General features: G+C 42.3%; 3 protein-coding genes across 4 annotated transcripts; 2 read left to right on the forward strand and 1 right to left on the reverse strand.

Annotated features, from left to right (window-relative positions):
• Nucleotides 1–14,026: 14,026 nt before the first annotated feature.
• On the forward strand, nt 14,027–71,080 carry LOC117390827 (apolipoprotein B-100-like). The gene is given in 40 exon segments (XM_055231249.1): nt 14,027–14,081; nt 15,332–15,370; nt 17,995–18,107; nt 18,208–18,353; nt 20,321–20,465; nt 22,322–22,459; nt 24,694–24,818; nt 25,480–25,556; nt 26,373–26,829; nt 29,474–29,621; nt 33,046–33,192; nt 34,754–34,953; nt 39,436–39,643; nt 42,022–42,192; nt 44,051–44,254; nt 45,175–45,339; nt 46,907–46,966; nt 46,968–47,113; nt 48,611–48,793; nt 49,176–49,297; nt 50,781–50,988; nt 51,064–51,154; nt 51,156–51,236; nt 51,495–51,557; nt 51,559–51,621; nt 51,623–51,649; nt 51,651–51,668; nt 54,123–54,201; nt 54,204–54,243; nt 54,785–54,852; nt 54,855–55,072; nt 55,074–55,097; nt 55,099–55,159; nt 57,680–63,718; nt 63,721–64,683; nt 64,686–65,243; nt 67,788–67,899; nt 68,503–68,535; nt 68,702–68,888; nt 69,884–71,080. Coding segments are annotated over 40 exon segments (13,179 nt in total).
• Nucleotides 71,081–88,563: 17,483 nt separating this feature from the next.
• ldah (lipid droplet associated hydrolase) lies at nt 88,564–96,057 on the forward strand. Of its 2 annotated transcripts, none has more exons than XM_033988359.2 (7): nt 88,564–88,796; nt 89,641–89,775; nt 91,128–91,262; nt 92,257–92,426; nt 92,814–93,054; nt 95,229–95,311; nt 95,640–96,057. In XM_033988359.2, the coding sequence occupies exons 2-7, from the start codon at nt 89,643–89,645 to the stop codon at nt 95,826–95,828; spliced, it is 951 nt and encodes a 316-aa protein (XP_033844250.1). In that variant the 5' UTR covers nt 88,564–88,796; nt 89,641–89,642; the 3' UTR covers nt 95,829–96,057. The 2 variants fall into 2 exon arrangements, with proteins under 2 accessions (XP_033844250.1, XP_055087187.1); XM_055231212.1 differs by lacking the exon at nt 88,564–88,796 and adding an exon at nt 89,146–89,162 and having other exon boundaries at nt 95,640–95,867.
• A 3,177-nt stretch (nt 96,058–99,234) lies between these two features.
• Nucleotides 99,235–138,786, reverse strand: shprh (SNF2 histone linker PHD RING helicase). Its single transcript, XM_033988336.2, is given in 32 exon segments — nt 99,235–100,022; nt 100,144–100,224; nt 100,880–101,058; nt 101,425–101,511; nt 105,834–105,926; nt 106,742–106,930; nt 107,002–107,073; nt 110,485–110,586; nt 110,674–110,711; nt 110,714–110,813; nt 111,166–111,282; nt 111,284–111,392; nt 111,867–111,929; nt 112,301–112,474; nt 114,420–114,562; nt 114,930–115,037; nt 115,163–115,255; nt 115,632–115,720; nt 117,235–117,356; nt 118,654–118,910; nt 120,251–120,414; nt 120,880–120,958; nt 121,065–121,316; nt 128,214–128,855; nt 129,541–129,800; nt 130,486–130,588; nt 130,697–130,847; nt 131,527–131,605; nt 132,315–132,533; nt 134,286–134,415; nt 136,547–137,131; nt 138,627–138,786. Coding segments are annotated over 31 exon segments (4,971 nt in total). The 5' UTR covers nt 137,123–137,131; nt 138,627–138,786; the 3' UTR covers nt 99,235–99,922.
• Between the last annotated feature and the right edge of the window lie 5,393 nt (nt 138,787–144,179).

Genomic DNA, 144,179 nt, shown 5'->3' on the forward strand with positions numbered 1-144,179 from the left:
AATAATAATAATAATAATAATAATAATAATAATCCATCCATCCATCCATTTTCTTCCGCTTATCCGGGGCCGGGTCGCGGGGGCAGCAGTCTAAGCAGGGACTCCCAGACTTCCCTCACCCCGGACACGTCCTCCAGCTCCTCCGGTGGGACCCCAAGGCGTTCCCAGGCCAGCCGAGAGACATAGTCCCTCCAGCGTGTCCTGGGTCTTCCCCGGGACCTCCTCCCGGTGGGACATGCCCAGAACACCTCCCTAGGGAGGCGTCCAGGACGCATCCTGAGCAGATGCCCGAGCCACCTCAGCTGGTTCCTCTCAACGTGTAGGAGCAGCGGCTCTACTCCGAGCTCCTCCCGTGTGACCGAGCTCCTCACCCTATCCCTAAGGGTGCGCCCGGCCACTCTGCGGAGGAAGCCCATTTCAGCCGCTTGTATCCGCGATCTTGTCCTTTCGGTCATTACCCAAAGCTCATGACCATAGGTGAGGGTAGGAACGTAGATTGACCGGTAAATCGAGAGCTTCGCCTTCCGGCTCAGCTCCTTCTTTACCACAACGGACCGATACAGCGACCGCATCACTGCAGACGCTGCACCGATCCACCTGTCAATCTCACGCTCCATCCTTCCCTCACTCGTGAACAAGACCCCGAGATACTTGAACTCCTCCACTTGGGGCAGAGACTCACCACCCACCCGGAGGGAGCAAACCACCTTTTTCCGGTCGAGAACCATGGCCTCGGATTTGGAGGAGCTGATTCTCATCCCAGCCGCTTCACACTCGGCTGCAAACCGCCCCAGTGCCTGCTGCAGGTCCTGGCTCGAAGAAGCCATCAGGACAACATCATCTGCAAATAGCAGAGATGAAATCCTGTGGTTCCCAAACCAGGCCCCCTCCAGCCCCTGACTGCGCCTAGAAATTCTGTCAATAAATATAATGAACAGAACCGGTGACAAAGGGCAGCCCTGGCGGAGTCCAACATGCACTGGGAACAGGTCTGACTTACTGCCGGCAATGCGAACACAGCTCCTGCTCCGGTCATACAGGGACCGGACAGCCCTTAGCAAAGAGCCCCGGACCCCATACTCCCATAGCACCCCCCAAAGGACACCACGAGGGACACGGTCGAATGCCTTCTCCAGATCCACAAAACACATGTGGACTGGTTGGGCATACTCCCATGAGCCCTCGAGGACCCGATGGAGAGTATAGAGCTGGTCCAGTGTTCCACGACCAGGACGAAAACCACACTGCTCTTCCTGAATCCGAGGTTCGACTATCGGTCGGATTCTCCTCTCCAGCACCCTGGAATAGACCTTACCGGGAAGGCTGAGGAGTGTGATTCCCCTGTAATTGGAACACACCCTCCGGTCCCCCTTTTTATACAGAGGGACCACCACCCCGGTCTGCCATTCCACAGGTACTGTCCCCGACCGCCACGCGATGTTGCAGAGACGTGTCAGCCAAGACAGTCCCACAACATCCAGAGACCTGAGGCACTCAGGACGGATCTCATCCACCCCCGGAGCCCCGCCACCGAGGAGCCTGCCAACCACCTCAGTGACTTCAGCCAGGGTGATGGACGAGTCCGCCTCCGGGTCCCCAGTCTCCGCTTCCTCCTCGGAAGACGTGACAGTGGGATTGAGGAGATCCTCAAAGTATTCCTTCCACCGCCCGACAACATCCCCAGTCGAGGTCAGCAGCTCTCCACCCGCACTGTAAACAGTGTTGGTGAAGCACTGCTTTCCCCTCCTGAGGCGTCGGACGGTTTGCCAGAATCTCTTTGAGGCCGTCCGATAGTCCTCCTCCATGGCCTCCCCGAACTCCTCCCAACCCCGAGTTTTTGCCTCTGTGACTGCCCGAGCCGCGGCACGCTTGGCCTGCCGGTACTCATCAGCTGCCTCAGGAGTCCCACGAGCCAACAAGGCTCGATAGGACTCCTTCTTCAGCTTGACGGCATCCCTTACTTCCGGTGTCCACCACCGGGTTCGGGGATTGCCGCCGCGACAAGCACCACAGACCTTACGACCACAGCTACGAGCAGCCGCATCAACAATAGAGGTGGAGAACATGGCCCACTCGGAGTCCATGTCTCCAACCTCCCCCGGGATCAGGGAGAAGCTCTCCCGGAGGCGGGAGTTGAAGACCCCCCTGACAGAGGGCTCCGCCAGACGTTCCCAGCAGACCCTCACAATACGCTTGGGCATAATAATAATATGTTTAAATATCTGTTATTATGACGCCAAATTTTTTCTCGCTCGTGTCATCTGCTCTGCTTCTGTGCTGAATCTTGTGCTGGTTTAGTTTTAAAGTGTATAAAATGCATATAAATTGGAAAGAAAAAGATTTGGTTCTTTGGTTCCCCTCTTTTCCACATTCGGGACCTCTACCAGAAACCTGGGAGCTTGAGGCTTCTGTGCAGTATCTTTGCTGTTTCTAGTACTGCACTTTTCTGGACTGAGATGTCTGATGCTTTTCCTGGGATCTGCTGTAGCCACTCCTCCAGTTTGGGGGTCATTGCCCCAAGTGCTCCAATGACCATAGGCACCATTGATGCCTTCACCTTCCAGGCCTTCTCCAGCTCTTCTTTGAGCCCCTGGTATTTCTCTAGTTTCTCATGTTCCTTTTTCCTGATGTTCCCATCACTTGGTACTGTGATGTCCACCACAACGGCTTTGCTCTGTTGTTTACCCACCACCGCAATGTCCGGTTGGTTCACCACAACCATTCTGTCAGTCTGTATCTGGAAGTCCCACCGGATCTTGGCTCAATCGTTCTCCACTACCTTTGGAGGTGTTTCCCACCTTGATCTCGGGGTTTCCAGTCCGGACTCTGCACAGATGTTTCTGTACACTATGCCCGCCACTTGGTTATGCCGCTCCATGTTTGCTTTCCCTGCCAGCATCTTACACCCTGCAGTTATGTGCTCGATTGTCTCAGGGGCCTCTTTCCACAGCATACACTTTGGTGTGGTAGATCTGGGCCTCTATCGCTCAGGTGCTTAAGGCCTGCTCCTGTGCAGCCAGGATGAGTGCCTCGGTGCTGTCCTTCAGTCCAGCTTTCTCCAGCCATTGGTAGGATTTCTTGATATCAGCCACTTCAGTTATGTTCTGGTGGTACATCCCGTGCAGGGGCTTGTCCTTCCATGATGATTCCTTCAGCACCTCTTTCTCTGCACTCCACTGTCTGAGAGAGCCTCCTTTGGCCTCCTTCCTTAGGGCTTGTGTACAGTCTCAGGGTGCTGGATTTGGGATGGAACCCACCATGCATGGTCAGGAGCTTTCGGGTCTTCATATCTGTGGTCTGTATATCCTCCTTTGGCCAGCTTATGATTCCTGCTGGGTATCTGATTACTGGTGTTGTGGAATTTCTAATAGTAAAAACCTTAAAAATATAAAATCAACAGAGAAGTTGTCTTGAATCAAAAAGTCTGGTTTATTAAATCAACTGTGCACAATCGTCAAAGAACTCTTGTCCCTAGCAGTGTCGTCTCGCCCTCAGCTGACAAAGAAAATGCATACAGAGTATTTATACCATCAAAACAATCATGTCGGTTTAGTCTAATCAAAGTGGAGGCAGCTAGACGCACAAACAAGAGATACACCCATACATAACACCAGATGGTATTACGAAGGTTAGGTCAAACAGATCCATAACAATGCAAATAAAGATTTATGGTAAAGATAGCAATAACACTCGCAGATCGTAGCTGTTTATTGCCTGGGTCTTGTTTTTGCCATTGAGCTGACTCCTTAGGACTTGCCTTACTCGTCTAAGGTATTTGTCCGTAGCTGCTTTCTTTATTTCCTCTTCAAGGTTTCCATTTGCTTGAGGGATACCAAAGTACTTGTAACTGTCCTCAGTGTCTACTATTTTCCCTTCTGGGAGGGAGACCCCTTCTGCATGGACTACCTTCCCTCTGTTTGTCACCATCCGGCTACACTTCTCAAGCCCAAATGATATTCCAATGTCTGTGCTGTGGATCCTGGTGGTGTGCATCAGTTAGCTGATGCTTCACTCATTCTTAGTGTACAGCTTGATGTCATCCGTGTAGAGGAGGTGACTGATGGTGACCCCATTCCTGAGTCGGTATCCATAGCCAGTGTTGTTGATGATTTAGCTAAGAGGGTTCAGACCTATGCAGAACAGCAGTGGGGACAGTGCATCTCCTTGGTATATGCCACATTTGATGGTCACTTGTGCAAGTGGCTTGCCATTGGCCTCAAGGGTGGTTTTCCACAACCTCAACCAGAAGGTTCTTAGAGTCTTGTTGATGTTGCACAGCTCCAGGCATTCAGTGATCTGTGTGTGTGGCATTGAGTCGTAGCAGTAAGACGGTAAGACCAGGTTGGTCTTACGGGTTCTGCAGTCTCGGGCGACTGTTTGGTCTACCAGGAGCTGGTGTTTGGCTCCCCTGGTATCTTTGTCGATGCCCTTCTGCGCTGATCCATGCGCTGACTTATCTTAGAAGGCGATGATGCCTGACATGAGCTTCCATGTTGCCGAGAGACAGGTTATTGGCCAATAGTTGGATGATACTGTACCCTTTCAGGGCTCCTTCTGGTTCAGGATCGTATGCCCTTTGGTTAGCCATTCAGGGAGTGTCATTCATTAGCAGCTGGTTCATTTGTGCTGCCAGACACTCATGGAGAGCAGTGAGCTTCTTTAGCCAGTAGGCGTGGATCATGTCAGGGCCTGGTGCAGTCCAGTTTTTCATGCCTGAGACTCTTTCCTGGATGTCTGCCACTGTGATGCCACTGCCACTTAGCTGTAAGCTTGGACTGTGGGTTTCGAAGTAACCCCTCTGACTCAGGTCACTGGAGTAGTAGCATTCCAACAGAGCCTTGTTCTTGCATCTTGCCCATCTCCGTGTTGTTCCAGTAGCCTATTTCTCATCAAGGTGCTCTGGTTCCCCAACACCTGACGCAGACCTTGTTTGGCCGAGCAACGTCTGAGCCGGCATCTTGTAGTTTTTCAAAGCACAGCAAGCGGCACGAGTAAGAGCTTTGTGCACAAAAAAAATCATAATAGCAGTTAGTTTTTAAATTAGGCCTGTTATTATTGTTTTGCACTGTTTTATAACACTCTCTTTGTGTTTAGTTTGTAGATATAATGAGTTCTCACATCAGCTTCAGTCATATATACGTAAATAGTAAAAGAGCAAGTCTTTTGAACGGCTATTTGAAAGGAATGGATTGAAAAGATTCAGACTCCATAAAAGAGCCTAAAGTTCCATCATGAGCACTGACACCACACACCTTAGCACTGACACCACACACACATTAAAATGGTTTCCCGTCTCCCTGGAGAGATCTGTGGGTGTCATGATGTCTCTTTGTTGCTGCCCTCCTGTACTCTCTCTCCCCCTCCCTCACCTGTCTGTTTGGAGCTGGGCGGAGTCTCTGACTCCTTCTGCTCTCACCTGGAGCGCATTAGTGCAATCACCCTCACCTGTGGTGGTGCATAAGAAGACTCGGCAGACTACACTCGGAGCCAGACCGTCCGCGTGTAAAACGTGAATGTTCCAGCTCTGTTTTTTGCATTCCTGTTACCCGCCTGCTTGTTCTCATTTTGGATTTTTGCCACCTTTCCAGACTCCTGCCTTCGCCCGCTCCTGCCTCTACGCTCCGGTACAGTCATCTCACTCTGCACTGCCTGTCCTGGTCTCTGGCGTCCCGCCTGCCTCTTACCCTGGGTCCCGCTCCTTGGACTACGCTGGCCCTGTCTGTCCTGGTCTCTGTGCCATAGACCTCCTGCCGGGTGCTCCGTTGCCATCTAGCCGACTATACTCCCGTCTTCACTCCAGCCCCGGCTTCCCGTTCCCGACCCGCTCTCCGTCCGTGCTGCCTGCCTCCTGCTTCCTGGGTCCGTGTGTGTTATTTGAACTGTTTAAGACTTTGATTCACAAGACTTGTAAATAAACACTGTCAACCTGCTCTGAGTCCGCATACTTTGGTCCTGACCCACACCGTTATGACAGAACGGTCTGGCCAGCTATGGACCAAGCGGACTCGGGCTCGGACCAGGCGCGCCGGCAAGCGCGCGCTCTCCCGGAGGCGGTCTTGGGACAACACGAACAATCTATACGGACTCTGATGGAGCTAAACCAGTCGTTGTCCCACGTTTTTTGGGCCGTGTGACTCACATCACGGAACCGGTCACTGTGGTCCTGTCCGGCAACCACCGTGAGACCCAGCAGTTTCATGTCCTGTCCTCCTCCGCCTCTCCGCTGGTTTTGGGCTACCCCTGGTTACGAACTCATAACCCCGTCTTTGATTGGGCCAGGGGTAGCGTCTCGGGGTGGAGTCCCGAGTGCCACGCCAACTGCCTCCAGTCCGCCCTGCCTCCCGCCGGGGGGCCCGGTCCCGTCGTCGGCCCGTCCCCGGACACCCCCAACCTGTCTTCGGTTCCGGCGGAGTACCACGACCTCGGGGAGGTGTTCAGCAAAAGTAGGGCACTCTCCCTACCTCCCCACCGGCCGTATGACTGTGCCATAGACCTCCTGCCGGGTGCTCCGTTGCCATCTAGCCGACTATACAACCTGGATCGAGTACGCGCATAACTCCCTTGTGTGCTTGGCCACCGGGTTGTCTCCCTTCCAGGCGTCCCTAGGGTACCAACCGCTGCTCTTTCCCACGGAGGAGAAGGACCTCGCCGTCCCGTCCGTCCAGCATCACCTCCAGCGCTGCCGCCGGGTCTGGAACAAGACCAGGGCGGCCCTCCTTCGGACCAGGGCGCGTACCAAGACCGCGGCTGATCGCCACCGCGTCCCGGCGCCAGCATACCAACCAGGCCAAATGGTTTGGCTTTCCGCCAAAACGATCCCGCTAAAGACTGATTCTCGCAAATTGTCCCCCCGTTTCCTGGGGCCATTTGAAATCTTGAGAGTCATCAACCCGTCTGCTGTGTGTCTCCGGCTGCTCCCGTCTCTTTGGATCCACCCAACCTTCCACGTCTCCCAGATCAAGCCTGTCCGGACCAGCGAACTATGCCTCTTTCCCTGGGTCCCGCTCCTTGGACTACGCTGGCCCTGTCTGTCCTGGTCTCGTCCCCGCTCCCGTCTTCACTCCAGCCCCGGCTTCCCGTTCCCGACCCGCTCTCCGTCCGTCCTGCCTGCCTCCTGCTTCCTGGGTCCTCGTGTGTGTTATTTGAACTGTTTAAGACTTTGATTCACAAGACTTGTAAATAAACACTGTCAACCTGCTCTGAGTCCGCATACTTTGGTCCTGACCCGCACCGTTACGACAGTGGGAAAGAGAACACATCTGTTGCCATACATCACACTAAGGTAAGATAACAGCTCTGTTCTGGTTATTTTGGTTAAGGCCACATTTTGTATCTGCAGCCCCTTTCTTTCAGGAATGTGTGACCCCCACTGTGAGAGGGTTATAAAACACTCACCTTGTTCAACTTTGCTTTAAATTTCTTTTAATATTTAAGCCCCACTGTGGGAGGGGCATATAACACTAGTGCAATCTCACCCTATTAGACTCTGCACTAGACTCTGCTTCAGACATTGCTTAAGACACTACTCACTTGACTTTGCTTTGAATCTTGCTGGACGCTGCCTTTGGCCTGGCTGCATTTTTATAACCGACAGTAAATGCTCTACAGAACAATCCCTGTGCCTCTGCGCCGGTTCTTCATGCAACCGACAACCTGCTCATAGTAGGAAGAGTAATCAAAATGTTTACTCAAGAATAAATAGTACTGTTACTTTAATATTCATGTTACTCAAGTAGGATTAAAAGTATGGCAGAACACTTGCCTGGGATCCAGAACACACACTTCTTCAATACTTTACAAAGATGGGAGTCTGGTCAAAGGTGAAGCTCCCCATTTTCAGATGAACATGATTGACCGGTGGATTAGTCAGTCAGGGTCCGTCCATAAAAATTTTGAAAAAATAAAGGAAAAAATATGACAGAGGACTGAAAAACATTGTGGATTTCTGTAGAATCTATGAGTGAAGCACTAAAGTCTGTTAACCTGAGGTGAGATATATTTGATTTTATTTGTAAATTATGGGTGACCATTGAGCTCCTTTGTTTCTCATGTGTCACTGAAAAAAACAAATCTGATTGGACAATCATGTTTGACCGGGCTTGAGATGCAGTGGAGGACATGGGGACCAGACTGAGCTTAATGTGCATATAAAATATCATGCTGAATTTGCCCGGCAAGTACAACACTACTCTAAGAGGGACAATTTCTTTAAAAAGTACAGCTCCCCTCACCACTGCCCATGTTTAATCAATCTACCATGAGAGTTTTATAGACTTTTGCTATAGCAATTTTCCATCTGGAAAATATGTTTTATTTTTCTAGCAACAGTGAATTCTACAGGTACAATAATGTCAATGTTTTGCGCCGATTTAGTGCAGTGTGCTGTCTGTCACAGAACCGTGAAATGCTGCTCCTCAATAATTTCTTGCCACTGGGACGAGGTGGAGGATGTCACCAAGGGTCATCACAAACAGGCTGGACCTTTTCACACTGGTTTGGGTCTGCTTGTACACTCAAATCTTTTGGAATGACATGTTTTTGATTGTAGATAGAAGGCAAATCTACATCTTAATGCAAAACATGTACTTTTTTGTGCTGAACCAAAAAGTGCATGTTTTGCCCTGGTTTAGTCCTGGTTTAGCCCTCAGAGTGTGAGAGTATGAGTGGTTCATTTGGCTCTAAAATGTGAGAGATGTAATTTGGTGCTGGTCCATGGAGAGACTTGTTCACAAGCAGAGCTGCTTTAAAGTCTTTTCTCTGAGCCACAGTAGCCAGCACAGAGAGCTGAGCACAGGACACATGTGTCAAGTAGTCCTAGTTCTAGACAGGACCTGAGCAGCAGCATTCCAATGCTTAAATGCTTAAGCCTCTTGCAGTGTTCTTGTTTATACCATTGTATATTTGAAAAAAAAGAACATACATACACCATAATATACTAATATAAAGTAGTGTTGTCATGATACTAACACTTCAAAGTAAAGAAAATTTCAATACTAAGGCATAATACCAACATAATACCAACTCCAATACTACAATGTCAGAGAATAAGCCTCTGAAGAAAGGATCTACTTTGAGCATATTTGAGCAGCAGCACTGAGTACAAGAACAACTATTTGTTTGAGGTGTTTGATAGAGTGAGTGATCCGAAATAAACAAAATAAAGATATAATGAGCAATTGTACCAGGTGACTATTCTGATACACACAGGTTACACAGGTTACAAATGCAATACGCGTTGCCATGTAGCAATAATGGACAGGAAATAATAAAGTGTACACTACATGTAGGCTGAATATATGAAAGAACAAAGCAGTGAACAAAGCAGTATTTAAGTATACAGACACACAGATACAGTGCTTATTAAATGCAGTACAGTAACTAAAGGAATGAGATGAGATTACATACGCGACCATTACTTAGAAAATTACCTCTACATTTACAAACATGGTCACACTTATTTCGGGTTTTAGGCACAGTAAAACCTCAGCCTGTATAAAGAAGCGGACTGAGTGAGTGTGAAGTCACCCACAGCACTCGGCTCCAAATGAAGCTCAGGTTAGCAGTTACAGTGGCTAATCTGGAGCCAAGTTCCATATTTGGAATTCCGACCACGAGTATCATAACAACCAAAAAGCCAATCGGCGGCAAGGCTGTTGTAATGCCCCTTGCCTGCTAAACCTGCTGGTTTAGCAGTGAGTGGGCACTTAGCTGTCAGTCAAACCTGTTGCTAACTCTAACAGGAGCGACCTCTTGGAAAGAAGGCGTCTGATTTGTCTGTTATTAATGCTCATATCTTGATTTACAGACACAATAGTGAAATACAAATGCCAGGATCATGTAAAGCAGGTTAATACAAACATTTAAGACCAAAATGACGAGTCTGACAGCAGCAGTTACCGAGAGAGGGGCCACAGTTTTCTAATGTAAAATAAAATGGAGCCAGAGTTGATGGAGCCGGAAGTGCGCCCATGATCACTTCCTATTTGGAACGCAGCACCTAGCAGGTTAGCTATGTCCATTTATATATACAGCCTATGGGTAAAACAGAGGAACCTCGAGGCTGCCATATCTTTAACAGCACAAACAATTAAAACAGGCGAAACAAAGGTTAACACAAGAATGTGAAGACAAAATTTAATAAGAGGGCGCATTTGACTGCTTGGCTTTCCCACACCTGGAATTATATCTGTGTGATCCATCAGCTGTCCAGGTCTGATCGATAGCAAAAGAAAAATAAAATCTGTCAACTGGACAAATCATTTAGATTTTCTTTTTCTTTTGCCGCACCTGGAATGTACCACAGTATGGTATTAAACCGTCTTGCATTTAATTAATTATAAGTGTTTTTATTTGTCAAAATACTTTGAAAAACGTTCAACATCTTTTACTTCTTATTTCTTTTCTGCTCAGGTTTCTGCACTGGCTCCTGTGGCTCAGAGAATAGACTTTAAAGCAACTTTCTCCATGGACCAGCATCAAAGTACATCTGCCAAATGTTAGAGCCACATGAACCATCTCACACTCTGAGGACTAAACCAGGATTAAACCGGGACTAAACCGGAACTAAACCAGGACTAAGCCAGGACTAAATCAGGGCGAAACCAGGTCTAAATCAGGACTAAACCAGGACAAAACTAGGACTAAACCAGGGCTAAACCAGGACTAAACCAGGATGAAAGGGTCTTCTGTTTTAATGTTAATCTTATGATGATTACACTGGTCAACACTGAATTTATTGTCTAAGATTTTTTAGCTGATTTAGGATCATTTTGATGTGCTGAATCCAAAAATCACATTGGTTTTGCTCAATCGGGTCAATGTTCTGAACTAAGCTACATATTTGTTTTTGGATGATTTTGTTTACATGTGTGAGTATTTTCACGTCATATGATGCAAAATTCTGTTATATTTCTCACTATAAACAAATTCTGAAGATTTTGCATGTGCCAACTTATGACTAATTGTTTTTTTTTATATTACAAGTGAATGAAATGGCTTCGACTAGAAGATCTTGCAAAAATAAGCCTGACATTATGATCCAAGATGGCGCCACGTACGGTCGCCCTGGTGATTTGGTGCGCTGTGTGTTTTTTATGAACACTTTATAATATCTGCACTATACTGGACACTTTATAACACCGGTCACTTTAATAAGCCACTTTGCACTGTTGTTCTGATGCTGCTATTGTACATATTTTCTCCCTTTAAGTATTTCATTTGATTTTTTTAAGCATATCTTTTTAACTTTGTGCATGCCCTTATTTGTATTTGTATTTGTATTTATTCAGTGTGTTTATGTTGCACTTTTTCACCGAAGCAAGTTCCTAGTTTGTGAACTGTGTTCACAGACTATGGCAATAAAAGTCTTCTGATTCTGATTCTGACATATTCTGATACATCTGCGGTGAATACACCAATGTTCCTAACAGGAATCAAGTCACAAGTTTCATAAAGCATGCTTACCATGCTTATTTTGGTATTAAACTTGGTGACCAAGATGACGCTTGGGCGCCACACATGGCATGCAAGTCATGCACCGAGTATCTGCGTCAGTGGACTAAAGACAAGAAGAGTTGTCTGAAGTTTGGAATTCCCATGGTTTGGAGGGAGCCGACATCAATAGCTACTTCTGGGCTATTGATGTGACTGGGATCAACAGAAAGAACCGAAGCAGCCTCAAGTATCCTTACCGTGAATCAGCACGTCGTCCTGTAGCTCACTGTGATGAAATTCCAGTACCTGTCTTTGTAGAAGTTCCTGACATCAGTGACAAAGATTCCTCCAGTGTGGTTTTAATGATGATGCTCCACATCCTTTTTCCCAAAAGGAGCTAAATGTTCAGGTTTCCTGAGAATCTGGGATCACTGAGTGATGAGTAGGTGGAGAGATTCCATCAGGACATAAAAGAGATGGAGACCAGGTATCAGGGACGCTGGGATGCAGTCATGATGGATGATTACTGTTGGACTCTGAAGAGAGACATCCCTGCTGCTGAGCATTCAAGGGGTTCATAAAAACAAAAGTTCATGTCCTGAATTTTGCACAATGATAACGTAACGTTCCAATTTACATGTACTTACCTTTATCAATTAACATAACGTAACATTTAATTAATACATTCTGTTAGAAAACTATTTTTTATCTCCTAAAACATTTTTTGGATGAGAAATATTAAAGAAACTCAACTGATAATGTCACAAAATTGTGATCAATTTAGTCAGAAGATTGGATTTTTCAAAATCAAAATAGCATAAAAACCTGACCTGACTGAGAAAAATGGATAGCATTTTTGGATTCAGCAGTGCTAAATGGTCCTAATTCAGTTGAAAAAACACAGACAACTTTCAAAAATGTTTTTTTTTGTAACCCAGTGTTATTTGTGATTATTTATTATTTGATTTGTTGTATTGTGATTTTAATGTCTTTCTTATTCTTATACTTATCTTGTGTTATAGCTGTGCTATAGAAATAAACTTGCCCTTGCCCTTGCCTTGCCTTTTACTGCTTATTTATTTTACTGCTTATTTCTTTTAATACATATTTCCAAACTGCACTGTAAGTTTTTATTGTCTTAACTCATAACATAATCTTATATAATCTTGCATTAGATAACCGTGTACCCCTTGTCTATGTGTTATATTTCTATCTGCTTTTCTTATCGTCCATCAGCTGTACGTCCTTTCAAAGTTCACTTGTTGAGATTCCTCCGTCTCCTCTGGCTGTGACCCATTTTGTCTATCAGCTCTGAAGAACAAACTGAACTCTACGTTTTTCATGAACAAGCAAAAAGAAAGTGCAACAAACCTACATAACAGTAACAACATCATCTGTGTGAGCAACCTGGAAACTGTCAGGAAAATCCAGCCTAAAAGCATTTTTCCAGGCCTGTTTTCAGCTTTTGACAGCTTAATGCTGTGGAATATTCTAGGTAATGCAATAACCTGGAGGTAGATTAAAGCCATACTGTGTAACATTCCAGGCAAGATGTCCATGGAAAGTTATTGCATTGCCTAGAATATTCCACAGCATGGCCTTAATCTACCTCACAAGCAGGCGGTGTCATCAGTTACAGGTCATACAGGTCAGCTCTGTGGAGCGGCGAGATTGCTGGGTTAATGTTTTCAAACAGCAATATTTTTTGTGAATAAAAGAAAATGACAATAATTGAATAAATATAAGATTGATAACTTTAGTGTGATAGTGTGAAGCATTCCATGCAAACCAATAACATCTCCATGAGCACCTTTAAAGGAATGTTCCACAGTATGGGACATCTCCATGGCGACAAGCTATGACATTTTGATACTTTTGACAACCCTATAGTAAAAGACAATTTGAGATTGCACTTGCACTTTACGTTTCATTTTTGTACAGATCTAATCAGGAAGCAGGATTAGCAGTTTTTATGCAGAATAAGACCCCATGGAGACATAGGGAGGGCATGTGACACACAGGGAGGGCAACTGCCACACGGGGAGGGCATGTGACACACAGAGAGGCCATCTGACATACACTGGGAGGGCATCTGACACACAGAGGGCATCTGACGCACAAAGAGAGGGCATCTGACAGACACAGGGAGGGCATCTGACACACAGGGAGGCTATCTGACACACAGGAACATATCAGCAGATCTGAACTACAGGGTTTGGAGTTTTTTTGCAGAATACGACAGGAGATTGTTATTAATCATGCAGGCCTCTTTTTTTATATGACTTTTGAATTTTAGCTGAGAGTCCAAAACTACTCCTAAATATGTGCATGAATCCTCTATATGAACTGTAAAAATATATTCTTTTTGTGATTATCGCCCCCACCCCTAAATGTGTTCAAAGTGTAGCAGCAGAACTGACAGGGAGCAAGGGCCTGGACTTTGTAATGGTGTTGGTCTGGACTTTCTTTGGGGCTGGGCCAACTGAAAGAGTGCTTTATAAAGATCTGAGAGTAGTTTTAGTCTTTTAATTCAAAGTAGAGGAGTTAAGGGGGAGACAGGGATTGTATTATTATTATTATTATTCAGCCCATGATGGGGTTCAACAGGGTGGGCATCATACTGCTGTTGAGTGGGCTTGCATTGGCCCGTAAGTATCAGAGTTCTGTAGTATTAATTTACCTGAAATTGCATGCTAACTGTTGGTAATTTCTGGTATAATATTGCATCATTTTGGATACTGGGAATGTAAGTGGTGGCATCTTTTATCGTTGGAGGTCTATTTTGATTTGTTAGACATGTTTTTATTGTTTTTAGTTTTGGAAAATTGCTGTGGTGGTCATATTCGTTGCTATGTACATTTGGTTGACTATCAGCTCTGAGGAACAAAGTGAAAAAACCTTCAACTGAAGAAGCCTACAGAGCTGTAACAACATCGTATGGTGTGAGCAGCCTGGTAACTGCCTCGAAAAGTTGATGGCTTAAATATATTTTCCAGGCCTGTTTTCAACTTTTGAGAGCTTAATGCCATACTTAAATATTCTAGCCAATGCAATAACATCTCTTGGAATTGGAAATTATCTTAATTATTTACTAAACAGAATTTTGTAAAGTTTGAAAGCAACCTTTGGGTAGCTCACCGTTCCTTCAGATTTGAATCTTTTTTTTTTTTTCAAATTTTCGTGGCTTAGCCTTTGAAATTACCAAATTTTGTGCAATATTTTATGTTTTGTCTTTCCAATAATACTAACTTCAATCAGATCTTATGTCCAGACTTCTAGGTTTCTTTCTCTCTGCCGTTTGTCTCATGAACACTTTATCATATCTGCACAAAACTGGACACTTTATATACCGGTCACTTTAATAAGCCATGTTTGCACTGTTGTTCTTATGCTGCTGTTGTATATATTTTCTACTTATTATTTTATATACTATTTTATTTTTAAGCAAATCTTTTTTAACTTTGTGCTTTGTCCCTTATTTGTATTTTTATTTATTCAGTGTGTTTTTATGTTGCACTTTATTACGGCAGTAAGTCCCTAGTTTGTGAACTGTGTTCACAGACGATGGCAATAAAAGTCTTCTGATTCTGATAAAGTCCTACTTGAGTAATTTGGATCACTTTATATTTCTACTAATAAATAATGCTTTGATCTGATATACATAGGTGGGATTTAACACATTTTCTTCTTCTCTTTCCTTTTTGAACTTAAATGAGGAAAAAAAAAGTGCATTAAGTGAACTAGACTAAATGTGTTCATTAATCTGCTTGGAATAGATACATGAAAAATTAAATGAAAAAAATCGAAATAGATAAATATTGTATTGAAATTCAAATAGTTATAGTAATATGATTTTGAAGTAACAGTACTCTTTTATCTTTACTTTTAATTTTCACAGAACAAGGCAGTGACAGTGAACCCAGTGCAGCATGTCAATGTAAGTTACAAGCAAAGTTCTGCTTTGGTCCTGGTTTAGTTCTGGTTCAGTTCTGGTCAAGTCCAAGTTTAGTTCTGGGCTTTTGTCATAGTTTAGTCCCAATTTTGATGTAATGTTGAACACTGTAATGTGTGAATGTAATTACAACGATATACAATTAATTGAGGCAAGGCAAGTTTATTTGTAAAGCACAGTTCGTACACAAAGTAATACAAAGTGCTTTACAGAATAAGAAAAACATTAAAATCACAATACAACAAATCAAAACATAAATAATAAATATTAATTAAATAATCATCATAAAAGTAACATTAAAAGAGAAGAGACAGAATAAAACCCTTTCAGTCATAAAAACACAGAACTGTTTTGGAGCCTGGATTTAAACATTGTCAAAGTAGAGGCTTGCTTCACATCTTCAGAAAGTCATTATTATAAAGTCATTATGAGTTCAAAATTATTTGCTTTGAAAACAACACTGTCAACACTGACAAAAAAAAAAAATCGTCACCTGGATTTAACTAAGCAAATAGGTACGAGCCTATAGGTACGAGTCAGGTCTAGGTTCAGCAACAGTCTGTGGTCAAAGAATGAGGTCAGCTGACACCTGAATATACTGAATGACCACATTATTCCGTCAATGGATTTTTTTCTTCCCTGATGGTACGGACATATTCCAAGATGACAATGCCAGGATTCATCGGGCTCAAATTGTCAAAGAGACATCATTTCCACACATGGAATGGCCACCACAGAGTCAATTCAATTCAATTCAATTTATTTATTTTTGTAACGCCCAAAATCACAACAAAAGTTGTCTCGAAGGGCGTTCATGTTTTGGTTGATGGGGGAAACCGGAGTACCCGGAGGAAACCCATCCAGACACGGGGAGAAACATGCAAAACTCCACACAGAAAGGCCTGGGCGACCCGGGGATCGAACCAAACCCTCTTGCTGTGAGGCATGAGTGTTGCCACTCAGCCACCATGCTGCCTACACACAAGTCCAGACCTTAATCCCATTGAGCATCTTTGGGATGTGCTGGAGAAGGCTTTGTGCAGCGGTCAGACTCTAACATCATCAATGCAAGAGCTTGGTGAAAAATAGTATTTAGAAGTATTTCCATCCAGCAACACTGGATGGAAATAAATCTTGTGACTTTGCAGAAGAACAATGCCACAGTGAGTGCGTGCAGTGATCAAAGCTAAAGGAAGACCAACCAAATGTTAGAGTGTATGACCTCTTTTTTTTGGTGGCGACTTTTTTTTTGGCCAGGCAGTATATCAAATTATTAAATGGAAAAATGTGGCATGATATATATTTTATGTTGCGTACATTGCTACATTTCATATAGGCTCATATAATACAGTAAACATGTTGCTGCTATGCTAAAAAGATGAGCATGCTTATACTTAAAAAGTGCTGAATGTTTTGTTGCTGCTTTGACCTGAGAGGGATCAATATTAACTTTGCTAAACCAATAAAATGTGACCTGTTTTGTGTAGATACAGCCAGTCTCTGGACTCTGTGCTGACGGCCACAATGTGTTTAACGCAAGCTGCATGATTTAGCTCCGCTTTAGTTCAAGGTTCGAGGGTCGACTGTTAGCTGGTGATGTGGAAGTTGGACATTTTCAGAAACATGGACATAAATGAATACCTATGTTAAAGGTGCACTGTGTAACTTTTTCTGGCGGAGCATCTCCATGGAGATATTCTTGCTTTGCATGGAATATTCTACAGTACGGCCCTTTAGCTTGCACCAGAGACTTGCTAGACCCCACAATTGATAAAAATAATTTGGAAACAGTCATTAAGAAAGCATGAAGAAAAATTAGGACTGTTGCCATAGCAATTCACAATTTAAAACAAAAATTTGATTGGGAAAAAGTCCTGAAAATGTTGTCTATAGAATTTATTTTGCGCAAAGTTTTGCTTAACAGACAAATGAGGAACCCTCTATCTTATGAACCTAAACCACAGAAAGGTTTATCCATCTACATGGTTCAAGAATGATTAAAAGTTAAGACAGTTGCTATAGCAATTAATAATTCAAAAGAAAATATCTTGTAAATGGTCAATCTTTTGATCCTGAAGTAGTCCTGGTTTAGACCAGGTCCCTCGTTTATGACGGGGTTACGTTCCAAAAATAACCCATGAAGTAGAAAGCTTTATTTTTTACAATTATTATATATGTTTTACCGCTGTAAAACCCCTCACCACACACTTTATATACTTTTGTCAGACAGGCATTAACATTTTCTCATATTTCTCTCTTATTTAATCTCTAAATATGACTCGCGTGTATTTCACAGTTCCTCTGACCGTGCATCTTCGTCCTGGCGCCGCTCCGCTGTAGTGTCGATCTAACATTTATATAAATTTGGCTGAACGCATTCTGTACTATTCAGGAGATTGGCACAGAGAAGATCGATTGACGGTGGTCTACAGTCCCTTGGCCGGTCAGGATGCAGAAACCCAATGCGCGTTCATACAATGTAAAAAAGCGTTTAGAATTGCACTGGAAAAATCCGCGAAACAACAAGACTGCGAAAGGTGAACCGTGATATAGCGAGGGTCCACTGTAGACTTGGTCCCATGTTTAACCATTTAACATTTTTATTACAGTGGTCTCCAGATTCAAAACCTATAGGAAGTATTTATACCAGTACAGCACTGAGAGCAGAAATGGTGTCGTGGGCACTGCCAACTTAAGAAATGGACCCAAAGTTACATGTAAGGTACGTGACTGCTGCCCGGTCTGCTCCTGATAACACAATAATCTTATCTGAACTTTTACCCCCTTAACCCAGTTTTCATGTCTGAATCTGGTATCTTCAGGTAGAGATTGAAGTCCCCCAGGCGTGCAGTTTCGTCATGCACACCACAGACTGTACATTGAGTGAAGTTTCAGTCATGGACCCACAAGGGGTGCCGGTCTACTCCCCCGCACCCGGATCTGATGCTTTCAAGGCAGCTATGGAAAAGTCAGTAGATTTTGTTTTCAAACACACATGACTGATGAAAGAGGAGAAGAGTTGCTATGAAGCTCAACATTTAACAGTTAAATCCAGAGACTGCTTTAGTTGGTCGGGTTGAGCCATGATCCCCCAACCTGAAGGTCAGACCAAGTTGTGTTGTTGTGTCCTTTGGCAAGACACTTCGTCCACCTTGCCTAATTTCATTGTGGTGTGTGTGTGTGTGTGTGTGAGAGTGTTGGTCGTGGTCAATCTACCTATTCTTAATCAAATTTAGTGTTCCAAAAAGAGAGAGAGAAAGAAACAGACAGATGAGAGGTTAGGATAGAGGTGAAGGAAGGGAAAAAGAGAGGAGAGAGAGCTTCAATCTGCCATTTACTTCAGGCTGTCATAATTATCATAGAGAATGAATACTCAACAGAATAATGATCACCATAGTCTGTATAAAGAAGTGGACATCACCCATAGAGTTCACTCTAGTTAAATGAAGCTCATCAAGGCTAGCAGTTATAGGGGCCAATTTGGAGCCATATTTGGAATCCTGACCACGAGTATCATAGCTACCAAAGAGCCTATCTGGAGCGAGGCTGTTGGAGGATATGTATTAAGGAAAATAGTTTTTGGCTGAGTAGTGACCTTATGTTATGAATGACAGCTGACCATCTAAATGATCAGTCACACCGCCTTTAGCTTTGATTATGGAATGCATTCACTATGGCATTGTTCAAGCTTCTGCAATGTCACAAGATTTATTTCCATCCAGTGTTGCATTAAAAAGGCAAAGGCTTCTCCAGCACATCACAAAGATTCTCAATGGGGTTAAAGTCTGGACTCAGTGGTTGACAATCCATGTGTGAAAATGATGTCTCATGCTCCCTGAACCACTCTTTCACAATTTGAACCCAATGAATCCATTGTCATCTTGGAATATGCCCGTGCCCTTAGGGAAGAAAAAATCCTATGATGGAATAACCTGGTCATTCAGTATATTCAGGTAGTCAGGTAGCTGACCTCATTCTTTGAGCACAGACTGGTGCTGAACCTTGACCTGACCAACTGGAGGAGGCTCATACCTATTTGCCTAGTTCCAGGTGGCAATTTCTTTTTTTTTTTTTTTTTTAGGCAGTGTAGATTCTGTTTGTTAAAAGGGGCATATAATAATCATGATCTTCTTCATGCTCCTATTCATTCATGTGTTGTATTCATTGTAAATAAATGAAATGAAAAAAACAAAATGGGTAGCACTTTAAAATAGGGTCCGGGACTTATGAGTTCACTTCACTTACAGTGGTAGTTGGCAGATACTTGACTGGTAATTATGGTGGTAGTTACAATGGTAGTTATTGTGGTAGTTCCTTTGGTACTTGTGGTGGTACTTTTGCTAGTAATCATACTGATACTTACCGGTACGTTGGCTGGGACTTATAATGTATAACTAATAGTGGTACTTTGTGGTACTTAAAGCGGTACTTATAGAGGTCCAAGAAATAGTACTTACAGTAATATGTCATATTAAGTGAATGGTTAATTATAGTGTTAGTTACAATGTTATCTATTGAGGGGTATAGTGATATGGTGTAGTGGTGGTGTTAGAAAAAAGATTTAATACACAATATTAAAGAATATGCTATCATTAGACATATGACATACTGGCAAACAAAATTACCACCTCAAGTATCACAGTAACTACCACAGTAACTACCACTGTAATCACCAGTCAAGTATCTACTAAGTACCACTGTAAGTAGCTAATAAGACCCGGACCCTATTTTAAAGTGCTACCAAAAAAAGAAATGATTCATCATGCAAGGCTTTCACCAATGAACCAACTGGACCAACCATATGGCAGCATTGTGGTTTGGTGAGGGACACTGAAGGAAATTTGAGTAGAAATACAGTTAATATTTAATTTTTAAAAAGGTTTGACCCCTGTTTTTTATGTTAAAATGCTCATAAAGTTGTTGTGTTGTTTTCAGGAATCCTCTGAAATTCACAGTGGAGAACGCTCAGGACATGGAAGTGTTCTCTGCAGACAATGAACCGGTGAATATCCTCAACATCAAAAGAGGAATCGTGTCCGCACTCCTGTCCCCGAGCACAGAGGAAAGCACCAGTGTCATGGTCAGTACACGTCATTTCAATGTAATAAAAATATCAAAGCAATTAAAGCTACCATCTGTAAGTTTGTTAGATTTTTTTGTAACCAGTAGATGGCAGATGTGAAACCTGTTCCCTCGTCTAGGGTTTATGCATACACTCTTTATATAAGTGAATATAGCTAACCTGCTAGCCTCTGCGTTCCAAAATAAGACATGATCATGGGCACAGTTCTGGCTTCATCAACTTCACTTCACATTAGAAAATTGTGGCACCTCTCTCTGTAACTGCTGCTGTCAGACTCGTCATTTTGGTCTTAAAATGTTCGTATTAACCCGCTATTAACCCGTTATTTCACTATTGTGTCTGTAAATCAAGATATGAACATTAATAAGAGACAAGTCAGGCACCTTCTTTCCCTGAGGTCAATCCCGCTAGCGTTAGCAGCAGGTCTGATTGACAGGGTTGCTGCCAAAACTAGCGGTTCAAGCGCAGCTTTGCTCAAGATTGGCTCTTTGGTTGCTATGATACTCACACTTGGAATTCCAAATACGAAACTTGGCTCTAAATTGGCCCCAATAATTGCTAGCCTCGATGAGCTTCATTTAAAGCCGAACGCTGTGGGTGACATCACACTCACTTATTCCACTTCTTTACACAGTCTATGGGTTTATGAAACTTTATGGGGAATTTTTTATCAAAACACAAACTTCCACAAACTTCTCTGAAGCTCAGAGTTTTCAGAGTTTTTGGACCAGGCTGCTTCATGTTAAGTTGTCTTTTTATAGCTCACAAACGTAAGGTAGAAAGTCTCATACGCAAACACACAAACACTTTTGTACATAGGCTACACACACTTTATCAATGAGACTTGTGGCCTTTGTTCAGACTCAACTACACTCTCTGCTCCTGTCAGGACAAAGCTGGCACACTATCACACAGCAGTAATGTAGACAGCATCTAGTGGTGAGAAACAGGCTGGCTCATCTTTACAGTTACAGATGAGAGTTTAAGTGGGTAAATACATTCTCATTCTTTGTAAGATTAGACTCGACAAACATGTGCTGATTCATAGGACTCTTGCATTAGTTTATCATTTTATTCCGTCTTATCTCAAATGTGAAAGCTCCCCCTAGAGTTTGCTCACCGTGCACTGAATGGAATTTTACTGTTTAGACATGCGCACACCCCCCCCCCCCCCCCCCCCCCCCCCCCCCCACACACACACACACACCCCCACACACACACACACATATACACAAACACACACATTTATAGCAAAAACAGAAGTTAAAATCTGTCAACTGGACAAATTGTTGTAAGAGTGAAGACGTTTTGCTGCTCATCCAAGTTCTTCTTCTTCAGTTCTGGTCTGACTACTGGTGGCCACTGCCTTATATCTATCTGAAGGGAGGGGCTAACTACACTAAAACTGTAAACATCGATTGTCTACTACCCTATTCAGCCCTTAACGACCCTGCTATTGTTTTCATTGTTCTGGGTCTGAGGATGGTGTTATAGATGGGGGAGAGGTTATGTCTCAGGCCCCCTTTTCTGTTTAAGGAATGGGGGCCTGAGGAAGAATGTTTACAGTTTCAGTGTAGTTAGCCCCTCTCTTCAGACAGATATAAGGCAGTGGCCACCAGCAATCTGACCAGAACTGAAGAAGCAGCTTGGATGAGCAGTGAAACGTCTACACACTTACAACGATTTGTCCTGTTGACAGATTTTAACTTCATCTTTTGCTATGGATCAGACCTGGACGACTGAGGGTTTACACAGATACACACACACACACACACACACATATATATATAAACAACACTTTACACATGTCCTGACTTGAATTCTTTCTTTTCTCGTTGCTCGTTCTTTTCCAGAGCACAGTTCATGGTCAGTGCCGCACAGCTCATCAGGTGAATGGAGCAGACGTCAGCGTGACTCGAGACCTCTCCCAGTGTAACCAATTCTACGGAAGGAAACTCACAGACAGCCCTTTGGCCCTTCTAAAGAATCTGGTGAAATATTTCAGACTGTTCTACCACACTGACCCTCTCTTTTGCATCACCAACCCACAAACCTCTTCTCTGGGCTTCCTCTAGGCCTCCTGTGTCTTCAACATCCTTCTTCCCATATATAAACTGTTCCTCTCTGCACCATATAGTTACTGTCCCTCCTCTGTACCATATATTCACTGTTCCTCCTCTGCACCATATATTCACTGTGCCTTTTCTGCACCATATACTCACTGTCCAACCTCTGTACTGTATATTCCTTGTTCCTCCTCTACACCATATATTCACTGTCCCTCCTCTGTACCATATATTCACTGTCCCTTTTCTGCACCATATACTCACTGTCCAACCTCTGTACTATATATTCACTGTTCCTCCTCTACAGCATATATTCACTGTCCCTCCTCTGCACCATATATTCGCTGTCTCTCCTCTGCACCATGTATTCACTGTGCCTCCTCTGTACCATTTATTCACCGTACCGGTGTCTCCAGGTAGAAGTCTTCAGGAAACCCCCAGACACTCACCAATACCTGCGGTTTGATTCACACCATCCACTGCAGCACAAACTCAGAGTTATCCATACTCTACAATGCAGAGCTCTACACCCCACAAACACAGAGGGAAAAGTGAAGGAAGAGCAGCACGTGGAGAAAGTCCTCTTGGCTTGTGGATATCCAAAATGGGCCTTCAATAGATCTAAGAGAGCCAAAAAACAGGACAACAGGGAATCTGAACCTAGAAGGAAAAGTGTAACTTTTCCTTACACAGCGGGTGTGTCTGTAAAGCTTCAGAGAATTTTCAGACAGTTGGAGATTCCTGTCTTTTACAAACCTACAAACACTTTAAGACAGAAGCTGGTCCACCCAAAGGACAAAACCACAAGCCATAAACAAAGTAACGTGGTCTGCTCCACTCAGTGTAGTGAAGAGTGCAGTGAGTGTTACACTGGAGAAACTAAGCAGCCACTCCATAAGAGTATGTACCATGTCTGCTGTACATCTCCATCTCAAATACACTAATCACTCCTTTGAAGATAATGAGGTTCAGATCTTAGCCAGAGAAAAGAAATGGTTTGAGACGGGAGTTAAAGAGGCTATTTTTGTTTGGAAAGACAATCCTTCCTTAAACAGGAAAGGGAGCCTGAGACATAATTTCTCCCACATCTATAACTCCATCCTCAGACCCAAAACAAAGAGAACAATAGCAGGGTTGTTAAAGGTTGAATAGGCTTGTTAGGCTGAAATTGTAATTGTAATAGCTGTTTACAGTTTCAGTGTAGGTAGCCCCTCCCTTCAGCTAGATATAAGGCAGTGTCTGGCAGTAATCGGACCAGAATTGAAGAAGTGGCTTGGATGAGCAGCAAAACGTCTTCACTCCTACAAGATTTGTCCAGTTGACAGATTTAAACTTTGTCTTTTGTTATCGATCAGACCTGGATGACTGAGGGATTACACAGACACTCTACCATATATTCACTGTTCCTCCTCTGTACTATATATTCATTGTCCCTCCTCTGTACCATATAGTCACTGCCACTCCTCTGTACCATATAGTGACTGTCCTTCCTCTGTACCACATAGTCACTGTTCCTCCTCTCCACCGTAAATTTACTGTCCCTTCTCTGTACCATATACGCACTGTCCCTCCTCTGTACCATATACGCACTGTCCCTCCTCTGTACCATATAATCACTGTCCCTCTTTTGTACCATATAGTCACTGTCCCTCCTCTGTACCATATATTCACTGTTCATTCAATTCATTTTCAATTCATCTTTATTCTGGACTCATGGTCCATTTTTAAAACAGACAAGGACAGTGACAGTACAAACAGTACACATGTATGTTTTAAAAAGACAACCACACCAGTGTCTCCACATCTTGGACTGATAGTGGATTGCACTGAATCTTATGTTTGTGAGTGACATTATTATTTCATTTTCTGACTTATTCAGCATAACAACATTCACATAAAACTGTACATTAAAGTTCTTAGTACAGCAAAGTGTTCACTCGTTCAGTGATAAACATGTCAGTCGCACCAGTCCATCGCAGCTACCTCAAGAGCCCCTGTAAAGCGTCATTATAATCCACCTGCAGCCTTTGGAGACTGGCTTTTTTATAATGAGTGCAGAGGGGGGCAGTGTACAGTGGTGTACAATATGATTTAAACAACAACTTTACATCATCAGAACACTCATTATTGTTTAATACTTGTGTATCCTTTACTTTCAGCACTACCCCTTGTCTAAACTCATCACCAGCAGCCAAGAATGCAACTACCAATTTGACAACAAGGGGAAACACATCACGTCTGTCCAGTGCACTGAAAAACATGTGTATCTCCCATTCTCACACCAGTAAGCATTAATCTACCACCAAACGTTTACACAGTTCAACCCAGAGACACTTGGAACCTGGACAAAAATATGTATTGACCGTAGTCAACTACGACTTTAGTGCATAAACCCTGGCAAGGAGCGATGCCAGCAAGAGTTGTTGGGGAAAATATTCCATCTTAGGAAGTGGCGGTGGTTAAGAGGAGGTAGAGAGGCTGAAGAAGCTGATAGTTCTGCTGCTGCGGTGGTGATGGGGTTGTACCTGAGTGGCAGGATAAAGCAGGAGGGAGAGAGTGTGAATGGATAGTGAATTAGTTAAAGGTGCAGTATGTAACCTTTGTCTCCATGTAGGTGTTATTGCTTTACTTGAAGTGTTCCACTGTGTGTCTTTAAACTCATATATTTTGCATTTATTCAATTACATTTTGTGTTGTAGCTCAAAATAATACAATGAAAAGTATTCTTACTGAGTGTGGGCTTGCCTCTCCACAGATCTGACTTGTAACTTGGAGACTGACAGGACAGGTTTAATACTATACTGCAGAACATTCCATTGGCAAACCCACTACCAGAAAAGTTACACACTAGTTTTAAGAAAAAAAGTTGAAATAAAATCTTGCTGTTCAGTTTAAATCTTGTCCTGTTTGTTTGTCTATTGCTTCACTTTATATTTGTTTTGCAGGGACAATGGCATGTCATCTGTGATTACACAAGAGCTGACCTTTCAAAATTCAAAACGGATCAACAACCGAATCTTTGGTGAGTTCTACCATGTGGTTTACCTGTTGTGGCAAGTTTATGGAGCCAGTGTCAAACCCATGATTTGGTTTGGCACTGGCTACATGAACTTGTTTGGACATTTCTTTCAAAAACAGTGAATCTCCCAGAGAGAGTTACACGGGCCCCTTCCCTCCATCTGGAATTATGACATAATAATCTACTTCTACTTTGAATTGTTTTTTGGTTGTTATAGTGAATTCAAATTAAACTGTAAATTTCTTATTTTTGGAAATACAACCATTGTATATACATAAATCATACATAATTTATATAACATAAAAAACTTCTAAATTCTAATATAGATGCTTTGCAGCTGATGTCATCAACATGGGGGGTGAAGTTAACTGTAGGCACTGCTCTGTCTGAAGTTACTGAAGTTAGACTTTAATCTGAGCTTTGTTTTAAGAAGTAAGAACTGATTTATCTGAACTACAACAGGTGAGCTGATTTGTGCTGCTAAGTCCCTTTCAAATAACATTACACTCACACGCTAGCATTAGCATTAGCCAGCAGTTTTTCAGTTTGTCACACTTTTTTTGTTGAAAATCAAACTCCTAAACAGGACCATGAACGCTCGGATTGATCATAGGCTTGAGAAAATGTGTTCTTTAAAGAGTCCACCTTTTTGATTGTCAGTTTCCAGACAATCAAAAAGGCTGTGTTTGCTAATGTGTGGATTGGTACCATCACATCCCCCCAGGGGGTATCAATAACATGATAACCCATTAAAATATATATGGTGTGTGTGTGTGTGTGGGGGGGATGTTTAAATGTTTAATTTCTGATATTTTTCAGACTTGACCAGCACACAGGGCCAGCCGCTGTACTTTGCCGACCCTGATGACAAATCTGCCATCCAAACTAAGGAAACTGCAGTGAATATTTTGAATGAACTTTTGGCTCTGTCTGGTAATGAACAAAACCAAAAGAGACCCAGTCTTTTCTACAATCTCGTCTCCACCATGAGAGCCCTCCGAAATGAGACTTTGAGTGAAACTGTTACCGAAATGCTGGATATTTCTACTTGGGTCACATGGCAGGCCTTATTCCAATGTGGGACGGCTGAATGTACCAGCGCTATGCTCCAGTCCATATGGAAAATCCATGGGGTTTCTGCTGAAGTCGATGCTTTTGTTTACGCTCTGGGTTTGAAGACAGACCCTACTTCAACTCAACTACGAGACATGCTCAGTATGGCACAATACAGACAGAGCAAAGGGATCATGTATGCACTGGGATATAGTGTGAAGAAGTAAGTGCTATATTAATATTACTATGGTTCTCAATATGTGGAGAGCATTCTCTAGGACAGAGGTACCCAAACTTTTTTTTATCGAGGGCCACATCTCAAAACATATTCAAAGCGGAGGGCCACAGACCAATGATCAATGCAGTGCGGTGCTTTATACACAGCTTTGACAGACCCGCTGTATATTAATAAGGCTCGCAACACATTCATTTTAGGTCTGTATCACAATGCAATGTGATGTTTGAGGATATGGTGGTAGAAATAGTTTTATTTGCTGTTAAAAGTTCTGCTTATGATGAATTGGGCCTGTTTAGCAGAAGGCCAATAAAAACAAGTCTGAGGGCCGCATTTGGCCCCTGGGCTATAGATTGGACACCCCTTCTCTAGGACTTTTGCTCTGGTTGGATTTGAAGTATTGACCTATTGACTTAATATGGGAAGTTTTTCAAAAGGTCAAAATTACAGAGTTTATTTGTGTAATTAAATGAGCTTAAACTTAAATACTTGGAGCAATATGGCTGAATGAGTGAAATTATATATTTAAAAAATGATTATATTAACTTAACTCCAAACTAAGGCTGCTCTATATATCAAAATTGCCGTTGGCTCTGTGGACAACAGCATCCGGCAACCTCACTTTTACCATCATTACTTCCTATCCAGTTTTATCTCTATAAGGTTTTTGCCAAGTCACACTAAAATGAATAAATATTTAAAGATCAGACAGTGAACAGGGAGCTGCAGGTGTGTTAGGGGTCAGAGGTCAGAGGTTAGGGTCAACCTTGTTCACTTATTCTCTTATCAACCCTTCTGCAAAGAAAAGTGGATAGTGAGCGCCGAGTGTTTAATACGGAGTGGACAACAAAATATTTTTTCACTGAAGTCCGATGAAAGGCTACGATGGAGTATGAGGGTCACTTAAATAATAATAATTTTTAAATCTCGAATAAAGTCGTAGCATTTCGACATTAAAGTCGTAATTTTACGAGAATAAAGTCGAAGTCAGAAAAAGTCGTAATATTACGAGAAAAAAAGTTGTAATATTACGAGAGAAAAAAAAGTCGCAATATTACGAGAAAAAAGTCGTAATATACTCGTTTTTTTATGAGAATATAGGCTGCTGTGCGTGAATGAGTGACCAGTACGTTATGAAGAATTTGGAGTATTTTGTTCAGATATATCAATTTCTTCCAAATCTGTCTGGTTCCTCTGACTAAACAAACTCAAATGCTGGCAGTGTCCTTTCAAAGTACTTATACTGATGATAGTGTGGTGATGGAGGGCTAAAAGACAGAGTATTTCACCCCAGTTGAAAGTTTATCTGAACAAAATGCTCCAAATTCTCCATAACACACAATGCACTGGTCACTCACTCACGCACAGCAGCCTATTCTCATAAAAATACGACTTTTTTCTCGTAATATTACGACTTTTTTCTCGTAATATTACGACTTTTTTTCTCGTAGCGGCCGCATAATTTTTTTTATTTAAGTGACCCTTATACTCCATCGTAAAAGGAAGTATGCCTAATATGCAAAGAAACTGTTGCGGTTTTCAAAGAGTACAATATCAGCCGTCACTTTGCTACGATGCATACTGCGTTACCAAGAAGCCAACACAGGAACTACGGCTCAGAGGCTGGCAGCATATTTATAATTAATGCATTTTGAGAACAATTTGCACAGTGAGCCTTGCATGTTCATGCTTTGGTAGATGTTACAGGCCAATATATATATATATATATATATATATATATATATATATATATATATATATATATATATATATATATATATATATATATATATATATATATATATATATATATATATATATATATATATATATATATATATATATATATATATATATATATATATATAATGCCTCACAGCAAGAGGGTTTGGTTTGATCCCCGGGTCGCCCAGGCCTTTCTGTGTGGAGTTTTTCATGTTTCTCCCCGTGTCTGGATGGGTTTCCTCTGAGTACTCCGGTTTCCCCCATCAACCAAAACATGAGCGCCCTTCGAGACAACTGTTGTTGTGATTTTGGGCATTACGAAAATAAAAGAAATTGAAATGAAATTATATATATATATATATATATATATATATATATATATATAATTAGATAACAAAATTTAGAATAGAACTAGATAATAGAATTTTCCTCTAGAAAGAACAAAAGAGTCTTTTCTAGTGAAATCTTCTTGTAGCTGTAGTTGAAACCTCTACAAATATGTTCGGAAGCATATGAGATTCTTGTATTTATTTATCAGTTCATATTTCAGTCCAGGATTATAAAACTTTTTAATCTAATCGCAATATTAAATCCTCGTATAACCAAAAGGCTGACAGTTGGATTGCTCACTTTACACTAATCCATTCACAGTGTCTGTTGCTGTTTATAGGTGACATTTTCAAAACGTTTGACCATTCGAATTCACCATTCGATTAATTTTGAATTGTTAATTACTATAGAGCTAATTTTTCATCTCTCTCAAACCCATGGATACACCTGACTTCTGCTACTGCAAATTTTGTGTTTAGCTAAGGTTCCAAATAGTAAGCTAACCTTTTTTTTACTTCTGTATAAAACATTATGAAATGGAAGATGCAAAAACGCCATTTTCTTTCTGTTTGTGTAGTTTTTATCGAGGAGACGTTACTCCAGAGATCAGAGATGTGGCCGTTTTCATGGAGGAAATGTTGAACGAGTGCTCGGGCGAACTGGGACCAGACATGGATCCTGATATAATACGCAACCCACAAGAGCTCTCCTACCTCGTACTGAGGGTCAGTCTGTTCAAGCAATTACAATACATATATATATATATATATATATATATATATATATATATATATATATATATATATATATATATATATATATATATATATATATATATATATATATATATATATATATTGTAATTGCTTGAACAGATATATATATATATCTATATATATAATAGAGCAAATTCTTCATCTCTACACACACACTATATATATATTATACACTATATACATCCATCCATCCATTCCATCCATTTTCTTCCGCTTATCCGGAGCCGGGTCGCGGGGGCAGCAGTCTAAGCAAGGACTCCCAGACTTCCCTCACCCCGGACACGTCCTCCAGCTCCTCCGGTGGGACCCCAAGGCGTTCCCAGGCCAGCCGAGAGACATAGTCCCTCCAGCGCGTCCTGGGTCTTCCCCGGGGCCTCCTCCTGGTGGGACATGCCCAGAACACCTCCCTAGGGAGGCGTCCAGGAGGCATCCTGAGCAGATGCCCGAGCCACCTCAACTGGTTCCTCTCAACGTGTAGGAGCAGCGGCTCTACTCCGAGCTCCTCCCATGTGACCGAGCTCCTCACCCTATCCCTAAGGGTGCGCCCGGCCACTCTGCGGAGGAAGCCCATTTCAGCCGCTTGTATTCGCGATCTTGTCCTTTCAGTCATTACCCAGAGCTCATGACCATAGGTGAGGGTAGGAACGTAGATTGACCGGTAAACCGAGAGCTTCGCCTTCCGGCTCAGCTCCTTCTTTACCACAACGGACCGATACAGCGACCGCATCACTGCAGACGCTGCACCGATCCGCCTGTCAATCTCACGCTCCATCCTTCCCTCACTCGTGAACAAGACCCCGAGATACTTGAACTCCTCCACTTGGAGGAGTCCGCAAACAGTAGAGATGAAATCCTGTGGTTCCCAAACCAGGCCCCCTCCGGCCCCTGGCTGCGCCTAGAAATTCTGTCCATAAATATAATGAACAGAACCGGTGACAAAGGGCAGCCCTGGCGGAGTCCAACATGCACCGGGAACAGGTCTGACTTACTGCCGGCAATGCGAACACAGCTCCTGCTCCGGTCATACAGGGACCAGACAGCCCTTAGCAAAGAGCCCCGGACCCCATACTCCCAGAGTACCCCTCAAAGGGCACCACGAGGGACATGGTCGAATGCCTTCTCCAGATCCACAAAACACATGTGGACTGGTTGGGCATACTCCCATGAGCCCTCGAGGACCCGATGAAGAGTATAGAGCTGGTCCAGTGTTCCACGACCAGGACGAAAACCACACTGCTCCTCCTGAATCCGAGGTTCGACTATCGGTCGGATTCTCCTCTCCAGTACCCTGGAATAGACCTTACCGGGAAGGCTGAGGAGTGTGATTCCCCTGTAATTGGAACACACCCTCCGGTCCCCCTTCTTATACAGAGGGACCACCACCCCGGTCTGCCATTCCACAGGTACTGTCCCCGACCGCCACGCGATGTTGCAGAGATGTGTCAGCCAAGACAGCCCCACAACATCCAGAGACTTGAGGTACTCAGGACGGATCTCGTCCACCCCCGGAGCCTTGCCACCGAGGAGCTTGCCAACCACCTCAGTGACTTCAGCCAGGGTGATGGACGAGTCCGCCTCTGGGTCCCCAGTTTCTGCTTCCTCCTCGGAAGACGTGACAGTGGGATTGAGGAGATCCTCAAAGTATTCCTTCCACCGCCCGACAACATCCCCAGTCGAGGTCAGCAGCTCTCCACCCGCACTGTAAACAGTGTTGGTGAAGCACTGCTTCCCCCTCCTGAGGCATCGGACGGTTTGCCAGAATCTCTTTGAGGCCGTCCGATAGTCCTCCTCCATGGCCTCTCCGAACTCCTCCCAACCCCGAGTTTTTGCCTCTGTGACTGCCCGAGCCGCGGCACGCTTGGCCCGCCGGTACTCATCAGCTGCCTTAGGAGTCCCACGAGCCAACAAGGCTCGATAGGACTCCTTCTTCAGCTTGACGGCATCCCTTACTTCCGGTGTCCACCACCGGGTTCGGGGATTGCCGCCGCGACAAGCACCACAGACCTTACGACCACAGCTACGAGCAGCCGCATCGACAATAGAGGTGGAGAACATGGCCCACTCGGAGTCCATGTCTCCAACCTCCCCTGGAATCAGGGAGAAGCTCTCCCGGAGGTGGGAGTTGAAGACCCCCCTGACAGAGGGCTCCGCCAGACGTTCCCAGCAGACCCTCACAATGCGCTTGGGTCTGCCAGGTCAGTCCGGCTTCCTCCTCCGCCAGCGGATCCAACTCACCACCAGGTGGTGATCAGTTGACAGCTCAGCCCCTCTCTTCACCCGAGTGTCCAAGACACACGGTCGGAGGTCAGATGACACGACAACAAAGTCGATCATCGACCTCCGACCTAGAGTGTCCTGGTGCCATGTGCACCGATGGACACCCTTGTGCTCGAACATGGTGTTTGTTATGGACAAGCTGTGACTAGCACAGAAGTCCAATAACAAAACACCGCTCGGGTTCAGATCGGGGAGGCCGTTCCTCCCAATCACGCCCCTCCAAGTGTCACTGTCGTTACCCACATGGGCGTTGAAGTACCCCAGGAGAACAACGGATTCCCCGGTTGGTGCACTGTCTAGTACCCCTCCTAGGGACTCCAAGAAGGCCGGGTACTCTGCACTGCTGTTTGGCCCGTAGTCCGACACAACAGTGAGAGACCTGTCCCCGACCCGAAGGCGCAGGGACGCGACCCTCTCGTTCACCGGAGTGAACCCCAACACGCAGCGGCTGAGCTGTGGGGCAATGAGCAAGCCCACACCAGCTCGCCGCCGCTCCCCGCGGGCAACGCCAGAGAAATGGAGAGTCCAACCCCTCTCAAGAAGTTGGGTTCCAGAGGCCGAGCTGTGCGTGGAGGTGAGGCCGACTATATCTAGCCGGTAACGCTCAACCTCCCGCACAAGCTCAGGCTCCTTCCCCCCCAGCGAGGTGACGTTCCACGTCCCCAGAGCTAGTCTCCATGTCCGGAGATCCGGTCGTCGAGGTCCCCGCCTTCGACTGCCGCCCGGATCTCTTTGCACCCGCCCCGCATGGCTCCTCCCGCAGGTGGTGGGTCCACGGGAGGACGGCCCCACGTCGTTCCTTCGGGCTGGGCCCGACCGGGCCCCGTGGGGAAAGGCCCGGCCACCAGGCGCTCGCTGGCGAGCACCCACCCCAGCACTATATACATATGTATATATATACTTAATAATTACACAGAACATGACTATTCAGCTGTCTTAAAGGTTTGTGGTAAAAATGAGCTGTGGGTGAGTTAGAAGTAAATTTAAGTTATGTTAATGTTAATCACATTAACATATTTTTTTCAATCTATCTCCCTCTAGTTGTAATGTCAATATAAATCCGTATTTTCTTTTTCTTGTATATGCATTCACACAGGTGATTGGAGTGATGGGTCAGCCTATGCAGGATCACAGTCCCAGTCTGGTCTCTGCTGTTCTCAGCTGTGCAACAAAAGCAAACGCTCCTTTATCTACTCAGAAAGCAGCAATACAGGCGTTTAGGAACATCAACATCAACGACAAGGTAAAATATTTTTTCTGACTTGACGACTGGAACACAAAAATTCCGAGAAAGCGTTATTCCGACATCCAACCGGCAAGGACAAATGGAAAGTAAAAGTAGTGTTAAACCAATAAGGTATAAATAAAGCTTGGATTTAGCCTTAAAAACTGTTGTCATGACAATTGTGTCAGCCATCTTGTGACTGCAGGAAGGAAAAAAAAGACTATTTAGTAAACCAATCTATTCATGGGTTTCAGCTTCCTGTTACATACAACATTTTGAGAACATTTTTTTGCATTCAAAAGCTACAATATTTAGTTTTTAATTGTTAATTGGCATGGCAACAGTTCTAATATTTCATCATTCTGAACCCTATGGATACACATTAGTATCTCTGTTTATACCTGCTTGTGCACATGAGTCTATGGCTATAAAACTCTGGTTTACCTGTCTGGTGTCTATAGATAAATGTGCACTGGATATTCCCCAGTAACTCCCCCCCCCACCCCCATCCCGTTTCAGGGTCAAACATCAAATTGGACTCACCCACACACTGCACTTTTCAAGGATAAAAACCAAAATAGAATAAAGAATACAGTTATACTAGAGCTAGACAATGGATTCAAAAGTTTTAATTAAATAATTGGCAACTACGTGTATCCATAAGGTTTTAAATACAGTGGTCCCTTGTTTATTGTGAGGGCTACGCTTTAAAAATAACCCGCAATAGGCGAACTCTGCGAAGTAGTCAGTTTTACAGCCTTAAAACATATATAATAATTGTAAAAAATATATTATATATGTTTTAAGGCTGTAAAACCCCTCAACACACACTTTATACACTTTTCTGAGACAGGCATTAAGAATTTCTCACATTTCTCTCTTGTTTAAACACTCTCAAAGTTCAAACCTTTGTCGGTGCAGAATGTTTCATCAACATTGTGGGTTTTTTTGAGGAGAAAACACGCAGCACTTCAGAGTCACACTACGATGGAACATTTATGTAAATTTGGCTGAACGTATTCTGTACTGTACAGGAGACACGGCACGGAGGAGACTGATTGACAGTGGTCTACAGTCCCTTAGACAATCAAAAAAATAAATAAATAAATAAAGTAAAAAAAATAACTAAACATGTAAAATCGCACTAAAAAAAAGCCACAAAACAGCGAAGCCGCAATATAGCGAGGGCAAACTGTATTGTGAATTTAAGCCAAAAATTAAACGGATGTTATTTATTTAATATAATAATAATATTTAAATATTCTTAAAAAGTATTGTTTTAGTTATTCATTTAGTTCTTGTTTTGATTCTGACATTTTTATTTTGACATAAACTAGTAGCGTAGTCATGAAAGGAATTTATATTTACATTAAATCCCATGGGAACTATGCTAGTTGTTCATCACTTGGAAACCTATGTATGGGTAGCCAAAAGGTAACCAAAAGTAAACCAACATACTTATACATTTGCATATTACATTTCTGAATCTAATTTTGAGCTGCTCTAAATGAAATAACGATTTGTCTGACCATTTTATGCAGTGAAATACCCATTCATTTTTATGTAAATTGTACCACAGGTGAGGAGTGCTCTTTTGGACATATACCAGGATGCCCAGAGCCCAGTGGAGAAGCGGGTGGCAGCTTACCGAATTCTGATCAAAAACATGGACGAAGCCACAGCCAGAACCATTGTGAACTCTGTGGAGGATCTGACAGACAAAGAGCTCAAGACATTTGTGGTTACTCACCTCAAAAATGTCCTCAATAATGATCTACAGTGAGTATTTTTTTTCCATAACTGGCATCCATGACAAATACACTTCGAATATAAAACTATACACAAGTTAAATTACTTAAAGGTCATATATTTCCCAAAATGGACTCTTGTGAGCTATCCACCATGTTATAATGTTTCTTCATCAAAAACAGACCTGGAGTTGTGTTTTGTTTCATTCACGCATGTTTGAGTAACACTTAGTCTGTCTACATCTCCAAACCTCAAAATGCTCTGTTACACCTTGTCATGTCATGAAGTGGTTGTTTTCAAGTTAACAGCTTCTTTTACTTTCTAGTTCAGAAGAGAAGGCTAAAATTATCCAACTGATTCTAGTGAAGTTGTACGGAATTTAAAGACCCAGTGGAGCACTTTCTGTATCACCACATGACATCACAAGGTGGAACAGAGTGTTTTCTGTTTGAGAATTAAACCTAAATATGCAGGGTTTGTGTGTTAAACATGAGTGAGCAAACAACATTAGAACAGATCAGACAATAGTGTAAAATGGGCCCTTTAAATTCAGAATAACAGTGTAATTCTATGAGTTTAAACTTGTTTTGAGCACATTTCTCTTATTACAGTTTACACTATATAAGTTTTATGGTGAGGGTTCTGTGCTTATCTCATGAAAATGCTGCTAACTTTCATTTAAAAACTCCAGGTGTTTTTATTCTCAAAAATACTTGCTTGTGTCCATGGAAATTGCTAAGTTTGATGCTATTCTGTGGAAGATTCCAGACACAACAACACAACACAAATAACTTTAAAATGTAGATGAATCAAATCAGTTATATATGGTAAATATGGCAGATAAAAAAAAGCTTTTTTCACAATTTGGATTCTAAGCTCAAAATAATATAAAAACAATACAAAATCACATAAATTAAATATATAAATGGTTTAGATACACACCCAATCAAAAGTTTGGACACGTCCTCTCATTCAGTGTTTTTCCCTCTTTATTTTTACTACTTTCTACGTTTTATTTATGGCGGAGTTTAGTTTCCAAAAATAGCCTGCAATAGTTGAAGTAGAAAGCTTTATTTTTTAGTTATTATACATGTTTTAAGGCTGTAAAACCCCTCACCACACAATTTATATACTAGGCGTAAATTGTGTGGACAGGCATTAAAATTTTCCCAGATTTCTCTCTTCAAGTTCAATTCTTCGTGGATTTAAAAAAAATAAGCACAGTATTATAGAACGAAACCAAATGCTATACTGTACTGTAAATAAAAATGACAGCTTTTAGAAATACTGTAACAAATAAAATTTTAATGATCAACCTACGAGGTTAGACACATAACAAATGATTAATAAAACTCAGGCGTATTTCACAGTTTTTCTGACCCCGCCTCTTCGTCCTGGCACTGCTCCGATGTAGTGTCTCATAATGTTCTTTTTCCTGCAGTCACTGATCCACAAAGCTAAAGCAGACTCCATCCTTACGAGGGTCTTGTTGCAGTTCCAACTCTTTTTCATCAGTGTTAAAACTTATTGCTGCTGTTGTCCTTATATTATTTTCCTCCTTCTTTAAGTGACGAACTGAAGATTAGTTTATTCCGTGATGGCGCCCTAGAGCTAGAGCTAGAGCCTAGAACTTCTATCTTCCCTCAGCATGTCCAGAAGTCCAACTTTTTCTGGGATGGTTAGCATCTTCCCTGACCTTTTGGGAGCGGGTGTAGGTGCATTTGTCGGTGCAGAATGTTTCATCGATATTGTGGGTTTTGTCAGGGAGAAAACTTGCAAACATACAGCACTTCAGAGTCACACTGCGATCGAACATTTATGTAAATTTGTGAAGATGAATGCATTCTGTACTGTACAGGAGACACGGCACGTCCCTTAGCCAATCAGGACGCAGAACACAATGCACCTTCATACACTGTAAAACAGGGGTAGGGAACCTTTTTAGCTGAGAGAGCCAAAAAGCCACATATTTTAAAATGTATTTCCGTGAGGGCCATACAATATTTTTAAACTCTGAATACAACTAAATGTGAATTTTTAAACAAGACCAACAATTTTAGAGTATAAGAAGTCTCTGAATGTATTGTTAATATATTTTTTTAAATAACATCATTATACTGAACCTATCCAATACATAAAATACTTCTTCAGAATCTTCTTCGAACTTCTTATTTTCATCGTTTGTGAACACAAATCATACTTTGATGATGAAGTGCAACATAAAACACAATGAATAAATACAAATACAAATAAGGGTATGCACAAAGTTATAAAAAGATATGCTTAAAAAATAAAATAAAATAAAATACTTATAGGTAGAAAATATATACAACAGCAGCATTACCATTAATGTGACCATACACGGGCCTCCATCGGTACACACCGAAACAAGGTTTTCCATCTGTAGATTTTTTCTTTTGTGGACTCCGTGAAAGCCTTGAATAAATCCTCTCATTTGTTGACGCTTTCATTGGGAAAACAGCAAGACTTTCCTCTGGCAGTGTGTCACCGGCAGCATCACACTGAACTGGGATAAATGGCTTACGTCTGTTGACTCATCCAAAGCGAAGAAAAATATAAGTCACTGCATTCATGTCCTGCACTTGTTTTTCTTTCACTTGATTTACCATCATGATGGCATGTCTTTTATTTGTTTATCTTATCTTATACGTAACATTATCAAAAAGTTCATTAGTGGTCCCTGCTCCTTCCTCTGTCCATCCCTGCTGAAATGTACGGTACACCTCATCTTTTTTTTTCACCATCTTCTCTGCAAGGCTTAGCTGACTTAGTGATTAAGCGGCAGGAAGTTTACTTCTTTACCTCACAATGACCTGTGTTGACTACCGCATATAATCCAATAAAAATAGAGGTGTCGGACGCTCCCATTCCCCAAAGGACAGATGTGATTGGCTCCAGTGCAGCCCAGAACAGGTGCGGTAAAACATTAATGTATGGATTAAAATGCACGAGAATTTATTTAATTTATTTTTTTTAATGATTATTTTTAACAGTGATTTCTGTAATGTATTACTTAAATATCAGCAAATTTATTCATTACTTATTGTGTTAACAAATGTCACCTAAGATTTATCTGAGAGCCATAGGTTCCCACCCCCTGCTGTAAAAAACAAACAAAATTGCTCCCCCAAAAAATCTGTAAAATAGCGAGACCGCAAAAGGTGAACTGTATATGAAATAAAATACATGGAATTATATAGTAAAAAAAAAAAATGAAATAACTAAACTAAATTTTTAAAATATTTTATATTCAAAAAATAAAAACATATTTAGTAGAGTTATTGATTTTTTTTTCTTTACTAAACAATTCCATATATCTTACTTCATATATTTGATGTCTTCTGTGTGTGTATACAATTTTGAAAGTAATAAGAATAATGAAAAAAAAAAAAAAAAAAGTGAATGAGAGGCTGTGTCCAAACCATAGACTATATAAAGAAATGGAATAAGCAGGGAGCAGGGAGCAGGGAGCAGGCGCTTAGCAACACTGTCAATCAAACCTTTTGCTAACGGTAACGGGAACGATGTCGAGGGAACAACATCTGATTTGTCTGCTATTAATGTTCATATCTTGATTTATGGACACAATAGTGAATTAAAAACCCGGGAATCATGTAGAGTGGGTTAATACAAACTTTTTAAGACCAAAATGACCAGTCTGACAGGAGCATTTACAGAGAGAGGGGCCATGACGTCTCGCAAGTTTGCTATGTCCATTTACAGTCTATGGTCCAAACCTTTGACTGGTAGTGTATAAGTAAAACTATACATGCATACAACTATACATACTGCATGACTGATTAACTGCTACAAAACTGCACAAATTCATTGGGTTTTAGGAACTCGTCAAATCTACATCACAAAGTTACTTGAGGTGTTGTTTGCCAGGAGTGCCAATATTTATATGGGGTATATGCAGTGGTGGAGAAAGTACTCAGTCTTGTTACTTAAGTAAAAGTCCAGATACAGAGGCAAAAAGTTACACAAGTAAAAGTATAACTTGAAAGTTTCCATTTAAAAATGTACTTTAAGAGTAAAAAGTAAAAGTATTATACGCAAGTGTTGTTCATTTGTTAAAGTGTAAGTGTAGAGATATTGATTAAAATGAGACTTTTGATTAAAATGAGACTTTTGGTCACAGTAACAATATGAATACATTTCTTAACTTTTCTTATGAATTTTTTGTATTTATTTTTGTTTTGCTCAAAGCTGAAGCTTGAACTTGAAAACTTGAGTCAGGATTTTGCCACAAACATGGTAAAAATAACCCCTCAAATCATATGAAATACTTTTTACTTTTCAGTCCAGTTCATAATTGTAGTGGAGTAGAAAGTACGGATACTGCTCTCAAATGTACTGAAATAAAAGTAAAAAGTACACACTGTAAAATGTACTTAAGTAAAGTACAGATACATAAAAATTTCCTTAAGTACAGTATATACAGTACAGTATATGTCATGTAATAACTCCACTATCATTGCCTTTTCACAGTGCGACTTACTACATAGAGCTGGCTGTGCTAGACAAAGAACTGCCTCCACTGGAAAAAGTATCTGGAAAATCCCGAAACTTTATGACAGAAGTCTATGGAGCGTCATTCAAATCTGACATTGTTTTTGATGACACCAACACATTACCAAAAGACATCTCAATGGACCTGTCCTACGATAAGGACTACATGAATAATAAACTTCTTAAGGTAAGTTCGGCTCACACGCTTTTGTATAGTTTATATGCATTAGAGATCGAATGATATGGTCGATGCCTATACCAATTATTTAGAATCCAAAGCAACCGATGGCCGAAAAACTCACTATATTGTGGTTCACCTTTTGCAGTCTTGCCATGGATTTTTTTTTGTTTTTTTTTTTTTTTTTTGCGATTTGCATGCTTTTTTTATATGCTGTGTCTCCTGTACAGTACAAAATGTATTCAGCTTCACAAATTTACATAAATCTTGGATCGCAGTGTAACTCTGAAGTGCTGTATGTTTGCAAGTTTTCTCCCCAACAATGAAACATTGTTGATGAAACATTCTGCACTGACAAAGTCACCTGCGCCCGCTCCCAAAAGATCAGGGAAGATGCTAACCATCCCAGAAATTTGGACTTCTGGACATGCTGAGGGAAGGTAGAAGTTACGTGGCTGTAGGGCCCCATTATGGAATAAATTAATCTTCGGTTCATCACATAAAGAAGGAGGAAAATAATATAAGGACGACAGCAGCAAAGCGTTTTAACGAGGATGCAAAAAGGGTTGTAACTGCCCATCCCAAGACCATCGTAAGGATGGAGTCTGTTTTAGCTTTGTGGATCAGTGACCGCAGGAAAAAGAACATTACGAGACATTATAGCAGAGCGGAGCCAGGACGAAGAGAAAAACTGTGAAATACCCCTGAGTCACGATTAATCATTTCTTATGTGTCCAACCTCGTAGGCTGATCTTTAAAATTTAATTTGTTACAGTTGTATACTTCAAAAAGCTATCATTTTTTATTTACAGTACAGTATAGTATTTAATTTTTTTATTTTTTTATTTACAAAGGTTTGAACTTTGAGAGTGTTTAAACAAGAGAGAAATGTGAGAAAATGTTAATGCCTGTCTGAGAAAAGTGTATAAAGTGTGTGGTGAGGGGTTTTACAGCCTTAAAACTTATAATAATTGTAACTATAATAATTAAAAAAAAATAAAGCTTTCCACTTCGCGGATTTCGCCTATTGCGGGCAACACAAACAACACAAACAAGGTAACACTGTGTATGGAATTATGTAGTTAACACAAAAGTGAAATAAAAGTGAAATATATATATATATATATATATATATATATATATATATATATATATATATATATATATATATATATATATATATATATATAGATATATATATATATATATATATATATATATATATATATATATATATATATATATAGCATTAATATTCAATGTATATAAAAATTTTAAATAAAAAAAAAAAAGAAAAAAGACAATAGGCAATAAGATCTTTGGGCCGATATGTTGAGTTGATTTAGTGTAGTTATTATGATTATTTAACTAGCTTCTCATGTTTCATGTGTCAATATACAGTTTCGAACCAAAGTAATTGCAAAGGAGGTCAGAAAAATGCACTAAACTATTCTAGAGGCCGGTACGTGAGTTGGCCGATGTAATTAGTTTTGGCTGACCACCTGCCTAAAGAATCCACATAAAGATCTGTTTGAACACTGCAAAGAGATAACTGCACAAAATGTGACTACAGTGGTCCCCCATTTATCGCGGGGGGTCTAAAAATAATCTGCAATAGGCAAAATCCGATCCCAGTAGTTACCTTTATTTTTTTTTTTTCAATTATGATATTTGTTTTAAGGCTGTAAAACCCCTCTCCATACACTTTATACACTTTTCTCAGGCAGGCATTAACATTTTCTCACATTTCTCTCTTGTTTAATTAGTTAACTCATGTATATTTCATAGTTCCTCTGACCATGCCTTTTCGTACTGGTGGCACTCCGCTGTAGTGTTGATCCAACATTTATGTAAATTTGGCTGACCACATTATGCACTGTACAGGAGACACTGCACGGAAGAGATTAATTGACAATGGTCTACAGTTCCTTAGCCAATCAGCAAGCAGAACAAAATTCACATTCATATACTGTAAAAAAATGTGTAGAATTGCTCTGGAAAAATCCACGAAACTGCGAGACTGCGAAGGGTGAACTGTGATATAGCGAGGAACTACTGTATACCACTCTATTATAGGTTTGTGGTAAAAAGGGCTGTGGTGAGTTTTTAGTAAATTTAAATTACATAATTTGGGGAAAATGATCAAAATCAGCCCTACGTATTGGCTCCAACATATGGGCAGAGCTTATCGTCCATCGGTTGCTCTGGATCCTAAATAATCAGTATCGACATCAACCATAAAAAAATAAAATAAAATAAAAAATCAGTCAACCTCTAAACTATACAAAATATTTCAAATTTTAGTCATTTTAAGCATTGTATAAATAATTATTTATACAATATTCTGGACATTTACTGATGTGCATGCTTTGTTGTTGTTTTTTTAGTTACATTTTGAAGGCGATAGGTTCGAGCCTTCAATCAAATCTCTGTTTGGGGAAAATGGTTTTGTTCCCGAGTTGTTTTTCAAACTCACAAACTGGGGCCAGGACCAGGCTCAGATGCTCAGAGACCTTATCTCTGGACTCACATCTGAAGACGGACGAAAAAAGAGACAGGTACAGAATAGGTTTATGCTATTTCAATAGTAAATAACATTAAATATCATTAGTATATTAGTAAAGTAAATAACATTAAATATCATTCAACAACTACAATCTCATAATATTTGATATGTTTTAGATTTATGGATTAATTACTCTAAGATCCTTTGATAATCTGAATATATTTAAAACAGTATTTCAAGTTTTTAAGGATTTAAGAAGAACAGGAGTTGCATTATATATAATATAATATATATATATATATATATATATATATATATATATATATATATATATTGCAATTTGATGTAAAGCTACATGCAGTAATTTAATCCACCACTATGACCAATTTTACATTATCCATCCATCCACTCATCCATTTTCTTTTCACTTATCCGAGGCTGGGTCGCAGGGGTAGCAGTTTAAGCAGGGACTCCCAGACTTCCCTCACCCCAGACACGTCCTCCAGCTCCTCCGGTGGGACCCCAAGGTGTTCCCAGGCCAGCCGAGAGACAGCGTGTCCTGGGTCTTCTCTGGGACCTCCTCCTGGTGGGACATGCCTGGAACACCTTCCTAGGGAGGCGTCTAGAAGGCATCCTGAGCAGATGGCTGAGCCACCTCAGCTGGCTCCTTTCGACGTGTAGGAGCAGCAGCTCTACTCCGAGCTCCTCCCGTGTGACCGAGCTCCTCACCCTATCCCTAAGGGTGCGCCCTTCCACCCAACGGAGGAAACCCATTTCAGCTGCTTGTACCTGATTGTCATCCCAGCCACTTCACACTCGGCTGCATACCGTCCCAGTGCCTGCTGCAGGTCCCTGGCTTGATGAAGCCATCAGGAAAACATAATCTGCAAACAGCAGAGATGAGATCCTGTGGTCCCCAAACCGGACCCCCCTCCGACCCCTACCTGAAATTCTGACCTTGAAATTTCTGTCCATAAATAGAACCGGTAACAAAGGACAGCCTGGCAGAGTCCAACATGCACAGGGAACAGGTCTGATTGCCATCAATGAGAAACACAGCTCCTGCTCCGGTCATACAGGGACTGGACAGCCCTTAGCAAAGGGCCCCGGACCCCGTCCTCCCGGAGCACCCCCCAAAGGACACCACGAGGGGACATGGTCGAATGCCTTCTCCAGATCCACAAAACACATGTTGCCTGGTTGGGCAAACTCCCATGAACCTTCGAGGACCCGATAGAGAGCATAGAGCTGGTCCAGTGTTCCACGACTGGGATGAGAACCACACTGCTCTTCCTGAATCCGAGGTTTTGACTATGGGTCAGATTCTCCCTCTCCTCTGGAGATCGCCAAGACCCCCACATTCGACTGCTGCCCAGATCTCTCTGCACCGGCCCTTACGGATCCTCTCGCAGGTGGTGGGTCCACATGAGGACGGCCCCAGGTCGCTCCTTCGGGCTAAGCCTGGCCGGGGAAAGGCCTGGCCACCAAGCGTTCCCTCTCGAGCACCCCACCCCAGGCCTAGCTCCAGGGTGGGGCCCCGGTGACGCCGGTCCAGGCGACGTCGTGAACCTTGATTGTGCACTCATCATAAAGGGCTTCTGAACCGCTCTTAGGTCTGACCCATCTCCCTGGACCTGTTTGCCATGAGTGACCCTACCAGGGCATGGAGCCCCCGACACATAGCTCCCAGGATCAATTTTACATTATCAATACATATAAATGCGTAAAACTCCCCAAATCAAGATTAAAGATTTAAAAAAATATTTTCATTAATTTAAAACATGCCTTATTTTACCACAAAGCCAAAGCTCCAAAGTTCCTGTGAATTTAAAATGTTAAACTTTCTGATGCTCCTTTTGGCACTGTTAAATACATCCTTCCTTCTTTCATTCATTATTTTTGTCTCACAGGTCCCAGACGATCTTGTGAAGAGCATAATTTATGGTTTCCACAAGCTGATGGAGGACTTGCACTCTTCAGAGGTTCCGGAGGCTGTGGCGTATTTCGAGCTCCTTGGGACAGAGATGGGATACATGAAAATCAACCAAATCAGAGACGTTCTAGAGACAATGCTCATGTACCAGCATATCTTCATCCAAGTGCTCCCCACCAGCGTAAGTTACTATTTCATGCATAATTGTTTGGTTTAATATTTATTTTTACTAAACACAATCATGATACACTGCCTGGCCAAAAAAAAAAAAAAAAGGTGCAACCTGGATTTAACAATAGGTACGAGCCTATAGGTACGAGTCAGGTCTAGGTTCAGCAACAGTATGTGCTCAAAGAATGACGTCAGCTGACTACTTGAATATAACCTGATATAACCTGATAATAACCTGAATGACCAGGTTACTTCATCAATGGATTTTTTTCTTCTCTGATGGCACGGTTCATATTCCAAGATGACAATGCCAGGATTCATTGGGCTCAAATTGTGAAAGAGTGGTTCAGGGAGCAGGAGGCATCATTTTCACACAGCCACAGAGTCCAGACCTTAACCCCATTGAGAATCTGCAGGATGTGCTAGAGAGGCTTTGGCGCAGTGGTGAGACTCTACCATCATCAATGCAAGATCTTGGTGAAAAATGAATGCAATACTGGATGGAAATAATCTGTGACATTGCAGATGCTTCAAGAAACAATGTGACAGCGAGTGCATGCCATAATCAAAGCTAAAGGCAGTCCATTAAAATATTGGTGACCTTTGTGTGACCAATGTTTTTTTGGTGGTGACTTTTTGTTTTGGCCAGGCAGTGTACCTTCTGAGTTTCTTAATTACACAGTACACTTTTTAAATGATTCATTTTAATATTGTTAATACTGACATAAAAATATTTTTCATATTATAGACTGTATATATCAGTGGACATAGCTAAATGCTACATTCCAAATAGGAAGTGATCAATGGGCACATCCTGGCTCCATTGACTCTGGCTCCAATTCACTTTACATTGAAAAACCTGTCGCCCCTCTCTCTGTAAATGGGACCTCCCTCATGGTGTTTCTTCCTCTCTTTTCCTCTTTCCCTCAGGTCCTCTTTAGGTTAATGTCCAGCCTTGATAATGAGGTTTTCGCTCACTACATCTTTATGGAGAATGGTTTTTCCCTGCCCACTCTCTCTGGGATGCCTCTCAAGTTTTCCCTCTCTGGAGTCCTTGCTCCCGGAGCCAAAGGAGGACTTACCAACACCCCATATGTGGTAACATCCTGCTAACACACTTTCTGTATTATATTATAGGTATATGACTGGAGCTCTAAAAAGTTATCAATCAAAAGTTAAAGTAACTAGATTAGTATTCATTTTAAACAGTTTGGTAAGTTGGTAGTTATTCCTCACTTACCTTATGCATTCAGAGTGTCCAAATTACTCACCGTGATGAGTTTATAAGCACTTGTCACAACTCTCAGAGACCAGTGCAGAGTTTTCTGTGACAGTAAAGCTAACAATAACTAACACGCTAATGTGCACTTCCTGATTCTTGGATAATATAATGATTAGGCTGTGTCCACACTATTCCCTACTTAGGGCACGATTTACGGATCACACATTTTTAATGGTGTGCAAAAGTTCAGTTGGTGAGAAAATAGTGCACTCAAAATTTCCCACAATGCACCTTGAAAAGTAGTGGGCATCAGTGGCCACTAGAGTGGTCAGTATAGACCACAATGCATTGCGAGAGTCAGAAAAACAACAGTGGACATAAGCAGGTCTTTAACTGGACACAACACGACTGAATGAAGGAGATAGAAGCTCTGGTTTATGTCACTGTTGATCCTGATTATGAATAAAATACTCAACCGATGAAATCAACCGATGCTGTGTAAAGTTGCTTGCATTAGCCACTTACCTTAGCTTGAGCCGTTAACCAGAGCAATAATTTCAGCATCTCAGATTAAAAAAATTAATAATCAGTTTGTTTACGTGAGATCCAGCTTGACAGAAACTTGCAAGGCTTTTTATTGATCCATAAAGACTTGTGCCAGTCAAATCTGATAATTAATTGACAGAAATCAGGTTTAGCTGAATTTAGCTTGCTGAGGGTTTAGGGGCAAGGGTGGACATTCAGACACAGCCATAGAATTAGAAACAGACAGTACACAGCCTCAAGAGCTGCCTAATATAATATACACTGCCTGCCCAAAGAAAAGTCACCACCTGAATTAACTAAGCAAATAGGTTGGGGTTGCTGCAGTTGGTCAGGTTCAGGTTCAGCAACAGTATGTGCTCAAAGAATAAGGTCAGCTGAGGTCATTACTGAATGGCCAAGGTTATTCCATCAATGGATTTTTTTCTTCCCTGATGGCACGGGCATATTCCAAGATGACAATGCCAGGATTCATCGGGCTCAAATTGTGAATTGTGGTTCAGGGAGCATGAAACATAATTTTCACACATGGATTGGCCCATGGATTGAGAATCTTTGGGATGTGCTGGAGAAGGCTTTGCAATGCAGTCAGACTCTGCCATCATCAATGCAAGATCTTGGTGAAAAATTAATGCAACACTGGATGGAAATAAATCTTGTGACACTGCAGAAGCTTTATGAAACAATGCCGCAGCGAATGCGTGCTGTAATCAAAGCTAAAGGAAATAATATGAAATATTAGAGTGTGTGACCTTTCTTTGTTTGTTTTGTGGCAACTTTTTTTTGGCCAGGCAATGTATCACTACTGGGGGCAAGACAAAATTTCTCTCAGATACATGGGATTTTTAAATTTTTCTTTTTTTTTACAGTGTTTTTAATGTTTCTGCTCTTTTGTAGGGATCTCTGTCCTTCATGCCTTCAGTTGGGGTGGAGTTCATCACAAACATGGGCGTGCATTATTCCAGATTACGTGGAGGCGGGACTCGAGATGCACACAAATATGTTCCACAAAAGCTCCATCAACAGCAAAATCACCTGGGACAGAAACCAAATCAAACTCACTCTCCCTGCACCCACAGCAAACATGCAGCTGTTCAGTGTTAGGTAGGTTATCTGAGAATAGCTGTAGAAAATTACAGTTCTAGATGAAAAGTAATCCATTTGAAAAACTCTGAGTTTTGAAATACAGAAAAAAAAAAGTGTATTGTTTGTTACAGCAGATACAAACAGGACAGGGCCCAGGCCTGCTCTGGCCACACACTGGCAGCCTTTCGGTGTCTCCCCCAGTCTCCCTTCCAAGTTACCATCTACCCCCAGTCTCAGTTCCAGCCTCCACCACCCTGAGCACCTGTGGTCTGACCATTTTATACCAGATGACAAGGCTACATACATTTCAAAGCAGAGTGACTTTTGTTTCTCACCCATGAGATAATGAACTTAGACAGGTAGAACAACAACGAGTTTCCTGTGGGATGGAGACAGAGCCTTCACACATGTTAATGTCTATTCTGGGTCTAACAGACTGATGTGATCTCACTCATGTGATCAAATGCACAGAATGATACACCAACTAGGACTAAATGAGGACTAAACCAGGAGTAAACCAGGACTAAACCAGGAGTAAACCAGGAATAAATCAGGACTAAACCACAACTAAACCAGGACTAAACCAGGACTAAACCAGTGACTAAACAGGACTGAACCAGGACTGAAACAGGACTGGACCAGGACTAGACCAGGACTAAACCAGTGACTGAACTAGTGACCAAACCAGCACTGAACCGGGATTGAACCAGGACTGGACCAAAACTGGACCAGGACTAAACCAGTGACTGAAACAGTGACTGAACCAGGCCTGAACCAGGACTGAACCAGGGTGGACCAGGACTAAACCCAGACTGGACCAGGAAAAAATAGACTAAACCAGGACTAAACCAGGGCTAAACCAAACCTGGACTAGTACTGTACCAGGACTGTACCAGGACTGAACCAGAGTTGGAAAAAGATTGGACCAGGGCTGAACCAGGACAAAACCAGAACAAAGTCAGGACTAAACAGTACTGAACTAGAACCGGACAAGAAATGGACCAGAACTGCACCAGGACTTAATTCAGACTGGACCAGGACAAAAATCAGGACTGAACTCAGATTGAACCAGGGCTGAACTAGGACTAGACTAGAACTAAACCAGGACTAAATTAGCAACTAAAAATGATCTGGTAATGATACACTGAAGAAATATAATCTATTGCATTTAAAACCAGGACAAAACCAGGACTGAACCAGGAACAGAGTGAAATCTATTCAAAGATTTAGTTTGTTCCTAATAAACTAATCCTGAAAACAATCATTATGCATAGGAATGATTGTTGTGTTTGTAGATTTTAGGTATAGTATCATTAGACAAATATTTCAAAACAAATTCTAATCCCTGTATGATTTATGATTTCTTCATTATGGATCAAGGCTGTGCATGCTTTATTAAGGATAATTATAGAATTGTTTATTTAAAGTGTTACCACATATTTTCTTATTTTTGAGACTCTTTTCATAAATAATGGTTTACCTTTAAACTATTATTTATGGATTTTCCTCTTCTAGTAACAAAGTGCTGTCCATCTCGGCGGGTCAGACTAAGATAGTGCCCTCTCTGGTAGAGGATAGAACTGACTCCACAGACTGTCAGCCGCTCATCACTGGACTCAGACTCTGCTGCATCACACGATACTCCAACGGCACCTCCACAGAGCACGCTCCATACTACCCACTAACTGGGGAGAGCCGGTACAGAAATCTACTGCTTTTCTTGATTGAAATTTATCAAAAACTGTTTCTAATATTTTCGTGTTCAAGTTTGCAGTAGTCATACACAATTTCATAAAAAGGTTTTGTGTAGTTTAAATAATTTTTTTACTGAAATTTCAAACTAAATTATGTTCCCAATTATGCATTTTTAACATAAAGCCTCAGTACGTAATTTTGGGGCAAAAATAGATAAATAAAAGCATTTTTTTTTTGTTTTCATTTTGGTTGTGTTTATTTAACTGAAAACAACTTTGAAAAAAAAATATTGGCAATAATAAGGCCACCTCTAGAAAGTTACATAGTGTTGCTTTAATTTAATAATTTTACACATTTCTATATGAATACTTTCTTTTTTGTTTAGATTTGCGATTGAAATTGAACCCACAGGAGAAGTTTCTGAATACGTCGCTTCTTTGACTCGTGAAATGCTTAGAGAAGGCAAAGACAGAGTGACAGCTCTCAAACTCTCACTCAGAGCTGAAGGTAACTTTAATTTAACAACTGGGCGTCAACAATCACAGCAACTAATATATACATTTTAACAAATGTTATTATTATCATCATCATCATATTTATTTATTTTTCCTTTCTTTTACTTCTTTTCTTGGTATGTCCTGTTATATCCTGTTATGTCTTGTTATGTCTTGGTTTGTCTTGGTTTGTCTTGGTATGTCTTGGTATGTCCCGTTATGTCTCGATATGTCTCGTTATGTCTCGTTATGTCTCATTATGTTTTGTTATGTCTCGGTATGTCTTGGTATGTCCCGTTATGTCTCGGTATGTCTTGGTATGTCTCGGTATGTCTCAGTATGTCCGGTTACGTCTTGGTATGTCTCGGTATGTCTCGTTATGTCTCAGTATGTCTCGCTATGTCTCGGTATGTCTCAGTGTTTGGTTATGTTTTGGTATGTCTCGGTTTGTCTTGGCATGTCTCTGTATGTCTCTGTATGTCTCGGTTTGTCTCGTGATGTCTTGGTTTGTCTCGGCATGTCTCCATATGTCTCCGTATGTCCTGTTATGTCCTGTTATGCCTTGTTATGTCTCGGTATGTCTCGGTTTGTCTCGGTATGTCTCAGTTTACCTCACTATGTCTCGGGTTTGTCTCGGTTTGTCTCTGTATGTCTCGGTTTGTCTTGGTATGTCTTGGTATGTCCTATTATGTCCTGTTATGTCTCGTTATGTCTTGTTATGTCTTATTATGCCTTGGTATGTCTTGGTATGTCCTGTTATGTCCCATTATGTCTTGGTTTGTCTTGGTATGTCTTGGTTTGTCTTGGTATGTCTTAGTATGTCCTGTTATGTCCTGTTATGTCTTGTTATATCTTGGTATGTCTTGATATGTCCTGTTATGTCCTGTTATGTCCTGTTATGTCTTGTTATGTCTTGGTATGCCTTGGTATGTCCTGTTATGTCCTGTTATATCTTGGTATGTCTTGGTTTGTGTTGGTATGTCTTGGTTTGTCTTGGTATGACTTAGTATGTTCTGTTATGTCCTGTTATGTCTTGTTATATCTTGGTATGTCTTGGTTTGTCTTGGTTTGCCTTGGTATGCCTTGGTTTATCTTGGTTTGTGTTGGTTTGTCTTGGTATGTCTTAGTATGTCCTGTTATATCCTGTTATGTCTTGTTATATCTTGGTATGTCTTGGTTTGTGTTGGTATGCCTTGGTATGTCTTGGTTTGTCTTGGTATGTCTTGGTAGGTCTTGGTTTGTGTTGGTATGTCTTGATATGTCTTGGTTTGTGTTGGTTTGTCTTGGTATGTTTGGTTTGTCTTGGTTTGTCTTGGTTTGTCTTGGTATGTCTTGGTAGGTCTTATCACCACTTGTCAGCACTATGACTGGTCACTATGTTTTTTCTGTCTTGTATTAAATAAAAAAGGTAACATACACATTACACTGTGCAGTATAGATCTAAAATGAACTATTTTCTATTTAATAAAGTTTCTGGGGGATTTACTGTTTTCCAGGTGTGGATTCAGCAGAGCTCACAACTTCTCTCAAATACAACCTGAACAAAAACATAGTGCTGACAGAGTTTAACATCCCAGACTACGATATCGAGGCCGGGATCAAGTTTGCTCTGGACAGTGACCCAACAGCACCAGGACTGAGAGGCATCACCATCGATGTAACTAATAAAAACATCCCCCAGCTCTCTCTCACAGCACGCACTCGGTATCAAAGCTTTAGTATGTTTAAGGAATTATACACGTTAGATCTGAGGGTAAAATGTACTTGTACATGTGACAGACTTAAGATGATGAAGGAGGCCATGCTGCAGCTCCAGATGACCCTTCCCTCTTTGAACGCTGACGCTGCGATAACATCAACTTTAAAACATAGATGACATCATCACTGTCACCATAGAAACAGCTGTAAAACTCCCAGAGACGCTGTACGAACACAAAGTGTCACTCAAATATGTGTAAACTATCAGCAAATGATTTAATAAGAGTATGTACAAAGTTGTCTGTGCAATCCCTCAGTCATCGAGGTCTGATCCATAGTGAAAAAAAAATTCTTATCTGTCAACTGGATAAAAGTTGTAGCGGTGAAGTGGCTTGGATAAGCAGCAACGCGTCTTCACTTCTACAGCTTTTTGTCCAGTGACAGAATCTTTCTTTTACTATGTACAAAGTGTTTATTAACACTAAATTTTTATTTTGTTTATAGATGAACAGACAAAATTGCAGCTTGAACTGAAAACTGATGCAAGTTCGGATATCCAGAAGCTGATCCCGAATTGCAGAGGATCACCATCGGCAGCTGCAGCAGCTGCTGGACGATATGTTGAACCAAAGAGTGGCCAAAAACAGACATGAAACTACGGCACATTGGTCACGAAAGGAATAGAGGCAAGACTGCATCAAACACAATGTCCTCCACTAAAACTGACAGCCTTTAGTAGAGCAGTTTGTTTCAGTTATTAGGCCGAGCCCATACAGGGCGTAGGGCTATTGCTTCCGCAACGATGAGTGCATGGGCAAAGCCCAGTTGCAGACTGTTTTCAATGGGGGAAGCCCATCAACTCCATGTTGACGCACGCAGCGCGAAGCGCTCATGTCCTCAAACACACTCCTGGCATCGAGCCCTATCCAAGCCCCCATGCCGCAGGCATGGGCCATCTTTATTACTGCTAAAATGAATGGAAGTCAATGGGAGGTCAATGGCGGACGCCGGACGTCATGGCAAATGTAGGGCCTATTGCTTCCGCAACGATGAGTGCATGGGCGAAGCCATTGACCCCACGGTGACGTGGGGAAAGTCGAGAGCTTTCAAAAAATGTATAATATGTGTTTCTAATGTTATGTATTGTTTTTGCTAAAAATATTATTATTTTTTTAGGCCTAAGCTCATACAGGGCGTAGGGCCTATTGCTTCCTCAACGATGAGTGCATGAGCGAAGCACAGACTCCTGTATCCTAGCAACCCATGCCGTAGGCATGGGATATGCATATTTGTTCTTGCTAGCATGTCAGCGCGAAGCGCTCATGTCCTCAAACACAATCCTGGCATCGAGCCCTATCCAAGGCCAATATGTCATTGTAATGTTAGCGGGTATATTCCATCCATCCATTTTCTTCCGCTTATCCGGGGCCGGGTCGTGGGGGCAGCAGTCTAAGCAGGGACTCCCAAACTTCCCTCACCCCAGACACGTCCTCCAGCTCCTCCGGTGGGATCCCAAGGCGTTCCAGGCCAGCTGAGAGACATAGTCCCTCCAGCGTGTCCTGGGTCTTCTCCGGGGCCTCCTCCAGTGGGACATGCCCAGAACACCTCCCCTAGGGAGGCGTCCAGGAGGCATCCTGAGCAGATGCCTGAGCCACCTCAACTGGTTCCTCTCAACGTGTAGGGAGCAGCGGCTCTACTCTGAGCTCCTCCCGTGTGACTGAGCTTCCTCATCCTATCTCTAAGGGTCGCGCCCAGCCACTCTGCGGAGGAAAACCCATTCAGACCGCTCGTATCCGCAATCGTGTCCTTTCGGTCATTATAGTGGGTATATTGTTTTGTATTTTATTTTTTACTTTTTAGGCCCGAGCCCATACAGGGCGTAGGGCCTATTGCTTCCGCAATGATGAGTTGACTCATCGTTGCAAACTGTTTTCACGAAGTTGCGCGCTTCGCGAAGCCCATTGACTCAATGTTGACGCACGCAGCGCGAAGCGCTCATGTCCCCAAACACACTCCTGACATCGAGCCCTATCCAAGCCCCATGCCGCAGGCATGGGCCATATTTGTTACTGCTAAAATAAATGGAAGTCAATGGGAGGTCAATGGCGGACCCCGATGTCATGGCGAATGACAAGCGCTGACTCTTCATGTCATCCTGATCAAAAAAGTCAATGTGACCTATGCCATTTTTTCACTGGGTTGCCATGGCGATGTGCGAAAGAGCCCATGTAATCCTAATGGGAAAATTTCCAAATTTTCGTACATTTCAAAGTCTTATAATGACTTATTACCGTCAACGACAAACATAAAATTTGGCAGAGTGATTCTTCAGGGTCGTCCCCGTCAAAAAAGTCCAGGGGGCCAAGTTTGTATTTTGCACGGTGTTGCCATGGCGACGCCATTTTTTCCATTTTGTGCATCAGCACTTCCAATGTCTTTTGACTTGTTTCGTGCAAAATGCAGCCCAAAGCCGCAAAAAAACAGAGGCAAGTAGCGCGTCAGTGCCACCCACAGGGAGTGCCGGTGTCGGCCGAGTGCGAAGCACGGCCCACGAGGGCCGTTTGATGCCGCTTGCGGCTTTTCATTTTAATTCTGATTGAAAATGGGGCTGTTTTCTGTTTAATGGCACTGACTTAACAACAAAGGCATGTTTAGTTTTTTTGTTTTTTTCATTTTAAATGTTTTCGTTGCATTTAAAATGAAATTACTATGAGCAGGCTTGCAATCTCTACAAATGACTCATACTTGGGCTGGAGGAGGGTCCCCTTTTTCTTATCTCCATGGAAATGTTCTTCCTCTGGTATAATATCCACGATATAGCAGTACCACTAAGTATAGTTTTAAATTGGAATCGTGCAGGTGACCTGCCATCTCCAGAATGTTCCATAGTGTTGCTTTAAAATTTCCAGGGTGTTCTATATGGGGGTTTGAGGAGGTCTAGTATCATATAGGTCAAATTAAATATTTCAACATAGGGCAATAATAAGCAACAAATTATTTCATCAAGGGCGCCAATATTAGTCATTGTTAGTCAAGGCATTGTTTACAAAATGTACAATGCAAAAAATTTCTTAATAATTATAGATGTTTTGAAGGTTGAAGTCATGCATTATTTATAGTTGAGAACTGTCTTCTTGCAGGCAGTTAACATCTGGATGGACAAACTCACAGCACAGTTCCCATATCTGGAAAAGCTTCGGCGCAAAAGGAGCGTCTCAGACTCACCCTGCCTCCTTTACCGGAGAAACTGTTCTTCCAATAGTAAGTAAACATCTTGTACTGTGCTGCAAAAATAATATCTAAAATGTATGTAAAAGGATTTGAATTCGAACTTTTAAGTCTATATTTATTTACTTCTTAGACCTAGGTTATCAAACTTGATATAATATATTGTGACTGGGTTTAAAGAGTGTTACTGTCATGCAAAGTTGTTTGAATTAAGATGCAATATGTAACTTTTCTTGTCAAGGGTGCACCACCAGCTTGTCTCCAGGCAAATGTTATTGCTTCGTCTGTAATGTTCCACAGTATGCCATTAAAGTTTTTTATTTCCATAGAGGCAAGGAGATGACACCACAAGACCTATGGAGGGTGTTTGTAGTCAATTTAAACAACCTATAACTGACAAAATACACTATCACATAAGATTATGCCATACTGTGGAAATTCCAGGCAAAACAATGATATCTCCATGGATGAAAAGCTGGTGAATGAACTTCCACCAGAAAGGTTACACAGTGCAACTTGAAATATTATGTACACTTTAAGGGAATTATAATGTATTTCTCATTTTACACTACAGTGATGGCTTGTTTCGATACCAGTTCAACAAAGACAGACTGCTCCTTTCTCTCCCTCTACCACTCGGGGGCAAACATCACAAGAGTTGGACTTCCCTGAACAACTGACCTATCCTGCCATCAATCTACCAAAAATAGGCCTTCATCTGCCCCCTCTGATTGTAAAATTACCCCCGTTCACCGTACCACCATCTTGGCATTTCTCACTCCCTCTCCTCGGACTGGCTGAAGCATCGGCAAAGATCAACAGTAACATTTACAGTTGGGAAGGATCGATTTCCGGGGGCAACAAACACAGTGGATGTCCCCAGTTACCATGGCGCATTACAAAATCATGGCACAGTCTCCATTCTGCGTGTTGTCATACAAACTTGAAGGTAAGAATATCAAAGAACATAAAAAACATATACAAGATATAAAGTAAAATTTATGAAGTTTAATCTAGTAAATGTGCATAGCAGCACTATTTTTGACATTTGTTATGATCTGTGCGAGGAAGCAGATTATTTACGAGCTCAGAACTTTATTGTGAATAAAAAGGCATTTTTAGGCTGACAAAAAAAGGAAATATATTTAAGTAAGTGCAAACATAATATGAAAGAGTGACCCTGTTATGTATATAACCCTATTAAATATATTATGACTTCTTATTTTATAGTAAGAGAAAATATCAAATCTGTCGACTGGACAAAAACATTTAGGAGTGAAGATGTCTGTGTAATCCCTCAGTTGACCAGGTCTGATCCATAGCAAAAGACAAATTTTAATTCTGTGAACTGGACAAATTGGGACAATCTGGACCAGGAGTCGGAAACCAAAGAGCCATTTGGACCCGGTTTCCACAAAAAAAAAACAAATAAATAAAAAAATTCCCATCCCATTGAGGAGTGATGGGAGACAATGACTCCTGCAATTGTGTTTCTTATGTCCAATCTGCCTCTGCAATTTCTTTCCAAAAACTCTAAAGGCTTATTTTTCAATCCAGGGTATTTAGTCTCCATGTGCTGAAGCAGTTTTGAAGGTTCCATTGCCTCGTTCGCTTTTCCCGCATATTACGCAAAGCAGACCTCGGCGCGTGGAGAGTCACCTGTAGTGACAAACCCATATTTTAAGTAGGATTCCTAGGATTGTCTGTTAAATTTAGCTTTCTTTTTCTTGGAGATCGTAGGCTCCTCTTCTGGCTCCTCAGTTGGCCTTTTCCCCTCTGCAAACAACTTCTCCTTGTTGTTGCAGACTTTTGTTTTTGGCTCATTTTCGCTAGCTTGTAGTTCTATTTTTGGGCAACATGTCTGATTATACATGATCTAGCACGAATAAAATGTACTTGTCATTATATCAAATGGATTAAAAAGTATTTTCCCAAGCCATGCAGTGCCGCAGTATAAGGATAAAAGAACCTCATGTGGCTCCGGAGCCACGGGTTGCCGACCCCTGATCTTGACAATCCTTCCTTAAACAGGAATGGGGGCCTGAGACATAATCCCTCACCGGTTTATAACTCCATCTTCAGATCCAAAACAAACAGGAACAAAAGAGAACAATATGGTTCCATTATAGGTGGAATAATGTCTTTAAGGCAGAAACTGAAGACAATAGCTGTTTACAGGTTCAGTATAGTTAGCCCCTCCCTTCAGATAGATATAAGGCAGTGGCCACCAGCAATCTGACTAGAAGCTGAAGAAGAAGAACTTGGATGAGCAGAGAAATGTCTTCACTCCTACAACGATTTGTCCAGTAGACAGATTTAAACCTCGTCTTTCGCTATAGGAGTGAAGATGTTCGCTGCTCATCCAAGCCACTCCTTCAGTTCTGGTCTGATTACAGCTGGACACTGCCTCATAGCTATCTGAAGGGAGAAGCTAACTACACACATATTGTTTACAGTTTCTGTTTGTAGGCTAGGTCCCCATTTGATGTTTATTTAAATTAAATAAAAGGAATCAAATGAATAAATTTAAATGAAATAAAATTAAAATAATACATTCAAATTAAATAAATATCAAATTCAAAGAAGCAATTTAGCAATTTGGTTCACCACCTTATATGATGCCAACAGTGCTCGCTGGTTTAAGTGACATTCACAAAGCGGGATGATTGTTGTTAATATTTGACACGTTTACGCTGAAAAAAGTCCAGTGTCTTATCAGCGTGACTGAGGTGTAATGAGGTGGCACCTTAACTTATTTGGCTTCATACTGTCCGCTGCCAACATTTTCAGACACAGCAGACACCGGTCTGTCCTCGTGTCCCACCAGAGTCACGGTGAAGCCAAGTGCTCCATACGCTTCATCAGACTTCCTCGTCTTACTTTTCGGGTGACTTTCATATGTCTCATTACCTCCGTCTATCTCTGCCTTTCTTTTCATCCCTGTTAAAATGTTTTCCTTCATGTCTCTTTAGCAAAAGTGTTTCTTGTTCACTGCCGTGTGTCACGATCTGTTCGCTCTCTCCTGTTCTTTGCTGTGTGCGCTGCGTACGCGCTGTCTACAGTACTACAGTGTCATACGCAGAGTTATACGCGCCCCCCCAGGCATCTCTCTGTGCCCCCCCAGGGGGGCGCACCCCACTATTTGAGAACGACTCATTAGGGCCTAATGAGTGATTCACACCTATTAGTATCCTAGCTATACCTATTGTTTTTTATTTTTGTTTTGTTTTGATTAAGATCGATTATTATTTTTATTTTTTTTTAATGTTGATCCAAAGCAAATAATTTATATTTTAGATAATTTACTTCAAAATAAAATATTTAAACTGAAAATAGCTGAAGAAAACTAAATGCTGACCTATTTAAATATATAATGTAATTTTCTTGAGTGTGCCCATAACAATAGAAAGCATTAAACAGACATTTCTTGTGAATGGTTTTGTTGTAATGCACTTGTTTTGTCTCTTAGGCACTGGTATGGTGACTGGAAGTGAAGACGACAGCATGAAATACCTCCTAACCAACACATTCAATCACTGCCTCATCGACACAAGCCTCAGTGTTGTTGAAACTTTTCATGTTACCGACAAAATCAACACAAAAGCCAATTACAAAGCGGAAATCTCTAGTCCCTTAGGCTTCGAGACCACTTGGTTCTACACCGCCCAGGCAACTTCCACACACGAACATGAGGAAGTCTCTGGAGATGGGACAGTAGATGGAAAACTCAAACTAGGATCCTATAATTCCGATATAACTTACACACAAAGCTACAGTCTCCGCCCACATGACAGAGAAGGAAGGGGAGAGTCAAGTTTGGTTTTCAGTTGCCCCCTAGGCAAACTTCACAACATAATTCAAGGAGTATACGCAAATTCAGAACTTAATATCATCTCCAAAACAAATGCTTTTGACGATGCCTTAAAACAAATAGCAGAATTGAAATTTAAAGATTCACAGTTGATACTTAAATGTAATGGGATGGCAGCAGGAATGGGCAAAGCTCTCACCAACAAAATGGAAGTTGGCGTATCTGACCAAATGGCACTTTTTAGGATTGAATCCCAAATTGATGACACAAAAAATCTGATATATTCACTCCTAACAGGGTCTTTAGATGCAAATGGGTTGGACGTAAAGTCCGAAGGCTCCCTTATGTTTGAAATGGGGCGTGGATTACACAAAGCTTCTTTGGCAATAAATAGAAATGGCTTAGTAACAAGTGGTACTAATGCAATTGAATGTAGTCCTGTGATGATTGAGAATATCTTTAATGGTGTTATAGACAGCAGTGGTGCAACAATGTCAACCAAAATGAGGGCAGTGGGAGAAGAAGGCAGAGGAGAGCTTAATATTGACGGGCAAGTATCGTCTTCTGAAGCTACTCTACAAGGCGTTCTTAAGGGCCATGCATTTGATGGGACCACCAGAAACAACTTGAATATATTAGTGAACCGAAATGGCTTGACTTTTAATGCAGATATAATGGGATCAATGAAACAAATGAAAACGGAAAATAGCCACCAACTAACAGTCACATTATGGACAGTTAACCTGCGTTCAAAATCTGACAACTTTGTTTGTGAAGATATTTACTACAAGCAAGATACCAAGGTTAATGTACAGCCTTTTGTTAGCTCCATTGTTATGAAAAATGATTTGAAATTATATGAACTAAGTTTGAGCAATGAAGGACGTATGAAGCTTCGACCAACTAACTTACATCTTAGCGGAAATGTTTTGGGAGCTTTTGGTGAAGATAACAACTTAAAACATATTTATGAAGTTAATATTGCTGGTCTAGAAGGTGCTTTGAAATACACTGCATCTGCACAAGCACTGGATGCTCAGCTGAGCCATAACTGCGAGTTTGAATTTGCGGGATTTTCTTCAATGACAAAATGTGATGCAAGAGTGAATTCGCAACCACTTCGCCTAGACAGCACCTTAAAAGTTATGGCTTTACCATTCAGTCTTTCTATTGATGGACTTGTCAATAGTGATGGTGAAATTAAACTATATGGGAAGCATACTGGACAGTTGTACAGTAGATTTCTATTCAAGGGTGAGCCGCTATCCTTAGCCTATACACATGACCATAGAATTTCAACCAATCATAAGCCTAGAAGAATAGAAGAGATCACAACCAATTTGGACAGCAAGTTGGAAGGACTATGGACACCAAATAACCAACTTCTTAACTGGAAACTGAAATCAACACTTAACAATCACGCATATGATCTAGATTTTAGTACTTACAATAATCCAGAGAAGATGGGAGCAGAGTTTGCTGGAGTTGTGCTCACAAACCTTTTGAATAAGCTAACCAAAGATAGTCCAGTTGAGGAGGAATTTGGCATGTCTGGGTTTCTTAAATATGATAAGAATACAGAATGCCATATAATTGAGCTGCCATTCATTGAAAGCTTTCCGGCTGCTTTCGAACAAGTCAAAACAACACTTGTTCAAGCCCTAGAATCACTTTACAAATACATTGACGATCTAGATATTAATTTGGTCTTATCGGATTTCAAAAACTGGCTGTCTGAGTTGCCAAAGAAGGTGGGCGATTTTATGGAAGAATATGATCTAGGAAAGTATATAGCTGTTGTAAATGATAAAATCGACTACTTGATGAAAGAGTATTCAGTCACTTTGGAGGATTTGGAGAAAGCAGTGATGAACTTCAAAATAAACCTAGAGGAAACCATAACGGACATTGCCACAAAAATAAAAGAATTACTTGTCATGGCAAAAGATTTTGTTGAATCCGGAGAATTTAAGGACAAGATTACAAATGTACTTAAAGAGATTGGAGACCATCTATGGGCTTTCAATGAGAAATATGAAATTAAACTGTCTTTGGTGAAGCTACTTGTTGCTATGGAAGATATATTGAGTCAAATCGATTTGCAAAAACTCACTGAAAGCAGCACTGCATGGCTAAAGAATCTGGATGCGCAATATGGCGTAATTGACAAAATCAAAGGCCACCTATCTGAAATCAAGCAAGCCATTGAAGACTTTGATACCCAGAAGTTTTTCGAAGATTTGAAAGATTACATCCTATCAATTCACTTGGCAGCATATATAGACCAGCTTCAATACACGATACCTTATTCAGATATTAAACGCACTTTGGAACATATGTACGATGTTATTGCCAACTGGATCGATGAATATGAAATCCCACAGAAACTCAATACTGTTTTCAATTATATAAAAGACCAGATCCTGAAGTACAGTCTTGATGAGAAGTTTAAAGAAGTACTGAATCAGGTAGATGTTCTCATTGACGACTTGAAAATTGAAGAAACGCTGCAGACAGTTGTTGATGCAATCAAAAAAATCAATTTTGAATATGAATTCAGCAAAATAATGAACTTTTTGGAGCACATCACAAATGCCATTAAAGACACTGACTTCAGGAAACTTATAGAAAGTCTTAATGATAACATCGCTAATTTGATCGAGTCCATGAAGGAGTTTGACTATCATATGTTTGTAGATGAGACTAATAAGAAAATGGCAGAGCTTGCCAATTACATAAATGAACAAATTAAACTCTACAAAATTGTTGAGAAAATTGAAGCAGTGAGGGAGTTTCTGAAAGAGGTCCAGAATTCAGTCTACACCTATTTGGATGAACTGAAAAATACCAAAGTGGCTGATGCGCTTGTCAGATTGAAAGATGTAATAGACTCAACGTTTTACAATGATGTTAAATTAAAAGCCCTAGATGTTCTTGATGATATAAGAGACCGGATTTCAGATATGGATGTCATTACCGAAATAATGGTCTATCTCCAAAGAGCAAGTGAATTCTACAAAAATACTATTGAATTAATCTCGATGAAATTGACAGAACTGATTGACGAAATTACTAAATTGTTTAAGAATAGTGATTTTACTGATAAGGCAAAAATAGCTATCAATGAGGTTTTCAGTGCAATCAAACAAGCTGAGATCAAAGTACCAATGTTTACTGTACCACTTACTGATCTCGTCATCCCTACATTCTCTTTGAATCTGAACAAATTAGATGAAATTAGCATACCTTCAGAGATTACAATCCCAGAGATTACTATTTTGAACACGTACACTATCCCATCCTACACAATTGATTTTGAAATGATAAAAGTCAAAATTGTCTCATTTATAGATGAACTTAAAATGTTTGAAATCCAATGGCCCAATCCACATGAAATCTTCGGAGATATAAAAGTTTTGTACCTTTTTGATTTACCAGATTTCACATTCCCAGAGATAACTTTATCTGAAGTCAAAGTACCAACTATAACCATCCCGAAAATAAACTTGGAAGCTTTTGAAATTACAATGCTGCCTATTCCAGCAATTGAAATTCCACAAATTCCTAGCGATATTTGTATACCTGTGTTTGGCAAATTTTATGGAGAATTTAGAGTCAATTCACCACAATACACTCTCATAACAACAGGCAACATTGAAAATGCAACATCCACTTTGAAAAATCCCGTTTTTACCGCCTCACTCAACTCGAAAGCAACATCAATATTTAAACCACTTGAATACAATCTTCAAGTTGATGCTAAGTTGGAAGCTCCCAGAATGAAAAAAATGATATTTGCACAAATGGTGAAAGCTGCACATATGGCTTTTTCATTTGATCATGAAGGAACACTTACCCTGACAAGCTCATCTGCTGAAGCCAACGCAAGAACCAATGCTAAAGCTACAACTCCTGTTTACACTGCTGATTTGATGAACAATATCGCTCTTTTTCTTAAAGGTGGCATTTACGCAACCTGTGACACTATGTACAGTCACAACTTGGCTCTCCCATCTCTCGAGTTTTCAAGTCAAGCTAACGTCAAACACACAGGCGCCACCACTTTGGAATCCGGGAAAGTGTCTGTTACTGCGGAAACGAATGCCAATTGCAAATGGTCCATTGACGATTACTCCGATGAAGGCACTCACAAAAATAAACTGGATTTTAACATCGACCTTAACATGGCTAAGTTAACGTTTGATGGAGAAACTGATGCTAACTCTTTCAAATCAAAGGAATCGTTAACAGTTGAATCTGTTGCACTAAGCCTTGTTACCATAGCAGCTCGAAATGAAATGGATATCCCATCTTTGAAGAAAAGTGCAACCATTTTGGATGCTGAAGCTAATATGAGCGAATTAAAACTAGCCATCACAGCTACTCATGACTGCGAGTATACTGGAAGTGTTCAAGGTACTGAAGTAAGTACCCTAGATTTCAAAATACATCCATTTGAACTAATTCTTGATGCTAAAAATAAGGCTAACCTAAAGATTTTCCTTCCTTTAAAACTTACTGGTAAAGTGGACTTCCAGAATAACTACTGCCTCATATTGAGCTCAGAGAAACAGAAAGCATGTTGGCTAGCTTTGGCTAGATTTAACCAATACAAGTACAACCACAACTGTGTAATGGAAAATAACAACAAGGAGATTTACTTACATAAAATGTTAAACGCAGAAGCGAATCTGGAGTTTTTGACGGTACCGCTCTCAATCCCAGAAATGACAATTCCTTATATGGAAACGAACATCCCAGCTATTACAGACTTCTCTTTATGGGACCATGCTGGGCTCAAATATTTGCTCCACACTCCTCAACAATCATTTGACTTCAACTTGAAACTTCATTACTTTAAAAATCCTGAACCATATATATTGCAATTGAATCTCGAGCCATTTAACAACGCAATTAGAGATAATGCTAACGTAATTCAAGAACAATTTGAAATGCTGAGAGACAAAATAGTTGGTCTATTGAAAGAATCACACAGCCAGGCCAAGAAACGCTATATCAAGCACAAAAAGGACACTTCGAGTATACCTCCAAGAATAATTACCATCCCTGGATACAAAATACCATTTCTAAATATCGAAATTTCAACATTCTCAGCTGAGTTGCCTGCGTTCAGCTATGTAGTGCCCAAGGAAGTTAGCACACCTAGCTTCAAGGTCCCAGCGCTAGGCTTCTCCATACCATCTTACACACTTGTCCTGCCATCTTTGGAGCTGCCAATCATTCACCTCCCAGAAACTTTAAGCAAAATACAGATGCCAACTTTCACATTCCCTGATCTCCCAAACAATATTGAAATTCCAACTTTAGGTAACTTTACTTTTGACTATTCATTCAAGTCTGCAGTGATTGCTGTAAACGCTAATGGTGATATTGTAAACCAGCAAGACATTCAGGCTAGGTTCACTGCCAACTCTGTATCTGTTTTTGAAATTTTGAACAGCAAAATGGACGGAACGACAAGTTTGACCAGAAAAAGAGGTATTAAACTAGCCACTACGATCACCTTGGAACACCAAAACGTTCAAGCTAACCACGAATGCGCAATTAGCCTCAGCAAGATTAGCATTACTTCCTCTATTGCCAATAGTGTCAAAATTAGCATGCCATACCTTAATTTGGACTTTGATCATACTATTGAAGGAAATACACAAACCACACCAACTGTTAGCACTAAGAATAACTCAAATATATGTTCAATGTTCCTGTGATCAATTCGGCAGGTAAAGGCACTTTTGACATGCAATCCGAACTTGAAACCCTTCACTCCCATATCTCGATGGACACCTCTATACAAAGCAAGTCTGACAGTACTATAATGGATGAATGGAATATTGCGCATGATTTAAATAACAAAGCAGTTTTCTACCTCAATGTTAACGGCCTTAGAACAACTGTTACAACTTCTGTTAACTGTGACATTGAAAAACAGGAAAAGCTAAAAAGAAGCACCGATGATAATGTCATTCATGTTGATGCTGTTGAAAATTTTGCTCTTGAAATCACCTTGAGACGAATGTTTGTAACTATGGAGTTTACCTGCAATAATAATGCCAATTTTGAGTTTTTCAACACCAATGGTAATCATGTGGTTACAGCTGAATTAGATTTGGTTCCTTTAAAATCACTTAAAACAAAACTGGACACTGAATTAAAACAGCCAAGCAGTTTGGGTCATTTGGGATTTATTCGTAAGATTAACCTTGAAATCACATCTGAAAAACAGTCTGTTTCTTGCATTGCAAAAGAACAGATAGCTTCATTCATTCATGCCTGCAATTTTTTTATGGCTAATGAAGTAAGCGAAGCTCGTATGGACTTTAGTGAATCAATGGAAGGGCATCTGGCTTTTTTGAAATCTATACGGATCCCAGTTTATCAGAAAAACTTGTGGGACGTGCTAAAGTTTGACCAGGTAACCAAGATGGACGACTTACAAATGCTCAACATCTCATCTAGCGTTGTCTATACAAAGTCTATGGATGGCCAAGAATATGGTTTAATTTATAGGCTTCTTGAGGAAGGAGTTATGTTCAGAATTCCTGGGTTTACCATTCCTGTGCCCTATTTTATCACAGAAATCCCAGCGGCTATAAGAAAAATAGACATGCGATTTGAAGAAAATTCCGCAATATGTAACGGTCGCCTCCTGTTTTGTCAATACCTGAGTTTGACGTCCCATTCACCAACATACACATTGAGCCATTCATTTATGATCTAAAGGAATTAGAATTACCCAAAGTTATCAGAACCAAGGCATTTGACATCATGATTCCTGGACTGCCGATAATATCCGTGCCTAGTTTTGATATCAACATGGACTATGTCCAAGAAAAAATGTCATTCCTTTCAATCAAAATTCCACAATATAATATCCAGGTTTTGTCTTTCACAGTACCAAAATCAATCAGTATTGGAGACCTCACTATCGATCTAGATGAAATCAGAAACTACATTTCCAACTTTGAACTTCCAACTATTGTAATCCCAGAACAGACTATTGAAATTCCAGAAATGGACTTGTATCTGCCCTCGAGTGTCTTCATCCCTGGATTTGGAGCTCTCAGTGCGACTGTTAAAGTTGCTGCTCCCATTTATAATGTATCAACCATCGCTGATGTGGAAAAGAGGGGATCCAACATGATAACTAGTCTCAACTCTATCTGTACATCCACCATGGTCTTTTTGGAGTATGACCTCAGTGGTAAGCCCAATTAGCTTTATAGTTAGAGGTGGGAGATATAAAGACGAATGTATTATATTTCAACAGACTGGGTTCACATGGGATCTCAACTTTATAGAATCCTTACAGTTTAAAATGGAGCTGGAGACAGGTCAGAACTCTAGGGTGGAATTTGTTGTGTAACTGTCAGATTGCAGGTTTGTTGATTGTAATTACTTGGTTTATCCACAGGAAACAAAAACTGACAGAGTTCATTGTCTTCTCTGTGAGATAAAAGTAATCTTTTGTGTGTGTGTGTGTTTATTTTGTTTTTTTCCACAAAGCTCCAAAAAGTGGTCCCCATTATTCAACCTCACTATTCAAGATGTGATTGTTGTCAGTTAAAATTACTTTAATAACAATACGACTAATATGGCATGTTTTGTTTCTCTCTCACTCTCTCTGTCTTTCTCTCTCTCTCTGTCTATCTGTCTCTCTCTTTTTCACTATCTCTCTCTCTCTGCCTGTCTCTGGCTCTGTGTGTCTCTAGGTCTCTATTGCTCTCTGTCTGTATCTCACTCCCTCTCAGTCTCTCGCTCTCTCCCTCTCTCTTCCTCACTCTCTCTTTGTCTCTCTTTCCCCCCCTCTCTGTCTGTCTCTCTCCCCCTCTCTCTCTTTGTCTCTCTCTCCTCTCCCTCTCTCTGTCTGTCTTTCTCTCTCTCTTTCTCCCTCTCTCTGTCTGCCTTTCTCTCTCTTTCTCCCTCTCTCTCCCCCCTCTCTCTTTGTCTCTCTCTTTCTCTCTCCCTCTCTCTGTCTGTCTTTCTCTCTCTTTCTCTCTCTTTCTCCCTCTCTCTCTCTCTTTTTCCACAAAAGCTCCATAAAGTGGTGCTGTTATTCAATTCCAAAGATGTGATTCTTGACAGTTGAAATCACTTAAAGCAATAAGATTAATATGATTTATATAGAATCCTATCGAGTCTTGTTGGCTCGTGGGACTCCTGAGGCAGCTGATGAGTGTACCGCGGCTCGGGCAGTCGCAGAGGCAAAAACTCAGGGTTGGGAGGAGTTCGGGGAGGCCATGGAGGAGGACTATCGGACGGCCTCAAAGAGATTCTGGCAAACCGTCCGACGCCTCAGGAGGGGGAAGCAGTGCTTCACCAACACTGTTTACAGTGCGGGTGGAGAGCTGCTGACCTCGACTGGGGATGTTGTCGGGCGGTGGAAGGAATACTTTTAGGATCTCCTCAATCCCACTGTCACGTCTTCCGAGGAGGAAGGGGGATTCATGGGAGTTTGCCAGTCCACATGTGTTTTTGTGGACCTGGAGAAGGCATTCGACCATGTCCCTCGTGATGTCCTTTGGGAGGTATTCTGGGAGTATGGGGTCTGGGGCTCTTTGCTAAGGGCTGTCTGGTCCCTGTATGACCGGAGCAGGAGCTGTGTTCGCATTGCCGGCAGTAAGTCAGACTTGTTCCCGGTGCATGTTGGACTCCGCCAGGGCTGCCCTTTGTCACTGGTTCTGTTCATTATATTTATGGACAGAATTCCTAGGCGCAGCCAGGGGCTGGAGGGGGTCTGGTTTGGGAACTACAGGATTTCATCTCTGCTGTTGCAGATGATGTTGTCCTGATGGCTTCTTCGAGCCAGGACCTGCAGCAGGCACTGGGGTGGTTTGCAGCCGAGTGTGAAGCGGCTGGGGATAAGAATCAGCACCTCCAAATCCGAGGCCATGGTTCTCGACCGGAAAAAGGTGGTTTGCCCTCTCCGGGTGGGTGGTGAGTCTCTGCCTCAAGTGGAGGAGTTCAAGTATCTCGGGGTTCACGAGTGAGGGAAGGATGGAGCGTGAGATTGACAGGCGGATGAGTGCAGCATCTGCAGTGATGCGGTCGTTGTATCTGTTGTGTTGTGGTGTCTGTTGTGGTAAAGAAGGAGCTGAGTCCAAAGGCAAAGCTCTCGATTTATCGGTCAATCTACGTTCCTACCCTCACCTATGGTCATGAGCTCTGGGTAATGACCGAAAGGACAAGGTCGCGGATACAAGCGGCTGAAATGGGCTTCCTCTGTAGGGTGGCCGGGCGCACCCTTAGGGATAGGGTGAGGAGCTCGGTCACACGGGAGGAGCTCGGAGTAGAGCCGCTGCTCCTACACGTAGAGAAGAACCAGTTGATGTGGCTCGGGCATCTGCTTAGGATGCCTCCTGGACGCCTCCCTAGGGAGGTGTTCTGGGCATGTCCCACCGGGAGGAGACCCCGGGGAAGACCCAGGACACGCTGGAGGGACTATGTCTCTTGGCTGGCCTGGGAACGCCTTGGGGTCCCACCGGAGGAGCTGGAGGATCTGTCCGGGGTGAGGGAAGTCTGGGAGTCCCTGCTTAGACTGTTGTCCCCGCAACCTGGCCCCGGATAAGCAGAAGAAAATGGATGGATGGATGATTTATATAGTTTTGTAAAGCCAACCCCAAACAAATAATTATCATGTTATATGTTAAAATATTGTCTGAATATTGTTATCTCCCACTTCTGTTTATAATGTTCTCTTGCTAATAGTCACATTTATAATATTTTGATCTTTCTTTTGTCTTCTCAGCTTCTGCAACTCTTGGATTTAATGACAAAACTTCGAGCCTCAAGGGGAATATTGACTTTGTTCACAGTGACATTAATGTGAAATGGCAACATAATTTTCTCAGAACCTCAAGGTAAGCCAGATAGCCCTCCCCACACACACACACCCACAGTGCTCAGCTCCAAATGAAGCTCATCAAGGCTGTTATAGAGGCCAGTTTGGAGCCCAGTTCCACATTTGGAAATCTGAGCACGAGTATCATAGCAACCAAAGAGCCAATCCAGAGTGAAGCTGTTAACCATAACACCCCTTCCCGCCCGCATCGCTAGCAGGGAGCGGGCGATTAGCAACGCTGTCAATCAAAACCTAAGGGAAAGAAGGCACCTGATTTGTTGTTATTCATTTTGATATTGTGATTCACAGACAAAATAGCAAAATAAAAAACCCAGGATCATGTAGATCAGATTAATACAAACATTTAAGACTAAAATGAAGACTCTGACAGCAGCAGTTACAGAGACTTGTTATTATTTGTTTTAATGAAATACATGTGCTTGTAGTCTCATGTCTCATTTTAGTTCAGTTCCAAATAGTATGGTTCAAAATATTAAGAACAGACAAATACTTGGTACTATTTTTATGTATGTATTTTGAATAAATTTTTGTTACAAATTCATATGTACTTTTTGAACTTCGCAAATATATAATCTGTGTATTGCTTTTTTTGTTTTGACAGAATAAAACGGCAAGCCTCTACATCTGATCCTTAGTAAGTGCAACAACACTCTTCCATTATGTTTCGTAATATGTTTCATGTTCTGTCTGCCAACTGCATAGCTCCATGGAGATGTTATTGCGTTGCCTGAATGTGTTGAATCAGAAAAATGACATAGTACACCTTTAAATAAACTTGTTTGTTTTTGCCTTGTTTTTAGTGAATATTTCCACACTCTTACGGTTGACATCACCAGTCCGTTATTTGCTGATGTGGGTTATCGAATGGCCGCTCGTAAAGACGGCATCACTGCATCTGTCTCATCTCCTACAACTGGTTTCCTCGGACTCCAGCTGCAGAGGAGGTCCCCATCCCAACTGTTTGGAAAACTCTTCATCCGATACCTGGTAAAACATGTGTTAACTTTAAAACACTTTTGTATCATTTTTAATTGTATGACCATGTTTGGGTGATTAGAAATACACTACGTTCTCTCTCTCTGGCTCTCTCTGTCTCTCTCTCTCTCTCTGTCTGTCTCTATCGCTCTGTCTCTCTATCTGTCTCTATCTGTCTGTCTCTCACCCTCTGTTGCTCTCTCTCTCTGTCTCTCTCTCTGTCTGTCTCTATTTCTCTCTCTCTGTTTCTTTCTTTCTCTCTGTCACCGTCTCTCTCTGTATTTCTCTCTCTCTCCCTCTCTTTCTCTTTCTGTCTCTGCCCCATCTCTGTCTCTCTCTCCCGCTCTCTCCCATTTCTTTCTCCCTCTTTCTGTCTCTCCCTCTCTCTCCCTCTCTTTCAATTCAATTCATTTTATTTTTGTAACACCCAAAATCACAACAACAGTTGTCTCGAAGGGCTTTTTTTCTCACTTTCTGTCTCTCTCTCCCTCCTTCTTTCTGTCTCCCTCTTTCTTTTTCTTTCCTTCTCTGTCTCTCCCCCTCTCTCTCTTTATCCCATTGTCTTTCTCTTTTTCTCCCTCTCTGTCTCTCTCTTTCTGTCTCTCTTTCTCCCTTTCTGTCTCTCTCTCTTTTTCCCTCTGTGTCTCTCTCTGTCCGTCTCCCTCTCTGTCTCTCTTTCTACCTATGTTTTTCGCTCTTTCTCCTTCCCTGTCTCTCTCTGTCTCTCTCTCTTTCTCCCTCTCTGTCTCTCTCTCTCTTTCTCCCTCTGTCTCTCTTTCTCCCTCTGTCTCTCTCTCTCTTTCCCCCCCCTCACTATGTCTTTCTCCCTCTCTGTCACTCTCTCTTTCTCCCTCTGTCTTTCTCTTCTCTCTCTTTCTCTCTCTCATGCATTTATGTTAATTATCTGATTATGTTGTTTTTAACTTTTTAAATCAATGCAAACAAAATGAAATGGCACGAGCAATAAACAAACAAACAAAATTTATCTATGTGTTTTTTTCCCCCAGGCAACTCCAGAGAAAGACACAGATATCCTCACATTCAAAGCCACTCTGCGGAACTCGGAAAAGCTCTTCCTGCAGTCCTCTTTTAACCTGGACACTCTACACAATGTGATGGAAGCAACCAAAGACCGAATCCCTGCTATAAACGAGGCTATTCTTAAAGTTATCAACAAGTACCACACGGCACACTTTAGTTTTGATCTGAACCGTGGGGGGATGAAACTTAAAAACACTTTGTCCAATGCAGTGGAGCGAGCATATTATGAATTCCCAGTGTCTTTCGATGGACTGCAGAATTCCATAGACCAGATAAGTGACAAAGGGACTGACATATACAGAAAAGCATCGGATGACCTTATGTCTTTCAACTTGCAAGATTTTGTGGAGAAGTTGGAAAAAGAGCTTTTCGGTATTGAAAAATTCTTATTTGCACAGATACCAGAATTAGAGTCTAACCTTCATATATACTTAAGGGATTTAAAGTTCACAATTCCAGGTTACGAGGAGCAAATTTCCGGTTTGGATATTTCTGATAAAATCCGCACAGTTACCGATCATATCACAGAAAGAGCAGCTAAACGTTTTTTAAGTCTTATAGGAATGATCACGAGCCATATTAAAGAAATTGAGTTCACGATACCAGGGACAGATGTTTTCGTAAGTGGGGAACAGATTTTGAAACGCTTAGATGACTATCAAAGACAACTGAAACTGGAGCTATGGAATGCGTTTACAGATTGGTCCAAAAAGTTGATTGAGTTTTTCAAACTGATTGTTGAGAAGGGACAGGATTTTATTAATTATCTTAGTAATGAAAATAAGAAAATTGCATCTAAAATTGAAGATGTATTTGTGGAGGTGAAACAGTTGTCAAAAGGGCAAAGTAGAAAAGCGGGTGGTGTGATAGCAGAACACAAGGACTCGACTAAAGAAGTTATACACAATGTTTACATCTCATTTGACATGGACAATATAAACATAGAGGCCAAAGATTTTGTTGGATTTTTACAGTTAAAACTTCACAGTGGACTCAGAAAAAGCATAGATTTCATGTCAAAAGCCTCAGAGAGCACAGCACCTTATTTTAAAATGACAAGTAAAAGAGTAGAAATTGAAATTCCATTACCGTTTCTATGGAAGTCGTTTAGTGAATGGCCAACAATACCAATAGAGTGGTTTGACACTGATACTTCTGTGTAATATCAATTAATACTTCATTTTAAATATGGTATTTTATGTTAAATGTTTGTGAAATGTTTGAGTGTTTTAAGTGAACAGGAGTGAAGGGAAACTTAGGGACACGTATAAAATTATAAATATTTAATTAAAATATTTTATGACTGAAACTTTGAGATTAACTAAGAGAAATAAGAAAAAAGTGGTTTCTTTTAAGTTTTGCCCAAAATGTCTACAGGTTTCATATATATAAGATAAGATGAACGATCCTATTTAGGGATAGGATCAAAAACACTTATTTGTGATTATAAATTGTATTGCAGTTGCAGTACAGTATTACTTAAATTGTTTTAAATTATGACTGTTAATTTATTTGGGCCACAGAAGGCACCGATTTCTTGGAATGACCCTAAAAAACTGTGAAGTCTCAAAGTTAATTTTATATCAATTAAACATGTATTAACAAAACAGTGTTTGTCTTTTATGTTTCAAAAAGCTGTGTTATTACATAGCTACAGAGGGATACTTTTCTCTCTCATTTATACAATAAAGCAGCATCAGAATAGGGTTGATTTTCAAAACAGTGTAGTTAAAAGTGTGTTACTCTATAACAAAGTACGAGGGATGGAACAGTACACAATAAGTTCGTTTATCGTGATTAAAAGGGTTGACAATAATTGTGGTACATTTTATATAATCGTGATAATCGCCAACGAAGATTATCGCCATTGTGTCACCTGAATGTGAATTTCAGTTGATGGCCATAATATTCTCTGTTAAAGGTATAATTATTCATATCCATAACAACTTTAATCATTATCATCATATAATCTATAATCGTAATTGGTGAGATGGTAAGGTCTATGGGCTTGAGGGGGTCAAAAGGGCCAGAGACAGATGGGGTTGCTGGGATAGGCTTGTTGTAGAAAAATTATAGTTCTACCAAAACCAAACAACAGGAAAAATCAGACAAAACAAGAAAAATCGGCCAGGCGAGGAGGAGGGAGGGGGGCGGAGGAGGGCCAGGCGAGGAGGAGGAAGACCAAGCGAGGAGGAGGAGAGCTGGGCGAGGAGGATGAGAGCCGGGCGAGGAGGAGAGGGAGGCGGGTGGAGGAGGGCCAGGCGGAGAGGAGGAGAGGGTCCAGCTGTCATCGGGGCATCTGAAAGAGTTACACTCCACAGTGTAACTCTTCCCCCAGCTAGTTATCTCCTACTGCAGCCTATCTTATCCCGGGTTTTAATGTCACTCCACAGTAAAGTAAGTAGCCTGTGGTGTTCCACAAGGATCTGTGCTTGGTCCAATCCTATTTACTCTGTATATGTTGCCATTGGGTAACATTATAAGAAAACATGACATTAATTTTCACTGCTATGCTGATGACACTCAGCTGTACTTATCAATGAAACCAAATCAGACTGATCAAATAGATAAACTCAGTGCCTGTGTGAAGGACATCAAAACCTGGATGACCTTGAATTACCTGCTCTTAAATCCTCAAAAAACAGAGGTCATTGGTCCCAAAGGTCAAAGAGATTCGCTGTCGGACCAGATAATCTCACTCGACAATGTGAGTATAGCTTCTAGCCCTACTGTAAAAAATCTTGGAGTCCTATTTGATCAAAATCTCTCATTCACAGCCCATATAAACCTAGCTGGTAAAACCGCATACTTTCACCTGCGAAATATAACTAAAATTAGAAATATTTTACCTAAAAACGATGCTGAAAAACTCATCCATGCATTTGTTACTTCCAGACTTGATTACTGTAATTCTCTGCTTGCCGCCTGCCCCAAAAGTACTATAAGGAGCCTCCAGTTGGTCCAAAATGCAGCAGCCAGAGTCCTAACAGGAACTAAAAGAAGACACCACATCAGTCATGTACTAAAATATCTGCACTGGCTTCCTGTCGAGCTTAGAATCAAATTCAAAGTCCTCCTCCTGACATACAAAACCCTAAACGGTATGGCCCCATCCTATCTGCAAGATGCTATTGTCCCGTACCAGCCAAACAGAGCACTCCGCTCTCAGAATGCAGGACTATTAGTGGTTCCTAGAGTGTCCAAAAGTACAGTGGGAGGGAGACCAAGCTCCTGTGCTATGGAATCAACTCCCTGCTGATGTTAAACAGGCCCCCACAGTCTCTGTATTTAAGACCAGGCTTAAAACCTTCCTCTTCGGTATAGCTTATGACCAGGTTACTTAGTGAGGGAGTTAGGGAGTGACATTAAAACCCGGGATAAGATAGGCTGCAGTAGGAGATAACTAGCTGGGGGAAGTTTTATTTATTTATTTTATTTTTATTTTTTTTTACACATTAATGAACATATACAAGATATGTAAATATGTTGTCAGATTGTAGCCTAAGGCTAATTTCCATCTGCTGTCCCTAGACAGGTTGATGTAATCATAAAACAAATACACACAGTAAAAACAATACACCAGAGAGACAATACAATAAAACAAACAGACATAAAGAGATGATCAGTCTCAAGATCCCAGATAAAGTGCAAGGTGAAATTGCTAAATAACCCAGCTTATATAGTGCTATTCTACAATATATTGCATGTGCCCTCAAAGGTAAAATTCTTTAGTATATTGCATATTGTCCATAAGTAAAATATTGATAAATAATTAATTAATAAATAGTATATTGCATCTTGCCCATTGCACATTATAAACTATTGTACATGATCACACACCTGTGTTGACCTGAGCCATGTCTTTAAATGGCCTTTAAAAGTAGTGAAGCTGGGGGAGTCTCTAACTGCAAGTGGTAAACTGTTCCACAGAACACTGCCCTTATATGAAAACACATTTTGACTAAAAGAGGTTTTTCTGTCAGGCACCTCACAGTCACCTCTGGTTGTGGCCCTGGTGGAGCGAGATGAAAGAGTTGACCTGTACCTAATATAGTCATTGAGTGGGGGTGGAGCTAAACCATGCAAAGTCTTATACATCAAACAGGCATTTCTAAATTTGATGAAATTCTGAAAGCTCAATAGATTGTATTTGGAGAGAACATTGCAACTGTGGTAGGTAAAGGGTTTCTTGTCCAATATTTTCAGAGCTTTTTTATAGAGGGACTCTATTGGCTTAAGAGTTGTAACACCTGACAAACACCAACTGGGTATACAATAACTAATGTGAGAAAAGATCATACAATGTAAAAACATCATTGCAGCTTCATTAGTTAATGACCTGCGTATTTGATTAAAATTGTATAGATTGTATTTGACTATTCTGGACACCATTTTAACATGGTTTTTAATTGTAAGTGCAGAGTCCAACATTACTCCCAGATATTTAAACTCCTTCACTAATTTTAATTCTTGACTTTTAAAATACACATTTGATCTGATTATATATATTTTTTTTTCTTAGAAAAAAACATACACACGTTTTTTTTTTTTTTTGTGTTTAATAGGAGACAGGACCTGGTGAGCCAATTCTCAACATGTATTAATGCTGATGAAAGAATTTGAGATACTTTTCCCAAAATTTTTCCCACTTGTAAAGAGCACAGCATCGTCTGCATAAAGCTGTATGTCCACATCTTTACAAATGTCCGGAAGGTCATTAATGTAAATGGAAAATAAAAGGGGGCCCAAAATTGACCCTTGGGGAACCCCTAGAGGGCAATCTCGAAAAGAGGACTCCACCCCATTTACCACAGAAGACTGTTTTCTATTGGATAAATATGATTCCATCCATTTTATAATTTTGTTATAGAAGTTGAAGGAGAACAGTTTTGATAGTAATACATTCACAGCGTCAAACGCTTTTCTTAAATCTAAAAAACTGCTCCCACATATGTTTTTTTAATCCAAATAACCTTTAACCTTTTCTAAGAATGTTGCTTTGCAACTCACTTTTCAAGCACCTTTGAAAAAACTGGTAATATGCTGATTGGCCTATAATTTTTCATGTCAGTTGTATCCCCTGACTTAAAAATCGGCGTCACAATTGCAGTCTCCCAGGCCTTTGGAACCACAGAGTGTTTTATTGATAAGTTAATCAGATGAGCAATGGGGCATGATAAGGTCACTTTATATTTTTTAAGAAAGTCTATGTCAAGATTGTAACTGTCCTTAGCTTTGCTATTCTTCGTTGCATTAATGATGTTAATAATTTCTGATGCCGTTATCTGACTAATGTTAAAAGTTTGCTGAGTACCATTTTCAGGACTAAACGAGAACTCAGGAGAACTCATGGATATTTCTTCCACAGATTGTATGAAGGACAGATTCAGCTCATCTGCTAAAACAGCAGGATCATTGACAAGCTGATTGTTAACCTTTAGTTCTATATCTTTAATGTCTTGCTTTTTCTGTCTCATGGTTAGTTTGTTAATATTCTGCCAAATTTGTTTCCCATTCCCTTTTGCATTTTCCATTATTGTGATAAAAAAGTTAGCTTTAGCTTTCCGCAATTTAGATGTTACTTTATTTCTTATAGATGTATAGTTTAGTCTATCAGTGGTCAACCCTGATTTAATACATTTTTTAAGTAGTTGATCCCTCATTTTCATTAATTTAAAACACTCTGAGTTCAACCATGGAAGAAAGTTGTAGTTTTTTTTCCCCTATTAATTGTGGTTTTAGTAAAGGACTGATTAACTTCCTGAATTTTTTTAAGAAATAATTCTGAACAGGTGTCAGTGTCATCAGTTGACAACAAATTTCCCCAATTCAAGTCATTTATCGCTCTTTCCACATTTTTTTCTTGATTTTTTGGTATAATATAGAATTTTGACTGCTTATTTGAATGATTAGTAATTGAATTTTCAAAACGTTGTTTACTTAATTTTCTCAAACAGAAGATTGCGTTATGATCAGACAGACCAGTCAATTTTGTGTTTTAGTGATTCTTTCAGGTTTGTTGTAGAAGAGCAGGTCAATTCTGGATGCTGAATGATGAGTGACGCTGTATTAGCTGGGTGAAATTAAATTGGTCAGTTATTGATTTGAGTTTTTCCCTGTCCTTTTCGTCATTCCAATTTATATTGAAATCCCCTATTAGAATTATTTCTTTTTTGTGGTTGCACATATTTAGGAGGGCTTTAATACGGTCATAAAAGTCTATTTTAGCAGAAGGTTTTCGATAAAGACAGATAACAGTGAGTGACATTTCAGCTGAAAGGAAGATATCTACACCCAATGTTGGTTACATTTGTATTTATTTGAAACATACAATAACACACAACCTCCTTTACCCTTGTCCCTGTCCTTCCTGAAAGTACTGAAGCCTGGTAAGGATATCGCTGAGTCAGGGGAGGAATTTTGTAACCATGTTTCAGAAAGGGCAAAGTAATCAATGTTAGAGTTACATATCAAATGTTCTAACTGTTCACGTTTAGAGACCATACTATGGACATTTAAATGGCCCCCAAACAGTCCACTTTTCTTTAACAATGGGTCCCAGACAGCTCTTGCATTATTTAATGTATTAAATATTTTTAAACGCCTATGCTTTTTCATTACTGGATTTCTGTACCTTGCCATCGTTGTAACTGAAAGTGCATCTGAGGTAACGTTCTGCTGAGGTGCAGACCCAGCTAGCAGAGGTGGAGGCCCGGCTAGCACATGTGGAGGCCTGGCTAGCAGATGTGCAGGGGCTAGCAGAGGTGGAGGCCCGGCTAGCAGATGTGCAGGGGCTAGCAGAGGTGGAGGCCCGGCTAGCAGATGTGCTGGGGCTAGCAGAGGTGGAGGCCTGGCTAGCAGAGGTGGAGGCCCGGCTAGCACAGGTGGAGGCCCGGCTAGCACAGGTGCAGGGGCTAACAGAGGTGGAGGCCTGGCTAGCAGAAGTGGAAGCTTGGCTAGCAGAGGTGGAAGCCCGGCTAGCAAAGGTGGAGGCCCGGCTAGCACATGTGGAGGCCCGGCTAGCAGATGTACAGGGGATAGCAGAGGTGGAGGCCCGGCTAGCAGTGGTGGAGGCCCGGCTAGCAGAGGTGGAGGCCCGGCTAGCAGATGTGCAGGCCCGGCTAGCACATGTGGAGGCCCGGCTAGCAGATGTACAGGGGATAGCAGAGGTGGAGGCCCGGCTAGCAGTGGTGGAGGCCCGGCTAGCAGAGGTGGAGGCCCGGCTAGCAGATGTGCAGGGGCTAGCAGAGGTGGAGGCCCGGCTAGCAGATGCACAGGGGCTAGCAGAGGTGGAGGCCCGGCTAGCAGATGTGCAGGGGCTAGCAGAGGTGGAGGCCTGGCTAGCAGAGGTGGAGGCCTAGCTAGCAGAGGTGGAGGCCCGGCTAGCACATGTGGAGGTCTGGTTAGCAGATGTGCAGGGGCTAGCAGAGGTGGAGGCCCAGCTAGCAGAGGTGGAGGCCCGGCTAGCAGATGTGCAGGGGCTAGCAGAGATGGAGGCCCGGCTACCTCTACATTTCAATTCAATTCATTTATTTTTGTAACGCCCAAAATCACAACAACAGTTGTCTCGAAGGGCGTTCATGTTTTGGTTGATGGAGGAAACCGGAGTACCCGGAGGAAACCAATCCAGACACGGGGAGAAACATGAAAAACTCCACACAGAAAGGTCTGGGCGACCCGGGGATCGAACCAAACCCTCTTGCTGTGAGGCATGAGTGTTGTCACTCAGCCACCGTGCTGCCTACACACAAAAACAAAACAACAGGAAAAATCAGACAAAACAAGAAAAATCAGCCAGGCGAGGAGGAGGAAGACCAGACGAGGAGGAGAGCCGGGCGAGGAGGATGAGAGCCAGGCGAGGAGGAGGGCCAGGCGGGGAGGAGGAGAGGGTCCAGCTGTCAACGGGGCACTCCGTTTTCCCCATCAACCAAAACACGAATGCCCTCCGAGACAACTGTTGTGATTTTGGGTGTTACAAAAATAAAATGAATTGAATTGAAGACACAGGGACACAACCTTCTCAATCACCGGGGTGAACTCCAACACATGGCAGATGAGCTGTGGGCAGTGAGCAAGCCCACACCAGCTCGCCACCGCTCCCCGCAGGCAACGCTAGAGAAATGGAGATTCCAGCCCCCATCGAGGAATTGGGTGGGTTCCAGAGCCCAAGCTGTGCGTGGATATGAGGCCAACTATATCTAGTCAGTAGCGCTCAACCTCTCGCATAAGCACAGGCTCCTTCCCCTCCAGCGAGGTGACATTCCATGTCCCCAGAGCTCGTCTCCATGTCCGGAGATCCGTCAAGGCTCCCACCTTTGACTGACGCTCAGATCTCCATGCACCAGCCCCTTACGGTTCCTCCCACAGGTGGTGGGTCCACAGGAAGACGGCCCCATGTCAGTCCTTTAGGCCCGGTGGAAAAAGGCCCAGCCACCAGGCGCTTGCTGCAAAGCACCCCCCTCAGGCCTGGCTCCAGGATGGGGCCCCAGTGACGCCATTCGATGTAACTGGATTTGGTCTTTTTCTCTTCATAAGGGGCTTCTGAATCGCTCTTAGTCTAACCTGTCCCCCTGGACCTGTTAGAGACCCTACCAGGGTATATATATATATATATATATATATATATATATATATATATATATATATATATATATATATATATAAATATATATATATATATATATATATATATATATATATATATATATATATATATATATATATATATATATATATATATATATATAATTCTAGGCTACACAATTCACAAGCCTGTTTTCTATGGGCCAAAATAATCACAGTGGCTTGCAAAAGTATTCATCCCCCTGGAACAGGGGTCGGCAACCTTTAACACCCAAAGAGCCATTTGGACCCGGTTTCCACAAAAAAAAAAAAAAAAACAACAACACTGGGAGCCTGTATATATTGAAGGTTTTATTTTCACAGACCGGCCTTCTACACGTGGCAGATAAATATGGCAAAAATAAGCGCATAAAAAATACAACTCACAATACTGCTGAATCAGTGGGAGCCCTGTGCTTGTTTCTTTGCGAGGAGGTGGTTCCATTGAGGAGTGATGGGAGACCATCATGACTCCTGCATTGTGTTTCTTATGTCCAGTCCGCTCTGCAATTTCTTTCCAAAAACTCTAAAGGCTTATCTTTTAATCCAGGGTATTTAGTCTCCATGTGCCAAAGCAGTTTTGAAGGTTTCATTGTTCGCTTTTCCTGCATATTACACAGAGCATGAGAGTCACCTGCAGTGACAAACCCATATTTTAAGTAGGACTCCTGGTATTGTCTGTTAAATTTAGCTTTATTGTTTTTTGGAGATCGCAGGCTCCTCTTCTAGTTCCTCAGTTGGCCTTTTCCCCTCTGCAAACGATTTCAGACTTTTGTTTTTGGCTAATTTTCACTAGCTTGTTGTTCTACTTTTGGGCAACATGTCTGATACATTATACGTGATACGTCATCATGGAGGACAAGCGCAGACCTAGCACAGATATAATATACTTGCCATTATATCAAATGTATTTCTGTGGTGATTTCCTGTCAGGATTAGTGTGTCATAAGGGACAGGCGAAAGTCACGTTGGAGAATATCCTTCTGCTCCTGAACCTCTGCACAGCATCTGAAAATTGGGGCTGTCTTTACACAGGACTGTAAGCTGTTGTTTTTAATTAAATACTTGAGATAATAAGAATGAAAGAGCCACATGTAGCTCCGGAGTCACGGGTTGCCGACCCCTGCCCTAGAACCTTTTCAAATTTTGTCAAGTCACAACCACAAATTTAAATATTTTTTATGTGAATAAGTAACAAAATTATACATAAGTGTGAAGTAGAAAGAAAATTATACATAATATCCAGAAAACCCCCCAAAACAAAACAAAACTGAAAAGTGCAGCGTGCAAAAGTATTCAGCACCCCTAAGTCATTACTTTGTGGAACCGCCTATTGCTGCAATTACAGCTGCAAATCTTTTGATGCGCATCTCCACCAGCTTTGCACACCTACAGACTGAATTTTTTTCAAATTTTTCCTGGCAAAACAATTCAATTCAAATGGAGGCCATTTGTGAACTGCAGTTTTCAGATCTTGCAACAGATTCTCAATTGGGTTTAGGTTTGGACTTTGACTGGGCCATTCTAACACATGAATATATTTTGCTCTAAACTATTTCATCGTCGCTTTGGCTTTATGTTTAGGATTGTTGTCCTGCTAGAAGGTGAACCTCCGCCCCAGTCTCAAGACTTTTGCAACTGCAACGGATTTTCTTCCAAGTTTGACCTGTATTTAGCTCCATCCATCTTCCCATCAACTCTGACCAGCTTTCCTGCTCCAGCTGAAGAAAAGCCCCCACAGCATGATGCTGCCTCCACTGAGTTTGACTGTGGGGATGGTGTGTTCAGAGTGATGTGCAGTATTAGTTATCCTCCACATGTAGCGTTTTCTTTTAGGCCAAAATGTTTGATTTTGGTCTCATCAGACCAGAGCACCTTCTGCCACATGTTTGGTGTGTCCTCCAAATTACTTCTAGCGAACTGTAAACAAGACTTCTTATGGATGGTTTTCAACAATGGCTTTCTTCTTGCCACTCTTCCATAAAGACCAGATCTGAGTAATGCACGACTAATAGTTGTCCTGTGAACAGATTCCTCCACCTGAGCTGTGGATCTCGACAGCTCTTCCAGAGACACCATGGGCTTCCTGGCTGCATCTCTGCCAAGTACTCTTCTTGTTCGTTCTGTAAGTTTTGGTGGACAGCCATGTCTGGGTAGGTTTGTAGTTGTGCCATACTCTTTCCATTTCCGGATGATGGATTGAACAGTGCTCCTTGAGATGTTCAATGCTTGGGAAATCTTTTTAGATTCAAGCCCCATTTTAAACTTCACCACAACTTTTTGTCTGACCTGTTTGGTGTGCTCCTTCATTTTGTGGTTGGCTCCCCAACACTCTCTTAACAAGTATCTGTGGCCTTCACAGAACAGCTGCATTTATACTGAGACAAGATTACACACAGGTCACAGTCATGAGGTCAACATTCAATCTTTCCAAAATCATCAGGCAACTTCTAAAAGCAATTGGTTGCATTCAAGAAAAAGGGGGCTGAATAGTTTTGCACGCTGCACTTTTAAGTTTTTTTTATAAAAAAAAAATAAAAAAATGGAAATCTTGTAAAATATGTCCTTCCACTTCACACTTGTGTGCCATTTTGTGTGGCTTATTCACATAAAATTCTAAGAAAATGTATTTAAATTTGTGGTTGTGACAACAGTATGTGAAAAAGTTCCAGAAGGATGAATACTTTTGCAAGACACTGTATATTTTATTAGACAGTTACAAATGCAATAAATCTTGGCAATATCATTAATTTTGAGGCTAAGGGTTGAGTTAAAATGCTATATTTCAAATGTTACTTCTGTCACAGTTAACAATTCCCTATCAGCCTTTTAGTTATACAATTGAGATACTATGATATGAATTAAAATTCTATAATAATGTCTATAATATAATCTGTAGAATACACAGTTACTTAAATTTTATTTTATTAGGTCTTATATCATGTCACATGATGAAGTGACAAGAGAAGTGGAATAAAATGTAATAATGATAGTATAATAGGCCACTTATGTTCGATGTTGAAAAAAACAAATTACTCATTATACCAACAGAGGGCGCACAAGTTAGATCCTGATCAATCAGAAACGGGCATCCAGACGTAAACCCGGAGGGATGTAGCGAGCTCGGTGGAGCGTCGTGGCAGGGAAGCGGGAAATTTGAATTTTGATTTGTTTGGCTATTTGGTTAATCGCCTTGGCATTAATAGTTTCTTGAGCTTGGATAAACTCAAATATCAGTTGGTGCTGGGTGGAGGAAGGGTGGATGGCCACTATTTTTTGGGAAAGGGGAGGCAGAATGGCTGGGAAAAGGGAAAGAGCAGATACCTCACTTGAAAAAGACTCTGATCGGTCAATGAAGATTGTAAAAGCTACAGAGGACTTTAACGTTATTTTCAAGCTAAAGGATCAAATTGGGGGAGGCTTTAGAGGCGTAAATCCAATCAAGGTTGTTGAATCTCTTAAAAAATATGGTGATGGGCTGGATGCTTGAGTCTTATCAAGTGGGGCACTGCTGGTTACTTGTAAAGACAAGGATCAAGGTGGGAAAGTGAGGAAAATAACAAAGATTGCAGGTTACAAAGTTGATGCTACAGTAGGAGGTTGTCAAATGAGTAATCTATGGAGTGTGCACAGAAGTGACTGAGAAGGAAATACAAAATAACCTAAAGGGTGGAATTGTGGACAGTGTTAAAGGTTTAACGTTCGTGAGGGTGGGAACCCCAATGCCCCGGTTTTGTTGTCTTTCATAGGCAAAGTGTTGCCTGATAGAGTTTTTATAGGATGCCTGTCATTTCAGGTAAAGGCGTACCAGAGACCACCCTTGCGATACTTTATATCAGTGTTTTGGGCACATGACAGCTTCTTGCAATGGAGGGAGGCGATGCCCTAAATGTGGAGGGGATCATGATCTAGTGGCATGCAAAGTTGAGAGGCCTATGTGTTGTAATTGTGGGGAAAACCACATGGCTTCTTCTAGAGAGTGTCAATCCTAACAGCCAAGATATTCTTGTAAATAAAGAGGCGCTATTAGAGTTTATTGTTGATGTAATGTATGGCGCCCGAGACAAAAAAATCAAGGTCTGATATTATTAAATCAGTGTGTGAAGCGGCTGCCAGATTCTTGGGGCTAACAAATGACTCTCCCCAGACGCTGTATAACTCAATGAGAGCTATCCAGATGAGAGCAGACCAGCAGGTGAACCAGCATGTGAGCGAGCCAGGGACAGGGAACGAGGTGTGGAGCCAGTCAGCAGGCCAACAAAACTCAGGTGAGAGAGGGCAGGAGTCAAGGGAAGAGGAGGAAGAGGAAGGGTGTGACATAGAAGATTGGGATGTTGAGGACAATATTGATGATGTTTAGTCTCCTTTTTATGGTCTGTATTCTGCAGAGGAATGCAAGAAGTTTAATTGCTAACGGGCAAGAGCTTAAGAAAGTTGTTAGAGACCTTGACGTTAAGCCAGACCTCTTATGTGTTCAGGAGACGTGGTTGAAACCCTGTCTTGATTTCTCCATTCCAGGATATACGTGCCTTCGTAAGGACCGGGTAGATAGAGCTGGGGGTGGGTGTGCAATTTTTATAAAAACAGGGATTCAGTATAAACAATGTGAGTGTGAAGTAACTTTTGAATGTTTGATGATAGAGGTGTGGACAATGCATGGGAAAATGCATGTTGGGGAAAATGCATGTTGTTAATGGTTATAACCCATGTGAGCCATTGTACTAGAGGAACTTGAGGAGGTTTCCAGTAAAACAGGGACTTTAACAGTGTGGGCGGGTGACTTTAATGCCCATAATCCTCTCTGGGGGAGTCAAAATAGGGACTCAAATGGGATAGTTTTGGAGGAATTTTTAGATAGAGAAAATCTTGTTATTTTAAATGATGGTAGTCCTACACGTATTGATTGTAATGCAAATAAAACGTCTTGTCTCGATCTGACCTTTGTTTCCCCAGCATTGGCTAGAGTAGGAGAATGTAAAGTGTGGAAAGATACAATTGGTAGTGACCATTATCCAGTGGTTACCAGGTTGCAAAAGACTCTAGTAATAGATAATGGATAAAGAGTGGCACGATTTGATTTTTCCCGGGCTGATTGGAATAAGTTTAGAGAGGGCACGTTAAAGAGATTGGATGAAGTGAACAGTGAAGGGTCCATTGATGAAATGAGTGAGTCCTTAATAGCAATGACCATTAATGTAGTTCTGGAGTCAATCCCAGGCAGGAAAAGTCCTAAAAATCGAGTTATTGTCCCCTGGTGGAATAGAGAGTGCAGTGAGGCAGTTAAAAAGAGGAAAGAAGCTTTTAAAAAACTAAGGAAATATCCTACTCAGGAAAATGCAGTTGAATACACAAAGTGCCGTGCAGTGGCAAGAAAAGTAATTAAGGCAGAAAAAAAGAAGAGTTGGAGGGTTTTTTGTGGTACGCTTAGCCCCAAAACGCTAGTTAAACAGATTTGGTCAAGGATCCATAAAATGTCAGGTAAGGTTGTTAACTCAGAAATCCCAGTGTTAAACGATGGGAGCAGAGAGGCTGTTTCTAGTAAAGAAAAAGCAGATATGTGTGTGAAAGCTTTCCAGAGTGTGCATAATTCGTATTCTTTAAGTTTAGAAAGTCTCAAATTGAAAGAGGAAGTTTTGTGGGAAGAAGGATGGAAATTAAGAGGTAGGCCAGACCCGGAGAGTTTTATAAACAAGTTCTTCTCATTTAAGGAGCTGCGAGAGGCCATTCAAGCTGGAGCTAACACCTCACCGGACCAAGATAGAGTGACCTATACACTTTTACAGCATTTGGATGAGGAGGTACTGGAGGAGGTCTTGGTACTTTTTAATTACATCTGGGAGACAGGGACATTACCAAAGAGCTGGAAGCATGCCATTGTAATACCGATAGCCCGATAAGGATCCCTCCTCTCCTTCATCTTATAGACCCATAGCTTTAACTTCGGTGCTGTGTAAGCTGATGGAGAGAATGGTGACTAATAGACCTGTCTATAACTTAGAAGTTGGCGGTTTTTTTTCGCAAATTATCAAAATGGTTTTAGAGTAGGTAGAAACACAATGGATTCCATAGGAGTGCTTGATCAAGACATAAGGCGCGCTATAATAAATAAGGAGGCAGTAGTAGCAGTGTTTCTGGATATAGAAAAGGCCTACGATAGTATGTGGCGAGAGGGTTTACTGATAAAGCTGTATAATGTGGGTATTTAGGGCAGGATGTTTCTGTGGATTAAAGACTTTTTAAGTAATAGGTCAATTCAAGTTAGAATAAAAGGGGATCTATCTGAAGTTGCAGACATCATGAACGGTACTCCTCAGGGCTCTGTAATCAGCCCAGTTCTATTTAATGTTATGATAAATTATATTTTTCAGAAAGTCGACCCTAGATTTGGCAGGTCCTTGTTTGTGGACGATGGTGCCATCTGGAGGCGGGGAAAGAATATTGAATTTTTAATGAATTGTACCCAGGAGGCTTTAGATCATATAGTGCAATGGGCCAACAAGTGGGGGTTTAAGAGTAAATTCATGATCTTTGGGTTGAAAAAGGCAAAAGTGGTGCGATCTGTACGTATGTATGGTAGTCCATTAGAAAGAGTGAAAGTGTTTACATTTTTAGGGATGTGGATGGATGAAAAAATAACATGGAATAAGCATATTGAAAAAACAGTGTGTAAGTGTGAAAAGATAAATAATTTACTCCGGAGTCTGGCAGGTAGCGACTGGGGAGCCGACAGATCCACAATGCTCATGATATATAGAGCAATGATTAGATCCACTTTAGATTATGGCTGTTTTGTTTATGGGGTGGCAGCCAAAACAAATCTCCAAAAACTTGATAAAGCCCAGACTAGAGCCCTGAGAATCTGTAGCAGAGCTTTTAGGACGACACCTATTCTGGCACTTTTGGTTGAGACTGGGGTGGTGGACACCGGAAGTAAGGGATGCCGTCAAGCTGAAGAAGGAGTCCTATCGAGCCCTGTTGGCTCGTGGGACTCCTGAGGCAGCTGATGAGTACCGGTGGGCCAAGCGTGCTGCGGCTCGGGTGGTCACAGAGGCAAAAACTCGGGGTTGGGAGGAGTTCGGGGAGGCCATGGAGGAGGACTATCGGACGGCCTCAAAGAGATTCTGGCAAACCGTCCGACGCCTCAGGAGGGGGAAGCAGTGCTTCACCAACACTGTTTACAGTGCGGGTGGAGAGCTGCTGACCTCGACTGGGGATGTTGTCGGGCGGTGGAAGGAATACTTTGAGGATCTCCTCAATCCCACTGTCACGTCTTCCGAGGAGGAAGCAGAAACTGGGGACCCAGAGGCGGACTCGTCCATCACCCTGGCTGAAGTCACTGAGGTGGTTGGCAAGCTCCTCGGTGGCAAGGCTCCGGGGGTGGACGAGATCCGTCCTGAGTACCTCAAGTCTCTGGATATTGTGGGGCTGTCTTGGCTGACACGTCTCTGCAACATCGCGTGGCGGTCGGGGACAGTACCTGTAGAATGGCAGACCGGGGTAGTGGTCCCTCTGTATAAGAAGGGGGACCGGAGGGTGTGTTCCAATTATAGGGGAATCACACTCCTCAGCCTTCCCGGTAAGGTCTATTCCAGGGTACTGGAGAGGAGGGTTCATGGGAGTATGCCCAACCAGTCCACATGTGTTTTGTGGATCTGGAGAAGGCATTCGACCGTGTCCCTCGTGGTGTCCTTTGGGGGGTGCTCTGGGAGTATGGGGTCCGGGGCTCTTTGCTAAGGGCTGTCCGGTCCCTGTATGACCGGAGCAGGAGCTGTGTTCGCATTGCCGGCAGTAAGTCAGACCTGTTCCCAGTGCATGTTGGAATCCGCCAGGGCTGCCCTTTGTCACCGGTTCTGTTCATTATATTTATGGACAGAATTTCTAGGCGCAGCCAGGGGCCGGAGGGGGCCTGGTTTGGGAACCACAGGATTTCATCTCTGCTGTTTGCAGACGATGTTGTCCTGATGGCTTCTTCGAGCCAGGACCTGCAGCAGGCACTGGGGCGGTTTGCAGCAGAGTGTGAAGCGGCTGGGATGAGAATCAGCTCCTCCAAATCCGAGGCCATGGTTCTCGACCGGAAAAAGGTGGTTTGCTCTCTCCGGATGGGTGGTGAGTCTCTGCCCCAAGTGGAGGAGTTCAAGTATCTCGGGGTCTTGTTCACGAGTGAGGGAAGGATGGAGCGGGAGATTGACAGGCGGATCGGTGCAGCGTCTGCAGTGATGCGGTCGCTGTATCGGTCCGTTGTGGTAAAGAAGGAGCTGAGCCGGAAGGCGAAGCTCTCGATTTACCGGTCAATCTACGTTCCTACCCTCACCTATGGTCATGAGCTCTGGGTAATGACCGAAAGGATAAGATCGCGGATACAAGCGGCTGAAATGGGCTTCCTCCGCAGAGTGGCCGGGCGCACCCTTAGGGATAGGGTGAGGAGCTCGGTCACACGGGAGGAGCTCGGAGTAGAGCCGCTGCTCCTACACGTTGAGAGGAACCAGCTGAGGTGGCTCGGGCATCTGCTCAGGATGCCTCCTGGACGCCTCCCTAGGGAGGTGTTCTGGGCATGTCCCACCGGGAGGAGGCCCCGGGGAAGACCCAGGACACGCTGGAGGGACTATGTCTCTCGGCTGGCCTGGGAACGCCTTGGGGTCCCACCGGAGGAGCTGGAGGACGTGTCCGGGGTGAGGGAAGTCTGGGAGTCCCTGCTTAGACTGCTGCCCCCGCGGCCCGGCCCCGGATAAGCGGAAGAAAATGGATGGATGGATGGATGAATGGGGAGTCTCCATTGTATATTAGAAGACAAAAACTGGGTCTTCAGTATTGGACTAGGTTGGCAGGGCTGCAAAATGTCTGTTAAATGACTTTTGGGAGTTTGGAAAGAGAGAGGATAAGTGCAATTTTTTTGTATCGTATCAAAGGAATTGTTAAAAAGGAAGGTCTTGTAAACAATGTTATAGGTATAGTTTGGCCATCTCTTCCTTTTTGGAGGATGCCTGAACCTGAAGTCCAATTGGATTTCTTAGGAATGGATAAGAGTCTAACAAGCAGACAAGTGAGTGAGTTTATTACTGAAAACAAAGAGAATATTGTTCATGTCTTCACAGATGGGTCAAAAGACCCAGTCTCTAAGCAGGCAGGATTTGGAGTGTATGTCATGAATAGAGTACAGGTATAGTTGTCGAGTGAGTGATTCTCTTTCTATTTTTTCGGCTGAGCTTCTCGCCATTTGGTGGGCTCTGATATGGATTGAGGAGAATAAACCTAGTGTTGTTTGTATATATTCAGATTCAGCAGCAGCACTTGAAGCCATAACGAAAGAACTCACGAAGGGAGCCCGTCCACATCTGGTGTTAGAGGTACTGTCCTCACTACAATGGATACAGTCAGAAGGGATGGAAGTAAGCTTCATATGGGTACCTGGGCACTGTGGCATCCCTGACAATGAGATTGCAGATAAGTTAGCCAAAGAAGCTCTCAGAGGGAAACAATAGATGTTAACGCTCCTTTGGGGAAGCTAGAGTGCATTAGCATATTTAAAAGCATTGGTGACCATATGTGGCAGCGTGAGTGGGAAAGTGACCCAAGGGGTAGGCACTATTTTAGCTGTCAACCCTCCATAAGGAACAAAAGGCTCTCACTAATGGGTAACCGCAAAGACCAAGTGATTATAACAAGACTCAGGCTGGAGCATTGTGGGCTGGCAGAGTGCCTTAAAGTTATTAAAAAGTATCCTAGTGGAATGTGTAGTTGTGGGCAGCCAGAGACGGTTAAACATGTGCTTTTATTTTGCCAGGTCCATGCAAGAGAAAGAAGAAGCCTATTCATTAAATTGACAGAGTTAGGACTAAAAACATTTTCAATAGCTATTATCTTTTCTGAATCGAAAATGTCGTACTTAATCGATAAGGCGATAATATGGTTCCTGCTCTCCACCGGGCTCTACCATAAAATCTAATGATAACTGACGCGAACTGCTCCAACCTTGAGGTGGCAGCATTACGCTTTGTTTGCGTACAGCCTGCCGGAAATAATTAGAAGAAGAAGAAGAAGAAGAAGAAGAAGAAGAAGAAGAAGAAGAAGAAGAAGAAGAAGAAGAAGAAGAAGAAGAAGAAGAAGAAGAAGAAGAAGAAGAAGAAGAAGAAGAAGAAGAAGAAGAAGAAGAAGAAGAAGACGTAAACGTAAACCCGGAAGTGCCGTGGATGGAGTGGATGCACTAGATTTTTGAATGAAATCTGTTTCTAATCTCAAATATACAATTTCTGAAAAAAGGTAAACAGCATTATAACATTGCCAAGCAGCTATTTCTTTATTATCACTATGTATTTAGTATTATGTAGCTAAAAAGGATATATTTATTTCAGTAAAAAAGTGAAATACGATTTATTTTGCTAGTTGTATTAACATAACCATGGTTACCATAGACATTTAGACATTGTAAAAAGAAATGCAACGGAATTCAACGTATTTAGCATTTTGTTTCTCATGTAATGGTTTTTGCGCTCTAGGCTCCATGTGTTAACTTTGTTAGCTAGAGCTGAACCTTGTCGTTGATAAAATGTTGAACCTTTGCTCCCTGTGTTGTCAGACCAACGGAAGAAGAATTACCACCACCATGAACATAACGTTTTATTAAAGGTGCATTGCGTCACTTTTCTGGGGAAAGCTCTGCCACTTGCTTGTGTCCATTGAGATGTTATAGCTTTGCCTGGAAAGTTCGACAGTATGGCATTAAACATATCTGTCTCCATGGAGAGAAACAGGTGGCACCATCCAGCTTAGTTACAGGTCAGATCTGTGGAGGGGCGATCCCTCTCGCAGTAAGGATGCATGTCTTTTAAGATATTTGCCTTTCTAATTAAACCCAGACAGCACGTAGCAAATTTGACCTCAAGAGCTGCCTATACAATATATCTGTACTTGGGGAAGACACTCAGATACACAGGAAAAATTCAGGAATTCAGGAGACCGTTTAGGTTAAATATTAGCTAGATAAATAACTTTAAATCACCTGACGGACCCTCCCATCAGAAAGGTTACATAGTGCTCCTTTAAATATTTGCTTTTTCATTAGATGTTTACAATGTACTTATTCTGTGTTTTGTACTGTATCCAGATATGGGGAGCTTGGAGTCAGACCACACTGACCCACTGAGCACTGAGTTTGTTTACTGTAATGGGGCCATAACGGAGGTGCTTAAATATGGAAGCTGCAAGACTAGACATGACACTCTCATCCTTGTTATTCCAGGTGAGATTACAGCTATGAATCTTTGATCAGGGGTCCAATGTAATTCATTGCAAATAAAGTTTTATATATATATATATATAACTCGTAATTAGGAGATTAAAACTCATAATTAGGACTTCCTGTGGGGCTTTTATTTTTTTTCCATGGCTCTTTCGGTGTTAAAGGTTGCTGACCCATGCTTTAGTCCTTAATCGAACCACTTAACCAGACTAACAGGTGTGAAAATTCCTTAAGCATATAATTAGCTGGTGTCACCTGCAAAGAACAAAACAGTCTCTTTAAAATATGTTACCTTGAATTTAGGCCTATACAAACACACTCTGTATTGTATTAGTTTATTTTAAGTTTTCAGTCTCTCAGGGTTAGTGCTTTGTTGGAAAAAATGCAATTAGATGGTTTTCAACATGGTTTTAGGTGAGTTTAGAATATATATATATATTACAATACTTAAAATGTTCATCCAAAGTTGCTATTTTAGTTTTCTCTATGGTTTTCTTTATTAATGTCTTTACAAAAGTACTTGCCAATGTACTTAGATATTCAATTATACGTGTAGTTTTCTCAAACTTAGTGGCTAGTCCAATACTTATAATATTTAGCATATGGAAAAGACTCCATACTAGCTCTATAGAATGCACAATATTAAGATGACGTTCTATAGAGCTAGTGTAGAGTCTGAGCTAAAGGTATGGAATAGTCAGCTGGTTTGGAAGTCAAGTATAAATGGCAGAGCTTTAGACTGGTAAAACTGGTGGTAACATCATGGGTGTGTTTAATTTGACTGGACCACAGATAATTTTTGAACTGTCAGCTGTGAGACAGGCTCTGAAGATCATCAAAGATTTGGAGAACACACAGTATGTGCTCCTGCAATCTGGAAGGAGATACAGGGTTTATTTATGTAAGAATAACAAGTATAAAACAAATTTATGCCCCAGTACATAAAATTGATTAACAGAATGGATGTGTGAAGCCTGAGTGACTGTATGTTGTCCATTTTTTTGTCTGAATGTTAATGTGACTGACCCCTGCTAAAATGACTTATTTGGCCAAATTTCACCATGAGGAGAATAAACAAATACTGTCATTTCCATATTGTGGGACAAATAGAGGTTTAGTTGATCTTATATTTAGCTGTACACAATTATTTGAAGATGCTATATTATTACATTTTTTTTCTGTCCGATAAAACCAATACTAAAACATAAGTCATATTTACATTTTTCTCCTGAATGGGAGTGACTCATTTTTGGATAACTACTTTTTATGACGACTTGGGTAACAATAATATGAAGGTTTTTTTTTTTGGCTAATCTATTGTTCCTCTCCTGATTCATTATTCTCCTGGACAGGTAATCCAGGTGTGGTTGGATTCTACACAACGTTCATGCAAACTCTGCACCAAGCGTTCAACTATCGGGTCCCTGTTTGGGCTGTTTCTCATGCGGGACACTGCGAGCCTCCAGACCACATGGACATGGTGGAAGGTACAACTCACTACTTTAACTACTCACTAAAATACAAAATTATTAGGGATGAAATTATATCCAGATCACACTGTATGGTATTAGTGTAATATTAAAGAACGCCTGTACCTGATTTTGAGTGAGGGACATGTTTTAGTTTGAAGCAAAGTTAAACAAAGTGACACGACAAGTGTCACCCACAGCGTTTGGTTCTAATCAAATGAAGCTCATCGAGGCTATCAGTTATAGTGGCCAATTTGGAGCTTATTTCTTATTTGGAACTCCGACCACGAGTATCATAGCAACCAAAGAGCCAATCCAGAGTGAGGCAGAGAGGCAATGCAAGTTTATTTGTATAGCACAGTTCATACATAAGGTAATTCAAAGTATTTACAGAATAAGAAAGACATTAAAATCACAACACAACAAATCAAAACATAAATAATCACGAATAATTAACATTAACAAAGAAGAGGCAGAATAAAAACCTTTCAGTCATATGCACAGCTAAACGGAACTGTTTGGAGCCTGGATTTAAACATTTCCAAAGTAGAGGCCTGTCTCACCTCTTCAGAAAGACTGTTCCAGGTTTTAGCTGCACAAAACTGAAACACTGACTCCCCATGGTTTGTCCTGGTGTAGTCCTGGCGTAGTCCTGGCGTAGTCCTGGCGTAGTCCTGGCGTAGTCCTGGCGTAGTCCTGGCGTAGTCCTGGCGTAGTCCTGGCGTAGTCCTGCTTTAGTCCTGCTTTGGTCCTGGTTTGGTCCTGGTTTGGTCCTGGTTTGGTCCTGGTTTGGTCCTCAGAGTAGTCCTACCCTGGCATTTAATTCTAGCTAGCTTTATCCCTGTGTGTCAGATGCCCTCCCTTGGTCTTTTATTGTTTTATTGTTCTTTGCCTGTATGTTGTATTTTCTGTATATCTGTTTTTGTTGACTTCTGTGTAAAGTGCTTTGGGTAGCTTGTATTTTAAATGTGACATATAAATCAAATTTACTTATAACTTGTTTGTTTTGCAGATTCCTCTTTAGCGGCAGAATTGGACGTGTTTGGGATAAATGGACAGATTGAACATAAACTGACCTTCCTCAGAAAACATGTGCCCCGAGAAACACACCTTGTTCTGATTGGTCACTCCATCGGGTGCTACATCATCCTGGAAATGATGAAGAGAAATCCAGAACTTAAGGTGCGTTATCAGTTTATAGCTCTTATAAATGGGTTTCAGATTACATCACAACTAGGGCGACAGTAGCTCAGTTGGTTTGTCCACTGATCTGAAGGTTGGTCCTGTGTCAGATGCCCACCCGTCCTCCTTTATCTCAGTGTGTCAGATGCCCTCCCATCCTCCAATATCCTTGGAAGCTTGGCTGTCTATGTCTCTACTGTCCCTGGTTTTCAGAATGATGGAAAAACTACATCCGTTACCATAGTGATCAACAATTTAAAACCAAATGTTATATCATTTGAATGGGAAAATGTTCTCAAAATGTTGCAAGACATTGAAACCCCTGAATCCTGTAACCTTATCTTAAAACATATCTAATTTCCTTGCTTTTCTGTTTCTGTTCCTCAGGTATTAAAAGCTGTAATGTTGTTCCCCACCATTGAGCGCATGGCCCAGACTCCTCAGGGCAGAGTGGTTACCCCAGTGATCTGCCAGCTCCGGTATGTGGCATATTTCCCGGTCTTCCTGCTCTCCCTGCTGCCCGAGTCCCTCAAACATGGCCTGGTCAGACTGGTGCTGGGGGGAATCGGCTCTCTGGATCGAACCATAATACAACCCACTGTGGGGCTGCTCAGTGGAGACTGTGCAGGTCGGTATTACACAGGCTATCACTGGTTTTCAAATAAAGACTGTATAAAGAAGTGGATTAAGTGAATGTGACGTCACCCACAGCGTTCAGCTCCAGTCAAATGAAGCTCGCCGAGGCTAGCAGTTATTGAGCTGAGCCAAGTTTCACATTTTGAATTCCGACCACGAATATCATAGCAACCAAAGAGCCAATTCTGTGCGAGGCTGTTGACCCTTCCCACCCTTCCCACTGCATGAGCAGGAATTGGGCACTTAACAATGCTGTCAGTTAACCTGTTGCTAACACTAGCACAGGGGTGGGCCACACACAGCCCTTTGGGTTTATTAATCCAGCACGCCGAACGTGACCAAATTATACTAAAATAGGTAAGGGTAAACCTTGTTCAATTTACCTTTCCCCTGTAATGCCAAGGTTTCCCCAAAAGATGGCACACTTCAGCAACATCAACCTTTTATGGGTGTATTACTCTCTTATTCTCTTATCAGCCCTTCTGCAAAAATTAGCTTATCAAAGAAAAGAAAAGTGGATAGTGAGCACCGAGTGTTTAGTACGGAGTAGACAACAAAATATTTTTTCACTGAAGTCCGATGAAAGGCTGTATATGTAATATGCTAAGAAACTTTTGCGGTTTTTAAAGAGTACAATATCAGCAGTCACTTTGCTACAAAGCATGCCAACTACGTTACCAAGGAGCCAACACAGGAACGGGCGGCTAGGGCTCAGAGGTTGGCAGCCAATTTACATACTCAGTAGCATTTTTTTTTACTGGTAAACCGCGAGTCAAGAGTCAAGTACCAAGGCATGTTTATTGCTGGCATTCAAATTAGCAAAAGCTAACAAGCCTTTCTCTGAAGACGAGTTTTTAAAAGAATGCGTTCGGAAAACAATTTGTACAATGAGCCTTGCATATTCTTGCTTTGCTGTATGTTGCAGGACAAATCTCTAATGTAATATATACATACACTGCCTGGCGGAAAAAAAAAGGCACCATCTGAATTTAACTAAACAAATAGGTTGGGGTTGCTGCAGTTGGTCAGGTCTAGGTTCAGCAACAGTATGTGCTCAAAGAATGAGGTAAGCTGAGGTAAGGTTATTCCAATGGATTTTTTTTCTTCCCTGATGCCACAGGCATATTCCAAGATGACAATGCCAGGACTCAAACTGTGAAAGAGTGCTTCAAGGAGCATAAGACATAGTTTTCACACATGGATTGGCCAGACCTTAACCCCATTGGATTGGCCAGACCTTAACCCCTTGAGAATCTTTGGGATGTGCTGAAGGCTTTACGCACTGGTCCGACTCTACCATCATCAATGCAAAAAAAAATGTATGCAACACTGGATGGAAATAAATCTTGTGACATTGCAGAAATGCCACAGCAAATGAGTGCCATAATCAAAGCTAAAGGCGGTCCAACAAAATTGACCTTTTTTTTTTTTTGGTGGCGGCTTTTTTTTTTTTTCTGGCCAGGCAGTGTATATATATTCCCGACTGTCCCCTCTGTCAAATTTTAGAACCCATTGTGGTTCGTGTGTCAAAAAGTTTGCCCACCCCTGCGTTAGCAGGAGTAACCTCGGGGAAAGAAGGCGCCTGATTTGTCTGTTATAAATGTTCATATCTTGAATCAAGAATAAAATAACTGCCGGTAAATAAAAATGCTGAAATAAAAACACCAGGATCATGCAGAGCAGGTTAATACAAACATTTTGACCAAAATGACGAGGCTCATTGCACCAGTTACAGAGAGAGGGCGTTTGCAACAGCCTTGATTGACAGCGTTGCTAAACCAACGGTGTGGGCGGGAAGGGGCGTTATCTTCAACAGCCTCGCTCTGGATTGGCTTTTTGCTATGATACTTGCAGACGGAATTCTAAATGTGGAACTAAGCTCCAAATTGGCCCCTATAACTGTGGGTGGCGTCACACTCACTTAGTCTACTTCTTTACATAGACTAGGTTTTGAGTAGACGGAAGATTTTGCACAAAGAAATTTGAGTATTTTCAGTGTAAGTATTGTACATGTTCAGGAAATTAATATTGAAACTTCTTGAACATTCTGTTCTGTTAAAGCTGTATTATCTCTCACAACAATCACAAAACAAAAATGTGGCATTTTTACTAGAGCTTATAACAGAAGACTGAAAGAATCCACACATATTTTGTTTTGATTTGCAGCTAATGCTATGTACATGGGTGGTCAAGAAATGAAGAAAGTTTTAGACCGAGATAATGCAACGATTAAGAAACATCTACATAAGGTGAGTTTTCAGACTTTGTAAAGTTACATTATGTTATTATTATTATATTGTCTATGTAGTCCCTTCTTTTTCAGTCAGTGAAACTATATAAATGCATTCAAAGACGCATTCACACTTTCTGATTTGGTCCTGGTTTAGTCTTGGTTTAGTCTGGATGCAGACTTGTTCTAGTCCTGGTTTAGTCCTGGTTTAGTCCTGGTTTAGTCCTGGTTTAGTCCTGGTTTAATTCTGAGTTTAGTCCCAATCTTAGTGCTATTTGCGACAGTAGTAGTTTTATATACGATTACTGTTACATCAATGACAACATGCAAAATCCTTTATTTCTCAGCTTATATTTTACTACGGAGCCGCAGATCACTGGTGTCCTGTTGAATATTACAACGACATCAAGAGGGATTTTCCAGATGGAGATTTCAGACTTTGTGAAAGCGGTTTCTGTCACGCCTTTGTCCTGAACGCTGGAGCTGAAGTCGCCAAAATGGTGGTCAAATGGATCAGCCGAGACTTAAGAACTTGAAGTAGTGTTTCATTTCATAGATTTATTAATTGTGATTTATGGCTGATGTAGACAGTCTTGATTCTTCAGACATTCACAAATATTTATACGTTTGATTATTTCATTACAATATAATGAGAAATTAAATATAAAAGAACTACTTGTGTTACTCTATCACTCTGGTTGTCTTTGATAGTGGTGTTTTTTATGTTTTAATCTAAATGGACCTATGCATTTGCATGTGTTTGTATTATGGTTGTATTTTTCTGTATTTTAACAGGGCACTGTTAAATACAGAAAAATAGTCTGAGTGCTCTCATTGGCCTATTCGTGTATAAATAATTTAAATAAAAATGAAATATGGAAAATGGAAATCAGATACATACAGTAACGGAAAACTTGGTACCGCCTTATAATGGCTACTCCTTAAATAGAGTTTATGAAGCATTGACAAAAACTTAATTCATAATGTAGTAGTAGTTTATTTATTTAAATGACCTGCAAAAATAAAAAATCACATATTTTAATAATCTTAAAACTCCGCAAATCTAATAATAATCTGATTTTGAGTGTGCATGTAACCGCAGCCAGTGATCCAGGCTTAATAACTACTTAAATATTACCCTAATGTCTAATTCTATTCCTTACCAAGCTTGAATCATTCTTAGTAAACTATTTGCAATTTCTTTGTGACCTATCAGGGCTGTAAATCATAGTGTAGTTTTTATAAAATGCTAAAACTATTCCATTTACATTTTTAATATACAAATTTTAACTAAAATGTATAAAATCTAACATGAAATGGACTCTAGTCTTTGTTTTAAAACAGTTTGGTAGTTGGCAGTTGTGTTGCCACTAGAGCAGCGCAAACTAAAACAAAACTCAAACACAGGGCAGTTTGAATTTGATAAAGGGAATATTTACTTTGATGTTATTTTATGTACTCAATTATTATTGTTATTTATTTGCATATAATTCTCCACAATCTGACATTAACTTATCTATCTCCATGGAGACAAGCAGACACCACTAGGCCAAGTTACAGGTCTAATCTGTGGAGAGTCAGACCTGCTACTTTGGTGTTTTTATGGCTCAAAAATACCTTGAAAAAAATGTGTCCAAAGTTTAACGCCATACTTTGAAACTTTCAAAGCAATAATCTCTCATTGGAGTTAAGTAGTAGGCAGACCCTCCACTTAAAGATCCCATCACTACATTGAGGATCTTGATGTCAACATGGCCACACTAAACCCTATGAGCTTTACTGATGGTGGGGCTATGCAGGTGACAGGTTTATAGCCTCATGATGTTCAAACACACTCTGATACAACTATGAGCCGCAAACCAGAACCACAAACCTGACCAATGTGGAAGTAATTACCCAGAGGCCACAGGGGCTGCAGCTCCAAGATCCAGCAAGTCCAAGAACACACAGGACACATATGTCCACATATGTTCACAGGAAGGTAGTTTGTTGCCACGGTCTCTTGCCCAATACAATATCTCACCTTGCAATCACTCAGATACCTTCCCTGAAGCAGCCTTCTGGTTTTGCGGAGTAAATCATGACATCAGTAAGTCACATGGGTTTCTGAGCAGTGATGAATTAGCACCGTTCTCTTAGCAATTAACAATTCAAAAATCAAATATTAATTCTTTTGAATGGTGAAAAGTTCTCAAAATGGCGACTATAAACAGGAAACTGAAAGTCATGCTATACAAATGCAAGAATCAATCAAGGGAAATTGCTATATTCTCCAACCAGGTACTCCTTCTGTCTCAAAATCTGAACATGGGTCCTCTCCCCAGAATCTGCGCTATGCAGGATGGGTCAAATGCAGCAGGCAAAATAAATATATAAAAATAAAAAAATCTACCTTAGCGTGTATAACATTACCATGTAGATCTGGGTGTTGAAGGATTTATTGTCTTATTTTTTAATAATGCCGCAGTCCCTTTATGAGTACTTCCCTTTTAGTGAGTGAGGTTAAGTAATCGCACATTAAGACTCCTCAGCAGGGGACTGAGTTTTAGACAAGTCTCAAGAAGCTTTTCAAGGTCAGAAATTGGTAAACAAATGCTTGTCAAACTTTTCACGTTAAGTAGTATCACCTCCGGAGATATTTGGTTTTCCAGGTATACACTTCAAAGACTGCAGAGAATAAACAGCCACGTTTAATCAGTGTAGGAATTTACCAGGTCTAAACCAGGTCTTTAATAGGGCCAAGTTAAACCAGGGCTAACAAGTACTGAAACAGGACTAACTGTGATCTAAATCAGGGTTTAAAGGGGCACAATGTAACTTTTATTGTTTATGGTCTGGAACATTTCAGGACCATTTCAGTAGAGCAAATGACAAAGTATGGCCCTAATTGTATCAATCTCCACAGAGTCAAGCAGGTGGCACAGAACAACAACTGCCAACAAGAAGAGACACTAGAACACCGGTGGTTGTCCTCAGCTGGCTCCCCTCTTCAGGCTGCTCCCCTCTTCAGGCTGTGTTCAGTGAGGGAGGGGCAGTTAGTGCTACACCTGTAGGAAGGGCAATTAGCCTTCCACTTGTAGGAGGGGCTGGTGGTGGATGGGTGATTTTGTTTGGCTTTGCACATTTCTTTTAACTGACAAGTGACACATCGTAAATGTATTGTTAAAGGTCAACAGTCTCCTCTCATTTCCTCTTCCTCTCATCTCTTCTTCCTCTCATCTCTTCTTTCTCGTGTCTTCTTCCTCTCATCTTTCTCTCCTCTGTCTCGTCTCCTCTTCCTCTCGTCTCTTGCTCTTCCTCTTGTTCCTTCATGGTGTTATGGCAGACATAAATCTCCATGACAACAACAGAGATGGGGGTTAAAACGTTTTCATAAATGCTTTAAATGCGCACTGACGAACTTTTCTGGTGAGGGTGTCACCTGCTTGTCTCCATGGAGATGTTATTGCTTTGCTTTTACAGACCAGTGTAAATAAGGCTAAAAACAGTAGCTTCGCGTAGCTGTGCAGTGAACACAGTTTAAGCACCAGTATAAGTCAGGTCAATGTGAATGGACTTTAAAAACACTTCTAGATTACCACCTGATGACATCATGCAATGGAATCAATAGTTTTCCACTGATACTTTGCAGTGACATTATGCTGGTGGGGGGGTGTACTGCATGTATGCCTATGGAGGAATGTTGAGCAGTTACTAGGGTGACACAACACACATATTAGCAAACACTGACATTTTTTTAAAACTCTAAAAATCCAAGTGATTTTTCACAGCACGTTTTAAGGAGCCTGTGGCCAATTCGATCATTCATGGTCTATTTAGGAGTTTGACTTTACACAAAAAGGTGAGAGTGACTAACTGAAAAAACTGTTGGCTAACACTAATGCTAGCTGTCTTTTGACTGTAATGTTATTTGAAATGGACTTGTTTAACAGTACAAATCAGCTCACCAGTTGTAGTTCAAATAAGTCAGGTTTTGGGCAGTGGCCACAGTTAGCATCACACCCCCAACAAGCACATGGAATGACAATTTACAACATTTTTTTTATTTAATTGGTTTAAAAATAAGTCACTATTTAACCTCACAACTTTAAACTGAGTTAACAAGAACACGTGTTTCATTTGATAAAGAACCACAACCTTCATTAAAATTAAATACAAAAATACTAACATAGTTTCATACACCTGAATTTACAAACACAGGAGGATGGGTGGGCATCTTACACACAGGGATGTAGGAGGATGGGAGGGCATCTAGGAGATTTTGCCACTCTGTCCATGTCATTTCATATATAAAAGGTGGAATGTATTAGTTTACAATTTGTAGAGAGGGAGTGGATTTTGCCTGTACATGGACATGTCCCCCAGTGTGGCATTAAACTTATCAATATTTCTTTTATTCAGTTAGAGGTGTTTTTATTGCTCAAAATACCTTGAAAAACATGCATTCTTATTGTGAGCGGGGACACCTCACCATAGATCTGGCTGGTAACTTAGCCTTTCGCACCACCTGCTTGTTTCCATAGAGATAGAGAAGTTCAATGCCATACGCCACCAGAAAAGTGACAAAGTGGAGCTTTAACTTGTGTAGATGATATTTGTGCAGTGGTTTGTCCATAGTAAAAGTCCTGTTTCACTCCAGAGGTCCACTGTCCTCTGTGAACAGCTCTGCTAGGTCAGCCACGGTCAGGACCGATGCCTCAGAGTGCTTTATGGAGGTGCTGCTGCTGTGGCTGAGAACACGCAGAGAAAAACATACAAACAAACAGACAGACATTTAAACAGACAAACATACAAACATAAACGTGAGCTCCAGGATTTCAAATGATCCAAATCTGCCTTTTAATGAAATACCTTTTCTCAGCCGTTTTCATCATCGTCTGCATCCTCTCTTCTATTGTGGATTTGATCAGGAATCTGTGGACGAATGTGGGCCTAAAACCACAATGAAAATATATTCTTCAAATGATTCTTTATAACTAATGATTCAAGCAGGCAGATTAGTAGAGATGAACTTTCTCTAGTACTGCCTCTGTTCCTGTACTTGGCAGTGACACATACAGCCTCTAGGGACACATACAGCATTGAGGGGCACGTACGGCCTCTAGGGACACAGACAGGCTCTAGGAACATATAGAGCCTCCAGGGACATGCACAGCCTCTAGGGACATGGACAGGTTCTAGGAACATATAGAGCCTCTAGGGACATAGACAGGCTCTAGGAACATGTACAGCCTCTTAAAGCCTCACTTTTTATTGCACTGTAAAACCTGCATCCTCCACAGACTCTTCTTTGGCCTGGAGGAGGGCTTCTTCCTGCTTGTTTCCATGGAAATGTTCATTTGGCTATAATATTCCACAGTATGGAATTAAACTTATCTATCTCCATGGAGAATGTTCGAAGGTATGTACCGGTATATTTTTTATCTTGGAACAAAGTTTCAGTGTTACTTTAACTGCTGTGTGGCTCAGAGGTACAGTGCACTGCATTTGCCATATATAATCTAACCTGTGTAAAAACAAGTCAAATACACCAGTGTTTCTGGGTCAAATACATGAGTGATACATGAATAAACTGCAGCGCCCTCACTTGGTCTGTCCTATGCGGTGCACTCTGCCGATGGCCTGCAGCTCGATGGCTGGGTTGAGGATGGGCTCCACCAGTAACACATGAGTGGCTTCGATGATGTTTAAGCCGTTTGAGCCGGTGTGCAGAGGCAAGAGCAGAATGTTTATCTGAGCATCGTGTTTGAATGAGCTCAGGTTTTCCTAAAAGAAAATATATAAATCACTTTAATCTCATACAGGGATGGAGGGTCAAATACAGGGTTGTTTTTGCAGTGAACATATGTACGTACATACGCATGTATGAAAAAGGTGCAGCTTTAATATGTGCAAAATTGTTTTTTTTTCTTTTTTCAAATTTAGCTGGTGCGGCTTATATTCAGGTGCACTCAATAGTCTGAAATTTACTGTATGTCTGTATGAATGTATGCATGTTTGTATCTATCTATCTGCATAAACAGCCATGCCTTAAGCCTAATGTCATTTCTTCATATTTACACCAATGCTAAAGATGCAGTGTGGAGCATTTTGTATTTAAACAAAGGCAGAAATGACCTAATATGTACAAACCTGAAACTTGTGAGTTCCATTGATCTGTGTGAACTCCATGTTGTTATCAAACAGGGCTTTGGCGATGATGTCCAACACACTCTGCCACTGTAGGCGAGAACCAAGGAGTTTAAAAAAATCACAAACTAAACCTCAGAATAAAAAAATAAACCAGATTATGAAGATGTTTGAAAGTGGAGATTTCTGACATAAACATGACTTTAAATGTTGATGCACTAAAATGTAATGAAATGTACTGGGACTATGCCAACGTTATCAACAAAAAATATGATGTAATGATCCTGGTGCCCTGCTCTTTCAGCCTAAAGTCCACCTGTTTATGGCTGTGTATGAATGTACACACTCTACCCTACAAGGGGCACCATTTAGCGGTTACACGACTTTTAGTTGTGTCTGAATGTTCGGTTGGTGAAAAAGTAGTGCACTCAAAATTTCCCACAATGCACCTTGAAAAGTAGTGTCCAGCACTGGTCACTGGGGGTTAGTACAGATCACAACGCATTGCGCGTGTCGTAAAAACAACAGCAGACAGAGACAAGTCTTTAACTGGACACAACATGACTAAATGAACCAGACGGATTATAAATTAAAACACTCTTAAATAAAATGGTGTAAAGGTGCTAGCCCCCTCCCCGAACTGCCACCTTAACGTGATGGAGGGGTTTGAGCACCCGAATGATCCTGGGAGCTATGTTGTCGGGGGCTTCATGCCCCTGGTAGGGTCACCCATGGCAAACAGGTCCTGGGAGACGGGTCTGACTAAGAGCGGTTCAGAAGCCCCCCATGAAGAGACAAACAACAAGGCAAGCTACGTCGCCCGGACTGGCGTTACCGGGGCCCCACCCTGGAGCCAGGCCTGGGGTGGGTGCTCGGCAGCGAGCGCCTGGTGGCCGGGTCTTTCCCCACGGGGCCCGGCCGGGCCCAGCCCGAAGGAACGACGTGGGGCCGTCCTCCCGTGGACTCACCACCTGCGAGAGGAGCCATGAGGGGCGGGTGCGGAGAGATCTGGGTGGCAGTCGAAGGCGGGGACCTCGACGACCGGATCTCCGGACATGGAGACTAGCTCTGGGGACATGGAATGTCACCTCGCTGGGGGGGAAGGAGCCTGAGCTTGTGCGGGAGGTTGAGCGTTACCGGCTAGATATAGTCGGCCTCACCTCCACACACAGCTTGGGCTCTGGAACCCAACTTCTTGAGAGGGGTTGGACTCTCCATTTCTCTGGCGTTGCCCGCGGGGAGTGGCAGCGAGCTGGTGTGGGCTTGCTCATTGCCCCACAGCTCAGCCGCTGCGTGTTGGGGTTCACTACGGTGAACGAAAGGGTCGCGTCCCTGCGCCTTCGGGTCGGGGACAGGTCTCTCACTGTTGTGTCCGCCTACGGGCCAAGCAGCAGTGCGGAGTATCCGGCCTTCTTGGAGTCCCTGGGAGGGGTACTAGACAGTGCACCAACCGGGGACTCCGTTGTTCTCCTGGGGGACTTCAACGCCCATGTGGGTAAGGACAGTGACACTTGGAGGGGCATGATTGGGAGGAACGGCCTCCCCGATCTGAACCCGAGCAGTGTTTTGTTATTGGACTTCTGTGCTAGTCACAGTTTGTCCATAACAAACACCATGTTCGGTGCACATGGCACCAGGACACTCTAGGTCGGAGGTCGATGATCGGCTTTGTTGTCGTGTCATCTGACCTCCGACCGCGTGTCTTGGACACTCGGGTGAAGAGAGGGGCTGAGCTGTCAACCGATCACCACCTGGTGGTGAGTTGGATCCGCTGGCGGAGGAGGAAGCCGGACAGACCTGGCAGGCCCAAGCGCATTGTGAGGGTCTGCTGGGAACATCTGGCGGAGCCCTCTGTCAGGGGGGTCTTCAACTCCCACCTCCGGGAGAGCTTCTCCCTGATCCCGGGGGAGGTTAGAGACATGGACTCCGAGTGGGCCATGTTCTCCACCTCTATTGTTGATGCGGCTGCTCGTAGCTGTGGTCGTAAGGTCTGTGGTGCTTGTCGCGGCGGCAATCCCCGAACCCGGTGGTGGACACCGGAAGTAAGGGATGCCGTCAAGCTGAAGAAGGAGTCCTATCGAGCCTTGTTGGCTCGTGGGACTCCTGAGGCAGCTGATGAGTACCAGTGGGCCAAGCGTGCCGCGGCTCGGGCAGTCACAGAGGCAAAAACTCGGGGTTGGGAGGAGTTCGGGGAGGCCATGGAGGAGGACTATAGGACGGCCTCAAAGAGATTCTGGCAAACCATCCGACGCCTCAGAAGGGGGAAGCAGTGCTTCACCAACACTGTTTACAGTGCGGGTGGAGAGCTGCTGACCTCGACTGGGGATGTTGTCGGGCGGTGGAAGGAATACTTTGAGGATCTCCTCAATCCCATTGTCACGTCTTCTGAGGAGGAAGCAGAAACTGGGGACCCAGAGGCGGACTCGTCCATCACCCTGGCTGAAGTCACTGAGGTGGTTGGCAAGCTCCTCGGTGGCAAGGCTCCGGGGGTGGGTGAGATCCGTCCTGAGTACCTCAAGTCTCTGGATGTTGTGGGGCTGTCTTGGCTGACACGTCTCTGCAACATCGCGTGGCGGTCGGGGACAGTACCTGTGGAATGGCAGACCGGGGTGGTGGTCCCTCTGTATAAGAAGGGGGACCGGAGGGTGTGTTCCAATTACAGGGGAATCACACTCCTCAGCCTTCCCGGTAAGGTCTATTCCAGGGTACTGGAGAGGAGAATCCGACCGATAGTCGAACCTCGGATTCAGGAGGAGCAGTGTGGTTTTCGTCCTGGTCGTGGAACACTGGACCAGCTCAATACTCTCCATCGGGTCCTCGAGGGCTCATGGGAGTATGCCCAACCAGTCCACATGTGTTTTGTGGATCTGGAGAAGGCATTCGACCGTGTCTCTCGTGGTGTCCTTTGGGGGGTGCTCTGGGAGTATGGGGTCCGGGGCTCTTTGCTAAGGGCTGTCTGGTCCCTGTATGACTGGAGCAGGAGTTGTGTTCGCATTGCCGGCAGTAAGTCAGACCTGTTCCCGGTGCATGTTGGACTCCGCCAGGGCTGCCCTTTGTCACCGGTTCTGTTCATTATATTTATGGACAGAATTTCTAGGCGCAGCCAGGGGCCGGAGGGGGTCTGGTTTGGGAACCACAGGATTTCATCTCTGCTGTTTGCGGATGATGTTGTCCTGATGGCTTCTTCGAGCCAGGACCTGCAACAGGCACTGGGGCGGTTTGCAGCTGAGTGTGAAGCGGCTGGGATGAGAATCAGCTCCTCCAAATCCGAGGCCATGGTCCATGGTTCTCGACCGGAAAAAGGTGGTTTGCCCTCTCCGGGTGGGTGGTGAGTCTCTGCCTCAAGTGGAGGAGTTCAAGTATCTCGGGGTCTTGTTCACAAGTGAGGGAAGGATGGAGCGGGAGATTGACAGGCGGATCGGTGCAGCGTCTGCAGTGATGCGGTCGCTGTATCGGTCCGTTGTGGTGAAGAAGGAGCTGAGCCCAAAGGCAAAGCTCTCAATTTACCGGTCAATCTACGTTCCTACCCTCACCTATGGTCATGAGCTCTGGGTAATGACCGAAAGGACAAGGTCGCGGATACAAGCGGCTGAAATGGGCTTCCACCGCAGAGTGGCCGGGCGCACCCTTAGGGATAGGGTGAGGAGCTCGGTCACACGGGAGGAGCTCGGAGTAGAGCCGCTGCTCCTACACGTTGAGAGGAACCAGTTGAGGTGGCTCGGGCATCTGCTCAGGATGCCTCCTGGACGCCTCCCTAGGGAGGTGTTCTGGGCATGTCCCACCGGGAGGAGGCCCCGGGGAAGACCCAGGACACGCTGGAGGGACTATGTCTCTTGGCTGGCCTGGGAACGCCTTGGGGTCCCACCGGAGGAGCTGGAGGACGTGTCCGGGGTGAGGGAAGTCTGGGAGTCCCTGCTTAGACTGCTGCCCCCGCGACCCGGCTCCGGATAAGCGGAAGAAAATGGATGGATGGATGGAGGTGCTAGCGTTAGCCGCTTTAGCTAGAGCTGTTAACAGAGTGATCATTTCCGCATCTTACATACCTACAGAAATGTGAACTGTCTGTTTATGTGAGATCCAGTTTGGTATAAACATGTTTTTGTTTACTATGTATTTATTATTATCAGTCCATAAAGACTTCTGCCAGTCCAATCTCATCATTATTTATGACACAAATGAACTTTTATCAGAGTTTAAACTTTAAACTTTTTTTCAGCCATACCAAGAGGACACATGACCAGTATCACATAAACTGACTTTATATCAGATTTTAGAGGCAAAACTTTTCCCAAATTCTCCATTGAAATGAATGAGATTCAGCTTAACCCAGTGCCCCCACAAAGAGTATTTTGAGATAAAAGAGGACAGACCGAATAAGGCCAATAAGATGGAAGAAAATTAACTGGACTCACCGTGGAGAAGACGAGACACTTGGCCCCAGTGTCACTCATCTGAATCTTCTTTAGAGTTCGGATGACGGCCTCGACTTTAGTCGAGTGGCTCCCCTTTAACACAGACTGTGGTTAATAATGAACTGTCAGAGCAGAGGGTAAGAATACTGCTATAGACATTTACACAGAGGATTGCACCCCTGCCGTGAGTGAAGACAAGATGACGGAACCCACGCCATGAGTGAAGACAAGAGGACGGAACCCCGGCCGTGAGTGAAGACAAGAGGCCAGAACCACCGCCATGAGTAAAGATCAGAGGACAGAACATCCACCGTGAGTAAAGACAAGGGGACGGAACCTCCACCGTGAGTAAAGACAAGAGGACGGAACCTCCACCGTGAGTAAAGATCAGAGGACGGAACCTCCACCGTGAGTAAAGACAAGGGGACGGAACCTCCACCGTGAGTTAAGACAAGAGGACGGAACCTCCACCGTGAGTAAAGACAAGAGGACAGACAGGATACTGAACAAGAGACCGACAGGGACAATATCTTTGTATTAAATAAATAAGACACTGAAGAGAAGAGTGGACATAACAATAAGTAGCAACAGAAAAATAATAATAAAAACAATACATTTACATTTACTGATTCTGATCTGATTCTACTCAGATACTGTCAATAAACCAAGACTTTACCAGTGTCTTATCTAAACACTAAACCCAAAACAAGGACTAAATGAGGATCAAAGCTAGACCAAAATTTAACACCAGAGCCATTTGGACCACTGCAAACTGTTTAAAATGAACTAGTCCTGTTTTTCATGTTTTTAAGACAATAAAAATAAAATTTTGTTTTAATGTTTTAATGAATGTAAATGTCAAAACGTGTCTCCAAGTGTAGCTGTTTTCCCTCCTGTCCCTCACTCACCCTGACTGGCACTTCCTGGTCGAGGCTGTTGTCTTGGGCGGTGAACACATAGGAGATCTCTGAGTGGCAGGTGGGCTGTCTGCAGATGGCACATTTGATGGCTCTGTTTCTCGCACCCACACTGTACTGCTCCACCATGATGGCAATGCATTCGTTACAGAAGCAGTGCCCACAGGTCAGCACTGCCCACTGAAGAGAGAGAGGGGCAGTTATCATAAATATAAACTGCAAAAGAATACAAAATGCACCAAAACACTGACCTCTTGACCCAGTGCTCGGGCACAGATGGGGCAAGGCTCTGGGTTGAGGCCTCCTGTTGACTTGTCCTGGGACTGAATTCATTTAAAGACTTATTAAAAAGGTGTACACACTTAAATATAACTATGCAAAAATAATAATAATAATAATAATAATAGGCTCTAGTTAATCCATGGGTTTTAGAATTATGAGAAATTAGGACAGTTGCCTCCCGTGGACCCACCACCTGCGGGAGGAGTCATGAGGGGCGGGTGCGGAGAGATCCGGGTAGCAGTCGAAGGCGGGGACCTCGACGACCGGATCTCCGGACATGGAGACTAGCTCTGGGGACATGGAATGTCACCTCGCTGGGGGGGGAAGGAGCCTGAGCTTGTGCGGGAGGTTGAGCGTTACCGGCTAGATATAGTCGGCCTCACCTCCACGCACAGCTTGGGCTCTGGAACCCAACTTCTTGAGAGGGGTTGGACTCTCCATTTCTCTGGCGTTGCCCGGCGGGGAGCGGCGGCGAGCTGGTGTGGGCTTGCTCATTGCCCCACAGCTCAGCACCGCTGCGTGTTGGGGTTCACTCCGGTGAACGAGAGGGTCGCGTCCCTGCGCCTTCGGGTCGGGGACAGGTCTCTCACTGTTGTGTCGGCCTACGGGCCAAACAGCAGTGTAGAGTACCCGGCCTTCTTGGAGTCCCTGGGAGGGGTACTAGACAGTTGCACCAACCGGGGACTCCGTTGTTCTCCTGGGGGACTTCAACGCCCATGTGGGTACGACAGTGACACTTGGAGGGGCGTGATTGGGAGGAACGGCCTCCCCGATCTGAACCCGAGCGGTGTTTTTGTTATTGGACTTCTGTGCTAGTCACAGCTTGTCCATAACAAACACCATGTTCGAGCACAAGGGTGTCCATCGGTGCACATGGCACCAGGACACTCTAGGTCGGAGGTCGATGATCGACTTTGTTGTCGTGTCATCTGACCTCCGACCGCGTGTCTTGGACACTCGGGGTGAAGAGAGGGGCTGAGCTGTCAACTGATCACCACCTGGTGGTGAGTTGGATCCGCTGGCGGAGGAGGAAGCCGGACAGACCTGGCAGGCCCAAGCGCATTGTGAGGGTCTGCTGGGAACGTCTGGCGGAGCCCTCTGTCAGGGGGGTCTTCAACTCCCACCTCCGGGAGAGCTTCTCCCTGATCCGGGGGAGGTTGGAGACATGGACCTCCGAGTGGGCCATGTTCTCCACCTCTATTGTTGATGCGGCTGCTCGTAGCTGTGGTCGTAAGGTCTGTGGTGCTTGTCGTGGCGGCAATCCCCGAACCCGGTGGTGGACACCGGAAGTAAGGGATGCCGTCAAGCTGAAGAAGGAGTCCTATCGAGCCTTGTTGGCTCGTGGACTCCCGAGGCAGCTGATGAGTACCGGCAGGCCAAGCGTGCCGCGGCTCGGGCAGTCACAGAGGCAAAAACTCGGGGTTGGGAGGAGTTCGGGGAGGCCATGGAGGAGGACTATCGGACGGCCTCAAAGAGATTCTGGCAAACCGTCCGACGCCTCAGGAGGGGAAAGCAGTGCTTCACCAACACTGTTTACAGTGCGGGTGGAGGGCTGCTGACCTCGACTGGGGATGGTTGTCGGGCGGTGGAAGGAATACTTTGAGGATCTCCTCAATCCCACTGTCACGTCTTCCGAGGAGGAAGCAGAAACTGGGGACCCAGAGGCGGACTCGTCCATCACCCTGGCTGAAGTCACTGAGGTGGTTGGCAAGCTCCTCGGTGGCAAGGCTCCGGGGGTGGATGAGATCCGTCCTGAGTACCTCAAGTCTCTGGATGTTGTGGGACTGTCTTGGCTGACACGTCTCTGCAACATCGCGTGGCGGTCAGGGACAGTACCTGTGGAATGGCAGACCGGGGTGGTGGTCCCTCTGTATAAAAAGGGGGACCGGAGGGTGTGTTCCAATTACAGGGGAATCACACTCCTCAGCCTTCCGGTAAGGTCTATTCCAGGGTGCTGGAGAGGAGAATCCGACCGATAGTCGAACCTCGGATTCAGGAGGAGCAGTGTGGTTTTCGTCCTGGTCGTGGAACACTGGACCAGCTCTATACTCTCCATCGGGTCCTCGAGGGCTCATGGGAGTATGCCCAACCAGTCCACATGTGTTTTGTGGATCTGGAGAAGGCATTCGACTGTGTCCCTCGTGGTGTCCTTTGGGGGGGTGCTCTGGGAGTATGGGGTCCGGGGCTCTTTGCTAAGGGCTGTCCGGTCCCTGTATGACCGGAGCAGGAGCTGTGTTCGCATTGCCGGCAGTAAGTCAGACCTGTTCCCAGTGCATGTTGGACTCCGCCAGGGCTGCCCTTTGTCACCGGTTCTGTTCATTATATTTATGGACAGAATTTCTAGGCGCAGCCAGGGGCCGGAGGGGGCCTGGTTTGGGAACCACAGGATTTCATCTCTGCTGTTTGCAGATGATGTTGTCCTGATGGCTTCTTCGAGCCAGGACCTGCAGCAGGCACTGGGGCGGTTTGCAGCCGAGTGTGAAGCGGCTGGGATGAGAATCAGCTCCTCCAAATCCGAGGCCATGGTTCTCGACCGGAAAAAGGTGGTTTGCTCTCTCCGGGTGGGTGGTGGAGTCTCTGCCCCAAGTGGAGGAGTTCAAGTATCTCGGGGTTCTTGTTCACGAGTGAGGGAAGGATGGAGCGTGAGATTGACAGGCGGATCGGTGCAGCGTCTGCAGTGATGCGGTCGCTGTATCGGTCCGTTGTGGTAAAGAAGGAGCTGAGCCGGAAGGCGACGCTCTCGATTTACCGGTCAATCTACGTTCCCTACCCTCACCTATGGTCATGAGCTTTGGGTAATGACCGAAAGGACAAGATCGCGGATACAAGCGGCTGAAATGGGCTTCCTCAAGCAGAGTGGCCGGGCGCACCCTTAGGGATAGGGTGAGGAGCTCGGTCACACGGGAGGAGCTCGGAGTAGAGCCGCTGCTCCTACACGTTGAGAGGAACCAGCTGAGGTGGCTCGGGCATCTGCTCAGGATGCCTCCTGGACGCCTCCCTAGGGAGGTGTTCTGGGCATGTCCCACCGGGAGGAGGCCCCGGGGAAGACCCAGGACACGCTGGAGGGACTATGTCTCTCGGCTGGCCTGGGAACGCCTTGGGGTCCCACCGGAGGAGCTGGAGGACGTGTCCGGGGTGAGGGAAGTCTGGAGTCCCTGCTTAGACTGCTGCCCCCAGCGACCCGGCCCCGGATAAGCGGAAGAAATGGATGGATGGATGGATAGGACAGTTGCCATAGCGATATAAACGAAATACATCTTTTCAATGGTAAGTACTAATATCCAGCATATTCATAAGAGAAAAGGCAGATTAAACTGTCCAGTCACTCCCAAAGCTCCAGAAAACTCACTACAGTCTATAGTCCCAATACTTGAAGCCATAAACGTAAATAATTCAAATCTATGTGATATTAGAAATAACAATAGTAATAATTATCTTGAGAAGGTGGCGACCTTCTCGAGGTTGTTGAGGTACAGCTGCTGTCCCAGTTTCTTCTGGAGCTGAGATTTGGCCATGGCCTGGTCGTTCAGGAGCTTCACTCGGTTCTGCTCCACCTGAGAACAGTGTCATAGTTATTATAGTCCTATCTGTTTCCACACTGACAGAGCTGTGAATATTCATGTTAAACACATTTATCTGACCTCATGAGGCTCTATGATGTGCAGTAGTTTGGGGTTTCGGCTCGTCTGGGAGTCTCACTCTGAGTCCTCTCTGTGGCCATCCCCAGCTCATCGATTGCGGACCATGGTTCCTCAAGACGCCCCAAGTACTCGTGAAGCACCTGCAAAGAAATTAAAAAGCACAAAACATAAATGTAACAAAAGGCATGGCACCCTGTCAGACAGCTACACAAACACAAAGTCTATTGTACCTGTGGGCGACTTTATGAACTAGCATCAAAATCAATTTCAAGTGTTGCACTTAGGTAGTAGATTTGGCTTAAGTGGAGTCTAGATCCTCAGAGAATATGAGACATGTCATATAAACAGTTGCTTTTGTTTATTTTATTAATGTGGTCCCAGACTGTATTCAAACAGAAAGTAGTAGGGGCCAGGTCAAACGCAACATAGACTAAATGTGTTTCTCTGATTGGTTAATTTGCCTGTCACTCAGACCCATCACCACCTTCCTACCTTGTACTCTTTCTTCCAGTTCTCAAAGAGCTCCATGAAAGTGGTGCCCTCCTCCAGCAGCCCCAGGTCCAGGCGTCGGGACTTGGCGTAAGCGAGGATGGCTTTGAGGGCGCGCTCCCGTCTCACTCGTTGCCCACAGACCACGGCTCGTCGTGGGTAGACGATCGTCTACCAGCCCCTCCTCCTCCTCGATCATCTCCTCAAAGATCGCCGTCTGACCCTTCACACTGGGATCACACATTTACTAGGGCTCCTATTTACAAGTCCCATTATATCTTTGGCTTATGATTTATATTACTTTGACTGGAAAGATCTTTGGTCAACCACAGCAATCTGTGCTTAGGTCTAGAGATCAATCAATATCGGTTCTTTCATGGCCGATACGATCCAGAACAACCGGTGGCTGATATGTTCTGCTGATGTGTTAAACTTGCTCAGCCTTTTTTCACCACAGCCTATGAGAGAACTGTGGTTATGCTTGTGCAGCTCTCCTTTCGTATTAAAGTGTTAATATAAAGCTTTGTGTGGATTTTTAGGCAGCAGGTCAAACTAAATAAAACGTCATCCTCTGCCGGAGATTTAAGCAGATTCCAATGCACTAAAAAGTGAAAATATCAGCTGGATATATTGGCTGGATATATTGTCTATCTCTTCTTATTTACCTTATAGATTATTGATTTATTACAGGAGTTTTTACTCACGTGTGGGAAAACAGCTTGGATTCATAATCGTTGAAAAGTTCATCTGCTTTGCAAAACACACAACTGAAAAAGGGCAAAAAGATACAAATCATATAGGGAGTTTTATTTACAACCAAGAAAGCACCAACTAAATATTTATATAAAAATATATATGTATACAACATGTAGTTGTATACATAGTTGTATACATAGTTGTATAACAACAAAGACAACATTTTAAAGTGCAAATGAGAGGAAGTTGTATTAAGATTAGTCTTTGTCACAAAGCCTTTGTTTTATGAGAGAAGTTAAGTTAAGAACAGGTTTTACACCGAGACTGGCCCTAAAGATTCTTCATGATCACTGATGTATTCTTATTTCTTAGGTTCATAACATGTTTTGTTCTCTCCAGAGCTCCTTGGTTCTAACATGTCTTGTTATTTTGCATGCCTTACTTGTTGAGTGGCAGTCTGTTGGGTCTCAGGTGGCAGACGGTCGCTTCATCGATGACTTCTTGAGACACCGGTCCCTCCAGCCTCTTCACTGCCTCCTGAACCGTTTTCTGAGATTTTAATAACTCCTGAAGTTTAGTGCTGAGAATGAACTGCAGACCACTGGCATCTCGGAACCTCACATCAAATACACTTGTTTTAGCAAGGTACCAACTCAGAAAATATTTAGTTTACTAATTAATTAAAAGGTGTACTATGTAACTTTTCAGGTGTGGGGGTCAGCCAATTGCTTGTTTCCATGGACAATGCCTGGAATGTTCTGTAGTATAACATTAAACCTATCAATCTTGAATTTATTTTGTTATTCCTAAAAAAAAACAAGCATTCTTACTGTGAGGGGGCTTGATACTCAACAGATCTGAGTTGTAACCTGGAATGTTGGCATCACCTACTTGTCTTCACAGAAATAGAATTGGTTAATGCCACACTTTGGAACATTTCTGGCAAAGGAATGGAGCTCAACAGTTAGCACCCTCCCCTGGCTCCAGTAAAGTACATTTATCATTCATTTTTCCCATAGACTTTCAGAAAAACATGAATATTAAAAGTTTGAAAGCTCAGGACTAATCAGTTCTGTGGAACTAATGACCACAAGACCTGCAACTAGGGACCCAACAGGAGGGCGGGTCAGCCAGGAGGGTGGGTCAGCAACTTGTGTGAGAGCCCTATAGTATTTAAACAATTTTGAGGAAATTGCAAAAATCATGCCAGCCATTTTTAATCAAAATATTCAGATGCCCAAAATCCAACCCTCGTACTTGAACGAACTTTTCCAAGGGTTTTTATCAGACAGCTTCAAACTGCGGCAGCATCATCAGGGACATGAGGTCAAAAGTTGTTAAAGGAATGTACAAGTACCGGCGTCTCAGGGTGTGGTCAATGAGGAGCTCTTAAAGAATCAACTATTTTGAGAGCATAAAAACCTTGTAACTTTTGTAAACAAACCCAATGTAGCGTTTCTGTCTTTTTGATGAACTGGACATAGTGATGTGTGAGTTGAAGTTGTTTCTTTAAAAGCTGCTCTCCAGTGCCCCCTGCCAAGTTAAAATGGGATGGAAAAAGTTTGTTTGTCATATATGGTTTGTGTACCAAATCTGATTAATCTATGTGATTCTGAACAAAAAATCCATTGAAGACCAGGCCCTATCTGCAGCCGTATTCACATAACAATGCCTTTAATTTATGAAAAAAACATTAGTGGGAAGGAAAATTATTTTCTTCTTCATGTGACCCTGAGCAAAAAAAAAGTCTATAAGTACTACACCCTGTCTCTGACGTGAAGGCAGCCATTTTGAATGAAATATGCGGGTGTCAAAAATATAGCTCTTGTACATTAACAAACTTGTTCTAGGGTTTTTATCCAACAGACTTCAAACTGAGGCAGCATCATCAGGACATAGCTTGGGTCAAATGTTGTTAAAAGAGTTTACGTAAGTGTCAGGATGTGATCATAATAAGCTCTTAACGAAGAGGCCATTTTGAAAGCATACATCCTGGTAACTTTTGCAAACATCATCCAATTTAAACAGACCCAAAATAGCGTTTGTGTATTTTGACATAATGGTATGTGAATTAAACTAAACTTATCTTTGAAAATGGCTCTCTAGCGCCTCCTGCAAAGTAAAAATGGGACCCATACTTTTATCTCCAATGTGACAGTGGCAATTTCTTATCAGATATCAAGCCGGTCACAGTTTGTAATTCTAATTTTATGTAAAATTAGTTTTTGCAACTTAATAAAATGCGGAGTTATTAAAACATTTAACAGAATCTTGTGTTTTAAATGTGCTTTTTTGGCTTAAAATGACAGCGTTATTGATAATAATTAGCAAGTAGCTTAGCTTAGCCTCCATGATGTGACTTCAAAGTGGCTGTGGAGCTCCATGGAACTTGCATACTATAACTTAAGAGCCACTGTTTTAAAAGGAGGAGGTCTGCAGGAGGTAGGGCCAAGCCTGGTCTAAACCAGAACTTTTCAAGGACTGAACCAGGTCTAAACCAAGACTTTTCAGGACTAAACCAGGTCTAAACCAGGTCTAACACTGGACCCTGTTTTTCTTACTTGTCGGCCATGGAGAGCTTGTTAATCGGCTGTTTGTAGTTTGAGGTCAGTTCATTTTTGACTCGTGTTATCAGTTCATCCTCTGAGCTGCTGCGGACTGCTTTCTGTACCACGTCAAGCCACCAGGGGGAGTTTAGCTTCACCTAAAAACAAGATGATATCATTGTATTGGTGATAATTAGTCTATAATCCAATCACTCACTATATCACATAAATACAGAGGGATAACAGCCTTAGTCTCTCATAGAAATGCGGGAAACAGTGGCTCAGCTGGTTGGAGTGTTTGTCCTCTCATCTGAAGGTTGACGGTTCAACTAACCCGAAGGTTGGCAGTGCGATTCCAGCTCCCACAGATGAATGCTGTCGTTATGTCCTTGGGCAAGACACTTAACCCACCATTTATCATGTGACCAAATGAATGCATCTCCCCACTCTTTACCCCCATTTCACTCAATACAAACAAATAAAGTCTAAAGGGGAAAAGCACATAACCTAAGAGCATATTCTTACTTTGCGTTTGAGTTCCTTGATGTTCTGTAGAACGGGCTGCAAAGCGTTAAATGCGTCGGCCACTTCAGAATTGTACTTGGTCATGTAGTGCTGCCGAAGCTGCTCAGCCTGAAACAGAAACCACAGGGAGGATTTATGAATGTAAACCTTTAAAGATACAGTATATTTAGTGTATATTTATGAATCTAATATAAACCTTAAAGATACAGAACATTTACTGTATATTTCCTCACCTCTTCACTGAGTTTGTCGTCCCTCAGAGTTGGAGGGATGCCCGGGTGTTTGGCATTCAGTAGCTCCATCAGATTGTGAGTGGCATGAAGTCTCTGTTTAAACAAAAAATCTGTATATATATTTTCATTTATTTGTAAGAAAGAAAAAAAAAAGTTCTAATCTGTGACATTTATGGATCATTATGTTATAATTTGCACATTTTAAATCACAATATTAATCTAAAACAACTTCACAACAAAGTGCTGCATGCTACCCCCCATATGGATAGCTGCACATCACACTAGTGAGCAGCCTATTTTTTTTCATTTGTACCAAAATGACTATGCAACGCTGCCGAATCCTACAAGTATCACTGATTAAGAAAATAAAACTGGTAAAGGAAGTGCGTACGTCACAATGGGCGTGTACGTCACAGGGGGAGTGTGCAAAAACATGATTAAACAACACAAACACAAGAATATGCTTCACCTGCAGAGAGTCTGTTTTGAGTTTGCCTTTGTGCTCCTCTGATGACCGTAGCACTTCTCTGTACATCTCTGCTCCTTCTGCAAACTCACCTGGAACACAAGGGACAAATGAGATTAGATTACAATAATAAGAACCAGAAAAAAGCAGAATGATTTTTTAAAAGGTCCTCCACCTGCTTGTCTCCGTGGAAATGTTATTGCTTTCCCAGGAAAAACTCCATAGTATGGCATTAGAATTTACCTTTTTTCCATGGAAACAAGCAGGTGACATCCAGTCAGATCTGTAGAGAGGTGATCCTGATTACAATAACAATTCCCTTTTTAACCTCCTAGGACCTGGCGTCCACATATGTAGACAACACATTTTGGGTTGTCTAGACCAAAATGCAAATTTTCAGAAGAAGAACAGCATAAAAGACACACATTGTTCCAAGAGGCACAAATGTTGTTTCTCATTTTGTTTTTACACTCAGGACAAATGTTGCTGTGTTCAGGCACTTAATAAATAGTTTTTGCAAATCATTATTCAAATGTTCTATCAAAATGATTAAAACATAGAACAAATGTCCTCATATATGGACATCATTTTCTCAGAAACAACAGAATATAAAAAGATAATTCTTTGTTTTTACACTCATCAGGTCCCAGTCAGCCCAATTAACAAAGAGAAATTCATAAAGCATGCCATGCAAAAGAAGTTAACATGGTGCACCTATAGGCTGTATATATAAATGGATATCTAATCTGCTAGCCACCGTGTTCCGAATACGAAGTAATCATGTCTCCATAGACTCCACTTCACTTTCTATTAAAAAACTGTGGGCCCTCTCTCTGCAACTGCTGCTGTCAGACCCGTTATTTTGGTCTTAAAATGTTCATATTAACCTGCTCTACGTGATCCTGGGGATTTTACTTCGCTATTGTGTTTGTAAGTCAAGATATGAACATTAATAACAGACAAATCAGGTGCCTTCTTTCCTCATGGTCACTTCCGCTAGCATTAGCAACAGGTATGATTGCCAGCGTTCCTCCCTGCTAAAACCTGTTACCTTCAACAGTCTCGCTCCAGATTAGCTCTTTGGTTGTTAAGATACTCGCGGAATTCCAAATATGGAACGCGGCTCCAAATTCACCCCTATAACTGCTAGCCTCGATGAGCTTCATTTGGAGCCGAACGCTGTGGGTGAAGTCACACTCACTTAGTTAATTTCTTTATAGAGTAGCAAAAGACGAAGTTTCTCAGGCTCCCATTCTTGTTTAAGAAAGATTGTCTTTCCTAACAAAAATAGCTTCTTTAACTCCCCTCACAAACCATTTCTTTTCTCTGGCTCTTCAGATAGTTATAATGCAATGTCCGCTAGCAATCTAACCAGAACTGAAGAAGCGACAGATTTAAACTTCATCTCATCTCAGATCAGACCTGAACGACTGAGGAATTACACAGACTCCTTCATACAGTCTATGGGGGCACCTAAACATGTCAAGGCATTAAGATTATCTGTAGAACCCACTTGTCCACACTCTGGGCATTGTATGGACAGAGTTAGTTTAATTACCCTGGGAATGTTGGGGGCTAAATAAAACCAAACCAGCCTGGTCTGTACCTCTGATAATGTGGATTCCTGCTAAACCGTTGAGAGCACACACCAATTGTCTGTGGGCCTCCTCGCACTCAGAACGACATTTCTTCTGCAGGGACTTGAGAAGCTCCTCCATCGTCATAGTACTGAGAGAAAAGCATATTAAACAAAGGAATTACCAACTAATTAAGATCTGGCAGGTTAGTTTTACATAAACATGGGGCAGTGAGTCTATTAAGGCAATAAATGCTCTCCCATGACTCCCCCAAAGATTTTTGTCCCACTTTCATAACACATCCAATTCTGACAAAAAAAATTCAAATTGTGAGCACAGAGCCTTCAAAATGAAACTACAATAAATAAAATTTCATATTAGGTTTTTAAGTCACTACAGAGGCTGACAAAATTTAAACTGGTTTAAAACAGTACAGAAAACAACTCTCTCTACCCGTCATTTCTTCCCTCCCTCTCTCCTCTCACCTCTTTATGCCTGTCTCCCTCTTTCTCTTTCTCCTTTCTCCTCTCACCACCTCTGTCTCCCTCTCCTCTTCATGCCTGTCTCCCTTTCTCTCCTCCCTCTCTCCTCTCACCTCTTCACGCTTCTGTTTCCCTCTTTCTCTCCTCCCTCCCCCTCACCTCTTTACGTCTCTGTCTCCCGCTTTCTCTTCCCCCTTTCTCTCTCCTCTCACCTCTTTATACCTCTGTCTCCTTCTTTCTCTCCTCCCTCCCTCCCTCCCTCCCTCTCACCTCTTCATGCCTCTGTCTTCCTTTCTCTCCTCCCTCTCTCCACCTCACCCCTTCACGCCTCTGTCTTCCTCCGTCTCTCCTCTCACCTCTTTATGCCTGTTTCCATCTTTCTCTTCTCCCTCCCTCTCTCCTCTCACCTCTTTGTCTGTCTCCATTTGTCTCTTCTTCCTCCCTCTCTCCTCACTTCTTTACACCTCTGTCTCCCTCTATCTCTCCTCCTCACCTCTTTACGTCTGTCTCCCTCTTTCCCTCCTCTTCACACCTGTCTCCCTCTTTCTCTCCTCCCTCTCACCTCTTCATGCCTGTTTCTCTTTCTCTCCTCCCTCTCTCCCCTCACCTCTTTACATCTCTGTCTCCCTCTTTCTCTTCTCCCTCCCTCTTCTCACCTCTTTATACCTGTCTCTCTCTTTCTCTCCTTCCTTCCTCTCGCCCTCTCACCTCTTCAAGCCTCTGTCTTCCTCTTTCTCTCCTCTCACCTCTTTACGCCTGTCTTCCTATTTCTCTCCTCCCTGCCTCTCTCTCCCCCTCACCTCTTCACGCCTGTCTCCCTCTTTCTCTCGTCCCTCTCTCTCACCACTTTACGCCTCTGTCTTCCTCTTTCTCTCCTTCCTCCCTCTCTCTCCCTCATCTCTTTGTCTCCCTCTTTATCTCCTCTCTCCTCTTTAAACCTCCGTCTCTCTCTTTCTCTCCTCTCACCTCTTCTGCAGGGGGAGGAACTCGCCCCTGACTGCCTGTGGGTGGCAGCACGCCTGTCTCAGCCTGAGCAGAGGTCCCAGGATTGTGTGGACAGTGCGACGGTCCAGAACTCCGAGCTTCAGACTCCAGTCCGAGATCTTCCTGAGCCGAAGCAGTGCATCCTGGGAGCAGACCTCGTGCTGTCTGTGGTAAAAGTGTCCTTCAACTGGAGAGAAGGTCAGCCAGTGCACCTCCTCAGTCTGAGCCGGAATCTGAATCTGAGACAAGAAAAAGACAAATGTGTTTAATGGAATAAGATAAATGTGACAAACCGGATGTGATGCGCAGTAGTTTCATTAGTGGGATGCACGCTGATTGTGTTGCGATAGCGCTCCAAAGGGGGAGTGACTTAGCACAGTGAGTAAAGAGAGGGGGAGGCGTGCTGACTATGTTGTGATAGTGTGCTGAAGGGGGAGAGCAAATTAATAACTTAAGGTGCATTGGATTGGTTAGGCACAATTTACTAAAAACAGCAGATGTGATGCACTATGTAACTTTTCTGGAGGCGGGTCTTAAACTTGCTTGTCTCAATGGTGATATTATACATGAACATCCATCCATTTTCTTCCGCTTATCCGGGGCTGGGTTGCGGGGGCAGCAGTCTAAGCTGAGACTTCCAGACTGGCCTCACCCTGGACACGTCCTCCAGGTCCTCCGGTGGGACCCCAAGGCGTTCCCAGGCCAGTCGAGAGACATAGTCCCTCCAGCGTGTTCTGGGTCTTCCCCAGGGCCTCCTCCCGGTGAGACACCTCCCTAGGGAGGCGTCCAGTATACATGAACAGTAGGTGACATATGTAAGTGAATAAATACAAGATAGATAAGTTCAGCACACTGTGGAACATTTCAGGCAAATCTGAGTCCACAGATAATAAGTCTACACAAGCAGGTGGCACGCCCTCCACCAGAAAAGTTACATTGTGCACTTTAATATTTTTGTATATAATTATATACATTATATAATATGTCATATTTATTTACATATGATGTACAAGACCCACAGACTGTATAAAGAAGTGGTCTAGTGTGTGACGTCACCCACAGCGTTTGGCTCCAGTCAAATGAAGCTCATTGAGGCCAGCAATTATACAGGGGTGAATGTAGTGCCCAGTTCCAAATTTGGAATTCTGACCACAAGTATCATAGTAACCAAAGAGCCAATCTGGAGTGGAGCTGTTGAAGGTAACGCCCCTTCCAACACCACTGGTTTAGCAGAGAGCAATCAAACCTGTTGCTAATGCTAGCGGGGGTGACCTCGAGGAAACATTGTGCCTGATTTGTCTGTTATAAATGTTCATTTCATGATTTACTGACACAAAAGTGAAATAAAAACTCCAGGATCATGTAGAGCGGGTTAATATAAACATTTTAAAACCAAAATGACGAGTCTGACTGCAGCAGTTACACAGAGAGGGGCCACAAGTTTCCAGTCTAAAGTAAAAGTGAGTCGATGGAACCAGAAGCGCACCCATGATCACTTCCTGTTTGGAACGTGGTGACTAGCAGGTTAGCTATGTCCATTTATATATACAGTCTATGACAATTTCACTATAGTTGGTACCTGGTCGATGACATCCTTCTTAGCCGACCTCCACAGGACCTGACTGACCACGCTGTACAGAGGAGCGGTGTTACCACGGCGATAGGGGCGGTACAACAGCTGCTCCCACCAACGCTTCACCCAGAACGGGTCCAGTCTGAGGAAAAGCACCAGCCCGTACAGGTCTGAGCACCAACACAGAGACAAACAGGGGATGAATATAACAGATATGAAACAAAGAGACACAGGCATTCACATTGCTGTTTTGATGGACCTCAAGTTTACAATAATTTTACCATAAGAGTCTGGAATAAATAACTTCTGATAAGAGACCACTGATTCACTTACATGATTCTATGGAAAGTTAAAGCCACATTCCTCTAACGTATAGACATGTTCCTTGCCATACTGTGGAATGTTACCAAAGAAACTACATTTCCATGGAGCAAGCAGGTTGGGCTTTAAGAATGGACACTTTTAACGTAAGCTAAGGTATAGTTTATCGAGCTCTCATGGAGGATGTTCATTCTCTGCAGTAGTCAGGGTCCGGGTCCATCTCCAGACGTTTGGTCAGACTCCACAGAAACATGTTTGTACAGTGACCACACAGTGTTTACAATAGTGTAATAAAAATAGTAAAGTTTCAGTACCTTCTAAGCCTCTCTGAACAGGAGTTCCACTGACGCACCATCGGTTCACAGATGCCAAACGCAGAGCCATTTCCGCAGCCTGAGAACGGGAAATAAACACCTTAAATATAAACACTTGGTCCTGTCCATGTGGGAGAATGACATCATCACATTCTACAGTCTGAAAACCATCAGAACGTTTTTACCTTTGCTGTGACGCACTCCACCATCTGCGCCTCGTCCAGGCAAATGCGCCACCACTCCACGGCCACCAGGGGGCTGGGCACGGCCATGTACCTCTTCTGGCTTCTGAACCGGCGTCCATCCTCACTGTTGCTATGGGGCAGGTCCACGTAGTTCAGTTCTGAGCGCAACACATCGTATGTCGTCATGACAACGTCCTGCTCCGCCAACATCTGAGGCTGCAGGAAGCCGTGCCGTTTTACGCCCTGGTACACCTTAGATAAACAGAGAGACATTTAAATAACATATACACCTGAGGAGATTTGAGATAAACAGAGAGGTACTTAAATAACATATACACCTGAGTACACCTCAGATAAACAGCGAGGTGTTTAAATATCATACAGTGGGGCAACAAAGTATTTAGTCAGCCACCAATTCTGCAAGTTCTACCACTTAAAAAGATGAGAGAGGCCTGTAATTTTCATCAAAGGTACATTTCAACTATGAGATACAGAATGGGAGGAAAGAATCCAGGAAATCACATTGTAGAATTTTTAATGAATTAATTGGTAAATTCTTCTGTAAAATAAGTATTTGGTCACCTACAAACAAGCAACATTTCTGGCTCTCACAAACCTATAAAAAAAAAAAAAAGAGGCTCCTCTGTCCTCCACTCAGTACCTGTATTAATGGCACCTGTTTGAACTCGTTATCAGTATAAAAGACACCTGTCCACAACCTGAAACAGTCAGACTCCAAACTCCACTATGGCCAAGACCAAAGAGCTGTCAAAAGACACCAGAAACAAAATTGTAGACCTGCACCAGGCTGGGAAGACTGAATCTGCAATAGGTAAGGAGCTTGGTGTGAAGAAATCACCTGTGGGAGCAATTATTAGAAAATGGAAGACATATAAGACACGTCAAAGATACAAGATAATCTCCCTCAATCTGCTGCCGCAACCACACAGGGGCCCTAGTGAATGACCTGCAGAGCTCTGGGACCCAAGTAACAAAGGTTACCATCAGTAACACACTACGGCGCCAGGGACTCAAATCCTGCAGTGCCAGACGTGTCTCCCTGCTTAAGCCAGTGCATGTCCAGGCCCAACTGAAGTTTGCTAGAGAGCATTTGGATGATCCAGAAGAGGATTGGGAGAATATCATGTGGTCAGATGAAACCAAAATAGAACTTTTTGATAAAAACTCAACTTGTCATGTTTGGAGGAGAAAGAATGCTGAGTTGCATCCAAAGAACACCATACCTACTGAGAAGCATAGGATGGAAACATCATCCTTTGGGGATGTTTTTCTACAAAGAGACCAACTGATCTGTGTAAAGGAAAGAATGAATGGGGCCATGTACTGTGAGATTTTGAGTGAAAACCTCCTTCCATCAGCAAGGGCATTGAAAATGAAACATGGCTGGGTCTTTCAGCAAGACAATGATCCTAAACCAGTGGTTCTTAACCTTGTTGGAGGTACTGAACCCCACCGGTTCCATATGCACATTCACCGAACCCTTCTTTATTGAAATATTATTTTTTTCAAATTCAAGACATATGTATGTTTTACTGGTGCACAAAATAAACCATGCATTAACATCACTGTGTTCAAAGAATAAAACCAATACAATGCATAAACTCACAACAAATTACATACATACCTTTTAACAAAGACATGACCTTTTTTAATACTACCACATTGAAATTATTTTAATTTTGTATTGTATTATGTATTCCAATAATGAACTTATTGTATTTATGCTTTTTATTATTTTTAACTTTTTAACACACACCCATCATCTAATTTCCATCAGGCTACAATAATAATGAATATTTACTGCAAATCAGTGTGACTTCTGTTGTTGCCTTTGAGAGACCAGGTCAGAAATGCATGGCTTCCCCTTGGCCACTCTCATGTCATTTTCACAGCAAAGTCTGTTCCTTTTCTTCGTTTTTATGTCGTTTTATGTTTTTATGCCATTCGAAGTGACAGTATTCAATGACCAATACACACTGAGAGGAATCTGTATCTGCACACCCAGCTGCTCTATTACTGTACATTTACATATCAAAACACAATATATAATGTGTATTTGTAAATAAAATATGTTCAAAACAAGTGGTATGGGTCAAAATAAATATATATTTACAAACACACACACTTCAAAATGTAAACAAACACACACTGGAAACTAAAAACACACTGTACATGTGACAGTGTGACAGTCATTCTGTGACAGAGGTTGGAGGATCGAGTCCCGCTCGGACCAACGTCTGTCATTGTGTCCTTAGTTTTGTCATTGTGTCCTTAGGCAAGACACTTCACCCAAGTGGTGCGTGCGTGATGATTGGTGGTGGTCGGAGGGGGGGCGCAGATTGGCATTAGCTAATACTAATAATTACACATAATACACATTTGACCCACAATTAAGTCAATAGCAGAATAAAATACGCTTACCGATCAGGAACATCCAGTCCATCAAATCATAAGGTCCTCTGCTCCTGAGTCCACCATGAGATCTTCACTCGGTTCCACGAACCGCTCCGGGTCCGAGATGCCTCTAGTTTAACTTGTACAAACATCCACAGTGTCCTCGGTCGTGTACTTCCTTTGTTTTGTCCGTTTCGTCATGTTTAAAACACAAAACTGTTGCAAAACAGTGCGTAAAACGCAATTACGCGCTCGTAATTTTACGCGCTGATCTTTGCCCGAGGGCGGGCCGTCGGAACATTAAGGGGTTAAACAGCACTTAGAATCTTCAGAGAGTTTTCACTCCACGTTGGCCACATCGGCAAAGGCCGTGTCCCAATTCGCCCACCTGGCCTTAGGCCGTGTCCCAATTCGCCCACCTGACCTTAGAATCACCATTGGAAGGGCGGTTCGAAGGGCAGTTACGTAATTTCCAGTGCGACAAGGGCTGTCCCATTTCAACCCACCCTACTGAATGCGGCCGAAAACCTGCCCTTCCCTTTGCACCGTTTCCATGGAGATCGGACGTAACCGAAGCGTGCATCCGTGCACACTTCACACACTTCTATATCCCATCATGCACCGCGGCTGCGCAAAAAAGAGAAGAAAATGGAGTCCACTGCGCAATACACGTTCAAATGTTCGTACTGGTTTACCTCATCTACAACAGTGTGACATGAAACTTTTAAATCTGAATAAAGATAAGTACAGGCCGTGTGTTTGATGATTAAAAAGGAGGGGAGTTACATGGAATAAAGGAATGTGGAGTTATTGCTAGACAATAAGAAGACATTATTATCATTAGAAAATATTACTGCAATAAGAATAATGTAAGAATGTTGGTTTCTATTGTAAGCGTCAAAGACCAAGGGAATGAAACATAAAGACAGAAGGTTTAATGAGTTCCACACAGGTAATGTGGACAATGAAGCAACGGACTCTCCAGAAAGGACAGAAGAGTCCTGAGACCTGCACAAAATCTTCATGAGTTCCGTACATTCCATACGTCTGCGCCCCTCGTGGGCACGTGTCATTTACCTTAGTGTTAGTAAATCAAGATACTAGCTTGATGTAGCGCTGCACTGCTAAAAAATACCATATAATAATCAGATGGAAAGAACTGGCACGGCATAGAAGGGAAACAGTGCCCTCTACTGTTATTAAAGTGGTGTAGCAACTGGCCAAAATACCGAATGTTAAACTGCAATATCCCACTATATGTACCACTAATCAGTGTTCTCTGGTTTATAGACTATGAATGTAAAAATGATATTGTTACCTCTGTCTCTGTTATTACGTTTTCACAAGGTATATTTTGTTAAAGTTATGAAGTAGCTACAATTGAGTAAAAAAAATCACCTCAAACGTTATATTTGCCTATTGATATTTAATCTAAACAGAAAGAAAAGGCTGTGACGACGACATCTTGACTTTTCTTCTATTAAATAATAAATCATTAAAAATAACGTACGTAATGTACGTATCGTACGCTCAAAGACAGCGGTGGAAGTACGGTCCGTGGTGTAGACCTGTCCCACTTCAGCAAGATGGCGGCTACACTGAGGAGGGCAGATTCTCGACAGGAACCTTCAAACTACACTTTGAAGAGTACTTCGAAGGGACCCTTCAAAAGGTGCATTTGGCGAATTGGGACACGGCCTTCGAATCACCATTGGAAGGGCGGTTCGAAGGGCAGTTATGTAATTTCCGGTGCGACAAGGGCTGTCCCATTTCAACCCACCCTACTGAATGCGGCCGAAAACCTGCCCTTCCCTTTGCACAAACTACACTTTGAAGAGTACTTCGAAGGGACCCTTCAAAAGGTGCATTTGGCGAATTGGGACACGGCCTATGACGTTGATGAGCTGCGCAAATACGTATGTGAATCACATAACTGTCTGGAGCAGCTCGTCCCTGGTCACACTCACTGACTCACATTGAAAAATAGCGCAGAATGAATTGTTGTGTGTTTATTTTATTTTCAACTCCGGTTCGATTTTTTTGTGCGCAGCACAGATTTTCTGTGCGCGGAGACCGTGTCAGTAGTGCGCAATTGAGCACGTGCGCAGCTTAGAGGGAGCAGTGTTAGATAGGCACAGCAAAGGGTGCATTTGTCAAATTAGGACACGGCCAGCGTCTGGAGACGCTCGCAGTCCGCGAATCATATGAGTCTGGTGCGTGTCTTGACCTCCGCCGAACCCCTGGGACTGACTCACCGAACCCCTAGGGTTCGATCGAACCCAGGTTAAGAACCACTGTCCTAAACACACTGCCCAGGTAACGTGGTTTTGTAAGAAGTATTTCAAGGTCCTAGAGTCACCTAGCCAGTCTCCAGATCTCAACCCCATAGAAAATCTTTGGAGGGAGATGAAAGTTCGTGTTGCCCAGTGACAGCTCCAAAACATCACTGCTCTAGAGGAGATCTGCTTGGAGGAATGGGCCAAACTACCAGCAACAGCATGTGAAAACCTTTTGAAGAAGGAAACGTTTTGATCTCTCTCACTGCCAACAAAGGGTATGTAACCAAGCATTGAGATTAACTTTTGTTTCAGACCAAATACTTATTTTCCACCATAATTTGCAAATAAATTCTTCAAAAATCAGAAAATCAGACAGTGTGATTTCCTGGATTCTTCCCCCCATTATGGCTCTCATAGTTGAAGTGTATGATGAAAATTACAGGCTTCTCTAATCTTTTTAAGTGGGAGAACTTGCACAATTGGTGGCTGACTAAATACTTTTTGCCCCACTGTATACACCTGAGATAAACAGAATAATATTTAAATAACATACACCTGAGTACACCTGAGTACACCTGAGGGAGGAGAGGGAAATACAAAGGGATCAACCACGTACTGTACAAAGAAGTGGACTGAGTGTGACATCACCCACAGCGTTCAGCTCCAAATGAAGCTCATTGAGGCTAGCAGTTATAGGGGCCAATTTAGAGTCAAGTTCCGATTGTGAGTATCATAGCAACCAAAGAGCCAGTCTGGAGCAGGGCTGGTGAAGGCAACGCCCCTTCCCGCACAAGCCACTGGTTTAGCAGGGAGCAGACGCTTAGCAACGCTGTCAATCAAGCCTGTAGTTAACGCTAGCGGAGCGACCTCAGGGAAAGAAGCACCTAATTTGTCTGTAATTAATGTCCACATTTTGATTTGACACAATAGTGAAATAAAAACCCAAGGATCATGTAGGGTTAATATGAACATTTAAGACCAAAATGATGCGTCTGACAGCAGCAGTTACAGAGAGAGGGGTCATAGTCGATGAAGCCGGAAGTGCGCCCATGATCACTTCTTGTTTGTAACGCGGCAGCTAAAACGTTAGCTATGTCCATTTATATATACAGTCTATGGGATATACATAGACTCATACCTGAGACATGAGTACACAGTGAGACAATCACACAGTAGACAGGACAGGGAGGTCATTACTGCTTTTAAGGATCAAAATTAAATCAGCCATGTTTTCCATGTTTAAATCTGACTGAAATGAATTAATAAAAAATATTATTTTACTGTTTTGCAAAACAAAAAAAACAAAACGATATGTCATGATCCCTGTCAGTCCTGCCCTTTTTTGCACTTTCCTCCCCCCTGTGTCTGAGCCTGGAGCTGGGCGGACATTTTGGCTCCTCCCGCGCACACCTGGGGCTAATCGACAATCAGCGGCACCTGGGAAAGATAAGAGGTGCAAGGACCTGACACCCAGTGCCAGATGGTCCATGTATCTCTGTGGTACTTCATTCGTGCTTGGCTCCATTCATGTTTTTTCGCTTTTTGACTTTGCTAATCTGGATATTTTGCTCCTCACCAGATTCCGTTCCCTGGACCCGCTCAACCCTCAACCGACCCTGCCCTTCTCTAGCAGTACAGTCCATCCTGTCTCAGACTCTGCTACTCACACTCTGTCCTTGGACCACAGCACACACCCTGCTCCCGACTCACCGTTTGATCTACCGTCATTCTTGCCCCATTGCACTTTTTGTAAATAAACACTGTTAAACCTTCCCCGAGTTCTGTCTTTTTGGTCCCCCCTGCCTGACGTTACGACACTATATTTCACTTGGGGAATTTGAATTAGTTGTGGTAATTTAACATGTCTTCTAAAAAGCAACACCATGTAACTTTCTGGAGGTGACACATCACCTGCATGATTCCATGGTAACAGAAAGTTAAAGCAAAACACTTCAGAACATTCCCCATGGAGTTTAATGCCGGAGTGTAGAATGGGATGGGGCATAAACATAAACAGTGTTGTTTATCCTGATATCAAAAATAATGTCCTTTATGAGGTAATGTTCTTTATATCTCCAGAATGAGAGGCACAAACTTCTCCTGATGATCTCTTCTGGATCACTAATGTTTTAACTTAGAACAAAGTACAGCACTATAACAGCTGTTTAATATGGAAACTGTTCATAATATTAAAATTATAATTATTCATATCCAGAACATTTTTAAATTACCCTGATATAATCGTTAATCAAAATGTATTTGGCCGTGATAACCGTGACACCAAATTTCACTATTGTCCCATGTCTACTGCAGAATATTATAGCCAAATAAACATTTTCAATGAAACAAGCCAACTGAGGCCACCTTCCAGGCCAAATAGGAGCCATGTTTATCGAGATGCGAGCCCATTGAGCTAAAACATTATATGCATGTATTTTAAAGCAGTGCTACTGACCAGGACTCTGAGGGAGGAGGAGCGGATGTGCTTGTTGATCTCCTCCACCCACTGGTGACAGATGGAGCTGGGTGATATGATGAGGGTGGCGCCGGTGGGCACGGGCGTCATGGCGACCAGGCAGTGTGGGCAGAAGAAGGGCGTGGTCTCCAGACTTGCCTGTTTGTAGTTCACACAGTCTGCGTGCTGCCAGAGGTCACAGTTCATACACTGCACCCGCGGTTTGTAATCTATGATCCCCAGCTCTCCACAGATGCACTCAAAACGGTAATCTGAAGTGTTAAATGGACAAACAGACGCTCGTTTGGGCAGATCCGTGTCTTCCTGGGGAATAGTTTGGGCCATTTCAACTTTTTCTTCCTGTTTCTGATCCATTTTGTCTTTTGAATCTACCTTGTTTCTGTCCTGAGATGTTTGGGACGAGGTTGAGATGTTAAAAGGGTCATTTGAATCATCCAAGTTTTCAGATGCGTTTTCCTCATATTCCTTCTTGGTTTCTGTGGAGACATTGGAGAGGGAGGACAGTAATGTGTCGGGATCCTTGTCGTCTTCGGTCAGAGCGTTTTGGAGTGCCACCTCCGCTTTGTCCTTCGCTCGTCTCTGAAAGGACTTTCGAGGCGAAGACTCTGGAGTTTTAGGAAGCTACAAGACAAAACAGGACAGATATTATTATAGTAGTATATATAGTAGTAAAAGCGATATATATTTTTTTCATCTTGATAATGTGTATTACCTTACTATACGATGGCTTGCATTTCCACAGACTTTCCGTCCTACTTGTTTCCATGGAACTGTTGTTCCTATGGGTATAATATTCTACAGTTTGGCATAAAACGCATCTATCTCCATGGAGAAGGTTCCGAAGTGTGGTTTTGTCTTTCTGTTTCCATGGAAACATGGAGGTGATGTGTCACCTCCTGAAAGTTACACACTGTTTAATTTTACATTTTCTAAGTAGCTTTTTTTTTTTAAAGATTTAAGATTTGTGTATCCATAGGTGTCAAATTTAGAGTGATGAAAAACTGGGACAATAGTCCATAGCGACAATTTAAAACAAAAATATTGCGTCTTTTGAATGGTCAAAAGAGGTTTATGCTGATTCCCATAAAGAGCTGGTAGGCATTTTGACTCCTTTATGAGGTAATGAGATAATGTCCATGGACTATATCTGCAGCAAGGTTTAACAGTAAAGTAATTGTTTATTACTTAATAAAAAGCATCAATCATTAGCTTACGTTTGTGGTTAGGATTAGTGTTGTATTTAAAATGCCCCTATGTGGTGTTAACTACTGAACAGATCAGATACATAAAAAGTAGTCATTCCAACCATCTTAGCTGGCGTGAGCAGCTTCTCTTGAGTTCCAGTGAAGTTGAATCCGAGTTTGAAGGAGCCCATCATGCCGCGACCTTTGACCTGCTTGACCTTCTTCTCGTCCAGCAGTTTCTTCATGGTTCTCTTGATGTGGTTCCGGTTCTTCACGGGGTCATAACCACAGCAACTGCGCATGTATGAAAACATGGAGGGCAGGGACACACCTTTGCCTTTGTCCATCTGCTTCATCGCCATTAGCAACATCGAACGCACAGCTGAGAGGAGAAAAAACACAGAAAACAATAATAATAATAATTATTATTATTATTATTATTATTATTATCATTATTAACACATTCAATCAATAATAATAATAATAATAATAAAAATTAAACTTAACAATAATAATTACAATAATTACATGAGGCAGGACTTTTCTGTGTCTGAAATCTTGAGTGAGTCTGGGTCAGAACTACATTAGCTGAGGATTTTGTAAATTGTACTATTCAGGAGTCAAACCAAGGACTTTCTCGCTTTGAGATGAGAGAACTTGGCCACTGTGTCACCAGTTAAATAAATCTTATATTACAAGGAATGTAACTAATGTATAATGGTAAATGGTCAGATTTTTATGTAGAGCTTTTCCACCTTTGATGCTCAAAGCACTTTACATCAAGGAACCACTCACCCATTCACACACACACTGACACACCAGTGTACACAGACACTGGGAGCGAGAGGGGTTAAGTGACTTGCCCAGGGACACAACGACAGCATTCATCTGTGGGTCAGTGGATCTGACCATTCTACCACTGATGTCTATGTCAAGAGCAGCATTCAAACCTTCAGATCAGTGGACAAATGCTCTACCAACTGAGCCACTGTCGTAATTTATGTATTATAAATAGAACCATGTGTGCGCTGTGATTTTGAGCCTGATCACATGATCTTTGGTCTCACGTGGGAAGTTGATTTTTGCTTTTGGTTGAGACACTTCAGACTTTCGTGGAGGAACTTTATTCTTCTCTGGAGGAGGAGGCACAAAGTAGTTCACCGACTGCCCCTGAAAACAGACAACAGTCCTTTACATCACGTCACATTAAGATAATGGGGTAATATGAACATTTCAAAATCAGCTCAACATTTCAACCATATTTGAGCCCATTCTCACTTCAGGCAGTGTGTAGGCCTCCTGCTGCAGGTTGGGTCGAGGGTTACACAGAATCAGAGCCAAAACCTCCACTGTTTTTCCGAGTCCCATCTCATCGGCCAGGATCCCCCCAGGCCAGTCCACTCCAGCCAGAGGGAACTCACGGATCAGACTGGACAAGTTAATAAGGCATTTTAAAGACTCCACATAAATCTGGTGTTTTCTTGTTTACTGATAATACAAGGACTAAATCAGGCCCCCAAACAAAATTAAACCCAGACTAACTCACCCCCTGAACCAAGACTCTTTAAATACCAGTATCAAACTTAAACCGGACCTAACCCAAAGCTGAACTGGGACAAAATGAGGTCTAAACACAGACAAAACCAAAACTAAACCAAAAACCAACCAGGACTAAACAGGACAAAACCCAAAACCAACCAGGATTAAACTAGGTCAAAACCAAAGATGAACTGGGAACAAGTCAGATCTAACCATAGACTAAACTGGGACATTTAGCACAGGGGTCTCAGAGTTCTGGTATTTTCTTTAGTTTACTGTAAATGTACAAACCAGGACTAAAGGGGTACCTAAACCAAGACTAAACCAGGTCTGAAGTCAAGTCTAAACTGGAGCTAAACCCAATCTAAGCAAGGACTATACTGAGACTAAACCATGTCTGAACAGGGACAGGGGAAAAAAAGTATAAATGGGAGTACAACCATGTTTAAACTAGAACTAAACGTGGACTAAAACCAAAGGACTGGAACCCAACACAGGAATAAACAAAATAAACTTGTGTAGGGCCCTGATAATGTTAACGTAAGTGTCAGATACATATAAAGCCCTACCAGCCCGTGTATGGGTTGTAAAACAGCTTTTTTCCACACAGAGTCACCAGCTCGTGCCAAAGGTGATGCAGCCCTGGTTCTGCAAAGAAAACATAAAAACAGATGAATGACTTCAAGTATATGTTAATATGTTTATGTGCATTCAAATGTATTTGTTATTTTAATGTAGTTTTAATCATAGTTCTGACTCACATTAAAAATAATAAGACATTTGAGTCGACAAAAATCTCAAGCCCACTTAGTCGATCAGCAAAAAAAAAAAAAAAATTTATTTTTAAATATGATAAACTGCATGCAGTTGCTTCATGAAACACTGATCTACATGACAAAGTTTGTACACACTCTTTCATTTCTGTTTTGTTTCTTTTTTATTTCCAGGATTATTTACACTCTAGATTCTCAATGAAGCATCAAAACAATGAATGAACATGTATGAATGTGGTGGAATTTAGGAGGAGCTCCTGTGTTACCAGGAGGACAATAGTGGACCTTCTGACCTTTAGGTGATCTTGTGTTACCAGGAGGACAGTAGTGGACCTTCTGACTTTTACGTGAGCTTATGTTACCAGGAGGACAGTAGTGACCCTTCTGACCTTTACGTTATTTTGTGTTACTAGGAGGACAGTAGTGGGCCTTCTGACCTTTAAGAGGAGCTCTTGTGTTACCAGGAGGACAGTAGTGGGCCTTCTAACCTTTAGGTGATCTTGCGTTACCAGGAGGACAGTAGTGGACCTTCTGACTTTTGGGAGGAGCTCTTGTGTTACTTGGAGAGTAGTGGACCTTCTTACCTTTGGGTGAGGAGCTGTTGGCCTTCTCTCTCTTTAACATCCAGTTGACAGCCTGACACTGGTACGGCCTCAGCACTGGTATCAGAGCCTTGTGCTGGGCTTGGAAGCTCAGCACTTCCCCCTCTCTCTGATGAACGCGCCGGACATAATCGTATAACTCCTCAATGTTCTGTCTCTCCAGCTCTGTGTCACACTCCTCCTCCTCATTATCAACTACTTCTACAAAAAACAAAACATTACTTTTTAAAATCAGTTATCTGTAACTGCAAAAAAGGAGCCAATTTAATAATAATTTGAATATTCTGATATATGTACTTTTGTGTTGGAATAATTGAAGGAGTTGGCTCTCTGCAGATCTGAACTCCTGGTTTTAACACCTGTCCCTCATGCTTGTCTCCATGGAGATAGATAGGTTTAATGCCATACTGTGGAATATCCCAAAGTACCAAGTTGCAGTCCAGGGCTGTGTCCAAATTCGCCAAATGCACCATTCGAAGTGCCGTTCGAATGGTGCATTTAAGGGCTTAAGTAACTTCCGTCACGACAAGTGCTGTCTCATTTCATTCACCGGACGAATAAGGCTGAAAAGGTGCCCTGCGTTTCCATGGACATCGACCGTAGTCGAAGCCTGCACACTTCACACACTACTATATCCCATCATGCACCACGCCTATGCAAAAAAGAGAAGAAAATGGAGTCCGCTACACAATACATGTTCAAATGTTCGTACTGGTTTACGTCACCGAAAACAGCGTGAAATTGAAACTGTTAAATCTAAATGAAGATATGTACAGGCCATGTGTTTGATGATTAAAAACCTTTCCAGCTGTGTTATTTTGCAGTACATTCTTCTGGGCTGGTTTAGGGAAACAAAAGAAGATACACTGAATACAGGAGTGTGCAGTTATTCCCAGACAATAAGAAGAAGAAGAATACATTATTATCATTAAGGGGGGGGGGGGGGGGGTGCCTGCGTGCGTGCATGCGTGCGTGCAGACCAGCTGGTTTGCACAATATGAGTTCATGAGCATTATTTCATTATGCGCCCCCTGGTGGCACATGTCATTTACCTTAGCGTTAGTAAATCAAGATACCAGTTTGATGTAGTGCTGCACTGTTAGAAAATACACTACAATAATAAAAGGAAATGAACTGGCATGGCCGGGAACAGTGCCCTCTACTGGTATTAAAGTGGTTTAGCCACAGATAAAATTAAAACTGTCCCAAATATCCCACTTTATGTAGAACTAATAAGTGTTATCTGGTTTATAGACTATGGATGTAAAAATGATATTGGTTGCCTCTGTCTCTGTTATTACATTTTAACAAGGCATATTTTGTTAAAGTTATGAAGTAGCTACAACTGGGAAAAAATCATGTCGAATGTTATATTTGCCTATTGATATTCAAAGTGAACGAATGCACAAAGACAGCAGTAGAAGTACGGTCCGTGGTGTAACCCTGTCCCATTTCAGTAAGACTCACTGAGGAGGACACATTTTCAGCCGGGTACTTCGAACAATACTTCGAATGGTACGTTGAACGGTACATCTGGCGAATTGGGATATGGCCCAGGACTCAAGGACTTGACTAGGATTAAACCTTATTATTACCCACAATTATAACCATGGAGACTAACACATATATAATAAAACCAAGTCTGGAACAGGACCAAACCAAGACAACTTCTGGACTAAACTTGGCTCAACCACAAGTTTGGACACAGTATAATGATGTATACAGTATAATAATAATGACAATAATACAGCAGAACTCACTCACTACATGGTCTAGTGTACGGCCAAGTGTGTGGCCCCCGGTGTGTGGCCCCCGGGGTGTGGCCCCCGGGATGTGGCCCCCGGGATGTGGCCCCCCAGGATGTGGCCCCCCAGGATGTGGCCCCCCAGGATGTGGCCCCCGGGGTGTGGCACGGTGTCTGGCACAGTGTCTGGCCCTGACAAAGGCACTCACCTGGTATAATAAAGTCATAGAAGTATTCCATCATCTTCTGAAAAATCTGATTTGCTTTTTTCAAACGAGTCATTCCTTCACTCAGAAACTCAGGCTTCCCAAGACCAGCCTCCAATAAGTAGATTCCCACCTGAAAAACAGATATTATGTTTAAGGACAAGATAACGCAAGGAGCTGAACTAGTAGTGGAAGTAGAAGCAGTAATAGTAATAGCTGTAGTAATAGTAGTAGTAGTAGTAAGAAGGTGAAGTAGTCAGGAAATTGGACGTACAAAATTTAAAGTGTACATTAAAACTTTGTTAACATTCTCATATTTCTAAAACAGATCAAATTTTTCCATCATAACTTGGTGAAGTGGATGTTCTAAAATAATATAATTATAATATATACATTATACAGTGTTTTCTATATATTTAGGAAGATTGTCGTGGCACAAAGTATTTTTATGTGAATAACTCATTCCATGGAGTGGAGTATGAATGGCACTTACCACTAATGCAGTGGTTCTTAACCTTGTTGGAGGTACTGAACCCCACCGGTTCCATATGCACATTCACCGAACCCTTCTTTATTGAAAGATAAAATATAATTTTTTTCTAATTCAAGACATATGTGTGTTTTACTGGTGCACAAAATAAATCGTGCATTAATATCACTGTGTTCAAAGAATAAAACCAATACAATGTATAAACTCACAACAAATTACATACATACCTTTTCACAAAGACATGACCTTTTTTAACACTACCACACTATCATCTAATTTCCATCACACTAGAATAATAATGAATATTTACTGCAAATCAGTGTGACTTCTGCTGTTGCCTTTGAGAGACCAGTTCAGAAATGCATGGCTTCACCTTGGCCACTCTCATGTCATTTTCACAGCAAAGTCTGTTCCTTTTCTTCGTTTTTATGTCGTTTTATGTTTTTATGCCGTTCAAAGTGACAGTATTCAATGACCAATACACAGAGAGAAATCTGTATCTGCACACCCAGCTTCTCTATTACTGTACATTTACATATCATATCAAAACACAATATATATAATGTGTATTTGTAAATAAAATATATTCAAAACAACTGGTATGGGTCAAAATAAATATATATTTACAAACCACATACTGCAAACAGTGAACAAACACACACTGGAAACTAATAATACACTGTACATGTGACAGTGTGACAGTCATTCTGTGACAGAGGTTGGAGGATCGAGTCCCGCTCGGACCAACTTCTGTCATTGTGTCCTTAGGCAAGACACTTCCCAATCTTTCACGCACACTTTGGTGGGTGCGTGAATGATTGGTGGTGGTCGGGGGCGCAGATTGGCATTAGCTAATGCTAATGATTACACATAATACACATTTGACCCACAATTAAGTCAATAGCAGAATAAACCACGCATCCAGGAACAGCATCCAGTCCATCAGCACATCAGGTCCTCTACTCCTCAGTCCACCATGAGATCTTCACTCGGTTCCACGAACCGCTCCGGGTTCGAGATGCCTCTTGTTTAACTTGTACAAACATCCACAGTGTCCTCGGTCACGTACTTCCTTTGTTTTGTCCGTTTCGTCATGTTTAAAACGCAAAACTGCTGCAAAACAGTGCGTAAAGTTACGCAATTACGCGCGCCTAATGTTACGCGCGGATCTTTGCCCGAGGGCGGGCCGTCGGAACGTTAAGCACTTAGAATCATTAGCGAGTCTTCACTCCACATCGGCTAAAACTCTGGGAGCGGGACATGAGGACGTCCGTCAATGACGTTGATAAGCTGCACAATACGTATGTGAATCACATAATTGGCTGGAGCAGCTCGTCCCCGGTCACACTCACTGACTCACATTGAAAAAGAGACCGTGTCAGCAGTGCGCAATTGCGCGCGCGCTCAGCTTGGAGTGAGCAGTGTTCGATAGGCACAGCAAAGGTGCATTTGTCGAATTAGGACACGGCCAGCGTCTGGAGACGCTCGCAGTCCGCGAATCATATGAGTCTGGTGCGTGTCTTGACCTCCGCCGAACCCCTGGGACTGACTCACCGAACCCCTAGGGTTCGATCGAACCCACGTTAAGAACCACTGCACTAATGTAATCATTAAGCACTCATTTCTGACCTGTGACGTCTCTAGTTTATGATAATACAGAGTGAAAATTCACATGTCAGAATAGTCCAGGTTGTTATTAGAGTCTAGGGAAGACTGTTAGACTCTGGGGGGCGTCATAGCCTCCTGTATTAATGAGAAACACTGGTATCTTTACCTTATATGCGTCTTCTTGTGGTTGGTGACAGAGCTGAACCACTCTCCTCTGAAGAAGCCAGTCCACATCCCTCAGTGAAATCTTGCTCAAACTGCACTCTGCTTTGATCGTGTCCTCTTTGGACTCACTCTGAGCCCCTGAGTCCTCGTCAGAACCATTATTTCTTCTGTAACTTAAATAAAACAGCTGATCTTTCCTTTGGAGCAAGAACGTTCTCTGTTCAAAGTTTGAAGGAAGCCATTTTGGCTGAACAGTGAACTCTCCTATTAAGGCTTTCCATATGGGCCCATGGTGAGTCCATGGTATTACTTTCACAGATACAACAGGAGAGGGCGGAGTGTCTATGGATGTACCTGGTGACTCCTCAGTAAGTTTAACACTGACACAAGCTGCAGTTTCATGTTTAGCTTCACTGGCTGGAGCCTGTTGGATAAAGCTGGAGCAGGTTGGGATGTGTTCTGGATCATCTTCCAAACTGACTTCGTTTTTCCGGTCCTCAAGCATGTTCCATTCGAGCCTCTTCTTCGCCTCCTCGTCCACCCTCACCGGAGGAGCACGCTTCCTCCTGCTGCTCATGGTGCCACGCTGTAAAACAAGTTATATCATAATTTTAGACACAAAGTATTTTTTTACTGTAGTTATGTGTGAAATTGACAAAAATCCTGTATATATCTTGATATTTCTCAACTATTGCTCTAAAAGTGAATAAGACATTAGACTATGGTGGCCCCCATAGTAAAATTGTTCCCCCATAGTCTGAAAATAATCTGAATGAAAAATTGGTCAAATTAATTATACATCCTACCTGTAGACTTGTCTTAAACAGGTAGAAGTAATTATATTTTCACTGTATTTAGTTGTTTTTTATCAGCAGAGCCAAAAAGTCAGATGTATTCTCCATATATTGTACTGAATAAAATTATTCAAATATGGATCAGTTGTGCCACAGTCTCAGTATTAACTTGTGTGAAACACTGTAGGAAGTAAAACATTAAAAACATAAATATCACTTTATAACACTGCAGGTTTCTATGTTGTAAATCAGGGGTGCCCAAACTCTTTTCACCAAGGGCCATATCTTGATAAATATTCGTCACAGAGGGCCACAGACCAGTGGTCAATACAGTGGATAATTCAGATGGTGCATTTAACACAGTTTTTACTTCATACTTTAAATAAGGCTTGGAATATTAATATTAGGTCTGTATGACAATGCAAAGTGATGTTATTCAGGTTATATTGGCAGGGTTACTCAAATTTGTTGTTTTTGATCAATTGGGCCAGTTCAACTGAAGGCCAAAAGGCCAATAAAAAATTGGTCTGAGGCCCCCAGGCCATAGTTTGGACACTCCTGTTCTAAATGTTCACAAATCTAGTAAAGTATTATTTTGGAGACTGTGCATTGCCCACCTCGACCCTCAGCTTAGGAATAAAACACTAACGTGGAACATTTTATTAAAACCTGATGCTAAAAGATACAGTTTGATCATTTTTATTATTCTGCAGTAAGCTTTAAGTATCCAAAAGTGTAAAGTGTCATTGTGCTGTGATATTGGAAACATAGTAGTTGTTTTCAATAAAAAGACTGTGCTCCTCCTCCACTGCTTTAAGGTTCAACAAACTATAATTCTAACTTCATGTAAAATCATAAATAAGCGGGAAGGGCCTGTTTAAAGATGAAACAGGAGCGTTTAAGCACTTCCCCTCCAAAAAATGTTACTTAATATAATGTTTGACCATATTCACCTCCATATCCACAAAAATATACACACTCTAACAAACAATATCAAAGTGTGCAATGTGTGAACTATGAGGCATTTATCCCAGAGTCATTAACGTTAATTACGTTACGTTAATTAGTTTAAGTAGCACAGAACCATCTACTGAGTGTTTGAATGAATTATCTATTATTCAATATATTCTCTAAATGAAATCAACCTTAAACAAAGAAACACTCGTTGCAAGCATGTTTGTTTGTCAAAGTGCTGTTACTTAACGCTAGATTTAAAATGCATAATGTAAACACTGCGTTATAGTGGGTTTTACGCAAAAAAAGATTATGCAAAAATAGCACATTTACCTTTGAAGATTCACAGAAGACACGGAAATTGTTGTCACAGCTTGAAGGGTCGTTTCATGAAGCTGTATTTCTTATTTTTGTGTCAGAAAGAATCAAAATATCAGGGCTCAGTCACCGCTCCGTGTTCTCCGCCATGTTTAAATGACGGAAGTGACGTCACAGTGTTTTAGGGCGACTTCCGCTGGAATAAATAAATGTCTTCATTTGAACAAAATACTGATATAAGCCTGACATTTGCAAGACACGAGTGAATTACTTCTGCAGAGCTGTGATTTTGAGTTAAGCTGAAATATTTTACCTGATAATGCTAATTTTAATGTTTTAACAAATTAACTTGTTTATAGAGCTGTTACAGTTTTACCTACGTTTATATGTTCATTTCGAGTTATGATACATTCAATTCAATTAATTTTATTTTTGTAACGCCCAAAATCACAGTTGTCTCGAAGGGCGTTCATGTTTTGGTTGATGGAGGAAACCGGAGTACACGGAGGAAACCCATCCAGACACGGGGAGAAACATGCAAAGCCCCACACAGAAAGGCCTGGGCGACCCGGGGATCGAACCAAACCTTCTTGCTGTGAGGCATGAGTGTTGCCACTCAGCCACCGTGCTGCCTACACACAAAAACAAACAGGAAAATCAAACAACAGGAAAAATCAGACAAAACAAGAAAAATCGGCCAGGCGAGTGTACATGTTGTTTATTTGCAGAAATCTGAAATTTTAGCTAACTTTTGTAAAGATGCACGCTTCACCACAAGATGGGAGCAGACTCCACGTGTCATTCTCTGGCGCAACAACAAACCCACGTGCATCCAAGCGTCATACTTTAAAGTTGTCGAATGTTTACATAAATGTCCAGTGGTGGAAACGAATTAAAGTGTAGGAGTCACATGGCTAAAAACGGACTGCACTGTAGTGGTTTTTACAACACTAACATTTCAAACTTGATTTCGATACTTTAAAATAGACTTGATACCGATTTTAATACCCATGATCATTTTAAAAGCTCTGTTTTATTATTCAACACAAAATAATAGTATTTGTTTATTATCCTATGTGGTCTTATATTAGCTCTGATAAAACTCAAGATAAAACAGAACAGGTCAAATTAGACCCAGCGATGTGATTTTTTGCAGTATTGATACCTCCTCAGATTATCTTGTTTTGATATTAAAACTAGTATCAAAACGGGTATTGAAACTAGTATCTGATTTCTGTCAACCCTGCTGTACAGTACTGTATGTACTGTACAGTGTCTGTAGGTGTGTGTGTGCCTGTAGATATGTGTGTGTCTGTAGGTGTGTGTTTCTGTAGGTATGTTTGTCTGTAGGAGTGTGTTTCTGTAGGTGTGTTTGTCTGTAGGTGTATGTGTGTTTGTAGGTACGTGTGTGTCTGTAGGTGTGTGTGTGTAGATGTGTGTCTGTAAGTGTGTGTGTATGTCTGTAAGTGTATGTGTGTGTCTGTAGGTGTATGTGTCTGTAGGTGTATATGTGTGTCTCTAGGTGTAATGATTGGGAACTCTATAATTTGAAATGTAATAAAGTACAATTACATGCCTAGAACAAGGGATGAGTAAGTCTAGAGATTAGATTAGATTTAGATTAGATTTGTGATTTATGTTTTAAAAACAGGAGTCTGTTCAAAGTTCACATTTCAGAACATGTTTGTACACATCTAAACTACAGGGTTAGATTTTTGTATGCAGAATAAGACCCCATGGAGACACAGGGAGGGCATCTAACACACAGTGACATTTCAGAACATGTTTGTACAGATCCAAACTACCAGGTTGGATGTTTTTGTGCAGAATAAAACAGGAGATTTAAAAAACTGCAGCCTTTTTGGTGTTTTGGAAGCTTGGCAGAGTGGCCGTGCTATGAGGGGCACTGCCGTGAGTGTGACCCGTTTTCGAGATGCGGTAATGAGGAGGAGGAGTGGGGGGTTCCAGCCTCCTCTTCTTCAGTGCGGACTCTGATGAAGCGGAGGGGAGAGAGAGAGAGAGAGAGACGTTCAGACCTCATCATCTCAGCTGAAGGAAGCAGACCTAGGAGATCCAACTGAAAGAACCATATGCACCAGTGGATTATGAACAGGTCAGTACAGAGCTGTGCACTCTATAGACTTCATTGCAAGAGGTGTGTGCATGCTTTTATATGGATAACTAGCCTCTCGTTAGTTTGTTTGTTTTAGCTATAGGAACTAGTATTGTCATGATACTAAAATTTCAAACTCAATTTCAATACTAAGGAATAGACTCGATACTTAGACAATATACTGTGATGTTCCACATTAAATGTTTGTACTTTGTTTTCTATTCCTGTGTGTCTTATATGTGTAATTCCTCAGTGTCCAGTAGGTTCATAGTGGTCCATGGGTGTATACTTGTCTATTTGTCCTATACTTGTAAAAGATATAGCTCAACATCATTCTAAACAGATTCAGGAAAGCTTCATTTCTGTCAATGGAGTTTTTTTGTATCTGGACTAGTTTTTGTATTCATTAAAGTAACTCGAGACTTATTACTTCTTGAATTTCAAGTTTTGGTTTATATTATTTTGTCATTGATTTATCAAATTGTGCTTCTTAAAAATCACCTTTTGACTTTCTATATTGTTTTGTGGGTGTTTTTGCTCTGGGAGCTGTCTGTGGTACTGAAACATACTTTGTAGTTTACTTATTATACATTTTAGTTTTAATAACTAGCATTTTTCTTTTGTAATAATTAGAATACTTACAGTTCTAGTGCAAACAGCTTGTGGTTTCTTTGTATGGGAGCAAGTTTGTTTAAGTTGTCCTGGTTTATATTTCCAGCCCTCTTACGCGGTAGGCATATGCTCTGAGAAGAACACTGTATAAATGTATTTATAAATGGTATTTATGGGACTACGATGACAGACTGACTCAACTATTTGTTGAATATTGATATGGAACTTTTAATCTAAAATCTCACAATTGTCTAAAAACTGCTTCCCAAAAATGGAATCCATTTGAAGGACACGTAAAGCTGGATATATTGGTGCCAGTAATGCAGTTTAATAATTTGGAGATAAACATTTATAATCACACCTGCTCCTGTTTTTAATGCTTTACTTTTGGCAAGTTTATTTCTTCAGCACATTTCACACACACATTAATTCAAAGTGTTTTATAGAAGAAATGCCAACACTCAAAAGATAGAATATTGATTTCTGAGTTGAAATGGGGCTAATATTTCTCTCTGAAACCTAAGTCCCCACTTGGAGATCACTGGTTGAATTCTGCTGATATATGACCAGCACATTAACAGTTTATTTTAACCATGACGTGATGGCAGGGGGCAGTGGCGGAGTGGTTAGCCCTGTTCCCTCATAGAAAATAGGTCATAGTTTCAGGCCAGACACATGCGCTATGTCGCAGCAGCCAAATGTCAATAATAATAATAATAATCATCATCATTATCATCATCATCATCATCATCATCAGTATTTTTAAATCTGAAATGGACCCATGCTTATATCCTTGTCATTCACCAAAACTCTGGCATTGATTCAGATGACTCCCATAAGATAATTTGTTCTTTGTTATTTAGCAACCTGTCAGGATTTGGGGACCCATGTCTAGAACTTGATCTGGTCTTGGTCAGGACCTCAGCTGGAGAATTTGACCTTTATGTTTATTTTATTTATTTATTTTTTTTTTTGAAGTCTAAAATCACAGGATGTCACAAATTTAACCAAAGGAAAGTTAGAAATCAAACCATGAGACGTCATTGGCCTATATCAGACGGATTAAACATCACAAACAAACAAATTGAAACAAACACATGTTGAACTATCTTAAAGCGGCCCCTGTTTTTAGACCCAAAACTCACAAAAACAAAAAAGAGAACTGTCCCAGACAACCCACTGTCCTTAGACCCCAAACTCACATAAACACGAGAGAACTGTCCCAGAGCGCCCCCTGTTTTTAGATGAATCTGCACACTCCTCACCAGCTCTACATGGTTTGGGAGTAGAACTTAGTATCTTCTTGCTATGAAGCTTACCGTTATGCTATCACACTATTAAGCTAGGTCCTAGAATTGTGACAGTGGGGTAACTGTTGACTGCTGGACTGTATATGGGGACCAATGATGTTCACGGCTCTATCTTTGTCTCACCAATCAGGCAGGCGGGCCCATCTTTCCTTCACCAGTCAAGTAGTCAGCCCAATCTTTTGTCAGCCAGTCGCTGAGACATCTCCATTATTTACAAAGCCAATCAAATACTCCGCTCAATCTTTTGACAGGCCAATCGTAGGCCGAGCTGAGCCCTATGTCCTGCCCCCGCAGCGCGAGCGTTTAAATCCTATGACAGACGTTCTGTGCATCTGCAGGACACTTAAATATCACCGTTTTGTGTTGAGGTAAGTACTTTCACTGTCTATTAAATATCACATGTTTAGCCGTTTCAAACAGAATAAAATGAGCTTCTCTGTTGCCGCTAATGTGACAGAAACGGTCACACGTAGATAACGTCAACTTTAGCGATAACATCAAGTGTCAGTGTGTTTACTGCATTACAACGAAAACAACAGTGTTAAAATGTGTAACTACAGCTGTTTAGTCAAATACTCCGTACTGATGCTACTGGCGGGACACATGGAGATGACTTCATCACATGAACGTTAATGATGGACTAGCCACGTTATTATTAAGCTTCAACATACTCTACAAAAATAACTGCATATCTGTCCTTATTGTGTATATCTAAGTACTGTATATGAAAAAGACATGCACATAAATTGTGCCAATTTAAAACACCTTTTTTGTTGGCTATAGTCCTATAGTACTAATAAATTGTATGTGTGTGATTGTGGTACATGTGTCTGATCCTGTGAGCCCTGCTCAGTGTTTCACACAGACTGTGATGACACTCTGGTGGTGCAAATAGGCTTTTTGGATTATTCTGTCTCATACAGTAGTATCGATTTTGCCTTTGTGCAGTTGTTCCTAATCAGCAGAGTAATTTTAGAGCTTTGTGAAGAGTAACATTGTGTGATTTAATCTGCCAATGGTCCAGGTGCTTTTTTTTTTTTTTTACAATGTTGGATAATTCCAAACTGGGGAACTACCATTGTTTCCTCTGGCGATGGGAAACTAATGCATATTGTGATGTTTTTAAATAATTATAAGGAATTAATACAAATCTTTCTTTCCAAAAAACATGGCTAAACATTCCAATAGCCACAAGGCCATGGATGACAGCGAGATGGAGACTAGCTACATTACTGGCTAGATATAGTCGGCCTTACCTCCACGCATAGTTTGGGCTCTGGAACCCAACTCCTTGAGAGGGGCTGGACTCTCCATTTCTCTGGCATTGCCCACGGGGAGCTGGTGTGGGCTTGCTCATTGCCGCCACGTGTTGGAGTTCACCCCGGTGAACGAGAGGGCCACGTCCCTAGCGCCTTCGGGTCAGGGACAGGTCTCTCACTGTTGTGTCAGCTTACGGGCTGAACAGCAGTGCAGAATACCCAGCCTTCTTGGAGTCCCTGGGAGGGGTACTAGATACGAACCGGGGGACTCCGT

Source organism: Periophthalmus magnuspinnatus, chromosome 22, assembly GCF_009829125.3.
Source record: "Periophthalmus magnuspinnatus isolate fPerMag1 chromosome 22, fPerMag1.2.pri, whole genome shotgun sequence".
Classification (NCBI taxonomy): Eukaryota; Metazoa; Chordata; class Actinopteri; order Gobiiformes; family Gobiidae; genus Periophthalmus; species Periophthalmus magnuspinnatus.

Coding starts and splice junctions, on each gene's coding strand:
- ldah (XM_033988359.2), top strand. CDS start 89,643: ATGGGGAGCTTGGAGTCAGACCACACTGACCCACTGAGCACTGAGTTT. Junction 92,427..92,813: donor AGAGAAATCCAGAACTTAAG/GTGCGTTATCAG, acceptor TCTGTTCCTCAG/GTATTAAAAGCTGTAATGTT. Junction 93,055..95,228: donor GCTCAGTGGAGACTGTGCAG/GTCGGTATTACA, acceptor TTTGATTTGCAG/CTAATGCTATGTACATGGGT.